This window comes from Watersipora subatra, chromosome 7, assembly GCF_963576615.1.
Source record: "Watersipora subatra chromosome 7, tzWatSuba1.1, whole genome shotgun sequence".
In the NCBI taxonomy this organism is placed as follows: domain Eukaryota; kingdom Metazoa; phylum Bryozoa; class Gymnolaemata; order Cheilostomatida; family Watersiporidae; genus Watersipora; species Watersipora subatra.
Window position 1 is genome coordinate 19,994,795 of NC_088714.1, and position 102,049 is coordinate 20,096,843.

A 102,049-nucleotide genomic window follows, 5' to 3' on the forward strand; every position below is an offset into this window, starting at 1 on the left:
ATTCTTTCAAAGCAGACTTATGAGTCATTGCCTAACAAATCCATGTTGTCTAAAGCTGACATTCTATTGAAATCTGTCAATTCTGATGTTACTGTTCATGGTTAGTTGGTTCTAAATACTGCGTATGATAACAATGGCTACTCTCTGAACTGTTATGTAGCTGATACTAAATTCGATCTTTTGTCCAGGGGTGCGGTGGAGCAGATGGCAGTCATAGGTGCAGTGTGGAGCGTTACATTAGGTGTGATCAAGGGTGAGCCAGCAACTATTAAACTCTGCGAAGACATAAAGCCTACATGTATATATGCTCCCCGCTGCATACCTTTTTCCATGTTAGATAAAGTAAACAATGAATTAGACAGAATGATTAGCGAGGGCATTATAAGATCAGTTACGCAACCCACTGACTGGTGCTCCACTCTAGTACCGGTTGAGAAAAAAGTCCGGGCAATTAGACTCTGTATTGACCTCCGAGCGGTCAATCGTGCGGTAATTAGGGAAGCGTACCCGATACCACCCTTTGATGAGCTGACCTCAAAATTTAACGGCGCTAAGATATTCTCAACTCTTGATACTCGCAGTGGGTACCACCAAATAGCCCTAGATGACGCCTCTAGTTTATACACCACGTTCATAACACACCGCGACAAATTCTGCTTCAACCGCCTGCCATTTGGCATCACCAGTGCGAGTAAGATTTTTCAGAGAAAGATGGAGGAAATTCTACACGGATTGGATGGAATAGTTGTTTATCAAGATGACATCTTGGTATTTGGGCCGAATACAAGCGAACACGACAAACGACTTAACATGCTAATGACCAGAATCACAGAACAATGACTACAATTGAACAAAACAAAATGCACCTACAGACAATCAAGTGTGAAGTTCCTCGGACACATATTCAGCGGTGAAGGCATTCAGCCAGACCCAGACAAGATCCAAGCCATATCAGCAATAGCCAAGCCAGTGGATGTCTCTGCGTTAAGAAGATTTTTAGGCATAGTTAACTATATGCAACATTACATAGCAAACCTATCTTAGAACTAGCCAGCCCTATGTACCCCCTCCTACGCAAGGACACCCGGTGGACTTGGGATAACCCCTAGTAAGAAGCTGTTCTAAATGTCATTGCCCGAGTCCGCAAACCCCAGGACTGAAATACTATGACAGTAGCCTTCCTGTTTCTATACATGCTGATGCCTCTGAGAACGGCATTGGTACCATGCTCACACAGAAAGAGTACGGCATATCCTTCGCATCACATTCTGTTAATGACACAGAAAAGAACTACTTTAATATGGGGCGAGAGTTACTAGCACTTGTGTGGAGCTGTGAGGAATTCGACCAGTACCTTCGTGGATTAGCCAGCTTTGACCTAATAACTGATCACTCGCCGTTAGTCCCCACGATAAATGGAATGGATATCAACAACAGACCAGCAAGATGCCAAAGAATGTTGATGAGACTCATGCGATACAACCCTGTAGCAAAACACATACCTGGTGCACAGATGATCGTCCCCTACACTTTGTCGCGATCTCCAATGACAAAAGAGTTGAGACGCATCTTACCTCAGTGGGGTCTAACTTACTTATTTCAAACGAAAGAATCCAGGAAATAGTCCAAAACACCCAAACAGACCCAATCGTACAAGAATCACTCAATCACACCTCTAAATGTTTGGTCAAAGTACAGCAAGGATGTACCTGAAACATCACTGCCATACTTTCACGTTAGGGCAAATTTATCTGTCACTGAGAACATGCTGCTATACAACAACAGAATAGTAATACCTGACACGCTCAAAACAAATACCCTCAAGGAGATACATCGAGGGCATTGGGGTCTCAAAAAATGCAAATCTCGCGCTGCCCAAGCAGTCTGGTGGCCCAAGCAAAACCAAGACATTCAGCCACACATATCCCAATGCGAATACTGCAATCTGAAAGCACCAGCCAATCGAAAAGAATCTATGGTCTCGAACAACCTCCCAGAATTTAAATGGCACACTATCACTACAGACCTCCTCAAACATAACGGCGCCAAGTACTTCGTAGTAGTCAACCTTTACAGTTGGTATCTTGAAATAGTACACACCCACAACACAACCACTCCCATTATTGTCCAAAAGCTAAAATCGATATTTGCTCGCTGGGGTATTCCCGTTAGACTAATAAGCGATAATGGTCCACCTTACAGCAGTCAAGAATTTGCCAAGTTTTTGGCTGAGCATAGCATAACTCACATAACCAGCAGTCTGTGCTACCGACAGTCAAACGACGCAGCCGAAAGAGCGGTACAAACCGTCACAAAAATTCTAGCCCAACCTGACCCAGCTATTGCCCTGATGACCTATTAATATTCAAAGGCAGTGACAGGATATAGCCAAAATCAAGTAATGCTCGGTGCTGATATTACAGCGTTGTTACCCAAACGCGACGCACCTGAGCCAGTCGATTCTCAGGCAATTTTTGAAAATGATACCTTCGCAAAGCTCACAGCCAAAGCGCAGTATGATAAACCAGCACTGAACCAACTCCTCGACAACATGGAACCGGACACACCAGTGCGTGTCCGATCAGGTGACGAATGGAGCGACCAGACATATCCTGTCATCGACAAAGCCGATACACCCAGATTGTATATTCTGCTCAATAACAAAAACGGGCGAAACTTCCATTGCAACAGACGCCAAATCCTTCGAGCCATTACATCACCAGTAGCCAATACAGGCCCTACACAACCCAGCGCAGCAAATATACCTGAGGACAACACGCGATGCGATTCACTCCTATAACTGACGCACAGACTAACAACAGGTACACCACTCGTTACGGCCGCACCATTACTGCACCCAAGTCATATACGCCCGACTAACGAACGCCCGGCGCTGTAAGTACAGCCGGGGTGTTCCCCACCGTACCCCGGAACTCACGATGGGTTTAAGACATCACTGTAGTAAATGTTTTGTCCACTACTCAAATATTGTTTTTGTTACTGTCTCTGTCAATCGCATAACCATTATATATACTATTTTTTTTTACAATTGTCTTAAGGTGAGGATGTTACGATATCCAATATTCATCAGCATTGTTGTTGTGCGCTTATATGTACATGTATGTTCATATGCACTTATTCTAGGAAATATAACACCACTTCCTGTTACGGATCCTAACAAACAAGACATTATGGCATCAATGTTGATGGAAAAACTATTTCAAAGGCAATAATTATAAAGCTAAACAAGCTAAATAAAAAAATTGTTTGTTGATCATAAGAACTAAAAACACAAGCGTGTCTTCCGAAGACAGATTTGAACAGTTATAATGTATTAACAATGGCAGTACAAATAGTGCAAGATTCTATGCAAATTAAGAGTTGAAAAACCAGTTCTGTAGCATGAAAATTAAATTAATTTTTTTATTTTGAAATCTAGTGAGAAACAAAACAGAAAATTCTACTGAATAAATTGAGATATAGTACAATCTTGTGACGCTTAGGGGAAAAGTCGGACTAAGCCTAGGGTTGTCTGAGAACTAAACTGATAAAAAACGAGGAAAATTCAAAATGGTTGGGTAAAAGGGCTTGTGGGGTATCATTTTTTTCGAAATTGTTCGAGGTAGTTAAAAGAGCAAAATATTGGAGAAAAAACAATGTTATCACATCTAATGCCGATGCTCAATCAGATGACCGAGTTGCCGAATTATTTTAATAAGACAATTTGAGACCAAACTGAAAGAACTAAGAGAATGAAATATTAAACTACTAGAACAGGTAGTAGTTATTCAAGTTCTGATGACAATTGTATAAAAAAGCTGCCTTACATATTATCACTAGCACCTTAAGCAATGCGAGTCAATGTTGGCAGTTCAATTGTTCAACCAGAAACAGTGTTCTAACAGGTAGTCTTTGCTTAATCTACAAATGGGAATTATTGTAAAACATTATTATAAAACAATAACTTTCAAGACGTCCAGCTACGGACTATTTGGCAAAGGCAAAGAAATTAAAAACCCATAAATAAACATTGACTCCCATAAAGGATGTCGAGACTAAGAGCAATAAAAAAAGAATAATGGAGTACTTGAGATTTTGAGAAAAAGAAAATTTATTGCCAAGTCTTAAAACCGAAGATGCTTAAAACAGTAAGCTAAAATATGATAACAAAATATGATAAGCTGCCAGAGTTGATCTAGCAAATCAGTTCCGTGAAATAGGTGTTGAAATGTCATGAAGTAACTACCATTCATAAAAAGGCACATGTTAAAACACAAAAGAGACAGACTGTTATATCTAGAATCAGCCATGTATAGATAGACATGAAGAGCATAACAAGCTCCACCAACTTTCCTAACAGATCCTCATGGAGACAACATATACAAATTCCGGAGATGAAAAGATCACCATTACAAACCTATTTCCAGTTCCAACCTACCCATAGTACTACTAAGACAATGAGAACTTGGCATAAGGAAATATCAGATAATCGCCAAAAGATCTTAACACAGACTATGATAGCTTGCGTCATGCGAGAGCGAGCTCCGTATCTGACACCAATTTATATCAGACCTTAAATTATGATTGGGATTAACATGTTGAAATCTCTGCTGATAGAGTACAACAGGACATAACCAGGAACCCCCAAAAATTACAAAACTCAGAACTGAAGAGTTGAAACACCTAGTTCCACTCTTGGACACCAAGGCTAACTCTCAAACCATATATAAGGATGCATATTCACCCATATACTTCACTCTTTCAATACAGCTTTATCATGGCAAGCAGACATGTCAGCAGATCAAGTGGAAGAGTCAACTTTTGGAGAACAAAAAGGGGAACAAAAAAGAAAAAAATCTGACACCAATTTATATCAAACCTAACATTATGATTGGGGATTACTGCAATCGAGAATAAATTTGAGCTACTCCCTAACAGTTGTAAAATTATTTGGTAGGATAATCCAATACTATTAATAATCAACACAACAAGAAAACACTTTAGAAAAGTATTGCAAGACACGTTACTTGTTGCTAAGTCAGGTGAGAGGGTTTTCCACAACGTTTTAAGATATATCTTAGATGTAAGACAAAAAGATGCTTGTTCGATGGGACTACCACTTGGTGACACTTTTGACTACCAACACCAGTGAAAATCGTATATACTCTTAATTATTTAAACAAAAAGTAGCCGCTAAAGAACGCAGGCAGTATCAATAAATTAAAATTTTATTTTTCGCATGAATATGCCTACTTGGCTTGGCTGAAGTTGACTACTCTTATTGTATCCTAATACGTACCATATTCAATCATTCTATCAATTTAAAGAATTTACCTCCAAAATATTTTAAATTGTAGAAACATCTGGCCTTTGAACCGCGTTTTAACCTTGGTCATTCTATTATGCTAAATAAAATACTGAGGAGTCGTTGCGAATGATGTGCCCATCTGATTGTATTTGTCTAATTAATGTTTTGAACTGAATGACTCGTCAAAAACGCTGAAACAAAAACAACATCGTTTTAAAATGTGCTTTAGGCACAAAAATTTTAACCAACAATATGATCGCTTCTAACTTCAATAAAAAACAGTAATGAAAACTTTTTAACTTTTAAAACACTTTTGAAACAAAACTCAAACTACACCTACTATACTCTGACCAATAATACTATTCACCAGATAGCCTTACCTATTTGAACATTTTTATATTACACGTTGTTTTTATAACTAGAAAATTGTTGTCATAGATATGCATACTATTTTCACAGAGCTATTATTTGTTCACCTTTTGTTTAAACAGTACTCATATCAATCCTCAAGCTTGCGTTTTACATATGTTATGCATTCAGTTCCAATATAATTATATTAGTTAGACTATTCACTAGTTTTTTAGTTAGACTATAGTTTCTTTGCGTTCGTTTTTATTTTTTTATTGTACACCACTTTTTAGTTAGTTTACTTGCCGTGGTACCTTGTGGAAAACATATTGTAAAATATGACTATTGATTACCACAATAAAGATTGCTCATATATATAAAACGGGCTAAACATATTTAGAATAAAAAAAGTGAATCATCAGAGCATTCACAAATGAAATAAATGGCAACCGTCAGAAACCTTGACCGAACAGTATGAGATTGGCACGCAAATCGACGTAAAAAACATTAGCAACTCGATGTTTAAGAATTATAGACTCTAAGCACGCATTACAATTTTTTTTAATAATGTAGCACTGTTACAAAGATTTGGTCATTAAGGTGCACAGTCTACACTACTTTTTTTAAAGTGACGTCAATGCTTTTGAGTGAGATTACGCCTACTTTTTATCGTAGAAGTGTGTTTACAATGGGCGAAACTTTCAAAGTGATTACTCAGCTAGCAAAAGTTGACGTAGCTATTCAAATGCCAACTTGGACAAAAACAACACCTCTCAAAGTAATGTTTCACTCACTGTAACCAACACATAATGTGAGATACATTGTATGTTCATGTTGAAAAAAATTAACATGACTACAAGTTGTTGCAACCATTTTAGCAAGCTTATTTCACGTCTTTAAATACAGAACGCCTGAAAAAACTTTTGATTTGGAGCATGAGTGTGCTCATCTAAAAAGCTGGCTTTCCTAAACCTGTCAGTTATGAGCTAGCAGTGTACCAAGCTCACTACCTTTTGCTAAAAGACGGTATTGTCAAATTCGGTAGGTTTTGCTTAGGTTTTTATATACAGCACAGCTGTTTATTTTGTGCATTCATTTAATTGCGATTTCTTGCGACAATATGATGCTGGAAAAGCGGTCATATAAGCCTATTATTAGTAGGTTTTATAATTCTTTCATAGCATCGGCTGGGCAGAAGTGCTCCATGTACAGTAACTACTATAATAGTGGACACAGAACACGATATGATTGAGAAGAATCATAATTTATATTTATGAATAATAAAATAACATAATATTATTGAAAAATGTTGTATTTAAAACTGGGACATTTTACTGATAAAATTAATATGGGTACAGTTGCACCAAGATGAGCAATGATGTACGAATCATCCAGGATTTACCAAAATTTTTGTGCAGCAATTATCGACCATGAACCAACTTGACAGTGAACACCAGCTAAAGGTCGAAGAAACACAATTCCATTGCTTAATACATAGAAGGGGAAGTAAGCAATGCAAGAAACTCATCATGCTGAGAGAATTAAATCAGTCTATCACCAAAAAATGACTGCAAACTTCTTCTCTCTCAATCTACTGGTAATAATATGTACAACAGGAAGCCCACTAGCTATAAAACAAGCATATGGAAATACTTATATACCGCAGGGTGATGCTAGACAATCAAGCATTAACTCTCTTTGATATCAAACCGCTTTTTTGGCAATTGCTAGTTTAACACAAAAAATTAGTCGAAAGCGGATTACATAAACAAACACTTCAATGACTTCAACTAGATAAAACTCACCTAGCCTGGCTTCTGCGTTCAAGATTTTAAAATAAAAAGTATTTCGAAAAAGGATGCTTGTTTACCAATAATTTGGAAGATAGAACTTCTGTTGTAATGTATAAAATGTCTAACTAGCTTGCTTCTATTATAATATGCTGCACTTAAATCTCGACTTTGGTTTATCATCACTTTTCTTCGGCATGGGACCTGACTTTTCACCGCCTCCCACTGGCTCCTAAAATATTACGCATTTATTTTCGTTTAATCTAAACAGTCAATATACAAATTTGATAAAACACTCCTATAAAAGAAATAAACATGCATCAACCACCCATTTCAAGTTAAATTCTCTATAATCCACGATGTCACAATGAATGCTGAAGGATACAAGTGGCTGGTATTGTTGAGATAGTATAGCGTGTCAGTCAGCTTAAAATTACTAAATATAACTAAAATTATAACAATGAACAATAAATAAGATGCAACTGTAGCAAGTTGATTATTACAGCGTTTAAAAGCTACATCTAACTATACAAGGCTACATACAAGCATAGGTGAATAGCTAGATGCTATGCATATAGATAAATAGTTAATTGTAGGTATAGGTAAAAAGGTAGCTGTAGGTATATATAATGAGGTAGTCATAGTTATAGGTGATGAGGTAGTTTTAGGGAACAGAAAATAAATAGTCATTCGTATAGGTAAATAGATATTTGCTATCGGGGTCTACTATGATTTGTAGAAGTTGAGGCATGGCTAACTTTGATGGAGAATATAACATGCCTAACACTATTCTTCATATAGTTTGAGGCAAAATTTTATACATCAACCAATCACATACAAGCTATTTTATACATCAACCAATTACATACAAGATATTTTATATATCAACCAACCACATACAAGTGATTTTACACATCAACCAATCACATACAAGTTATTTTTAATTATTCAAAGAACACATACAACTAAACATAGCTATATTCATATGGATACATTAAGCACATCATAGATTTATTACATACCCCAGTATGCCATGCCTATCGCTGTGGCTGTGAGTACAGCAAGCTGAAGCAACAAAGATAGCTGATTTTCCTAAACTGATGTCCTTGTAATTATTTTGCATTATAAAAATTGCTATACAAAAACTAATAGTCTTTAAAAATAGTCTTCAGAAACATTCTCCAGCAAGTAAGCAAACTGAGGGTTTGTGTCACTAGCATTGTTTTTGGGAGCAGACAACTTCCTTACTACATTCAAACAAATTCCATGTTCCTAAAATTGCCAATGTGACCAGGAAAATGTTTGGACAATGACAGCAAGCAGATGGGATGAGTATGGATTTTCTTGTATCAAGAATTATCTGACCATTACTCAGTTATCATTATTACTGGATGACTCAGTGGCTTGAGGCTGGTCCTTAGACAAGACTGCAATCGGACTGTGTAAAAGAGTTTCATCTGTAGCAGAGAATTGTATCCGAATGAATCTAGCTGAGAGAGTAATTTATATGAGAAATATTAGACATACACGCCTTATGTACGAGACCCATAGATGAAAACTGCAGCTCAATTACTATGAACTGAATACATTTTTCAAATATAAAAAATGAAAACAGCAAACGAACAGATAAACATGATGCCTACCAGCTTTTTGTCCATCTTAGCTTTGATGTCTCTCGCTAGACTGATGAAGGCTTCATCTACATTAATGCTAGCCTTAGCAGAAGTCTCCATAAACTTGATCCCAAACTCGATGGCTAGCTGCTCACCTTGCTCCTTCGTCACTTGTCGTCTGTCGTTCATGTCGCATTTATTCCCTAGCACCATCTTTTCCACATCGGATGATGCGTGCTAGTGAAAAGATGTGAGCAGACAATTTTAAGTAGTTGTTGAAAGGGGTCATAATATTAAACGGGGTTCATCGTAGTGAATTGACAGAAAAAGATACACTTGAAGGATAAACTGAAAAAATGTTTGACATGAAAATTTTAACAACTTTGTGTGGTGATAACATTAGTAATAATACGCCAGGCTAGTGAGAGATTTGTCTGACTTGATCTGCCCCTTGCACAATAGGGTGTCAAAATACTGATCACTATGCATCTGAAATGTTGATTACACAATATGTGCATTTCCTATACGCGCATATAGCTAAGAACTGGGCTATTGTAATATTTCTAGTGAGGCTAAAAATGAGAGTTCTTGTATACGCTGTTCTGTTAACATTCAAATAAATTCAATAATAAATTGTTCTGTCAAACTGTTCTGTTAACGTTAAAATAAAGTGGCTTAAAGATTAGGTTAAAATTGCTCCATAACTTCCCACCAAGTAACCAAAGAAAATCCTTTACAAATGTTTCTATCTCAAACAAAACTGTTTGACCACGGATGTCACAGTTAAAATTTTTTCATGATGTAACAGCGACAGCCTCTCACTAATATATTTAGTTCAAACAGTAGGTTCCTACGATTAGAATGCGACAGCGTGAAAAAACAAGCAAACTTTCCCTATATCATAAGGCATAGTGAATGTGCACACCGTGTGTTTCATGATAATTTATAAGAAGCTACTGTTTGTCAGTAATGCTTCTGCTCATTCTAAATAATCAGCCAGTGAAACATTCATGGCTACTTCCAGCACTTTTTATTCACTTTTAGTCGTATAAAAAAGAACACGAGAAAAACCGAAATTCTTCGAGCAAATGCCACCATGGAAACCCCATTATTGCTGTGTTACCGTAGGCATGTGCCAGACATATCAGTGTGCATATCGGTAAGAAATCTTAGCTAGAACAGTCATACCTTATATCATATCCATATTAGTATTAAGAACGTGTTGAAACGCCACTGCATGACCACAGTCAACACATTGATAAACATTATAGTGAAATGACAGCCAACTAGAACAGTGAATATGAAACTAAACCCTCTCCTAATATATATATATATACACATATATATATATAATATTATGATATGTATATATATATATATAATATAATATCATAGTATTATATAAATATATATTATCGATAGATTAGTTTGATTGCGTGTTAAATACAGACCTCTTCAATGTTTCGAATCCAGTTTTTGATGTTCTCAAATGATTTCTCAGCGGTAATATCATAGACTAGCATGATTCCCATTGCCCCTCTGTAATAGGCTGTCGTGATGGTTCGAAACCTCTCCTGTCCTGCAGTGTCCCTGCAATAAAGCAGCAATGTTATGAAAATCGTTGTCGCTTTGTCATTAGATTAAGTTTAAACTTGTTACCAAATTAAATTCTGGGTCAAATGGACCAAATTTACTTGCATTTTGGAGTTGCCATTCCTTGCATCAATTTGTAGCGCGCTGATTGCAATGAACGTGTTTACTGCCAAGTGTGATGCAATTTGGTACAAGTCAGAACACAAATATCCACACAAATGCTGTTAAACTGTTTCCAAATACATGTACATGTATATATAAAACTACCGTAACTATCTTATGCTATCAAATAAATATGCTTCAATCAGTTTAATAAATACAGAAATAAGCTAATAATAGCTTCTCTAATAGCTAATAATAGCATGGTCTCCAAACTGGTAGTGTTTTCATTTCCTGACTAAATGCTGGCCTGCTGAAATATTCTTATTGAGTGATAAATTGAATGGAATTAAATTAAACTATCGCATAAAACACTAAAACATACTGGATACTTCCTCTATGCAATTTGAAATATTATTTTCTATGTTCACATTTTTATAAGTCACACAAAGTAGAGAAAACACTCAAATGTATGCTCATTAAGTCTTCAATGTGCAAAGAGGATTAAGTGATTCATACTAAATAATCTAAAATCTAAAATGGATAGTTTGATATTTAAATGTATCCTAAAAATGGTCTCTCGTCTTTAGTTACAAAACTGACAGACAGTAATAAATAACAGAAATGCTATAATATTATTATTGCAAAAAAGCCAAGTCTAGACATTTATTTCCACATATCAAGGTTTTATTTTTCAAAAATAATTTAATCATTTGGGTGCATGAGCCTGTTCCTGCTGACCTCAAAGCAGCTTGAATAGTGAACTAATAGCCGTAAGAAGTGTATACAGATATATATATATATATATATATATATATATATATATATATATATATATATATATATATATATTATATATAATATTATGATGGATATTAACTTAACTATATTAATATTAACTTAACAATATTAACTTCATTTTATTAGAAGTGAACAACATTTTTAGTTCTCAAGTATTTGTCCATTATAAGAGTGAAAAGTCACCAACCCCTTTCCACCATAGTTACTAGTGCTAACCCAATAAAATGATTACGAATAAAGAGTTATGTCCACATGCACATTTCAACTGTTAATACACTTTCATTTCTTATCAAATCTGACCATCATGTGGCCATGGCAGTTGTAGAAGCTAGAGAAGTTACAGCTGCAGAAACTCTTACTAAATTCGCTACCAGCAGGAGCTGTTTGGTGTGTGTAGTGTGTATGTATTTATAGTGTGCATAGACGTGTGTATAGGTGTGAATAGCAGTGATTAGACGCTGTGGGTGTAGATTGTTCTCCACAGAAGTAGAGGTAGGATTCGCAGATTTAGAAATTTGCAAGCATGAGCTCACGGTCTCTTTCCAATGATAAAAATCAGGTTATTCACCCGGCGTGACACTTGTGAACTGCAACAACTATTAATATTCTAAATACTAAAATTTGTCCAATTTCCACAGAACTCCACACTGACAAAAAACATCGAATTGGTTATGTGTGTGCTACAGGATGCTTTAGGCAAGTGATCATCTGCATGCACAGAGATTGAAAAATGAAGCGGTAGAGCCACAAACCTGTTTCCCTAAAGCTGTGCGTACACTAGCAAATAATCAGGCAAAATTTATCAAAATTATGATCAGCCAATAGATTTTAAAATTACTTAGTTTCGACAGACTAAAGTTTTTTGAACGATTGGCTGGATGTAGTCCAAGTTGCAAATGCTTGTGCAGTTGTGACAACTAATCAGGGCAACGTGAGTGTCGTTCTATTTTCTCGATCAGACCAAGCTAGTGTGCTCTAGTAAGTGATAGAAATGAAGTAGGCATTCATTCCTGTGTAATATTAATTGGCAGCATATTTATGTACGATGTATTTATTTGCGAAACAATTGGCCGGTCACAAAATTGAACGTAAGTTAGTAACAGATTATCAGCCAGTGCCGCACAATTCTGATATTATGATACTATGGCCAATAACAGAGCCTATTGTTAAAACACTACGAAAAATACTAATTTAAATATTTTAAGCTCACTTAAAAAGATATTTTTGTAGTGTAAAATCAACGATAGGTTTGTGCAACAAAGAGACAGGAACATATGTGCTAAATTCATAACATCGTTATCATTTACCACAACCTACAACTTCTATATTTTGAACAAGTAGTATATTCAATAAAACAATCAGAAACCTACTGCCAGTGTAAACATATCAAAAACAAATCAAATAGTAGAGTACTCTAGATTAGCTAGAGCTGACTACAAGGTGGGAACGTATTGTGAGTGTGATAGGAAGGCAGCGCTTATCTGCTCCCAACTAGCATCAGTTTTATAATACGTGGTCTGACCTGCGCCTGAGGGCTAGTGGAGTGGCAAATTTCTGATAAGAGTGGCTTACTATTACTCTAACAGTGCCTACTGCTCTATAGAACATATGAAACAAACTGTATAACCTGTATGTATTCCTTCACAGTCCTATTTAATTGACAATCTCAATTGTGAGAGAGAACTTGATGTGAGGAACTGAATTAGTTGTACTAGTAAAGACTCCTTTCTTAAAAATTATTCTATATAGTATAAAATGTGTGTGTATTTATCTCGGTAAGAGAAATAAAATGTTTGTATATATGCTCATAAAGAACTGATGCTGAATAAAAAATAAATCATTAATAAAAATGTGAAACCATAAAAATCATATTACTTGGTGAAAATGGGATTAAGATACGATATACACTTAGATCTAAAACAGTGTTTGCGTAGGTTCACTCTAAATTTTATTGTAGACAGACAAGTCTGAGGGTAGCTTTGTCAACACTAAGAGCTATTATATTACTGATATTACTGAATATGTTGATATAAAGTAAATTTCTGGTACAAAAATTTTTGTATTATTTGTGCAACGCCAACATCTAGCTAGTTATATATAATATTAAAATATATACGCAGTCACATCTCGACATATGAGTGTTTAACATACAAAAATTGAGCTACGAGCAGAGTTTCGAGCAAGTTTCTTCCTTGACATACGAGTAACCTTTGACATACGAGCCGGTATGGTTCCCGATAGCTACTATATGCCTCAAATGCTGCGAGAGGCCGCTGTGAAGAAAAGAAACGCTTGCTCTTTCTCTTCGAATCAGTTTAAAAAAGGTTTTCCAAAGGCTAGCTAAAGATTACAGCGATTACAAGGCATTAAGCCCAAACCGGAAACAGATAAAAAATCAAAACAACAAAATTAAAGTACGTTTAGTAAAAGATAAAAACTTAGCTTGAAGAGTGTGTTTAGTAAGCTAAATTCATTGAGTAAATTCAAAGTATCTATCACGTAGGGTCACAAATGTTAGTGTACCGAACGTGTTGCCGGCGAGTCTCTCTCAGACCACCATTAGTAATAACGTCTGTTTTGAAGATAAAAACTTACAGTAGTGTACATAATAATGTTGCATTTTATTGCAGATTTTAACAACTAAATAGGTATTTGTCACTTTTTAGTGTAGGTACTGAATTACAACAACTAAAAACACGTTTTTACACCGCAATACCCTGTTTTAGGCGGTTTTTTCATAGTATGTAAAGGATTAATTTGTATTTAGTTATTGTATATAGAAAATAGTGCTTTGAGACTTGTGTAAATTGACATACAAGCTCAGTACCAGAATGCATTAAGCTCTTATATCAAGGCATGATTGTATACCGTAAAACCTCTATTTGAACGTCACCTTAATTTGAACGCTACCTCTAATAGAACGCCACTACATGAGAAGGGTTACAGTGCTATCGTTTAATTGAATGCCACCTCTATTTGACCACCACTTTCACATTCTTTGATCTTTACAAACTTGTAACAGAAAGTGAATGTAGAAAGTAACTGACAGTAGAAAAGTGTCCACAGAAGTGTCCTACTAATTAATTAATAATAACTTGGTTACATCAATAACAATTAATTCTTTCGCTGTTGCTGTAGTGGTTGCCACAGTTTTACTGTCATTTATTGATCATTACAATCATCAGGACTACGTTCTGATTTGAAGTAACTAAAGACAAATCCATTGTCTTCAGATTCAAACCCTAAAGTGGTTTACAATCAAACCAAAAGATCAAAGCGTTTCGATGAACGATGAGAATATTCTTGCGTAGCACCGTACAACGTAATAGTAGCCATTGTTATGGTTGTAGTAGTTGTCTTCCCCGTTCACATGGTGTGTTATGGTGTGTCGAAAGCCTTTTTTCAACTCCAAAGCTTTACGGTTTTGTTTTTATAACTTCGAAAGAGACATTATCAAAATAATTAACTTTATTTGGGTAATATTTGCTAGCCACAGTAGTTCCTTGTTTAATGCCGCCTGATACTTTGACAGATATGAAAAATGGTTTAGCAAAAATGCGTGGGCTGATGGCATTAACGTTGCTCTACCTAAACAAGAGTGCAAGATATGGGCGACATAGGCGTCGCTTCGCATGTTTTTCGTTCAAAATTTATTTTCTCAAAATACTGACGAGCTAGTCGAAATTACAGAGCGAGTCTCTATTTGAACATGCTCTAATAAAACGCCACTGTAGCAGAAGGGTAGAAAAATAGAGCATCATGGCGTTCAAATTGAGGTTTTACGGTAGCTGTGTTGTAACCTTCTCATATACATGTACACTACATCAATATATATATATAAATGTTATTCCATAATACTAAAAGTGTACTACACTTTAATCAGTGTTTACGGGCACTGTTATATGAGAATTTTACTTACTTCCTATAGCACTAGCATTTTGAAATTTTAATTTAAAACAAAGTTAGTTTTAAAATTGCCTTCATTGGTCTGTTCTTTACAGGACGATGCGCCTAAACGCTACTGACTACACTTTTTACTGTTTGCTTTATATTATTCCATACAAATGAATATATATATAAAAAAATAGAAAGAAAACAGTAGTTTTGATATATTTAAAGCAGCTCAAGTGAAATGTTGATAAGTTTAAGCAAGTTTAATTACCACAAATGAAGAATTTAGGCAATATTAAACTTCGTTGACTTTTGAACTACTAAAACAGCAATATAATATTGCTATAATATACTATTGCTCATCTTGACAGTGGCAAGACATATGCTCAAACCCCTTATCAATGCATATCTAAAGCATGAGGTGTAACAATGGCAGCCATAATTATATTATAGATAAGATATGTTCTCGTGATAAATATCTGGTTATCTTAAACGAAGTTTTACAAAAGGAAGCAACAAAGTAATGATAGATAGCTCTCTACATCAAGTTCCTTAAGTAGTAGTGGAGCAGACAATCAGATACGCACCGATGATGATGCATTTGTCACTGACTCGTGATACTACTCGTGCGCGGGAGTGATGAGCGATTAGTCGGAAACTATTTTTGGCTAAAATAAAATTAGCTGTCCAGTAGGATTGACCGCTGCCTCAATTGCTTAAAGCGAACATTTTAAAACTTATGCATGCTTTTCTATGGCCCAAAACAGTACAGTAAAAATGGTATTGTTACAGTCATGCAAAATTAACCTGTCAGCCTAAGAGGAAAGCATATAAAAGAATTAAACAGTTGCTAGCAAGTTTGTTAACCACAAGTTTCAGTTAATTACAATCTTACTATCATAAATATTCAAGTGATTTGTGAAAACTGCCGAAAAAACATGAGTATTGTCTGTCTATCTTATCACACCATAAGTAGCACCTATGCAAACTACTCTTCATGTCTATGTCTTTACTATGTCAACTTATTACCAACATCAGTAGAATGTGGGATTAAATGAACACAAAGCCAAGGGAAAGCAATTTCTAATCAACGCATCCAGCATTGTTTATGGGCAAGGATATATACAGCTATTAAAAGAGCTAGCGATGAACACATCACGGCAGTAAAACGAACATCTTATTTGCCATGTGAATAAGAACCAATCAATTCTGAGCTCTATTTACAGAAAAGCTTTAGCCCAGGTGCTGATGATCGCTATACTCGGTAGTGTCTGCGAATAACAACTACAAAAGGGAATCTTAAAATGAGCTACAGAGATATTCCCTTGTATAGCTGAACTATAAAAAAATATTTAAATGTTCATGCACAAAATTAAATACTCTACATTCTATTGGCAAACAGCATATCAGTTAGTGATAGCTCTATAGAATGGAGGCATAACTCTCTGTTTCATTACTTATGCCATATAAATGTTGTGATAAAAATGAGACCTGTATAAAATAGATTTCCAGACAAATGATGTGTCATCCTACAAATCTGCGCCAATATAATTACTTAACCTAGAGCTAGCATAAACAGGACAGTTTGCAAAGGATTGTAACAAAACATCGAAATGTCAATATAATCTAATTACAAAATGTTATGATATGCACAAGCACATTTATATTTGAAACAGACAATTTAAATGATATAAAACAGTTTTGAAGGAAGAATTTAGTTTGGGATCTACAGATTTGCATTTATATTACTTGCACCCATCATGTTAAATTTTTTATTTCATCTAAAGAAGTCAGCGATAGCGAGACAGTAAGGAATCTCTATTACGCTCAATCAACCTATGGATTTCACGATGAACAGGCTGCTATTAGCTGTCGGTCCAGCCCTCAAAGCTCTACATGTATATTATTTACCCTGATAATTTAGTCAGTCTGTAAAAGTACAGGAATATCTTTAATGTAATCATCAGTGAGCAGTTGTAGCAGTAAAGGAGGAATGTAGTCTGCTCTCTCTATCTCTCACTCTCTCACACTGATTAAACAACTAATTAAAGGATAGAAATATGTGAACCCCTGTTTAATGTAGCAAACAGTCCACAGTTGTACGTGCCTGGAGTTGGCATGTTTAATATCATTCAACGCGTGCTCAGATTTCTACGGCTCACCTTTACTCAAGAATGCCACTCCAAGAAATGAACTTTTGGATGATTTTGTCTCAGAAAGTTTTGTGTTGGAAGATTTTTCTTTGGAAGGATATTAGAGCTATTAAACTCAACAACTCTAAATAGAAAATGTTTACACACCCACTTACAATCTAACAAAAATATATAATATAGTATTTTCATACTTTATACATAATTATAAACACTCCTAGTTGATAAAATTGCGTTGAATGAACTATATCTACCCAAAGTTCCCAAAGCAAGCCTAAAAAGCTTATTAATTAGAAAACAATAAATGTTCAAGGTATAGCAATTAGCAAGAATGAACTCTTTTAGTGAAACATAAGAAATGTATAAACGCTGACTCACCATATCTGTAGTTTAATCTTTTTTCCTTCTAGGTCAATGGTTCTAATTTTGAAGTCTATTCCTACAAACATAGATAAGAAGCAACAAAATACAAAGGCTACAAAACTGCTTTAACATCAGCACAATATGATAAAAAATGGCCAAAACAAGAAAAAACAATGAGAGCATACATATGATGATTGCGTGTTGCTTCAGTGAATACCTTCACACTAACTAACAGACGCTCTTAAAATATTGGTGGATTTTCTGTACACAGTTTGAACTAAGCCAATCTCATCCGAGGAGGACCAGCAGCGGGAACAGCTGGATTACGTAAGAAAGTGATTTCACTTCCTGTATTTCATTCAAACGAGAAGTAACAAAACAGCAGTGAAACAATTTCCACCTTTCCATTTCCAGACTTCATAATAAATGTTAAGTGCGCAATTTTATTTTCTGTACAAGAAATATTAGCAAAAGCAGAATTTCCAATTTGGATGAAGTGTACGCTAGTAGCATCTGAAGCATAGCGTTGCTCAGCGGTTGCTTTCATATTTAAAATTTATTTTATATTTAATTCTTTACTTTTCTTCAATTCAAGGTTTGCTAAAAAGTAGTATAAAAAACTAAAATCACATTAATACACTAGTATACTAATGTAACATCACATGGCAAATGACATTACCAACAGGCAGATGTTATGCAATGGATGCAGAAACCTTTAGAAAAGATTAGTTGGAAGATTTGTTGCTAAGTAATAATTAAATATGAGACCAAACAAGTTGTTTTACGAAACATAATTTTTACTGATCCTAGTAACACCAAAAAAGCTATACAAGCAAGTGACTGAAATAATGGTGATATTTCCTATTTATTATAATAATGGTATTATTATTATTATGATAATTGTATGTCTGCAAGCTTTTAATTCCTGCATTTATGATAGACGTGTTAACTGAGTGATATTTAGTCTGCACGATTTCCTGACTGAACAACCTTGATAAAGCATTCAGTCAACTCCTTTCCATTTTACAACTTGAAAGACAGTGTTCTACAGTTGAAATAATCACATTAACCGAGATTGGTGATTGTTAGACAGCTAAAAACAGCTATATTCAGAGTTTGTTTGTATTCATAAACATTTCAGGAGCTAAGAGGAAACCATTGGTTGTCTCTATCAACATCATGCCATACAGTAATCACACACTGAATACTGATAAGATCGTAGGTTTCAGACAACTGTTAGTGATAAGAGAATTACATAACAGGTTTTAACCTGTGACAAGTTTAAAAAACCAAACGCTCAATCATGTTCTCAAAAACCTTAATTTGGTTCAAACTATTTTTGGGCTACATACAATAAACTTAAAAAGCATTTTTGAGACTGCATGTTAAATATTTTGACAATCTGAGGATTGTAATGACACTCAACATGGTATGATCATCAGCTCATGAATACCTATGATAAGACTAAGGAGAGCAATGAGATCTTGAATGTGGTTTCAGAAAACATTCTTCAATCTTGCATTTATGAGCTATTTTGTGGTTTATCACTTAAACTTCAGCCCGCATTAGTGGACTCCCATTGCCACTCCCGAAATTTGCTTTAATAAGTTTTGACAGCCTTGACACAAAAGTAGGTTTGCCCGAGGTAATCATTGCCAGAAGGTCAATTCAATAATCAATAACTTGTTGCTATACATTGATATTTAATACACGCATATTAATAATATATCTTATAAAAATATATTAATAATTTAATGTTAATGCATAGCAACAACCAAATAGGTTCTCCACAAATATGATAGATTCTAATTTTTAAAATGGGACAAGCTTAAAAATAACCAACTTAGAGGACCAGCCCTAACCTTGCCATGTTTAAAAACATTTAGAACTTGGGCTTACTAAAGGGTGATTATCTTGATGGGCATGGTGACAGTACAATTTTGTAAAAGCTAACATTTTAAAATATATTTATTTGTTGAAAAATGAAATATTTCCACAAGTACCTCATTCAAGTATTCTCATTATACAATTTGTTTGAGACAGGCCTTTTAATGCTATTCAACAAATATCTAGCAGTTGAATTGCAAATAAATTATCTTTTAACAATAGATAATTGCCTTTCTAGCATTCGCAGATCTAGCATTATAGACATGATACAAAGTATGGAAGTATCCATCTATAAGCTGGAACATGCAACTTTCGTACGAATTCTCTTAAAGAGTTGTTTGCTGTTATAACAAATGTAGTTCCTAAAAAACTAATAAAAAAACCAAAAAGCTATGTTTCCTGGTCTTTTACGTTTGCAAAAAGGTTAGTTATAGTAGCTTACCGATTGTCGAAATGAATGTGGAATTGAACGCGTCCTCGGAAAATCGAAATAACACACAGGTTTTGCCGACACCAGAGTCACCGATTAGTAGTAATTTAAATAAATAGTCATACGTTTTCGCCATTTTTTACACTAACTAATGTTTTGTCGGGTCATAGGTAATATTTTTATGCAATTGTTGGTTTAACTGTAAATAGGATGACTTGTAACGTTGCCTAGTGGTTACTAAACCAGGAAACGGAAACGAAGCAAACTTTTTGATGCAATAGCGCAGAAGCTCTTGTTCCAAACTCTGACCGAATTCAGGTCGATTAGGGTTCGGCGTAATAGCGGTGCCATACAATGTAGCACGCGCAACGTTATTAGGAAAAACCCTTGTTCCGAGGAGCGTATTACAATACGTCTATGGTCTTTCCTGAAATTAAACCGAATAATAACTCTTTGGTTATTACTGTATAACGCCAACACCACGTGCTGTGTTTTAGTGTTTCAAGTTCATGCCGCAATCACACGAACCGTCGGCCGATCGCTAGCATGTAGGATTAGAAGATGGGTAGATACATATAATTTCTTTTGTGGCACTAGCGATATCCAACAGCATGAAACATCTCGCTGATACGTTCACAACGTTTTTCTGTTGTGCTGTTATACTGTTTGTATCAATAATCGAGCTTTCGGTCGTGGAAGCTTATACGAGCCAAGGTTATAAAACACCTGGCTTGAACGACTTCGATGGTTCTAGCTCGATGTTGTTGGACAATCAACTGATGAGAGACATGTATAGAGTATCTACTGATAAGGTTTACAGCCTTTCGGATATTCAACGCATGATTGATACAATTTCGTATTCCAATCACACTCTTAAACTCAGTGAGGCTGTAAGTGGCATAGTCAATCTGAAGCTAATAAAAAAGCTGCGATTTGACGTCTTAGATGTGTTTTATAAGCCATGTTCAGACATGGATCTGCCATTAAAAGATGAGATTGTCAACCATAATGAGGGATATTCTATTGACATACATGTTGCATCTTTGAGGAATGAACCATCTTGTCTGACAAGGTTTAGTGATTCGGCATATAGCCAGAATGGTAAGTATATTCTTTGAATCTATTAGCGGTGAGTTTGGTTTATGTAATTAAATGAAAAATTCTATTTGTTTAATGATGATTTTGCTCATTGACAATTAATCTTCATAAATCAATACTCTTTTGGTTTCTTGCCTTTTAGATTGTACTCAAGAATCATGCCGGTTTTATCTCCATTGTGTTTTACACAGAAAGCACTGCTCTGAAAATTTGTTGGAGGTAAGGTTATACACAGCTCTTACTGTTTAACTAAGTTTTCTTGAGTCTTTTCAAAGAAGCCGTCCGATGTTACATTCAGAGTTTGCAAGATAGAAGCATATTGTCTTAATACTGCGCTAGAAGTCAGCATACTTGTTCTTATTTATTGAGCTATTCTTGTCATGGTTGACTTAATTTATCATGCTTTGTGTCAATTTCTTTTTTGAAATTAACATTTAAAAGATTCATCATAGAGACATCATCATCTACCAGCACTGTCTGTTTTTTATAGTACATTCCATCGTATTTTTGCATTTCGAAGTTTAAAACGATATGATGAAATAATAACAAGCCTTACAGAGTGTAGGCACTTCAAAGTTGCAGTTCACAGTACTTGTCTTCTATGCAGTATACACACAGGTGCTTTGTGCCTTTCTCAATGCCCGTTATTGTACACGTACATGTTTTATGTGTAAATTCATCTCTTCAGCTGAGACATAGTCATTTCTTCAGCTGAGACATAGTCATCTCTTCGGCTGAGACGTAGTCATCTCTTCAGCTGAGACGTAGTCATCTCTTCAGCTGAGACATGAGTCATCTCTTCTACTGAGATACCAGTTATCTCTTAACCCTTTCACTGCCAACCATGTACAAATTTGGGTATCTGCCTAGTGCCAGCCATTTTACCGAAAATTGCCGATATTGCTCCATGATATGGAAACAGTATTTTTTTCAATCTCTACCTAGAAAATTTTTGTTACATATTTTATTTTGCCAACATTTTAACCAGCATTGCTATGCAAAAATTCAATGAATCTATACTTTGTGAGATGATAAAGCTATGTGAAGCTACGATCGATGCGAAGCTGAAACGATCCTCCATAATGTTCCTTACTCTTACAAAACTATTACTTTCACTATCAGAGAGTGCTGCTGCTTTAATTATTTGTATAATCACGAAAATCTGAATTGGCTATAATGTCATCAACAAAACTAATTACCAGTTTTTTGACTCGCGCGCGGTAATCAATGAACTCACAGAAAAAAATGTTCGTTTTTAAACTAAAAATTCTCAAACAAAAGTTTAAAATTGCTTCGTTATTTTAGGCTAATTTTATAGAAAAATCTTCGGACAACACTGTCAATTTCATAAAAGTCTTAAAGACCATGAGTTATGTTGTCAACGAATAATAAAATTGGGTAACTACGCAAATGCTGGGGAAGTCGCAAAAAAGCGTCTATGGCAGTCGTCCCACAAAAACACGTTTATGCGTCTACGACAGTGAAAGGGTTCAGTTGTGACATTAGTCATCTCTTCAGCTGAAACATGAGTCATCTCTTCACCTGAGACATGAGTCATTTCATCAGCTCAAACATGAGTCATCTTTTCAGCTGAGACATGAGTCATCTCTTCAGCTGAGACATGAGTCATCTCTTCAACTGAGACATAGTCATCTCTTCAGCTGAGACATAGTCATCTCTTCATCTGAGACATAGTCATCTCTTCAGCTGAGACATGAGTCATCTCGTCAGCTCAGACATAAGTCATCTCTTCAGCTGAAACATGAGTCATCTCTTCAACTGAGACATAGTCATCTCTTCAGTTGAGACATAGTCATCTCTTCAGCTGAGACATGAGTCATCTCTTCAGCTGAGACATGAGTCATCTCTTCAGCTGAGACATCGTCATTCCCTCAGCTGAGACATAGTCATCTCTTCAGCTGAGACATAGTCATCTCTTCAGCTGAGACATGAGTCATCTCTTCAACTGAGACATGAGTCACCTCTTCAGCTGACGCATGAGACATCTCTTCTGTTGAGATATGAGTCATCTTTTCAGCTGCGACATGAGTCATTTCTTCAGCTGAGACATGAGTCATCTCTTCAGCTGAGACATAAGTCATCTCTTCAACTGAGACATGAGTCATCTCTTCAGTTGACACATGAGTCATCTCTTCAGCTGTGACATGAGTCACTGATAGCTCATTAAACTGAAAAAATGGAAGTTAGTCATCATCAAGGAGTCATGTTCAGTTTATAGCTTTTGTTATTCTGCTGTCCCTACGCCTACTTTTTTGTGATTGCCAGTCTGTTAGAGGGCAGTATGTCGCCCATATAGAGGCATGCTTTTGTAGATCATGTTAATCAAAAGTAGGCAAGAAGCAACTTACTTTTCATAAAGCAGGGCGTTTATGGGGGTAGGCAACCTGACATTAGAGATGGTCATTGAAGTCTCAACACTGTCTGTATCTCTAACATGGATGAAATTGTCTTCTACCTTTATGCTAGTGCCGGTTGTGGAAACAACTCTCACTAATTATAAGAAGCATTCTGTAAATTTCCAGTGCTGAAAGATTGCTAGCCTTGAGAAATTGTTGCTCTTTTTAAGTAATCCGCAAATACCAAAGTGCATCTAGCCGAGTGAGCCCTTTAGCCTTGAATGTATCTGAGGTGGATTTCTGACCCGCTAATTCCAGCATCATCGCTGCTGAGCCAATTATTTTCTATTTAAGATGAGGTGATTAAAAAGAGTGTATCTGTGTGATGTTAAATGACTCTCTTAGCTGCTCTCCGAAGCGGTAAATATCATTAATATTTTCACTATTTTCTGTTTTTAGTTGGCTTCAAACTACCTTCTGAGAGAAGAAAATGTTGGAGCAAAGTTTTCATTCGCAACTGGAGATGAAACAGTTGACCGATCCATAGGTGTGTGCACTATATAAAACAGCGTACAACTAGATATAGAAAATGAAATCATAGGTTTCATTTTCTATATCTAGGTCATAGAAAAGAAGCTAAACTGATAAAATAAAAAGCAATAAAAAGAAACTGTTATTGTCAAATCACCATTAGACTAAAGACAGAAGAACTGAGGTGCAGCCCTGGCAATACTTGAAAAAAACTTAGCAGGTATAGTGGAGGTAAGGTGCAATACTTGAAACAAGCTTAGCAGGTAAAGTAGAGGTAAGGTGCAATACTTGAAACAAGCTTAGCAGGTAGAGTAGAGATAAAGTGCAATACTTGAAACAAGCTTAGCAGGTAAAGTGGAGGTAAGGTGCAATACTTGAAACAAGCTTAGCAGGTAAAGTGAAGGTAAGGTGCAATACTTGAAACAAGCTTAGCAGGTAAAGTAGAGGTAAGGTGCAATACTTGAAACAAGCTTAGCAGGTAGAGTAGAGATAAAGTGCAATACTTGAAACAAGCTTAGCAGGTAAAGTGGAGGTAAGTTGCAATACTTGAAACAAACTTAGCAGGTAAAGTAGAGGTAAGATGCAATACTTGAAACAAGCTTAGCAGGTAAAGTGAAGGTAAGGTGCAATACTTGAAACAAGCTTAGCAGGTAAAGTAGAGGTAAGGTGCAATACTTGAAACAAGCTTAGCAGGTAAAGTGGAGGTAAGTTGCAATACTTGAAACAAACTTAGCAGGTAAAGTAGAGGTAAGATGCAATACTTGAAACAAGCTTAGCAGGTAAAGTGAAGGTAAGGTGCAATACTTGAAACAAGCTTAGCAGGTAAAGTAGAGGTAAGGTGCAATACTTGAAACAAGCTTAGCAGGTAAAATAGAGGTAAGGTGCAATATTTGAAACAAGCTTAGCAGGTATAGTGGAGGTAAGATGCAATACTTGAAACAAACTTAGCAGGTATCGTGGAGGTAAGGTGCAATACTTGAAACAAGCTTAGCAGGTATAGTAGAGGTAAGATGCAATACTTGAAACAAGCTTAGCAGGTAAAGTGGAGGTAAGATGCAATACTTGAAACAAACTTAGCAGGTAAAGTAGAGGTAAGGTGCAATACTTGAAACAAACTTAGCAGGTATAGTAGAGGTAAGGTGCAATACTTGAAACAAGCTTAGCAGGTAAAGTAGAGGTAAGGTGCAATACTTGAAACATGTTTAGCAGGTATAGTGGAGGTAAGGTGCAATACTTGAAACAAGCTTAGCAGGTATAGTAGAGGTAAGGTTTTTGAAGCTTCACTTGAAAATCTGAAAGAGTTGAAGGTTCTTAGACTTCATAAAATTTATATCATCATAACCTTTTACATTTTTGGTTTATATTATGTATATTTTTTACACATTGTTTTTAATTGCCTATTCTCTTTACTCCTACTCGTTTTAGGCTGTGTTATTGCAATGCTTTTACTTTTCTCCTCTCAGTAACTGCTAGAAGGCTTCATAGCTTTTTTAATATACTTTACTTGGAGATTCTAGGGATGTTTTTCTATTTTTTTGCCTGAATTTTAAGCAACACATTGGTGTTCATTCTTTTTCACCATTACTACCACTCGCAATAGTATTTTAGAGATATAAGATTTTAAAATAACAAAAGAAAGCATGAAGTACTGTTTAATATTATTCAAGCGTCAAAGAATCTAACTTTGTGAAAGAGATTTGCTTCTATTTGTACACTCAAATGTCAACATGCAAAGTTAATTCATTTTAATATTTGTTCTGCATGTCAATATCATCATTTGTTGGAGCAATTAAGAATTCTTAGTATTTTGTTTAACAAGCAATAATAAATACCATAAATTATGACACGCAGCAGATAAAAAAAGTAGATAATATAAAGGTATGTAAAGAATTAAAATGTTAAATCATATATTCTATGCATCAACTAAATGAATATACCCTAGGACACTTATGTATTCGCCTCATCTAACTTTTGCGTTTTCGCGGAGTCATCCTCTCACGAAAATTTCATGCGCGAAACTAAACTATCATAACGATCGAGCGAAAAAGCGAAATTAAATAGCTTTGTTCATTGATAGTCAGGCCTGTATTCACTGAATGCAAGTTGGGGCAGCTAATGTTAGGCGACTAGTTATTAACACCTAGGGGTGTGGAGGGAGGCGGTGTAAGCCCCCAACAGGTTTCTCTCATGTAGGGCCTCAGCCGGGCCTCTCATGTGAAGTTTTAAAAAATTTTATTGGAAAGTATCAACATTTTTCTATTTTTTGAGATTTGTTTTGTTTTAGGTGATGTGACTGACGAGACGTTTTTAAATTAAAATAGGCAAAACTTGACCGCAGTTAAAACGCTCAGAAAAAAGACAACTTTTTCTTTTAAGCATTTTAACAAAAATCAATTTTGCGGATTTTATTTTAAGTTCATTTGGAGGTTTTTACGCTTTCGATGGGACATGACCAAGCGGGTGTTTGGTAAGACTTGATCTTTTGCAAACCTTTATAAAAGTCGTTAACAAGAATATTTTGCTGCTGATGATGATAATAATGACGCCTAAGAACTACTAAAAGTTGATGTTTGTCTCTATGGCTTGGAATGAAGTGATATTCTACAGCGATAAAAACCCTGTTTATGGCCGTTGGGCAAATAACTTTTCGAATAAATGATGTTGAGGTCGAGTTATCTGAAGCAATTTATCATTGCGTTGGAACTGACGAAACAAATCCGTTCAAGTTAACCTTGTGTTTGAGATGAAATGTTACATTTTATCCGAGGGCGAGTTTGACTGTACTTATCCGTGAAAAATTCCCAAAAAAGTTGGGGCGGCTCAGCCGGCCAGCTGCCCCAGGGAATGCGGGCCTGTTGATAGTTCAAGAAACAAATGGCACCAAGCGATCAAATTGCATTATCGACCTTGCCCACACCATTCTATCTGAGGTTCACAATTACAAACTAGTCCCAAATTGAAATTTTTTTATCGGTGAACTGAACCTGAGGAATCTAATTATGTTTGTTTCACTGCATTTATTTTCACATCACTATATTTTCGCACTCATCAGAACTGTGAAATTAAGTTGCTGCAAAATTTTACTCTGTATGCTACTCACGAAACTGAATAATAGCAAAATATAAATGTCCTAGGGTAGTAATGATCACAAGAAAATAATAATTAGATAAAAAGCAGTTTTTATTACTTTAGCCTAAGAACACATAAATGAAAGTGGTAACCCGGCAATTCTTAAATTTAGTAGTAGAGTAAGTGATAACATATGCAGCGTAACTTACTCCAATGTTAATAAAATAGAGTTCAAAATAATTCAATTTATATGATTTTTATTGTTTTAACAGGCTGTTTTTTATCTCCATTAGATTTTTGACTTTTATGTAGAAATCTAATGCTTCGAAAATTTTCAAACATGGCATGTTCAACATTTGCTTAAAGGTTGACTTGCAACAAAATTCACATTACTTGGTATTTGGTATCAAAAAGTTCACCATGTCTTACTCTGCAGTGTTGTAGGTACAAAATAGGTGGAAATGGGATTACAAGCTCTTAAAAGGTCAAAAACGAACAGTTAATCGCAGAAATCGCTGTAGGTTGGAATCCCTCTCAAAATGGCTTAAATTTGACGTAAATGAACACGATGTGCTTCTGTGTACACTTTCATGCAACCTCATTCTTCGAAATATTTTCACAAATAAACTTCACGCATTTAATAAAACCATGTCTATTGTCCTTACGCGTCTATTTCATTATTATTGTAATGCTGTCACTTTGAGCACTGATAACTCAAAACCTAGCCTAAAGTCAGCTCAATTTTTTAACCTTAGTTCGAGGGGATGCATCTCATCCTCTGATAAATATGAAAAGCCTGTTGGTCACCTGTGATGGTCGGAAAATGCTGCAGAAATTGTTCGCGCCATTTGGCAGGAAGTATGGGTCACATGATCAGATTATGACTAAAAGATGAGACCAAGCTGAAACGAAACTGTAAAGTAGCAAGCATCTATATTTGATAAGGGCTTTCCGGGAGAACCCGAAGTGTTTGTCATAAACTAGTACTATGAGACGTTTTATATTGAGCCTTGTATTTCACGTGATAACATCACGTCTCAAACCAATAACTCCGCACTCACTATTAATAATAATAAGTGAGTGCGTCACTAAAATAAAGGGATTTCAACCTACGGCTTTTTTTAACTGTTCGTTTTTGAACTTTTAAGAGCTTTTAATCACATTTCTACATATTTTGAACCTAGAACACAGCAGAGTAAAACATGGTGAATTTCATGATACCAAATAACTGTAATGTGAATTGTGTTGCAAGTCAACCTTTAAGTTTCCATCATACATCAACTAATTCATATGTTGAGTTGATAGCAAATCGAGGTTTGGCTGTACAAGAACGCACACTTTCCCCTGACTGACAAAATATTTCATTTCAAGCTAATGGTTTAATGATGCTTGCCAATATTAGCTTTTAACCATGATAAACTTGCAATATGTCTTATGGCAAAGAGCTTGCTCCTTGCAGGCGGTTCAACATTTGAAATTGTAAAATCTAAGCAAAGTCTGGGGTATAGTGAAAGATAAGTTGTCAACAAATGCTTTTTTAATTGTGATCTGAATTCAATATGAATATCCAATCATATTCAATATGCCTCTTACCTACTGGCAAAGGAACTATTTGATTCACGCTGATTGTATAAAAAGTTGGTTTGAAAAATTCTGGTCATCAGCGAAAGGGTTTTCGTTTCACCCTTTCCGGAACATCACATTTTTCATGTCTTTGAGCATCTGTAATTCATTAATTCATTAACAGAGGACTGAGTCTTGAGAACTTTTCTATTTTTCTTCCCCAGCATAGCTAAGAAAAACAAACATTTTAAGATGTCGAATAATGCTTAAAATTGTAACTCATCTGAAGCTGTTTAAATGAAAGAATGTAAAAGTTTATGCTACTCTGCTATTGGCTAGATGTTGTGTATTACTAACAGCGCAGTAGCTTATATCCTATGTTGAGAATTGTTAAAATGTAGCCTTAAAAAGTGTCAAAAGCTGATCGGCAGTAAAAGCAAGTTTTTAAAGCTTCGTAATTATACAATTTTGCACCTAGTCCAGACTTTGGCTCTTTTAGTTCACAAAGACTAGCTTTAATTAGTGCTATGATCATTTTTAGCTCTTTCACACTGCGTTTTGAAATATTAGACCAAAGTCTCACGTATAATTTGTTCGAAGTATTTTATTAACATCTCCATATGCTATGAGCAATCTTCTGGTAGCTGAAAGGATCTGTCATCATTGCGTAACCTAACCAGCAAGATCAGTTTCAATCTACTTTAATAACATTAAAATATTCTCAGGCGCATCGAGCCAGTTAGTAATACCTGAGTTAACACGTGGAGGTCTGGGCCGTGATAATTCATTGTGTGTACATGCACAATGTGTATACACGTACAATGTGTATACATGTACAATGTGTATACATGTACAATGTGTATACGTGTACATTGTGTATACATGTACAATATTCGGATTCAAAGTGTTAAATGACAAAAACTTGGAAAGTTGATCTAGTTAGATCTTTAACATAATGTTTCTCTACAATGCTTCTCAAATCTTGTATAGCGCAACTTTTATTGGTGGCTGGACAATTGCTTTCCACACAAGCTGACCTTTTAAGCATATGCAGTACATTTCTAATACCTGTTATTTTAGCCAAGGCTATAGCGATGTCCCAGTTTAATTCTCCAGAAGATGCTGTAAAATATGCTACAGCCGCTATGGAGGTTTGTGCTTATTAAATTTTGCTTTGTAACTTTTCCTTATCAAACCCATCTCTATCATGCATTGGTTACTGTTTGAAATGAATCTTACTAGGTGCCAGAATAGCTACATGTTTTCTACCTGGACTCTCTGCTTTTGTCCTTTTTACCTCCTGTCTTTCCTCTCTCTCTCCTCTTTTTTTTCTTTCTCTCCTTTCTGTTCTTGTTGATTTTTCCTTTCTTTTTTTGATTCTTTTCTTCTGCTTCTTCATTTCTCTTCCTCTCTTTTTTCTTTTTTGTTTTTGCTCTCTTCCTATCTGGAACTATGAAGTGATTAGCGCTTGAAGTGATTAAAGATATGCCCAAAGTTTCCAACAAAGTCCAAACGTAACTTCACTGGCTTTTTGAATTTGTTTGCTTTACATGATTTCTAAATAGAAGCTGATTGGTTTAGGAACAAGGTGAACACATCGGACTTTTACACGCCAGAATCTTGGCAACTGCTCGGTCAGGCTTTAGTGAGGGAGCCATAACATCTCTTGTGAATGATGCTCATCGGGCGCTTGAGTTGGACCCTACAAATGAGTGGTCTATCTACAGGAAGTCCGCTGTATGTATTCAATTGTTAATAGCTCAGTCACTTTGCCGATGCAAATGCTAAGTTAAGCTAGATATTCAAATATCTCATTTCGTATTGCAGTAATTTTGATGTAAATTAAAAATGATATGAAAATCATGTTCTTTATGTCTAAATATATGTATGTAACAAGAAAGCCTTATTGGGTGAAATTTATGGTTTATTGCTGTTTGGTAAAATAATTTTTCAACTAAAGAGTATCAGTGTGGATGAGGGGCTTGGTGACCTGAAACATCAGGAAGCAATTTTTTTTTCATTGACCAACTAAAACCTTAGTTACGACAAATAATCAACTTTTAGTTTTTCCGAATTTTTTGCCAGTTTTGTAAACTTGTTGCTAGTAAGTATACTGAGGATATTTAAAACTATTGTCATCAATTCGTTAAGTCAAGGAAATTAATGTTTATGTCTAAAGCATTTGGCACTCGCTCCTAAAATGTTGCCAATCAAATTATAGGACTATAAAATGGCTTGCAAACCATAAATAAGTAGTACAAAGATGCTGTGAGTTTGGTATTTGAGAGTTGTCATATAGACGATAGATTGTTGGCTCATTCATCCACCCACTCATTTAATCTGTACAGTCACATTAACAGTCCAACAACTTGTTATTCAATTAAAATCCTATTCGTCTGTAGATCTCATCGTTATTGTATACACACGCTTTTCCATGGCTAATTATGTTTATCCACTTGACTTTGTAAAATTAATTTAAAACACAGAGTTTTTCCCTGAACTTGTTGCCTAAAAGCGTATCCTACAATGGAAATAAATGCGTTTAATACAGTAATATTACATTGAGCTCAATCTAAAGTATTTTGTCCAAGTTCAACAACCTTTTCTTTGTATACATATTTACTCATTTAAAACCATATTTTTGGTTATATATGCTTATAATTTTAAGTTAAAAAAAGATCAGGATATACTTTTTACGTTTCAGAAACTCTATTATGCATTTGCCTTTTCAAAGAGTTGTCTTTTCTCAGCAAATATATTTATTGGTTAAGAATCATCTTTCGTAGTTCCACATAGAAGTAGTGCAGTACACTAGCCACTAGTACTCTACAAATTAGTGCACTATCTCTTCGGTAGTATTGGACAAACCAACCAATCATTGGTGCTTTTTGCCTGTTTGTCATATGATTAGCGGATACTTTTGACATAACGTATGTTTGCATGAAAGGTAAGGACAAGTATGCAACCTGTTTCTGCAATGTTTGTTATTCTTAGCTATTTAACTCTGAGAACCGGTCAGCGTTAACGATATCAAGTGTTTCATAACCTCAACCTGTGTTCACAATTCTTGTAGGTACTTTTGGCAGTCGCAAAGTTCTTCGATGCCCTGGAAACGTTGGATCTTGGTATAACCCTGTACCCGAATAACTCTGAGTTCTACGAAATGAAAGGCTCCTGTCACTTACAGTTAAGGGTAAGCTTTTACGTAGCTGTTAGCTTAGCAACATCTAAAGGTTGTAAATAAACAAACCTGTCTATCGGCCAGCCACTGCAACAGGATGGAAATACTAGTCTTATAGCAAGTCTCAACTTGTTCTTGTCGCTGAATACCATATCCTTCCTATCGAGTGAATCTGGTTTGGCAAAAGTCAGAAATTGCTTCAACGTCCACAGTTTCATGGAATAAATGAGTCATGATCTCAGAAACCATGATTAAGTCAATGTGTAAGATTTGGAGTTATCTACACTAGCGGAAGGAGAAAATTCTCAGTTATTTTGCAAAAAAACTTGATTCTAGCAACAGATTTTATGGTCAATAAACTGATTTCACATTCATCATTATTGCTAAAGCATAGCTCTGAGAAAACTGGTGTTAAAGTTTGAGAAATGAAAACCAATGCACAATATTGTTTACATTTCAAAAAATTTCATAGCAACCAATATCAAGGAATTGTGATATTTATCTGGATTTCTGGATTTATATACAAAAAACTTTGCTTAATTTAAATATTTAAACAGATTTCAGCTGGCTGTCATGGGAATAGTTGTATATCTATCACAAAATGTGTTACTTATCCTTAATTTTGCAGATATTAAAAATGGTGTAGCAGTATTGTCGATTCTGGGCACAGCCATAGTATCACCAACATAATCTATTGGAAAATAATAACAGTAACATATCACACACTATCGGAAACTATAAACTTCGATTTTGTAAAATCGAATAGTTAATCTTATAATGTAGGCTTATCTTATAAGAATCTTTAGGAAAATATCATCACCACTCCTTCACTGTCACTGCTTTCGACATCAGTTGGAATACCAAAGTACAGTAATACTTCAATTTACGAGTGCTCCAACGTACGAGAAACTTGAGATACAAGCCAGCTTTTAAGCAAGTTTTAGCACTAACATACGAGCCATATTTGAGATACGAGCACGTGAGTCAATTGCCAAGTATGCCGGAGGTGTTTTATGACAACAGCATCAATCTGTATTTTCAACTGCACAGGTTATACTTTTGTACCGTGTTTTTGTGCACGCTTTTCAGTGCAGAATTATGTGAATTAAAAGTACTGTGCGTAGACCGAAAGTTTGCCAGTAAAATGAAAAATAATGCAAAGAAAAAGCAAATGATAACAATTGATATTAAACGGAAAATTATTGAAAAATATGTGAAATGTGTATGCATGATTGAGCTAGCTCAACAATATGACAGAAATACATCCACAATTATTAAACAGAAGGATTATATTCAGGGCATTTAGCTCGCAAAAGTACTAACCGTAGTTTCTAAACGGCGCGAGGATCTTCACGACCGCTGATGGAGAGACCGCTCAGGCATTGGATATAAGATAAACAATTGGCCGGTGACAGCGTAACTGAAACGATGCTATTTGAAAAGGCCGTTGCTATCTATCAAAACTATAAAAATAGACATTCGGACAAGTTGGCTAGTGGTCGTGCATTAACCCTTTGTGACGACACCTGTGTTCGTCCTAATCGCGACATGTTGAAAGGGCGACAAAGGCAAACGTCCTTAGATAGGTTCATCGTAAAACGGCCGGCTAGTCGTGAAAGCGAAACAAAGGAAAAATTAGCTAACTAGCGAGAAACTTCAAACTATGAACGCCGAAGAAATTTTAATTACTTCAAGTTGAAAATGCAAGTTTGCTTTTAGATTTGCTTCTAAGTTTGTCTTTTAAGACTTTGATAAAATCCAAATTTATCAAAGTCAACTGTTGTAATGAAGGATAACTTATATATCTCTCTCTGGCAAATGCTAGCGTTAGCTGCTATTGTATGTATTTAATTTTACATTTTAATTTAACACATTTCCTTGCATTTTTTTTATTTGTTGCTTTTTGAAAGCCTGTGGTAAGTTAGGACAATAACCAACATGTTCTTTCTGTTACAATATCTTGTTTTGAGTGTTTTATTTGCATCTTACAGAGTATGGAAACCAATAAATATATATTTAATTGTTCTATATATAAATAAATTGCACCAACATGCGAGTAAATTGACATACGAGCTCAGTCTCGGAACGCATTAAGCTCGTAAGTTGAAGTATGACTGTACTCATTAGAAATGTCCGAAATGTCAGAGTTGTATTTAAAATCATCAAAAAAGAATCGATTAATTTTACCGGACGCCATCTTTTGGTACTTCATGCTTAGCGTAGCAACAGTTTTAAGAGGGTTATTTTAAGGGTAGGAAATTTCTATTGGCTAAACTGACTTCAGACTCAGAAAGATCACTCTTTGATTGGTCCGGATGTACGGGTTGCAAAAATCGTTACCAAATTTATAAATTCAGCTAGTGCAGCTTCAAAGTTGGATAACTCAATTTCGTGATTTGTGACTTAACCATGGTTTCTGAGATCGCAACCCAAATGGCAAATGTACAAGCCACAACCATAGACATAGTTTTAGTTGTCTCGACTGACTGCAAGAGAGGTTGAGTTTGGCAGTTCTAAATCTAGCAGTTCTGTATGTTTACGGAAGTATGGCATCTGAGCAAGTGGATCACATATAGTAGAGCTTCTCCTGTTATCCAGTTTTAATACAGATTTAGATGAGGTCCAAGAAAGCTGTTAGTCGCAGCTTTTTGAGACAGCATTTTACTGCCTTCTGCCTTAGCATAGACTAAATTACCAAAAGATTGCCAGGCAGTACTATATACTATTTATGAAGGCTTGTCATTACTTCCTTACAACAGACACTTCTGTGAGGTTATTACTGTTATCGTGAAAACCTTTGCTGTAGTATGTAGTGGAGGGCTTCTCAGCAAACAAACTGAAGCCCCTGGCGTCGAAACATATCATTGAAAGTAGCAGTCAAAAGCCTGCAACTGAATCGAGTCATTCGCGCTCAATTTGAATGCTGAACATCATGCCTAAATTAGCCTGGCATTATATGGTATCAGTTTACTACATTGCCCTACTAGCTGTGAACTCTACCCTTTATCTTGCAATTATCTGATTTATTAGAACACAAGGCCAAAGGGTAAACATAACAGCACAAAGGTATATGTTATGGCAAAGTTATGGCATGTAGCATCGGTACGCTTCAGTGGGGAGGGTACAGATGGTATTTTAGGGGGAAGTGGTGCAATGGTTGTTTAGATGTGACTGTTATGCGTCAGTGCTGTTCAACGTAATCCGCTCGACTGCTTATCTGCCATAACCTGGATGAGCATTGTATTGTAGCTTTCACTGTTGAAGTAGCTTGTCTTGACAAACTGTTGTTTTTGCGGAGTTGACCCCCGTTGAGCGGGTGAGCAACACAACAGCTTGTCACAAGACGTGTTGCACTCGATGCATCAGCTGAACTTATAGGAAGTTGTTCTCTTCCGTCTATGTGGCTTTGTTGCGATGTTATGGCAGTCGCTCCATTGGTAATCATAACAAATTTCGCGCAAAAATGTATGTAGAAAAAAATAAGATTACAACTGATAACCAGCGACCAGTCTCTGTTGTAAACTTTAGTAGAACTTAAGAATAAAATAAATTGAAAATAAAATCCATAAGAACAAATAAAACTGACTGATACAAAAATAGAAATAAAACTGACTGAGTGTACAAATAACGACATGTTTAGTCGCTGTTGCTGCCTAAGTTCTCAAGTTCTAGTAAAGTTTCCCGCAGAGACTGGTCGCTGGTTAAACGTTGTAATCTCTTTTTTTTCTACATATATTTTTACGCGAAATTCGTTATGATTACCAATGGAGCGACCGACATAACATCGCAACCAAGCTGTATAGACGGAAGAGAACAACTTCTATAAGTGCAGCTGATGCATCAGGTGCAGTACGTCTTGTGACAAGCTGTTGTGTTGCTCGCCCGCTCGACGGGGGAAAACTCCGCAAAAACAACAGTTTGTCAAGACAGGCTACTGTTGAAGATGCCTCATTGAGTGTCTCTTGGTTAAGTTTTAAGCAATACAGCTCAGCACATGTGTAATAAGTGCATGAAGGTGTTGAGCAGGGGTTTACAACTGACTATGCAGTAAAATATTGCACAGCTACGCCTAGTGCGTGTTAGAGTTGGGTGTGCTGATATTGATATTGTAGCCTGCAATATTTGGAAATACCTCAATTAGCCGCTATAGCTAAAATTACCTTGATCACGCATAAATCGGTTTTGCTCAAATGTAAGTTTATGATTGTCCTTCATACTATCGTTGATAGGACATCATAAAGTTGCTCATGCGTTGCTGAACACCAAATTAACATCTGTGGCGGACACATAGAAGCTGCGCCAAAGTTGCGAGCATGGGCTGTGAAATGTGGGCTTTTATATCACGTTTCCCTTCTAGTTTTAGTCTTACCATCAAAATAAAAAAAACTGAAATTTAAAATTTGGAATTTTTACAATTATTACTCAGTGATTGCCAGATCATCTTCGGTCGATTCTTTGAACAGGTATTTCATAGCTGACTTTCTCCTATGAACAACCTTTTTTCTAAGCTAGCTAGAGAAATATCTTGTCACATGCGGTTTCAAGCGTTCATTTGACAAAGATAACTACCGTATATTTTCAGTAGTCATTGCTCTGCGTTTCACAAAGATGAGACAGAGCTGAAGTGCATACATTCTGCAATGATGATTTTAGCTTTGCTAACTTTGCTAAAATCATCATTTTATTCTAATTTATTTTAATTAGCAGGTTTTATTCTAATTAGAAGAATTTCCTCATTGAATCACTTGTAATATTTTTGCATTATTGTGCTTGATCAGTGTTTATGACAGACACAAAGCATTGTTGTCTCAGCCATTTGGTGAACTCTCCTCGAGGTCAACTCAAAAAGATATTTTATGGACAATATTATTATCGTGTTTTTATTTTTATCCGAAACCATGGCAAGAAATATGTATATGATACCGTAAAAACCTCTATTCAAATGTCACCTTTATTTGAATACCACCTCTAATTATAGAACTCCGCTACAGAGGGCTTGAAAAATACAGCGCCACTCTTCACTAGAGTGCCTCTTCTATATGATAGCCACTTTGACATTCTTTGATCTTTACAAACCATAATAGCAGGTGATCAGTAGAAATGATCGTACTAATCATTTCTACAAAATTGTATTAATAATGTTACAGTGCATCCTCGAGTTACGGTGACCTTGTTATACGATTTTTTCGCCTTTTCCTTACGAAATATTTTTCCCATACAAAATCAACAAAAACTTCTCCCAAAATTCAAATTTGGCAGTCAGTGTGCTGATTACGCCAGAATAATGAATATGAAAATTGTTATTCGCCGAAATTCCTCTAAAAACGAATGAAAGAGGTACAATGCTCAATCTCGTTGAATACGGCGTTATTGGTTATTGTGATAACGAAACCGGAAACAAATATGTGATAAAATTTTAGCGATTAAAAAGTTGAAGTTTAGTAAAATAGTTAAAAATTTGTACTAAAACTTTGCTTTAGATATGTGTTTAGTAGGCTAAATTCATTTAAGTTAAACTCAATGTTTATTTTATGCGTCTGCCTCGAAAGTAAGAACTCCCTATGCTCCGTACTGCATATATTACATTGTAACTTTACATTTTATTGCAGATCATAGCCACTAAATACACTAAAGTTACTGTAGGTAATTATAGTTACTATAAAGTTAACATATTATTTTGTTACTAATTTCTAATATGTGCAGTACTTGTATAAAATTTTGATGATGCTTACCCAGGGGTGTTTACCGTACTTTTCGGACTATTAGCAGCTACTTTTTTCTGACGATTTGAGCCATGCGGCTTATGTAATGGTGCGGCTATTCTGTGGCTTTTTCTTTCATCGCTAGGGCGCATTAACCAGAATCGCCGGTTAGTGCGCCTCTAGCGGTGAAAGAAAATACGAAACAATGCCTAACGGTACTGTTTCGTTAGGCACTAGGTTAAAAAGCGTCGATTAATACGAAACAGTGCCGTTAGGCACTGTTCCGTTTTAAATAGCAAAGTTGCTGTCGTGTTACAAAGCACCGTCATGAGTTCTGCGGCCTATACAAAGGTGCGGCTTATGTATTGTTTTATTATTGTTTTTGGAAAATGAAGCAGATGCGGCTTATATAAGGGTGCGGTTTATTGTCCGAAAAGTACGGTACATTAGATATTTCCTATAGGTTTCTATACCCCTCTATACGAAATCTTTGAGTTTCGAAGCGAACACTAGAATCAAATAAAACCGTATGGTGAGGGTCCACTGTATAATAATTATAACAATACTTACAATAACTATACTAATGGGTATACCTCCACTAAAACCGCTGCCATGGTTTTAGTGGCGGTATACTTGAGAAGATCGATTGTCACAATCTTCAGAACTATACCCTGTTTTCAAATCACCATGGTCTAAATCCGATTCTTTGTTGTCAGATTCATCCATAATCTGGTTTATAATCTGCTATGAAGACTTTGAAGAGATTTGATGCACGATGAGAATATTCTTCAAGTTCACTCTACAATGTAGTAGCAGCCATTGTTATGGCGTATCAAATTCTGTTTTTCAACTCCAAAAGCTTTACAGTTTTTTTCCAGCTTTAAAGCGACACCATTAAAATAATTTATAACTGTATCCGCCTAATGGTGGCTTTTTGTTTAACTCGGTCTGATACATGTGGCCTACTTCGTCGCAAAAAAAGCCGATATCGCTCTGCCGGAAGGAGAGTGCAAATATAGGCGACATTAGTATTGCTTTGCCCATAAAAGGGTTAAATTTATCTCACAAATTCTGACGAGCTAGTCGAAAAATACAGCTCCATCTTTTATTTTAACATCACCTCTAGTAAAACGCCACAATAGGAGAAGGGTTAAAAAATACAGGCCTAGGCGTTAAAATAGAGGTTTTACAGTATATGTTACATAACCAAGTTAAATGGACCAAGTACTGATAAGCGCCCTGTAGTTGCCATTATTATCTTCTGAGTAATGATGGCATGCAAACGAGAATGGGGCAGGAGGGGTCGTCCCTACTCAGCTACTAAACTGAAGCATGTGAAATGCCATTTTGAAGCCGCGTATCTCAACTGATGCAATCAAAATTTGCAATGAACTACCACATATGTCCACATCGAACATGGACAGTTGTGTCATTGTTACTGCGTTACTATCACCTGATTCCATTGTTTGCATTCTAATAAACATTCCATTGTCTGCATTCTTATTCGTAACCCAATTAACCATTTGGAAAATATATTAAAAGCATTAAATATGCTATACAGAAAATAATTCATTTGTTAATAATGATTTGTTCAAACTAAAGCTAATTAATGGAGTCAGATTATAAGGGGTAGTGATTCAAACTAGTGAAGTCAGGTTATCAATATACAACAGATAGTGGTCATAGCTAGTAAAGCATTGTACTAGAGTGATATAAAGTAAGCCAGTCTAATCTAAGCATAACATTCATCAACTGGAAAGTTTCCTACTGAAAATGATTCTTAGTAATGGCCTCGATTGAGCCCTATGGGTTTGGTGAGTCAATCTCAGGGTTTCGTCGGAATTTAAACATAAAAGTGGGTGTTTCAAAGTTGATAGCGCAAATCACACCGGTTTGCAAAGTCATGTTTATGAGAAGATAGATAATTTATTGTAAGTTCATGCATTGTATTGGTTTTGCGCTTTGAACACGTGATGTTAATGTACAGTTCTCAGTCTTCAATAGAGAAGGGTTCGATTAAAGCACTTGTAAAACTGTTAGGGGTTCAGTACATCCTACACGGTAAAGGTAAACTATTCTTTCTTAGCACCTTCCCTGTGAATAACTCATTGGAGTTTAATTCCAAGACCAAGCCGGTGGCTTGCTTATGGAATGCTCAAAAATATATTTTGGAATATATTTTTATAGCGGTCTCTGTAAAGTACATAACATAATCAGAGAAGGTAATTCATTTAGTAATCAGAGAAGTAAATCATTAGTAGTCATTTAGTAATTCACATAATTGCATGAAGCTTTCAGCCTCTGCCTTCCTTATCTTCATCGAGGTGTTACTGTTGCTACAAGAATATCTCTCGATTGCGCTAATGGCTTATGAAGATTAGACATTGCAGTCGATAGCTTTAACTTGTTTGCTATAGTTGTCTTTACTACTTTTGGGGCGATGGATACCCTAGTCCTTTGATTGTGAATGTTTACAAAAAGTGGCACGCAGTCATCAATAAAACTACCTTATAACCTAAAAAGCAGACACTATGCCACACGATTTCTTATATCTTGAGTGACCCATTAGTGGTATGCCTGTTTTAAAAAGCATCAGGTGGTTGGAGCGCTTAGGGTAGTTCCAGAAAGAAAATTTTGCATGGAGCATTTCGTTTACTGGTTTCAGTGTAGCTCACTTCAAGCAATCCATGTAGCAATATACATGCAGTTGTCATCATCTCTTTCTTCGATCCTGTAAGACTTAGTAAACTAGCCGAATCCTTGCTTCAATAGCTGCTGGCTTTTCATCTAAGTTCCATGCTTTCATTCTTTTATGTATGTTCATTTTATCATTTAAAACTTTACACACATAATAAAGAGATTCAAATAATGGCAATAGTTTGTCAAAGCAGGCAGTGTAATGGCAGTAATAGCTCAGCGATGTACCAGGAATGTTCATGATACACTGCATTGTCGCCGCTTATCCTATAGCTGGCATTAGATAAGTGAAGCTATTGTCTTGGCTCAAATGAACAAAGCTGGTAGAAATGGCTATAAAAATATGTGATCGGAATGTTTAAAACGCCGCCTGTCAATTCTATCAAAGTGATTCATTCCTAGTGGTATTAATGTCAACAGAAATAAAGGTGTGCTCTCATAGTCTGTAAATGTACTTAAATGTTAACGATGCTCTGCAGCGATCTACATCTTTTCAACATACTGGTAGATATTTGGTTGTGTTCAGACCTTCTTGGTCACACTCCAGACATACTTAACCAGTTTCCAGATTTCCTTCCTTGCTTACCTTGGTTGCTTGCTGAACCTACTTTCATTGTTGTTACGAAGACCAGAACTAATGAACTACCATCAGTCTACTACGCTTGAGAACAAAAATGTGAGTTTTTGCTTTTTAGTTTCTAAGTTTTTTAAAATCATACATGAATGGTATGATTTTAAACTTTTTCGTTCATTCTGATCGAAATCCCGAAATGAACGAAAGATACAGAATTATTTGGCCGAAATTCACAGAATTGTCTGAGCTGTGCATGCACACCGAAATCGTAGACGAAACGCTTTTAATTGGCTAAACAAACTATTAGCGAGCACAATTCTAGCTGCTTTCGCAATTTATATAGTCCAAGGCACATAACGCGACAGGCAAAAAAATACTAACGCGATTTTCTATAGCAAATACGATGCAATTGATTTGATCGTGCTAAAGATGGCAACTCTTTCTACAACGGAACTTTTGCTGCTAAAAAGAAATGGTTATTATTAAAAAAGAAATGATTTGTAGCCATAGTGTCCAAACGATAAAAACCAACAATAGCGCAATCTATGCAGTTGCATCGTATGTACTATTTTGAATTGCAGTCGTACTTTTATTGTGTGTCGTAATATGTGTCTTGGACTATATAAATTGTAAAAGCTGTTAGAATCGTACTCGCTAATGATTTGTTTAGCCAATTAAAAGCGTTTCGTCGACGATTTCGGTGTAAATGCACAGCTCAGACTATTTTGTGAATTCTGGCCGAATAATTTTGTTCTTTTCATTCATTTCGTGATTTCGGTCAGAATCAATGAAAAAATGGTTACGTGTAGCCGTACCTTTATAGCACGGCAACAAATGGCTTAAACCTACATAGCCTACCGTAAAACCTTTATTTGAATGCCATGGCGCTCTATTTTTCAACCATGCCCTATATTGGTGCTTTATTAGAGGTGACGTTCATTTAAAGGGTGGCATTGTACTTTTCAAATTGCTTGTCAAAATTTCAGGACGATAAACTTAACCCTTTTACAGGTGAAGTGAATGTCGCCTATATTTTGTTTTCTCCTTTGGTGGAGCGACATTAACTCTTTTGTATGCAAGAAATCTGCTGTAGCTCTCCTTCAACTTGTCTCGGATCTCTAAATAAATGTACATTGGGAAGCTGAGAAATATCTCTACCAGTTCATGCCTATTGCTTGCAATTAACTTAAGATGATTTTGTAGTCTGCGTTGCAATTTTTTTGTTGGAGCTTTCAATTTTTGATTTCTTTCTAAATTTGAAGGCATGCTTTTATTTTATAACTATATTTAACAATGTTGCATGAAAGCTTGTTGCTCTCGTTAATGTTTGCTACAGTTTGCAGCCAAAACTGGCTTTTATGTGCAATAGAAAAGGAGTTATGAGCATCGATTCATTGTATGCCCAGTTTAAATATCCACAATGATGCTATCAAACAAAATGCTATAAATCTGCAAATTTATAACTTATATAATAATAATAATCGATGCCACAAATATATATTGAAGAACAATTGACATGAACAAACTCTACTTATTATACAATTTTGCTTTGAACTTTTAAAATTACTAGGACTTCTGCCGTAGAACTTTACTGATGATGATGCAGTTACTGGACATTTCTTTATTACTTTATTACGATGACAAACACTAACACCATGAAGTCTAAAAATATAAAATTACTATGCCAAGTACTAAAATAATAAACAGCAGTACTATGTAACAAGTAATTGATAATAATAAGCGATCGAGCCAAGACATTACACAGCTATTCTTCAAGCAAATTAGGTCAATCAAGCAGTTGATACTTGTGTAAACATTCAACATTGCATCATTCAATGATCACTAGTTTATAAACAAAAGACAGAGGAAATAAAACACACATACCTTTTGACTCCTTGTTAGCACTTTATTGAAAGTACTTGATAAATACAATAAAAATATATAAAAAAAATATATAAAATGTTAAATGAAGTTTGTAAAAAACAATGACATTCTGCCTGGTTTGTTCATATCAGTTTCTTGAATAGTTAAAGGTTGACTTGCAACAAAATTCACATTACAGTTATTTGCTATCAAAAGATTCACCATGTCTTACTCCGCAGTGTTGTAGGTGCAAAATATGTGGAAATGTGATTACAAGCTCCTAAAAGCTCAAAAACGAACAGTTAATCGCCACCATCACAAAACAGCCGTAGATTAGAATGGGATGTAGTTGTACAAGATGGCTTCTGTTTACACTTTCGCGCAACCTCATTCGTCGAAATATTTTCACAAATATATTTCACACATTCAATAAAACCATGTCTATTGTTCTTACGCGTCTATTTTATCGTCATTGTAATGCTGTCACTTTCAGCACTGATATCTTATAACTTACCATAAAAATTCGTTGAATTTTTCAACCTTTGCTCAAAGGAGTACATATCATTGTCTGATAATCATGACGAGCCTGTTGGTCACCTGTGATAATCGAAAAGTCCTGCAGAAATTATTTGCAAAATATTGGGTCACATGATCAGATTACGACTAGATGATTAGACCAAGTCGAAGCAAAACTGTAAAGTAGCGAGCATCTATATTTGATACGAGGTCTTCGGTAAAACCCAAAGTGTTTGTCATAAACTAGTGCTACGAGAAGTTTTGTATTGAACCTTTTATTGGCCTTTGAATTCACGTGAGAACATCATGTGACAAAACAATAACCAAATGTAATGACCATGTCAGAGAAATAAACTGATTCCAATCTACGGCGGCTTTTCGTTTTTGAGCTTTTAAGAGCTTGTAATCACATTTTCACATATTTTGCACCTACAACACAGCAGAGTAAAACATAGTGAATATTTTGAGACCAAATAACTGTAATGGGAATTTTGTTGTAAGTTCAACTTTAACAAAGCCAGACTGACCTGGGTGAGTGCAGGTAAAATAAATATCAAGCAAAAATCAAAGATATGTATTTAGTTGTTACCCTCATATTGGTCCCACCAGACCTGGAACCATACTCCGGTCCAATGAATTATGGCGTACCTGGAAGAAAAATGACAATAACGAGGGCAGCAACAACAAAACAAGCAAGACAGCTTTAGTGTAAACAATAGGAAATTGTTTGATCACCACATGTACCAAAAAACCTCTAATTGAACGCCACCTCTATTAGAGCGCCATGACGTACAATTAAAGGTTGTACGGTACATGTTTTATTGCTGAAATGACCATAAAAACATATGAAATCATCTCTTTGGCAGCTAAATGATTTCATGCTTGTAAGAGTCTAAGTGTACAGCCTACATCTACAACCATTTTAAAAGTATAAAAATCTTTATACTTACAATAAATGGCTAAACAAAATTAACAATTTTGAACCAAAAATATTTGCACCGTTTGCGTTCTGATTGTTGCTTTTGTTTGGAACCATTTCATCTTCTGACGGTTCAATACCTTCCACAGTGGCGGCTGGCCCCATTTCTTCTGAACTGCTAAACTAGTCGATATTAACATTCAAACTATTTTTAGCTGAGCAAAACTTTTATGCAATGCTTTTCACGGAAATAGTGATAAACTTTCAGCCGCATGTGCATTAAGCACAAGTCATTTTTCTACAAGTTGAAGTATCAAGACTGAGTCAAACAAGTAACTCCTATTATTAGCCTGATACAGTTATTAATAATTTCTATGGTGTTGCTTTCAAAGCTGTAATAAATGAGTAAAGCTTTGAAGTTAGAAAACAAACTTTGATAATAGAAACTCCGAATAGAAACAACTAAAGAATTAATTGTTATTGGTGTGACTGAATCATTAATAGTACCATTTTGTGAACACTTTTCTACCGATCACTTGCTGTTATAGGTTCATAAAGATCAAGAATGTCAAATAGTGGCGGTCAAATAGAAGTAGCGTTCAATTAAAGGGTGGCACTCTATTTTTCAGCCTTTTTTCTATAGTGGCGTTCAAATAGAGGTGGCGTTCAAATCAAGGTGGCGTTCAAATAGAGGTTTTACGGTAATCATTTCCTAAAAATATTTATGAGCAGTCAGGCTGTCAAATATGGCATGAAAAATTATCATAAGTTCTACATGTTTACATATTGAAATAAGATTTTTGTATAATATCTTGGTTGAATTTTAGCAATACGCAAACTTATTTGCTACATGGAATTTTTTGTGACCATAAATGCAACTACACATTGAGACATTCAAAATCATTGTTTCTTAATGGTCGACCATGAGAAACATTGAACACTGTCAGAAGTGTAATTCGCTGGATTAAAACTTTTCAAGTCAGCTCAAAAAAATAAACTTCCATCAAGTTAGGAATATAGGTTCAGCAGTTGGAAAAGTCTTCATTTGAAAGTATCAGTTTTTATCCTTACTAAATATCACACACAACTCTTTCGACCTGTTAGTATTTATTGCTGCCTCAGGAAAGTTGTCACCATCTTAGTAAAATAAGCATAAGAACCAAAAAGTTCTAGCTTCCCTGGGAATGTTTTCACTTGCAAACCCAACTGGCAATTATCTGGTAATGCTCGAACAGTATTCGTGACAGCTCCGCAACACAAGCACAATGTATTACAATATAAATGGCTTAACGTTGTTTCAAACTATATCGTCATATCTCGGCGCTAATGCCACAATAGTTTGGTTATTGTCGATGGTAACAATGTTCACGCTATCACAAACCCATTCGTGTTTGCATCAGCAAATACTTCGTGATGTAGTGTTCTCACTTTTCTTTGTAACTTTTCGTGAAGAAACCTCTGTTTTCGCATGTTCGAATCAAATACTAGTCTCACAGCAACTATCATAAACGGAAATAAATAAGTCACGCTATTCGTGACCACGAATTACTATTGCCGAAATGGTTCACGTTGAAAAGGCGGTTGTCAATGCTCGGCGAAATATCGGCAAATTTTAACAGTTGCAAACTTTTCCGACGTACCCACGTATAGTCTAGGAGCAGAGTAACTCAATTGTGAGTTGTTATTATTTTTCTCAACTTATGCAATATGATGCGTGTAAAAGATTCTTCAATATTTATATGTTGCCTGTTTGAACGTTGCACTCTGTAACCTCGTTACTTATATACTTTCATGCTTAAATTACATCTCATCAAATGGCGGAGGCGTAATAAACAAGCCGATCACTGTTGCCATTGTGACAAGGAATTTCACAAACTGTGATTGGATAATTGAAATAAAACGTCATAATCCGCCAGTTTGCTTAGTAATAGCGGCCAAAACTAGGACCTTGTGTTGCGTGCCCGAGCGACTAACCTCAAGTGATTTAGTAGTTTTATCACCTCAACTGATAAAAACGGTAACTGAACGTGTTGACCATTATAAGTTCAACCATCTGGAACTATTTACAACTATTGCTAGGAAAGCAGAACTAATTATTTTCATGATCAAACCGAAGACCTCGTTCGTTCACCACGATAACCATTATTTCATTGTCGTTGAATATCAAGAACGATGTCCATATTAATATGATGATTCAATCACTATTGACTGATAATAAATTCTAACTAACAGATTTCATCACAGACCAGATTTTACATGTGATGTGGTTAAATATTCCATTGTATCTTGTTGTTTTGTTCGTGTGAATTTGATGATCTGGTCTCCTACTAATCATGCAGCTTGTCCCACAAATCTCGGCTGGAGTAAAGAAGACGATGAGATTTCTGTGCAGTGGTTTCCTGATGGACACAGAGCTATTCCCAGGCAGTTTGTCCATTGGACTAGTTGCTCATGCAAAAATAGTAGATGTGAAAGCCGATGATGATGCAAAACTGCATCTTTACCTTGCACAAGTGTCTGTGTAGACTGCAGCAATGAAATGAACGATGAGGTTGAAGATGGTAATCATATAGACAGTGATGATGAGCTTTAAGATTCTATTTAATAGTTTGATTAAATACTTTGCAATATGCTTTCTAGAATCAATTGAGTGTTTTCGATGTACCATGATAAACAGACTGTGTACATGGGTAAACATGCTATATAATAATCATACAATGTATCAAAATACACATACAAAGTCCTATGATATTGATTATTCTCCATAAAGTTAGTTGTCATCGAACATACTGCACCAATATTGTTTTTGCACACTACCCGTACAATAAATCTAAAAGTAAGCAAGAAATTTCGCATATAATTGTCAGTTAAATAAAAAAGAAATGACATGTACCAACGGAAAGTACTGAGAGAAGCATAATAAATACTTTATGCTTGTCATGAGTCGCTCAGCAATATAATAATTTAATTTAAAATATCAAACATTAAATTCATTAGTTTGTCTGCGTCACAACCAGTGTACCCAATGAGGTATACAGCATAGCCGGTCAATCAGTAGTTGTACAGGTCCCATTGTGAAGAGTATGAAGAGCGTTCCTGGCAGACCAGTGGATACGATGATGATGAGAAATGTCTGTTATATTGAGTTCCTGGCGGCTGACTACAAAGTAAAGAATCACATCCATTACATACAATGAGTACAAAATTGTCATAAAGACATATAAGAGCTTACGTTTATGGTGCAATATTTATCCATTATAACCTATCAGAAAGAACGATCTAGCAAATCTTGAAGGTATAAATTTACAACTTGAAAATAGAAAGAGGTACAAGACTGATTTTGATGTGTAAGCAATGTGCATAGCCCTACATGAGAAGAATAGAAGTACACCCTTCAGCTCTCACCACAGCAATATTTAGTTAACTCATACATCGCACACTTTTGTAAGGTAATAATTGATATGTGAGCACTATAATAATAATACAATATAACTCGATAGATTAAAATACAACGAAATATGTATTAATATTTAATATCGCACAACATAATGCCACACATAAATCATATAAAACAATTTAATGCAACGCAGTTCAATACAATACAACATAATGCAATTATTATAATACAATACACCAGAATATAATGTAATAACACAATAATACAGTATAAGTTCTGCATGACACTATATAAAGATTTAAAACTAACCAAAACATCAGTTACATAATAATCATACAGTTGCATGAAGGTACTACACGTTGTCTTGAAATTGGCTTGACGTTTTAAAGAGCAATACAGTCTACAATTTTGTAAATAGGCGAGATAAGTCTTAATAATGATCAGCAGAGGCATGCTGTATAACAAATACTCCAATATTACTGGTTTATTCAAAAAATACACAAGAGGTATTTTACATGTATTTATGAAGCCAAATAATCTAAGTAGCTAACAATGTTATGTAGTGCTGCCTTCTTAGCCTAAAAAAATTAAACAAAGTGAATTAAGCCACTGAGTGTATAATACACTGAGTGTCAATACATATGACAGAAAGTGGTTTATTGTATAGTTTATAACCAATATGTAAAATATGGACTGAGAAGTTTGACAATGATTCATTATAATCAACACTTATCACTCATTGATCCAGCTGACTGCAGTAGACACCGACAAACAATACTCTAGCAAGAAGCTGTTTTGTTTTGGAAAGCATGATTAGGTGAAGGAAACGCAAGATTTTCAATGAAGCAATGCATTTAATCTTCAATTGATGAATCGTTTGATTATTTATCGAAGTATTAAGTAAAACAGTTTGCTATCATCTCACCTTAGTTTGTTCAGGGGTTTGAGATTCTTTGCAACTTGAGAAGCTCTATGTTATTTCGACTCACTAACAATCTTCATCAAGCATTCAGTGTAGTATTTGCATACGTCAAACACTGCGAGTTGCTCCGATGACTTTAATAGGGTTTCTATGAACCTATCTGACTGTTTTTAGATGGTGCTCTACATCTCATAAAAACTTTAGATTATCGGCTTTTTTCCGTTAGTAAGGCTTATTAGAATGTAGAGCTTGATTATAAGAAATTATGTAATCCATAATAACTACTGTGGTAATCAAATTAGATAGATTTTAAATTTTCACTGCTACCTACGCTGACGGCTGATTTAATCTTCAATGAATTAATGGCTATCGTGGTGAATGAACGAGGTCTTCGGTTTGATCAAAAAAATAATTAGTTTTCCTTACCTAGCAATAGTTGTAAATGATTTCAAATGTTTGGTCAGCGCGTTCAGTTACCGTTTTTATCTTTTGAGGTAATAGAACTGCTAAATCACTTGAGGTTAGTCGCTCGGACGCCCAACACACGGTCCTAGTTTGGGCTGCCATTACTGTGCAATCTGGCGGGTTATGACGTTGTATTTCAATTATCCAATCACAGTCTGTGAAATTCCTTGTCACAGTGGCAACAGTGATCGGCTTGTTTATTACGCCTCCGCCAATTGATGAGATGTAATTTAAACATGAAAGTATATAAGTAACGAGATTACAGAGTGCAACGTGCAAACAGGCAATATATAAATATTGAAGAATATTTTGCATGCATCATATTGCATAAGGTGAAAAAAGTAATAGAAATTATTTTTATGACAGATAGGGTTATCCTGCTCTCTGACTAGTAGCTTCGTCGATGCCAATGGTTTATGGCTCACATAATCGATATGCTTATACATATGAACCCTGCCTGTTTCATATGCACTTTCAACCTTCTTTATTGAAAAATAAAATATGATTTTGTTCACATTCAAAACATACGTGTATGTTTTACTGGTGCACAAAATGAACAGTGCATTAACATCCCTATGTTTAAACAACATAATCAATACAATGCATGAACTCACAACAAATTACATATCTTTTAATAAAGACATGATCTTGCAACTCGGTGTGACTTCTGTTGTTACCTATGAGAAACCTCCACCAAACCCCAGGGACTCACCAAACCCCAAGGGTTTAATCAACCACAGGTTAAAAACCACTGGTCTTGATACAAAAGATCTGCATTCAAAATTATCTGCTGTGATGTTTCGCCTGTTGCGAAAGAGTATTGCACGTTAACTCTGAATTGGCTCTCGGCCTGCCACATTGGCTCAAGTCGTTGACAAGCATCCCAGTTTGAAAACCTACATTTGGATTACCAATAAAAATATTTTCTTTTTTCATGGTCAAACCAGTAACAGATAGCGAAGGCATACATGCAGGTGTTTGCCTCCGAGGTTTTATACAAAATTGCGTTTTTCCTTAAAGGTCACATTTTTTGTATAAAACTTATTATATTATTTATTAATTATTTGTATTATAAAAGTATTTTTATATTAACAAAAAATTAAGTTGCTTGGTTGCACCTTTTCAATGTTTTATCCGTGCAGTCACTTAAATTTAAATATCTTGTTCAACTTTAACTAAGTGTTAATAACTTGTGGAATTGTGTACTTGCTGTTCCTGAAGTGTCAGCCCTTCATGGCATATCAATTACAACAGAGCTAATGTTAGAAGCATTAAATTCTGTGACAAACGGATTGTTTATGTACACAGGAGCTAGACTTGGCAGAGCACTGTTACAGGCAAGCCTTAGAGTTGGACCTGGAAGATAAGAAGGGTGCACTGCAAAAACTTGGTCTAATTTTTTATAGCCAAGGAAAGTTGCCAGTAAGTGATATTTTCTTGCTTAACCAGTTGTGATGGACTAGTTTAGTAACATGCATGAGAGTCTGCATGGTGTCCCCATGTAGTAGCTTGGGTATGAGGTTGTGTGGTGTACCCATGTAGTAGCACGCATATAAGGCTGCATGGTGTCCTGATGTAGTAACGCGCATATGAGGTTGCGTGGTGTCCAAACAGAGTAGCATACATGTTAGTTTGAATGGCGTGTCCTTGTAGCAGTTTATATAAAGTTTTTTTTAATTTTTAATTTTAATATATTTATATATATATATATATATATGAGTGTATGTTGTACCCATGTAGTAGCATGTATATATGAGTGTATGTTGTACCCATGTAGTAGTATGTATATATCAGTGTATGCTGTACTTATGTAGTAGTATGTATATATGAGTGTATGCTGTACCCATGTAATAGTATGTATATATGAGTGTATGCTGTACCCATGTAGTAGTATGTATATATGAGTGTATGCTGTACCCATGTAGTAGTATGTATATATGAGTGTATGCTGTACCCATGTAGTAGTATGTATATATGAGTGTATGCTGTACCCATGTAGTAGTATGTATATATGAGTGTATGCTGTACCCATGTAGTAGTATGTGTATATGAGTGTATGCTGTACCCATTTAGTAGCATGTATATATCAGTGTATGCTGTACCCATGTAGTAGTATGTATATATGAGTGTATGCTGTACTTATGTAGTAGTATGTATATATCAGTGTATGTTGTACCCATGTAGTAGTATGTATATATGAGTGTATGCTGTACCCATGTAGTAGCATGTATATATGAGTGTATGCTGTACCCATGTAGTAGTATGTATATATGAGTGTATGCTGTACCCATGTAGTAGCATGTATATATGAGTGTATGCTGTACCCATGTAGTAGTATGTATATGTGAGTATATGCTGTACCCATGTAGTAGCATGTATATATGAGTGTATGCTGTACCCATGTAGTAGCATGTATATATGAGTGTATGCTGTACCCATGTAGTAGCATGTATATATGAGTGTATGCTGTACCCATGCAGTAGCATGCATACAAAACAAACAAAACAAAAATTAATAACTGTAGATTCCATTTGCTTTTGAGAAACAGTAGATTTTCAGGATACAGAGGATAACCTCGAGACTTACCCTAGGACACTTATGTATTCGCGGCATGTAACTTTCGCGTTTTCGCGGTGTCATCCTCTCGCGAAAGTTTCATGTGCGAAACTAAACTATCATAACAAACGAGCGAAAAAGCGAAACTAAATAGCTTTGTTCATTGATACTGTATAATTGAATTTTACAAGGACATTTATTTTAACGTTTTCAACGACCACTATAGCATCGTTAAAATATAAACCGACAAAATAATTTGACTGTCAAAATTTATTACGTTATTATTTTGCAATTATTTAGGATTATTTTCCCATTAGGAATAATTTATAACGATAGGATTTTGATGTCAATGCACATGCATTAGTTAGCGTTATCGTTTGCTGGGGACATCAATCAATGCAGTGAGCACCGTGTGTTGAAAGAAAATAAGACACATGCACTGACACTCGCAGTACTACACAAGCAGCATGGCTCTGGAAAGGTTTGGATTCACCACTGACACCTCTTCAATAACTTGTAATTTTTTTGAGATTTGTATTGTTTTAAGTGATGTGACTGACGAGACGTTTTTAAATTAAAATAGGCAAAACATGACCGCAGTTAATACGCTAAGAAAAAAACATCTTTTCCTTTTGAGCGTTTTAACAAAGATCAATTTTGCGGATTTTATTTTAAGTTCATTCGGAGGCTTTTACGCTTTCGATGGGACACGGCCAAGCGGGTGATTGATAAAACTTAATCTTTTGCAAACCTTTATAAAAGTCGTTAACAAAAATATTTTGCCTCTGATGATGATAATAATGATGCCTAAGAACTACTAGAAGTTGATGTTTGTTTCTATGGCTTGGAATGAAGTGACATTCTACAGCGATAAAAACCGCGTCCATGGCCGTTGGGCAAATAACTTTTCGAATAAAGGATGTTGATGTCGAGTTATCTGAAGAAATTTATCATTGCGTTGAAACTGACCAAACAAATCCGTTTGAGTTGACCTTGTGTTTGAGATGAAATGTTACATTTTATCTGAGGGCGAGTTTTTCGAGTTGGACTGTACTTACCGTGAAAAATTCCCAAAAAATTGGGGCGGTTCAGCCGGCCAGCTGCCCCAGTAAAAACTGGCCTGTTGATAGTCCAAGAAACAAATGGCAGCAAGCGATCAAATTGCATTATCGACCTTGCCCACACCATTCTACCTGCGGTTTACAATTACAAACTAGTCGCAAATTGAAATTTTTTTTATCGGTGAACCGAACCTGAGGAATATAATTATGTTTGTTCCACTGCTTTTATTTTCACATCACTATATTTTTGCACTCATCAGAGCTGCGAAATTAAGTTGCTTCGAAATTTTACTCTGTGAGCTACTCACGAAACTAAATACTAGCGAAATATAAGTGTCTTAGGGTAGAATAAGTTTTTTAAGTTACAACCTGGAATAGAATGTTTTTCAACTCCTGGTTACAGTATTTGGCCTCCATTAGGTGTAGCCATAAAATGCCAAAACTCAAACCTATAAGTTGATGTGCATTCATATGACTGTGTGCGTCAATCGCCTCACCACCTCGCGCGTCACGCACCTCGCGCGTCACGCTATGCCTTATCGCGACATCACTTACATGCTGGTCTGCTATTGTTCAGTACTGCAGTATTAGCTGAGCTGTTAGACAGCTAAATAGCACTATCAATACAAAAGGGCTGACCAAATGGAGCTATCCTCATCGAAAGTTTCAGTTAAGAAAAACCACCAAAGTAACTGAAGCCTGAAATTTTAAACCGAATAATTTTGATCATGCTTGCATTTGATTGGAAGACTCACGAAAACTAAATGAAATAAATGTATTCCCTTTATTTTTCAAATGTGCTTGTTTCGATCACAGTTGAGAACACAAAACTAGTCCAGAAAATATGATAGCTATGATGACATGAATTACCACAGTTCTGATCTGTGGCCACTACTTCATGCTGTACAAATTAGCTAGTCATAAATGTTTCTGATTCACTACTTCCTTGAGCTTGATTAAGCAAGGGGTAGAGATAAGGAGTCGGTGATTCTAATATTTATTGCTCAGTGACCTCTGAATGCACGCTCATGAAATAATACGAGGAAATAAAACTGTAATTGTTGTCTAAAAGCTGACATTTGTAGATTTCATTACTCCTAAAAGAAAACAGTCTTTACACTCAACCTAATCAAAGGGAGGGGTAACAAAATAAGTAAACTATTGCCTAGTCAACCTGTGGTCACCTTCATTCTTATTGTTTATGTATTTCTTCTACTATTTTAATTCGAGTTTGCCAAACCATTATTAGTATTCCATCATGAAGCTACTTTAGTTGAAGGTTTGTCATCTTGTCTGTCCTGGATTCGTATTTGTAAAATTCATAGACTTTTCTCGCTGTCACACATTCTATTGTAGAAGTGGCTTTTTTAAATGGCAATGGTTTACAAGTATTCGAAAAAATGGTAAACACTGGCTTGCTTACAAAATGATATTTCTTTTTCAGACTTGTCACTTAATTGGTTTTTTCAAAAATAAGTTTAAAAATAGAATGTAAAACGGTGTATGTGTGCGATCCTCTATGGAAACGCAATTCAAAAATGTAGTTTTGATACAGTTCAAATTAAAACTGGCTTAAATATTTTGATGATTGTCTGAGGGTTCTAAAATATTGCATTACTGAAATTTTATGTCAATTTTACAAAAGAAAATATCAAAATTTATTTTTTCCAATATATAAAATTTGACTATTATTTTTATTTATAGGAAGTTTATAACACTCATAGTGAAACAGGATACTATTGGTCTATAAACCTACACCTTTGAGTATTACGCAGAGACAGCCAATTGTGCTATTATCGCTTGCTCAGTCGCCGCTGGACACACATTCATAAGATAATGCAAGGAAATAAAATTTATTTTTTCAAAGCTATGAACAGTGTTTAATTGGCAGGGCATCAATATTAGTTCATACTAGGCCAAGGTCATGCCATATTTACTTTTTGTTTCCACAGAGTGCAATCACTGTATATAAAGAATTGCTGGAACTGAACACGAAGGATACCAATGTACTGGTCAGCATAGCCCAGTGTTACAAGTAAGGCCATTACCGATATTCTGATCAGCGTCTTCTTGTTGCAGCAGGGATATTCTCGATTTGAATAATGGCGTGCATTAAAGATGAGATTATACAAAAATTTCAGCAGAATTTATCAGAAACTATCGATTTTTTTTATCATTTGCGATTGTTTTTGATGTTTGAGGTGATCTGACTGCCAGAATGTTTCAAGATTAAAATCTACAAAACTTCGTCACAGTTTAATCGCTCAGAAGAAAAATATGGGAAATATGTCGTCACTAGCTATCATTGCTATAGTTGATACTAGTTGAATGCCCGGGTGATCAAAAAGTCTTTGCACAGAAAATAGATTTGTATTTAACATATGCAACATTCACCATTCCAGCTTTTAAACTTCATATCATAAGCAAAGTGTTTTGTGCAGCTCAAATAAACTAAGAGAAAAACTAAAACTACTGTAAAGGTTTTTAAATGAGAAATAATTAGCAAGTTATGGCTAAGTAAAGTATGAGTTGTTACGATGACTACAATGAAAAGTGAATTGATACTGCATAAAGTTAAAGTGAACCGATACAATACAATCAAAATCATAATAGGTTGAATCAATATGCTGAATTAATAATATAAAAGAGTAAATAGAAGTGGCTATAAAAATGCTGTTGCTGCAGAAGCTATCCATCAAAATTTTGATTACGACTATATTGGTACCTCTCAATAGTCGATACTGACACAAACGTAAAATTGAGATCGAAATTAAATACATCAGTGAAGCGCACGAGGGTATTTTATCTAACCAAACTGAGTTGGAATGTAGAGGCAATTCTTACTCGAAAACGCCCGCTTGAACATTTTTACTTTTACAATTTCTAGCAATTAACCTTTGCAATAATTGGAAATAGCAAGAATAATTGAAGATTGAAACTGTGCTGTTACAGTTACGCTGTAACAGAACATTTCATTATGAAATGGCACAGTTGAAAATTACAAAAAAAGAAAAATTAATAATGGATTTTGAAATGACTTTTTAAAGACATTTGAAAGTAAGAACAACGCAGAAGGTAATATTAATTCATGTAAAATGTACGTATTTAGCTCTAATCGGAATAAGGATACCGCAGATGAGCGAAATCAAACAAGACCCTCTTAGCGTTGTAGTTAGGTGCGCGTGTTTGCATACTTGCAATTGCAACCGTCGCCAGTTCAATTCCATTACAGTGGAGAATTTTAAATGCAAGATTTTAATCGCAATAGCTGAACGCATCAATGATAGAAAATAAACAGCCAATATCAAAAACAAATGAGAGACAAACTTTGAGATTTAATGTCAAACCTGTAATTGACCGCCACCTCTATTTGACAGCCACCTCTATTTGACCGCCACCTCTATTTGACCGCCACCTCTATTTGACCGCCACCTCTATTTGACCATCACCTCTTTTTGATCGTCACCTTTATTTGACCGCCACCTCTATGTGACCGCCACCTCTATTTGACCGTCACCTCTATTTGACCGCCACCTCTATTTGACCGCCACCTCTATTTGACCGCCACCTCTATTTGACCACCACTATAGGACAAGGGTTGAAAAATAGAGCGCCGCCCTTTAATAAACGCCACATTCATTTGACCGCCAATTTGAGCTTCTTTGATCAGTAAAAAAATGTCCGCAAAATGGTACTATTAGTGACTTGGTTACATAAACAATAATCAATTCCTTAATTTCTGTTCATGTCATATCCATTTCTACCTTGGAAGCTTTTCGTTATTTTTGTTTAAATTTTGAAAGCATTGACACAGAAATAATTAGTAACTGTATCAGGCTAATAGTAGCTCCTTGTTCCACGCTGTCTTGATACTTTAACGTATGTGAAAAACGGTTTAAATTTATTATAGTAGATGAACGACTAGTTTTAGGCAAAAATTTGTGCTTAGCACTCATCCCGCTAAAAGTTTGTCATTATTTGTGCTAAATGCAACGTATTAAAGTTATGCTCTGCTGCAAAACTGTTTGGACGCTAATATCGACTAGTTCAGCAGTTGCAAAAAAAGATTTGAGATCAGAAGACATTGTGGAAGATATTGAACAGCCAGAAGATGTTCATTTCATCGAAATCGATAATCAGAACGCAACTGGCCAAGCAAACAATGCAAATTTTGTTTTCAAAAATGCAGATTTTTGTTTCTGCTTGTATTATAAGTATGGTTTGTTTATGTCACTTGTTTTTGAATATATATTTGTAGCATTTGATAGATTATCATGATATAACTTATAAATTTGCAGATTTTTATCATGTTATTTAATAGCATCCTTGCCTTTTTCTCAACTCGGCTTACAAAGGATCGACACTCATAACTCCTCTTCTATTCCACATGAAAAGCCAGATTGGCTGCAAACTGTAGGAAACATATCAATCAGTGTAATGAGCTTTTATGCAATATTGTTAAATATAGGTAGCTATAAATGAAAATATGCCTTCATGTTTAGAATGAAATAAAAGATTGAAATCTCAAAAAAATTACAAAGCAGGGCACAAGCTATAAAATCATAGGAGGTCAACTAAAAGCAATAGATATCAACTGGTAGAAGTATTTTTCAGCTTCCCAATACACATTTATATAGAGATCTTAGACAAGTTTAAGGTAAGTTAGCAGATTTATTGTATCCAAAAGAGTTAATGCCGCTCCACTCAATGGAGAGTGCGAAATAGAAAGGACATTCGCTTTGCTCGTAAAAAAATTAACCTCATCTTTTAAAAATTTTGACAAGCTGTTTAAAAAATACCACGCCAGCCTCCATTTGAACGCCATCTTTATTTTGCTTTTACTATAGAGTGCCATAGCTCTCAAATGAGGTTTTATGGTGTATGTATAATTATTAGAGCTGCGCAACGATTATAAAAATTGATCACGATTAATAACTGGTCTGAACCAGTTAATCTTCGATTAATCTTAGAATTATTATAGCAAAAACCTGCATATTCAAAAACAAACAATACAGCTACATATAGATTAATTATATTTTAGACAATTGTTAGCAGTAGTTCATGTTATGTACAATGTACATAAGTTACAATGTAATAATTATTATGAGTATGAAAACTGTCTATGAAAGTCTATAATTAAGTCAGCCAAGAGTTGAGGCAGCACAGTTTATTCACATTATCTGAATAAAAAGATGCCCTCTTCCTGCATACAATATTGCCAGCTTTAGAGAATAGACGCTCACAGGGGACAGTAGTGCCGGTAGTCAGTAGTATTAGTTATTGTCTGCGACAGCTAGTGATGATTTCTGGGCGGTAGGAGAATTAATTAAATTATATCGTAATGATGATGTGCTGTGGTGATAAGCAGATTCTTTCTAGCATATATTGCACTTCGCTTTCTTGTTTATGCTTCCAATGACTTACAGAAATGCACTACTTAGGGTGGAAGACATTTTTCTGCTTTCATGTTCCAATAAAGTGTCAATTTTGAAATCATGAAATATGATTGTGACTTTTTTGAAAAATGAAAATACATGTATAATTTACTTGAGAAAGTTTTTAAAAACAAACAAAAATAAACTAAGATACGTATTAAATAATAATGAAATCACTTTTGTTTCTATTACCTAGAAACATGTTCAAACAACTAACAACACGGCCACTTACGACTAGATCGGCGCTTGTGCATTGTATAAACAAGTTTAATGTTAGCGACTCACTGTGTTTTCATAGTTGAGTGCAAAATAATTGTGGTTGTAATTTATTGGTAAGAAAGTGTTGCTTGTCATAATATTTATTTGTTAGTAAATTAAATGGTAGTAACATGCTACGTTAGCAATGTATGGTACTAAACAGTACAAAGGAAAGGAACCACATCAAGATCATCACCTCGGTTGTATTTTAATTGAAGATTAATTGGCCCAACTCAGTTAATCGTTTATTTGTATTGGTCGGGTTAATCGTTTAATTAACGCGATCATTGTGCAGCTCTAATTATTATATATAGGTTTGCTATTGCATTGAAGTTGCAGCGTTACACATCGCTGTTATGTCGGTATCTTTGCAACTATAGGCATCATAATCAGACTTTCTCTTAATCTGAGCATTTTAACCGCAATCAAGTTTTGTTGATTTTAATCTTAAAACATCCTGGCAGTCAGATCACCTCAAACATTTAAAATAATCGCAAATGATAGAAAAATGCTAATAATTTTTTAATAATATCTACTAAAATTTTAAGCAAGTTCTTCTATAATGAAGAAACTCACTTTATGCTCAGAATTTGCATTATCTAATGTATATATTTGTATTATTATATATTATCTAATGTATATATTTGTATATAAAATTACTTTCTCATATTTCATGTCAAGTTGCAAAAAATTTTAGATAAGTGGAATCACAAATCAGGGATTGACTGTAGTAGGACTTGGAATGGTTCCTAACTTGCTTGCTGGAATATTTTTAAAAGTAGCCTACAATGGTTTTAGCTCACATTGTGATAAACATTTACAAGAATACAAGAAGCCACGCTAAAAAACATACAATTTGCTTTCTAATGTTTGCAGCTGTATGTACATTGTCATACTGCAAAAACTACGTATAGATGGGCAGATGGATATGTTTCCTGAATAAAAAATTGTTATAATAAATGCTATAAATAAATAATGTGATACAATAGCATGACTATAGTTTCCTTCATGATTATCCTTGTATGAAATAATTATTTTGCCATAAAAATGTGTTCACAAAAAATATTATTATAAGTAATCTAGAAACAATTAAACATACTTCTTGATTGAACAAGCATAAAAATATAATAAAACTTCAGGATATGCTATTGCTTATAAACACTATCACATTTGAGCAAGTTTTTTACATAGAAAATTTGACAGGCAATGTTTTTAAAAATGCTAAACTTTAAAGTTGGTTCATTTTTGGATCTTTATGATAAGATTCTGCTACAGAGATTGTAGTCTAGGAATCATAGTCAATGTCACTGTATTAGCATGGCTGAGTTATTCGCTTCTAGAGCTCAATGCTTTAAACAATTCATTGGTTTAACTTGTTTGCTGGGTGCGCAATATGTCAAGCATCGAGACTCTGTATCGCATGGTGCTGCTCATGTATGCACGCAAATGTTTGTGGTCTGTGTCCAGCTTTTGGTCCAAAAAGTCAGTAATGGTGGCAGCCACAGTTGTACAGACATTATCAAACCAAGCATTGCAGAGACTCTCTCGTTCCCAATTTAATTTCATTTCATATTCGGTCTCTAGCGCGGATATGGCAGTCTCAAACAATTTCTCTCTAACCGGTTTTTCTTTGCCGCACATGACAATCAACTTTTCAAGCATGTCATCACCCTCATCACTGTTGCTCGTCCTTTCTGACAGTGACTCTATGATGTCACAAAATCGGTCTAACAAATAGAATCCATTTTTATTTACCCAGTCAACTCTATGTTCTGTATGCCCATAAAACACAAAGGTGTCTGAGCCTACTGGTGTGTAGTCATCGGGCTTGAGGCCTTTAATCAGTTCTTTTAGGGATATATCTTTGCTCAGCATTTCTGATCTTTCTTTCCCTGAGACAGTTTGTATTAAGAAAATTTTGGGTATCTTAGTGAAAAGTAATCCATTTTTTCCTTCGGCATCTTGAATCGCTCGAACAAGATCTGAAATGCGTCTCCTCGTGCATCTTCCAGAGAATTTATGCTTTTTGTTACAGAAACTTTTACAATCTTCTCGATCTTTAGAGCTCAGAAGAAATTCACCATTTTCTTTTGCGCCAGACGCCAGAACAAAGATCAGAAAACTTGGCTTGATCTGATCCGTATATTGTGAAATTGTTTCGATTAATTTTTTGAACTTTGTATCCTCGGATTCAGATGACATTGCATCTTTTGTCATTGCGGTTGCTCTTTTTTCTCCGTAAAGCATCAAATTATCTGCATCACTTTTTAAGCCAAATGCAGATATTAGCTTGTCAATTATTAAGTCTGTACCGGGTTCATTTTGCGAATTATTTTTAGAATTACCGACTTTAACAGAATTGTGATTTGTGTCAGGTTCTTCCTCTGAATCTGTGGTGTCATCTTGGTTTCTGCCAGGTTCTTCTTCTGTATCTGTAGTCGTGTCTTTTTTTGTATTTGGTGTTTCCTCTGTATCTATAGTCGTGTCTTGGTCACAAGTGCTGGTTTCTCCATTACTGTACTCATTGTCTTCATTATTTTCCCTGCTTGATGAGCTTTCATTGTCAGACTCATTTTCGTCTCCGATTATTTCTTTCTTCTCATACTGCCGATATTTAAACAGAAACTTTTCCTTCAAGTTTTTTTCATATTCAAATTCATTTGCAGTTGCGAATATGAACAAACCTTTACTTTCGATTTTGTATTTTTCTTCTCTCTGCTTTTCTGTACCCTTTTTATGTACTGCTGCCATACCACGTTGTCTACAAGCAAAATTATATATTTACATTCAAAATGGTTACTACAGTAATATCAGCTGTCAGCGTTTCACATCAATGTCTACATTTCCTATTCCTTTGTATAGATTCAGTCATTTAATTACTTCTGCAGAAGATATTGCATTGATAACTGTCAAATATTTCTGATATAAATAATATAAATAAAATATGGATATAACTTATTTCTGTAGCAATAAGATATATGTAGTCTGAATGTTAGCTTTTCAGTTTCAATGTTGCCATGTTTGTTACTACATCATGTCTTCTATGAAAAATGAGAAAGCTGCGTGAATCATTTTTGTCATTTCAGGTTTTATGATCTGTAGCCTAACTTCAGCGGTTGTTTTGTGCTCTTATATCTCTATAATACAGCTCTAAATATCTTAAAAATTTATTGACATAAGCCGCCGTTTATGGGCCGCATACCAAACTTTGAAGAACTTCTTTTGAGTTACACGTATACAGCTTGTATACGTGTAACTCAAAGCGCTGCCGTTTTGCCTTTCATTATTTATTTAACATACTCTATTTAGCTTAGCCAAGGGAGTCATTCAACAAATTGACCATCTCTGACACGCATGCACACACGCACACACAGTTTTAAATTTGTCACTTTGTCCTCTTTGTCACTCCAGCTTTGATGATCTGTAGCCTAACTTCAAACTCACTTGTTTGGTGGTGAGTTTCTATAACACCGCCTTGTATAGGCTGCCCATCAAACTTTGAGGGTTGTATGTTAGACATAGACTACAAAAATCATTTGGTTTTGTGAAATGAATCAATCTAAAAAACAGCCACTCTTGGGCTACAGTAAGCTATGGTATAAGAACAGTTTGACCTAGATAGATAAGTACTTTCAACTTTCCGCTATCTGCAAGCAGTAAGACTAAAGTTTAAATATGCATACCTGTGTCAAGGATGTTATATATGGTATATGCGTGTATTGTGTCTTGACAGTTACGCTTATGTTAAATATTGTAGCGGTAAACCTTATTTTCACTGACATCATTGCTACATGAAATGTAAGAGTTATCAATGAGAAAAAACTTAAATTGCATAAACTATTAAAATGTGAGAGAGTCAAGCAGATGCCAAAATAACAGCAAAGTTGTTTTCATGATGAGTTTAGAATATTACTAGCTCATTATTGCTATCAACTAGCATCACTGCTCTTACAAGTACTTCTCGTCATCTTAAACATATTATTATATTCACCATTGCATTCAGGTATCGACAAAACCCAGATTGTTAAATTGCATTCACAGAACTCACCAATCACAGTTCAAATATTTTATCATGATCTAGTTAGCCAAAGCAACTGCTGACCAGCAGTTTTGTCATCTCATATGGCTTGATCATCAAGTTTCCTACTGAGTAACTTGGCAGTGAATGCTAGAAGTTAAATAACCTTTTCTTACATCAGGCCTGCTATGTACGTTGTCATACTTTATTAGGAATATAAATAAGGTAACCTTAATGTATGCGATGTGTAAAGGATTTATACATACGGCCTTGTTTTGTTAATTCAACATTGCTCCTACTTTTTGGTGCTCTGACAATTCTTAAATCTGATCAGAGCAAACTTGGTTCTGGCTCATTGTTGTGTGTGTTTAGATATACTATTTGCATTCTGTACAAGTTGAGTATTTACCTATTAATGCATTAGAATCAGAACTCATCACATGTACCCCAATTGCGTAGTTTCAACGTCTAGGGAGTCTGAAGATATCCTTAATCACAGAAAGCTTAGTACTGTTTTGTACATGTCAAGATATCTTGTTTGTATCCCTGTACAAGTTGTGTATTTATATACATAAGAATGTATTGAAATGTAGAGATTTGTAAGATGTGAGCAGTATAAACAAGCTTTAGTAACCTCGCTACTAGACTACTAGGGTCATCTCTAGTCAGAGAGCTACAATAACAACAGCCACACTCAAGTGATAAACCAAGCATGTCATGCATTTATGTGGTTATGAACATGATTCTCATATATACATGTACGTACCTTTCACTGGCAGAAATTTTAGATCTTTAGCAATATGTCAGAAGGGATGTTGACGTGGCAATATTAGCAACTTCTTTTTGTTACCCGAGCTATTGTGTAGTGAACCTTGTGTATACAGAGTCTGTTATCACACTGGGGTAGTGTTGTAGTGACAAAATTAGTGGCTAGTTAATTGACTCCGCCCACAATTCTTACATATCCAATCGCCTGTTATTCAATTACAAAAGCGCTATTCATGTTTTATTAAGGTTTCAAAAACTTGACAGAGTTGAATGTAGTCTGGGAGGAGGCTAGATACGAAGTGAGCAGGTAGACTCGCCAATCAAATGGAGTAAAATATTAGTGCTAATTGTGTAAGGGCTGATACGAACAATTATCTAATATATCTGAGTTCTGCTTGTGTAACACAGCTCAGTATAATCAAACCTAGATGTAATAAAAATGGGGCAGGTGCCGTCATAAGCATATCTGATAGGGTTTATTTTAGGTTTTACCATAAAAATATATATATGCCTGTGGTTCTATATATATACTGTAGGCCTACATGTATTTAGGGCCAAAGAATTAGCATACTGACCACACGAAAAGGCTTGATAGTTGTAAAAACATTAGAACCAAGTGATGCTTAAATCCTTTTTCCTGCACCGAACAAAAGCCTAATATCTACATTGTTCATGTGACATGTAATATCTTAGTAACTTGACCACTTCAATTATTAGACGCAGTATCCGTGAATAAACCTACTTTCATATATAAGATGTACCTTATTAGGAGACGCATAAATTGAAGCAACATGTCATACCCTGACATGCAAGCTTAATGTGTTCCGGCACCGAGCTCGCGTGTCGATTCTCTCGCATCTCAAATCAATTTATCTTATATAAAATAAATAAATACAAATTAATCTGTTACCACACTCTGAAAAAACTCCCAAAAACAGGATTAGACAATGGAAAACGTGTTTTGGTGTTCTAATTCACCACCTACGCTCGCAAAGTAACAAATTCTTATTTATTGGTTATGATCTGCAATAAAATGTAGCATTATTATGTACAGTACCGTATGGAGTTCTTACCATCAATACAGAATGGTAGCAACGGCGGTGAGAGAGAGACTTGACGGCAGCACATTTGGTACGCTACACTTTTGCGACACTACGTAACATAAACATTAAATGTAACTTAAATGAACTTATCTTACTATAACACACACTTAAAAATGTTAATCTCATTTTACACAAAACTTACTTCTACTTTTGTTTTCATTTTCAGTTTTTACGTTTCCTCTTTGTTCCACTCGGCCCTTTTTGCCTCGATTTTCACTCGCTTTCGCCTTCACTTTTAGCTGGCCTGTTTAAAACTTTTTCAACCTGAGCCGACAAGAGTTACCGAGTGACGCTGTTGTCGAAAGCAGCCTCTCACATACTCAACCACCTAGAAATCGCATCGAGAACTGCCTCGTACGTTTGTATCTCCAATTTGTGTCGTATCTCAAGTCAAAAATTTGCTCGGAATTTTCCTTCTATCTCAGAGTTCTTGTATGTTAGAATACTCATATGTCAAGGGATGACTGTAGTTGGATAGGTTATAATCTTTTAGATAATCAACAATACCTTGTTATTGTTGATTATTTAAAACAGTAGGCCTTGTAAGTGCTTGTTTTCAACCACTTGTTTGCAAAGCTGTTAAAAACGGCTTTGCAAACAAGCTTTCATACATTTGAGTATTGTTGCTTTTTCTTGTCAGCCAGTAAAAACATTTCATGAAAAAATGTTTTTTATTGTTGCTAACTTTGCATTGCAAGCTGCAACAAAATAAAAAATTTTTAATTTCAGTTGCTTTATATTCTAATGTGGGTATGCATGTAATTTGAGCTATAAATAAGTTGTCTATTCTTAATGAATTTTTATTATTTCAGCATACCATGTTCTTAGCTTCTCGTTTCGACCTCCTTGATGTCCTATAATGCCACGTCATGAACTGAAATCATAATAAATAGTAAGAACCATTTTGCCTAGGCAAGAAGGAGAAAGCAAGAAAGCTTTAAGATATGCCAACAAAGCTGTAAATTTTACTAATGCTGGGCAAGATGTCTTCCTGTTTAGAGGAATTCTGCTGCATGAAATGGGCCATGACATTCAAGCTTTGGAAGATCTTAAGGTGAGCTGTCCCGACTAACCCTCTACTCATCTCTCTAGTAATAGGCCCTTTTTCATGATTAATAGACATCAGTTTGTCAGGTTGTCTAACTTCAGGAGATCGACCATGGAAAGAACTTAAAGATTAAACATGTCAATTTAATTACTACTGTTAGTATTGAAGGATATACATCCTCATTAAGCTCATTGTGAAATATGCTTTAAGTTTTTCAGTTCAGTCACAAATAAGGACATGAAATGGAAGAATGTTTGAAGACTTAATTTTCTGAAATGAGTTGTATCGGTGTTAGGGTGTTCCATCATCACTGGTTCATAGCTCTCTATGTCCGGCAGTCAAATCTCCAGCTACAGCTTACTACACTGTACATGCTCATTGTTATGAGATAACACGTAGTAAGATGTAGTAAGATAACATTTAGGTAATAACATAAGAGCGTGTAGTACAACATAAGATTTGAGCCAATATTTGCCTCAATCGATGTGCAAATTAATATCCAAACTTCGACTCGTCGAACAGCTTTTCAAACAAGACAGTTTCATACATTAACGTAAAATGTTGGTATGAATTATAGTAGATATAAAGTAAATATAAATTAAAGTAGATTACTCTGCATATTTTTTCTTTTGAAACTCCGATTGGCCAGCCTACACTTTCGTTTACTTGTCTCTAAAGTAAAGTAATTTTAGAAATCTGTTTTTTATTAGTTCGTTAATTTAATTTTTACTTATAATTTAGGTTTATGCATTTCGTTTTTTACACTGCTGCAGATAACGGATTTGTTTTAGCACTATGAATAGTTACTTGAAATATATTTGTTGCTGTTATTTGGCTGTTCAACAAATTAAACAGAACGAAATATATTCTTATAGAAATCTTATAAAAGTTCTTTGCTTAACATACAACAGAATTTAAGTGAATATTTGTTTCAACACGCTGCATAACTTACTGTATAAAACATTACAACTTCATAAGTAAAAGTAAAAAATTTGGTAGAAATGGGAAATCAAATTTAAAAATAATAAAAACCTCTATGAAATAATTCAGTTCAAACTTTATTTAAATTAAATCACTGCATATTTTTACTTTTTTATTTCTGTTATCAAACTGACTCATCAAACTTACCCCTCCGTTTACTCGTCTCTACGATAAAGTGGCCAAAAAAACTCATTTTTATTATTTTATCAATTTAGTTTTTCTATATAATTTAGGTTTCTTCATTTTTTATCATGGATTATTTTTAACACAATATCTAATTACTTGAAGTATATTTGTTGCTGTTCCGTGACTGTAAAAACATTAAACAAAATAGAATTTATTCTTATTATTGGTTATTACATCAACATAAAACAGTTGCAACACACGAGACAAATAATGGGACGGATTACCATCATCTTGGCGGTATACAAGATGTCTTTGATTGATTTGCTTTCAGTGGAGTTTTTCCTTTTCGACTATTAGCTTACCATATTGTTTTAGGGCTGCAAGCAGCATACCCCAACCTACACGTCGTGTTGCTATCAGGCAGGACTAGTTCAAGCCTCCTTAGGCCAGTTCTATGAGGCTGTCAAATCTATGGTGAGCGGCTCCTTTATTAATTTATTTTTCGTTAACAACTGTTAGAATAATCAACAAGTTCATTTAGTTGATTCTGTTTTTTCCATTAATAAAAAATTGTCATTTGCCAGTTTTTAATATGGCTGCCAGAGTTTTTTATGAGCTTTCTAAGATAGAGACAAGTAGTTGCGGGTGAACTAGTTGGTCATTTCTTGTGCCTTTTTAGCTTGTGTACGGCTATTTTATATAAGAAAACCAAATCAAAAGGTTGCTCAAGAGTTTTTACTATCTCTATTTGTGACTTATTGTCTTTTGAAATTACCTTCTTATTTTTTGTTTTATATTATTTCTTGCATAAAATATTAAATTATATTCGTACGTACAATAGGACGATTTTTTAACCATAGATTTTTAATGTCATTTATAGAGTAATAACCTACATGTAGATCACATTTGAGCGGAAGGTTTACTTACATGTACTTACATGTATTTAGCTGATAAGGTCATGTAGCATTTGAGTTTACAAACACGGGTTGGCAAGCAAACGTATGAGAATTATAGTATAACCCATCGTATCAGTTCAGAGAATTTCACTAGTATCGGTTTTCGTTAGAGAGAGTGTTGGCCACACCATTAAGCCACTTCGACAATTGCGGTAGAATGATTTGGGTTGTAATGTGTTTTGTGTTAGGTTAGCGTGACTTGCGGCGTAACTCCATTAGATTTCAACCACCAGGCCAACACGGAGTACATCAAAGCTACTTACCTTATCAACTACTACCGCTACCTTCACTCTAAATTAGATAATTCACTCTGGGATATCGATCTAGACCGAGATCTGCGTCCTGCATTTAAAGATGGCTGGGCGAAAGGCTCATCACTTGATATGGTAATTACTAAATTTTATATTTGTCTGTTTACAGATTTTAGTTGTGGCTTTTGTCTATACCTGACCCTGACAAATCAGTCAACCAGAGCAACTTGACTCTAAATAAATACACCTAGTTGTTTATCTATATCTGTGTATATTGTATAGTCTAGTACCCTGGTAGTCTAGTGTGCTGTAAGAGATCATCAGGTGTGTTTATAGAACACAGAGTATATATTATAAAGCTCTATTAAAATAAACTAATAGAGAAGTAGATAGAGTACTTATATTGGTTAGCTACTAGTAGTTTCGTACTTGTGCAGTCATCAGGCTGTTTATCTCAACGTTGAGAGTATGTAAACTGTTGGTCACCACTCAATTTATAATCCTAACTACATTCATATATACGAAACCAAATTAAGGACGTAACGTCACTACACCTTTACATTAAAGACAGATGAATTGAAAGTTCACCTATGTTTAAAGTTTACTAGTATGTTTAATAGAGCTGTCAAAGTAAATTTGGTACACTTATTTTGTCTACTCTATTAGTTCTGGTTTCTATGGTTGTGGTTTTTTAGGAATTTACGTATCACTTTTTGTTTTATTGTTTTTATTTTGAAAGAATTTGCTTTGCGTTCAGTTAGTATATCAATTCTATACGGGCCTTTTTCATATTTTTGATTTGTTGTATTTTCATGTAGGAGGAGCGCATGGCTCTGCTCTCTCTCTCAAAACTTTCAATGATTGGATCAGAGTTTGCATTTATATTTTAATGGAGAGCAAGTTACCATGTGTCAACCTGTTACCATGTGTCAACCTGTTACCATGTGACAACCTGTTACCATGTGTCAACCTGTTACCATGTGTCAACCTGTTACCGCGTGTCAACCTGTTACCATGTGTCAACCTGTTACCATGTGTCAACCTGTTACCATGTGCCAACCTGTTACCATGTGTCAACCGTGATCTTTTAGCCCGGTGCTTATTTTTGAAGTATTTTTGGGTGCTTCGATGCATGTTCAATGGAATTGTTAATAGTTATTTTTTCTGGTATTGATAGTTACAAGTCACAGGAGTTAATCAAAATGTATATTTTGATTTCCTTTTCCAAATTTTTGTTTATGTGGTCAACTAGTTTGTTGTTGATTTTGCTGGCTTGAGAATGCTTCTACCAGTTGTTTCATTGTTACCTGATTATGGTGTTACATCCAATCTATAAACTGATTGGACATATATGATTTTAGTTCTTTTCGTAATCTTTGCTGCAGAATGATTTACGATTAGATATCACATCAAACCGTATCTCCCAGTTTAAATTAATTTATCGACTTTGTTACTTTTACATACGAAGCTGTCGTGTTTTATACAGGAAGTTATGCAAAACGTAGAGACAAATATTTACTCAAATTCTGTTGTATGTTAAACAAAGAACTTTTATAAGATTTCAATAAGGATAAATTCTATTTTGTTGAATTTGTTTAAATCACTAGTTTAGTGGTAAATGATGTAAAATATCTAGAACATCGTTCAAATTGGTCTAAAATTGTTAAGAGTTGCTCACACTTGGAAACTATTCGAGTTTTAAATTGAAAAAGTAAAAACGAAACTTTTCACATTTTTACAATTTTCTGTTTACATAATTTTTAAATTTTACGATATAAAGCTGTGTGAGCTTATCTGCACGCCGCAATTAGTGAACCTGTTTTATTATTATATTACAGAGCGAATGTTTTGCTTCAGAGCAGATGGCTTTATCGCCAGATATAACGTAAGTTAAATTCGTTCGCAGATACTCTAGATATAAATACCAGCCTGTTTGTTGGTCTGTCTAGTTATAGCGATAAAGTTTATAGGAATGAAATATCTGGTTCACACTGTATTTGAACTCATACCTTCAAATCTCCAACCAATAAGGTGATAATAATAATCATAATAATAATAATCTAGCTTTTTGAGCTCATTTTCCTCGGCGTTCAGCCTATTAAACATCCTGTAACAAGCTATAAGCAATGTTAAATAGCTTATCTACCTCTCAGAAAAGACTGAGATTATTTTGAAGGCTGAATTAGAAGAGAATAATGGGTTTTAAGACCCCCATCTCTATAATTCTAGATCGGACTAAACACCTCCAACTTTCGTTCCTTAAAAGTTAGTACATGTAAACGTCACATATTTATAGGCGGGGCTTGTTGTGTTGATTGTGTCATTTACGACACCGATATTGAATTGCTGTAAAAAAGCCTTCAAAAACCAAAATTACTTTGAAAGTTAGTGGACCAATCTTTATTTTGAGTACAAAATCGGAATCAGCCTGTCCGATTTACAATGAACAAACAATGAAAGCTGTTCGTTGTAGTTTAAGTAAAGAAACTTACCCAATTGAAAATCAATATTTTATGCAAAAACTTTTATTACTGGGCAATGCCTGGCATTCAGCTAGTATTTTAATAGAATTTGAAAACGTTTCAGCAGCCATATGAGTCATAAATGTCATTTTATTTTGTTGCAGGCCTGTGGTCGCCAAGCCATATGCGAGCTATGATTTTGCTACACAAAGGTTGCTTTGCCTAGCTGAACGTTATGGGCGTTTGATGCAGGTCAAAGCTGATTCATTTGTAGCCAATGTACGGTTCAACCTGGCAATGGGGCTTGCTGTTGTGCACGTCGGGCAACAACTTCGAGAACTGTGGTCAACAGCCAAGAAACGAGGTAGTCCTTAATAAGAACGAGTAAATACAACCACTACTTTTGTTCTGTGGTATGCATATCAGGTGAAAACAGCAGTTTCAACCAACTGACTTAATTAAAAATGGTTGGCCACCAGTAGCTCCTTTCATGTGACAAAAGGGATGTGTCTGTTTTTGGGCTCTTTGTCTCTTTTATTTGGACAAAATCGGCCAAAAATGTGTAAATGATGAAATGACCAAAAATGGAAAATATAGAAATGTGTTATTCTGTGTAAATGGTACATGATAGCGTTTACATGGACTAACAGACAGGCAATGACAAATTGGGATTTGTTAAGAGAGATAACTCCAAATCTTTTTATTTATTTAATAAAAAGATTAAATTTGGTTAAAGGTTTAAATTTGCTTTTACTCATTACTTCCTGTTGCAGCAACAATGCTATGAAATGTTGGCTGTTGTTTTACTAAGCACAGTCTTTCGAATACTGTTCTTCTGCTCGCACAGACTACTCTTTCATATGTTGGTCACATAGACTTGACTCTTTGATATGTTGGTCACATAGACTTGACTCTTTGATATGTTGGTCACATAGACTTGGCTCTTTGATATGTTGGTCGCATATACTTGACACTTTGATATGTTGGTCACATAGACTTGACTCTTTAAATGTTGGTCACATAGACTTGACTCGTTGATATGTTGGTCCCATAGACTTGACTCTTTGATATGTTGGTCAAATAGACTTGACTCTTTGATATATTGGTCACATAGACTTGACTCTTTGATATGTTGGTCACATAGATTTGACTCTTTGATATGTTGGTCACATAGATAATAGATTGGACTCTTTGATATGTTGGTCCCATAGACTTGGCTCTTTGATATGTTGGTCGCATATACTTGACTCTTTGATATGTTGGTCCCATAGACTTGGCTCTTTGATATGTTGGTCGCATATACTTGACACTTTGATATGTTGGTCACATAGACTTGACTCGTTGATATGTTGGTCCCATAGACTTGACTCTTTGATATGTTGGTCAAATAGACTTGACTCTTTGATATATTGGTCACATAGACTTGACTCTTTGATATGTTGGTCACATAGATTTGACTCTTTGATATGTTGGTCACATAGATAATAGATTGGACTCTTTGATATGTTGGTCACATAGACTTGACTCGTTGATATGTTGGTCGCATATACTTGACACTTTGATATGTTGGTCACATAGACTTGACTCTTTGATATGTTGGTCACATAGACTTGACTCTTTAAATGTTGGTCACATAGACTTGACTCGTTGATATGTTGGTCCCATAGACTTGACTCTTTGATATGTTGGTCAAATAGACTTGACTCTTTGATATATTGGTCACATAGACTTGACTCTTTGATATGTTGGTCACATAGACTTGACTCGTTGATATGTTGGTCCCATAGACTTGACTCTTTGAGATGTTGGTCAAATAGACTTGACTCTTTGATATATTGGTCACATAGACTTGACTCTTTGATATGTTGGTCACATATACTTGACTCTTTGGTATGTTGGTCACATTGACTTGATTATCATTACTTCGAGTTTTATTGCTAGCATTAAAAATACAAATACCAAAGGCAAATTGTTTCATTCTGTAAATAATGGGATAATAATAATAACTATGGTTACTCAAAAGAAGGAAGAAATCACTGAATGGCTGGTAGTTTTATTGATCTAGGGCGCATGTGTCAAACTCACGGCCCGAGGGCCAAATCCGGTCCACCTTGTAATCAGATCTGGCCCGCAAGATCATTGTACATTATTGTTATTCGTGGCCCATCGATATGGAGCACTGATGACATAATACTGCACAGAACTACAGGTCCCATAATGCAATGCTTCAGCTGCCTTGCTGCGTACTTATTGCAACAATAAGTACATTAACAACAATTTACTTATCGCGTCAAGTTAACCTGAAGTTTGTTTCAGAGTGATATTCCTGTCCGTTTTTATCCATATTTATGTTCTAAAAACATTTAGTTTTATTGTGTTCAATAAATGTTTATCCTGTTCGGCCCTCGACCTAGATGGTGTTTTGAATTGTTTTGAATGGCCCCTTGTACAATTGAGTTTGACATCTCTGCTCTAGGGAAATAATGAGCACTATTCTGGCTGTACAAGATGACCATGCTTACTGATATCTTTTTCACAACACTTTATATGAAAACACTCTTTTAATACTGGAAATTCAGATTTATGTTTCTCATAAAAACAATTAGTGCGATGTTTAGTTCTTCTTTTTTTGTAAAATGCCAATATTACTTTGAATTGACAAAATTAGCCAATGATAGATAACGGATGTCTAACTGCTCAGAAAAATACTAACATGCTGATGCTGTCAGAAGCATCTATCAAAGAGAGCAGTGGTCGCTGTGGTGCCAAACATAGGTCTGTGTAGTCACTTGTTTCCTGGAACTGCAGAATGTCATTAAGTTAATAGTTTGTTAAAAGTTGTTTGAAGTAGCTAACATCTAGTTGAAATGACTTTGGTAGAAGTTAATTGTATGGTTATTCAAGCACTGAACTTCTTTAGTAACCTGTCAGGTTGAATATTAGACAGTTTCCATGTCCTTCACTTTTAATCTGTTCATCCTACAAATGTCTGCTTTTAGGTAAAATGTCTTGGCGCCAGCTCTATGAGATGTCTCTGCCCTTCCGAAGATTGGCTGACATGGAGACTCCAGTCATATGGCTGAGTCAGATATACAAGGAGGAGCACATTATTTATCACAATGAAGTTTCCTTTTATCGGTAGCTTCATACACACTTAGTCCGCCGTTCATCATTGCAGAATGGCGTTTGTTGGGCTCTTTTCATATCATGCATCTTTTATTAGGTGGTCATATAAAAGCACATAGTAAATTTGGCCGTACCGGTCACTTTTTTAATCTTGGGTTTGCTAAGAAAGGAAGTTTTTGTTTTACACCTAGCAGTACCAGGGTTGGCATAGTATTTCCCATAGCGGTTATTACCGCCAGTTTTTACCGCCCCGAGAAAAACTCATTTTTGTCCAAAAGTGGGAAAAATCGGGAAAATCTAAAAAACCTCTTTTTGACAAGTTGACTAATGCTTAAGCAAAGAATAGCAACACACTTATACCATTAGCTGTCATCGAGCTTCTTTATGGCTCTTTAATAGTACACAGGCTAAAAAAGCGCATAACCTTTATAATTGGTTTATTTACTAAATATTGAATGAAAAGACCTGATCACATGATTATATTCGTTTATTTACATATATTAAATAGTAATATTGAATGAAAAGCAAAATTCATATGTGTGAAAAATGACAGTAAGCATAATACAACAATTAAAAAATAATTGAAAAACGAAAACACATGAAGATCATGCCAAGTAGTCGAGACCCATGAACTGAACAAACGGATTAGAGTATTGAGAATTGATTGTCTAAGAAAAGTTTATCCCCCTATTCGGCCGAAACATACCCTAAAGAAATTGTTTTTAGGTTTTGATATCAATCTACCAGTTTGGACGCTTTCTCCACTCCAAGCCTGTTGCCCAGCTTGGTCTGCACCAAGGAAAAAGTGCTAAACAATACACGTCAAAACAGTTCTATTATTTGAGCTGTAAAAGGCATATTTAACGTTGGCCCGTATCTTGGGTGTTGATTTTTTCTAATTTTTCCCACTTTTAAACACTATTTTATTTCCATTGCTATTGATTGATATAAATATGGAGTCACACAACTAAATGTTTAGTCCAATTTTCAATTTTTATTAAATTTCATTGTCTAACAAAATATTTGGATAAAATTTTTTAGAGATAATATTTCCCGGTTTTTACCAGTTTTTCCCGGTTTTAACCAGTTTTTCCCGGTTTTTACCAGTTTTTCCCGCTGCCCTGGGAAAAACAGTTTTTCCTGGAAAAAATGCCAACCCTGAGTAGTACCTGACGTTACTACACTTTTCATCATTTCAAATACCTTCAAGGTTTAGAAGGCATATTCATCGATGTACACCGGCTGTGTAGGAGTTCTAAACGGTGAATTAAGCAGAGGGCAGGCTTTTTCAGCTCATTCTATACTTAGCTGATCTACACGTTTTTTTGCAGCGTTATAGTTGCCGCATTTGAAGATAACCACACAAAACTTTTGTAGATTTTATCAGAAAGTATCGGTATTTTTGTATCATTCGTTTTTGGTGTTTGAGTTTATCTGACTGCCAGGATGTTTAAAGATTAAAATTGACAAAACTTGATCGTAATTAAAATGCTCAGAAGAAAAACACACAGAAAATGGCATCATTAGTTGTTATCATCGCGATAGCTGATTGACAGTTGATATCAGCTATTGCGTTCAAGTTGAAACTAGACGTGTCTCTATTCTGTCGGTTCCTTTGCAATTATAGATGTCATAATCGCACTTTTGCATGGTCTCAACATTTTAACCGTGATCAAGTTCTATTAGTTTTAATCTTGAAACATCCTGGCATCACCTTAAACATCAAAAACAATCGCAAATGATATAAAAATACCGATACTTTCCCATAAAATTTACTAAAATATTTGTGAAAGTTTACTTTCAAATCTTTTCATTTTTAGCACATGTATGTGTAGAGCATTTGAGACATTTGTGCTTTTCTTGTAGAGTAGAAAATTTTCTCAGTAGTTGCTTTTCTTATATGTTCTTGTCTTTTAGATCTAGAGTTAAGAATCTGCGAATGAAGTCATATTTTGACCTGGTCTTTGGATTAACGAGGTCTATGATATCAAGGTAAATTTGTAGGAATTTTTCAATCTGATTTCTTATCCCGCAAAACGTAATTGACAGGTATGCGATGGATTCCTGGCTTGTTGTTTTCAGTAGATGAGTCAACGCTAATCAGATTTTGGTCAAGCCCTTCACATTGAACGACTCAATACAAACGACCAGGTTACTAGCGATAGTCTAGTTTTAATGGAAGCTCAGGGTTATGATACTAATTGTTTTCTTAATTAACTGTGTAATATTGAATAGTTGTAGTTTATTTTACTTACCAGATGGTATCAATTGACGGATTTAAAATGTTGCGAATTCGTGGCAAAAAATTCAACGAAATTTGTGAATGAATAGAGTTGGTGGATCTTCTTCAAAAGAAAAGGGAGAATAACTACTTTAATTGAATAGTTGTACTTAAAATGTAATTAAAAACTACATGTAAATAAAAACTACAGTGGAACCTCGGTTCTTGAACATCATCCGTTCCAGAAGGTTGTTCGAAAACCAAGTTGTTCGAGATCCAAAACAATTTTTCCCATTAGAATGAATGTATGTAAGTTTTAATCCATTCCGAGGCAAGAAAACAACTTCGGTAAAGTATTTTTTCAACGTTTTACACCATCGACTGTACTGTATACTGAATACTATAAATAAAAACGGGTAGATATATGTTGTGTTTAATTTTAATAAAAGGTTTTCTATTTATTATGATGGCAAAAGAAAACAAGAGTAAACATTTCGTATGTTTTGTTCTTAAAACATCAAAAACGTTAAGGTTAAGGTACCATACCAAAAATTGCAGAAATTGATAATGAAGCAGCAGAAAAATGTAAACTGGTCAGTTACATCAAAAATCGTAGAAAAAAGAAAATATAAACTTCAATGGTACGTTTACTTCAGATCTTTGAAGGAGAATCTTCCTCCAAAACAATTTAGGGTAACTCGACTGGAGTGGTTATCTCCCTAGCAAATCTCTTTGGAAGAGGAGACGTCGCCCCAGATGGTTCCTTCCTTTTTGTAAAGAGTTTATAAAGCTTAAATTGCTTCTCCGTTTGCTATTTGTTGAATTTATGTTCGAGATCCGACACGAACAAACCTCAAAATCTTTGGTCGAAAACCGAGTTGATCGAGAACCGAAGCGTTTGAGAACCGAGGTTCCACTGTAGTTACCAGGCATAGTCAGTAAACATAGTTGAGTTCCAAACTTTTTTGTAACCATCATCGGGGTTATAATTGCGCCCATTGCCAATGCATCGCAATTCTTTACAACATTATTCAAGGTTGTCACGATTTTTTCGGAGTTCAGCATGTTGTCGTCGAAATTCAATTTTGCAGTCTTTCACTGTAAAATCACCTCCAACTACTTTTAATACTGAAGTTGATAAAATTTACAATGATGATTTTGATTTAGACATTATGGTAAGCATATGCTTCAATTTGCAGGTACACGTTAGAATAATGACTTTTGCTTTCTCTTAGGCAATACCCACAACACACCACTCGGCGAATAGAAGTTGAAGTTGCTGACACACCAGAGTTTCTTGTGGCTATTGCTAAGGTACCTTTATAGGTTTTTATAGCTAAACTGAGCTTCATTGACGTGTAGTGTGTGCAGTTTTGCGAGAAATTGCGAGAATCGCAGATTTTTTTTTTAAAACAAGACAGTGTTTGCTTTGCCGTAAAAGAGTTTTTGAAGCTGATTGCAATGCAATGAACTGTGATGCTTGATTTCAATATTTTAAAACTATATGCAACTATGGAACTATCACCAAGTATTGATGCTGTGTATTTTTTCCATCTGTCAATAGATACCGTAGAACCTCTAATTGTACGCCATGGCGCTCTATTTTTCGACCCTTCCTCTATAGTGGTGGTCAATTGGAGGCGACGTTCAAATAGAGGCTGGCAGTGTATTTTCCAAATGGCTCGTCAGAATTTTGGGAAGATAAATTTAGCCCTATTACGGGCGAAGCGAATGTTGCCTATATTTTGCTCTCTTTTTTCAGTGGAGCGATATTAAACCTTTTGGATGCAATAAATCTGCTAACTTACCTCCAACTTGTCAAAGATCTTTTAATAAATATGCATCGAGAAATATCTCTACCAGTTGATATCTATTGCTTGCAATTGACCTGCGATAATACTATTGTCCTCTTTGCCTGTTTCCTTCTTTGCAATTTGTTGGCACATTGAATTTTTAATTCATTTCAAATTTAAAGGCATTTTTATTTTATATCTATATTTACCAATGTTGCATAAAAGCTCCTTGCATTCATTAATATGTTTGCTACAGTTTGCAGCTAAAACTAGTTTTTATGTGCAATAGAAGTGGAGTTATGAGCATTGATCCATTGTAAGCCGTGCTAAGATAGCCGCAAGGATGCTATTAAATAACATGCTAAAAATCTGCATATTTTAAGTTATATAATGATAATCTATCAAATTACACAAATACATATTCATGAACAAGTGACATAATTGAACCATACTTATATTACATGCAGAAACAAAAGCTAACGTTTTTAAAACAAAAATATTTCCATCATTCGCTCGAATAGCTAAGTTTTGATTATTGCTTTCGATGGAGCAAACATCTTCTAGTTGTACGATACCTCCCACAATGTCTTCCGGCCTCAACTTTTCTGCACTGTTGAACTAGTCGATATTAGCGTCCAAACAGCTTTTTGGCAGAGCAAAACTTACGCACTGCATTTAGCACAAATGCAACGCGTAAAAGTTGGCTCGCTAAACGTAACCTTTGGCCCAAAACTTGCAATCTGTTTTTATATGCATGTTCTTCGAAGTATTAAGACCGTCATAAACGCGGAACTACTATTAGCTTAAGGCAGCTAGTATTTATTTTTAGGACGTTGCTTTGAAAGTTCATTTACCATTGTAAATTGGAACCGGTTTTTTATATAGGTACATGTACTTCGAAGTATCAAGACTGCGTTAAACAAAAAAGTACTATTAGCCTGAGACCAATATTGATTATTTCTATCGTGTTGCTTTCAAAGTTCTAACGAAAAAAAGCAAAGGCTTTGAAGTTTGACAGCGAGAGAATTTATTATTATTAATGTAAACGATTCATTATTAATACGATTTTGTGGAAACTTTTTTACTGATCACTTGATATTATAGGTTCATAAAGATCAAAGATAGTCAAAGTAGGCGGTTAAATGGAGATAGCGTTCGAATAGAGGGTGATGCTCTATTTTTCAACCCTTTTCTTTTAGTGGCTGTCAAATAGAGGTAACGTTCAATTGGAGGTGGTGTTCAATTAGAGGTTTTACGGTATCTATAGTTATAGTTAAAAGCTCTTCAAAGTAATTGTTTTTGCATGTTTGTTTTTTGTGAGAGTCACCTCAGGTACACCTACTATTAGGTCAGTCTACTTGTGAGTGATTGTCACCGCCTCTTTTCGTTTATGCAGGCACATATTCCAACTAGAATCTCAACTACTGTGCCAAGTACTACAAAGCCTGAGAGACATTTTGATGGTGGAAAAATAGTTTTGGCTGCGACAGGATATAGCGGGGCTTCCTTGTACTTAAACATTCCAACGACCCACAAAAAGACTAAAGAATATGATTATGAGCTGAGTCTACTCTTTAACAAGTTCATTATGCAGGCCAGCAAACTGCGCACCGGCACTTTGGTCAGTTCTTACTTCTTAGTTATCAGCATTCAAAGTTGCAAGTTCACTCTACAAGCACAATTTTAATATAGTAGACGCCCTCATATTGTAAACCTCATTTTGCGTGAATTCCATAAAGAATGCAAAAGTTTTACTTTCTATTACATAAAAAATGTTACATAACAGAAGTGTCAAGTCAGTGCAAGTTCTTAAATTCTATTTGAATAACAAGAATATCGTAGTTGACCTTGAAATTATCGTTTTCTCTTTTACCACACTTGGGAGAGAAATTGAAGTGTAGGAGTATCTATCTTTTTTGCTTCATTTTAGACATGCAATAATTTTTCTGCAGCGTAGACTTTACTGTCAAGAAAAACGAAAAAAATTGGTTCAAATTAACTTTGAACGTTTATGCTCCCCTTCACTTGACATGAATTTGCTGTCATCATAGACCCTAAACCACACGTAAAATAAATAAATTTAAAAAAGGAAAAAGTTGATTCAAGTAGACATTGAAGGCACTTTTCTTAACGTAACATAAAATTACCATAATCATTCGCCCTTAGAGTGAATGTAAGAGATACACTAAAGGGAAAAGTTGTTGATACAAACCAATAACCCCCAGTTATTGTACAGTCATTAAATTGAAAAGTTAAGTTCATTTATTCTATTTGAAAGGCTAAACAGATGAAATTGGGAAGATCTTGATACTGATTAAGTTATTTACAGGTATTTTATGCTACGTATAACGTAAAATTGCTATTTCCAGTAAGGCAACTGCAATGCCACAATCAATAATATTGATATGTGCATAAAAGCTGTACATTAACTATATTTGTGAGTTATTAGCTATATTTTTGACGTTAACTCTCTCAAAATGGAGTATTTATATTGTAGGGCCATCTACTGTACTGTTAATTTCATGGTACCGCAGTGAGACTTATATAAAGCTGCCTGTTGCAGTTTTCACGTTTAGTTTTCTTTATATTGGTAACTAACAATATTTTTACACTCCTAACTTTAGGACACAGATGCCGCTATTAACGGAGCGATGACCATGGCGTACTATTTCTTTAACCTTTGTCCTCTCTCGCGGGGATCAGCGTAAGTTCATTAGTGAAGTACCTTGTTGTGGTTTACTGTCACTCCTTTACGCTTAACACTTCGCTTACGCATGTAAAATAAATTCCATAATTATAATTTTAATAACTTCTAGTTTGCATTTTGAATTATTCCAAAGGATGTAAAGTAGCTTGTTGTGGTTTACTGTCTCTTCTAAATATTAAATTATTATTATTATTATTATTATTGTATGTTCTGCCAGCCAAAATTTGGAGCTCCGACTTACTGATACGTGTAGTTGCTTTATATTTGTATGCTGATTGAACACTTCAGTCAATTACTTGAAGGATTTGCGCTTAAAAGTCTTGTTGAGTCATATTCAAGTAAATCATTCTGAACTTTGGTTTTTAAGCAGGTTCTGTTATTTAAAATCCATATTTCAGATCATTTGACACATCAGGTTTCTTCTAATTTATCAAAGTGTACATGCATTATAAGCTGTGGCTTTTGATCAGTCATTTAACAGCTTGTCTAAAGTATTGAATATAGAGGGAAAGCAAGAAAGGGGTTAGAGGAGGATGGCGAGAGGATAAGGAGAGAGAAAGAAGAAGAGAGAAAGGAGTAGAGAGGAGAGAGGGGCTGAGAATAAAAGCCAGCCGTAGGAGAGAAAATGGGGAAGAGAAAAATATAGCAATTTAGCAAGAGGATGTGTTTTCTTTTAATAGTTTTGTTCGCAAGCAATCAAAATATTTGTCAGGTTTGGCAACATATCTTTTTTCAACCAAGATTTCAATCGCTTTCAATTTCAAAAGATTTTGCAATCACTATTTAAATTGACATTTTCCTAGTTAACAAAAACAGTAAAAGCTGGTTTGAACACCCGTAATAAAACACGACTGGTATTCTTAAGAATAACCGGTTTGTTCACAGACATATTGCTCTGACAGCTTGACTGCAAACTGCCGCACTCTGCAAAGACTTATGACTAAGATTTTGTGTTCTCTTTTTCATGAATAAAATGTTATTACGATTTTCTTGAAAATCTCCATTCTGCTTCGCAGATCTGTTGGTCTTTCTACACTTGTCGGAATGTTTCTCTCTGTCGATAAAGAGATAACAGCCTCACTTCCTATTGGAAAGATGTTAGACATGGAAGCAACCCTCTCGGGAGCACCAGATGAGTTCAGACGAGGCACTAAAAACTGGTTTCGTCTAGCCAGGTATTGATATTATACAATGAGGTGGGGCTTGACAAGTGGTAGAATTGGTTCATTTGTATGTATAATGAGTTGTAGTTTGATGATTTTTTTAAGGCAGTGTTCATGTGAATGACAGAAAAGTCGCACGGGTCAAGGTCAAGCTTTTCTTGTAGCCTTTTTACAATCCAAATTGAATGGGTGTCTAAACATGAAGAATTAATAGAAGCTGATGTGGAGGCGAGTTTAGCCTGTTTTATCTCGTTAGATCTCACTATCAAGCAACTTAAAATTACATTGTAGATGTTATGCTCTATCCTGAAATTGTTTTTACTCATGAAAAATTGTCGTTCTCATGAAAAAGTTGTAAATAGTTTAATTTCTAACATGACATGTGCATGAAAACAACCATGTAGTTATTCTTGTCTCGGCATTGTCATCAATTTTTAGTGTGGAGGCTCCAGTGACATCCCTTCCTCTAGTAGCAGAAACTTTTCCAACTGTGAGATCCTTGCTAGAAGTGTTGTCATCAGCGCATGAGTTGGATTGTGAGAGATGAGCATCTAGAAATATCCGCCAATTGCAAATGTTTTGTTAAGTTCCCTTCACATCATGTTCATCATTTCAATAAATATCAAGTAGCCGTGATGACTTCATTTCTTTCTCATGGATTTGTCAGCCAACCACATTAGTGTTTTAACTGTGAACAGCTTATTTTTATGCAATCAGCTTGATGGTAGCCAAAGTGGATCGATTGAAAGGTAGTTAACTTTATAATGTGAAATAATTTCAAAAACGCAAGCGAACTGTGACACCCATTGGGAAGGTATATGCATAACCTTAGGCTATATGTAAGTGTTTAAGGTCAGACTGGTGAGTAAGCATATTGGGATATGCAAGATGAAAACATCATTTCATTAGTGTTTTAATAATGATTATTCCAGAATCTAGCTCTAAAGTTGTCTGCTTTTTAATAGCCACTTCTTTGCTTATATTTAAAATGTCTGCAACTATATCATCAAGCAAGTACTTTATTAAAGTATATTCAGTTATGCTTGTTCCCTTGCAGTTGTGTCAACAATATTTGTGAAACTTATTTTAAATTTTGTGGGTTGTTTTGATTTTTATCGCACAGAATTCATGCCTCCAAATTATTAGCCATCAATTTTCTGATTGATCTCTATTGCGTTGTACGGAAGTTCTTTGGACTTTTCTTTCGGTTTTAAAGTTTCCTATTCTACTCTCAAAATGTTTGACACAATTTGGCCAAGTGCAAAGTCGTCCAAGTGCAAAGTTGGTTAACTTATCGATTGCTTCAATCTAGTTTACTACTTAATTCCTGACTGATCTTCATCGTGTCGGGGTCTGATGTTCCTTGAACTTTTCCTTGGTTTCTTTAGTTCTCTATTGAACTCTCGAAAGCTTTGATGCAAGTCGCCCAAGTGCAAAGTCAGTCAAGTTGTCAAAGCGCTAAGTTGCTCAACTCATCGATCTGTTCAATCTAGTTCACTTCAAATGAGTGATGTTGAATTTTGCGTTGACTTGAAAAACTATTTTTGAGCCTAATATTGTGGGTCTATTAATATTTATCTCCTCAATGCATCCTCAGACATGGTTTCAGACAAACTGAGAATATTGTGTAATAACGCTGAGTTTAGTCAAACAGTCATTTATCTTGCTCACAGAACCATGAGTCACAATAGTAGTTTAGTTGGTTATATTACTAACTTTCATATATGTACTGCATGGAATTGCAACAGCTGGGAAAGAAACTTATATAGCTTTATGATTTTCACAATCAGATCAGTAAAGAATACCATTACTATTATCGTAATTACCTATTTGTGCTCTTTGGCCGAAGAATATCATTCTTCATGTGCACACTGGCATATCACGATTCCATTATTATATATGTACACCTACAATTTGATGTGATTTACTTTTTACAGTTTTGAAGTCCTTAAGTATGAGTCATCAGTTTTGAAGATTCAGCGCAAGGTAAATTAAAGAATGCTTGTGTCTTCCTCTAACTGTTTTTATAGTCAGATAATTTTAAAGTTGTATGTAATGGTTTTATATATCTATTAAACTGATTTTCAATTTGGCAAAAATTAGCAAAATTGATGTCATTCCAGTTTGCCACGCGGTATATGAAGGGAATGACTAGCCAAAAGAAGCATTGGATTTTTCTTTTTTTAAGGATGTGTTTGTAGCAGTTTGAAATAATTTGGTGCTCATTTAGTGCAACTTGATTAATGGGCATCTGATTTTTTATGAAAATATTAAAAAGAAAATTTAAGTTTTGGAGAGTTTTTATAGTCTCGATGCTTAAACACATTAATTCATGGCATGTGGTGTGCGCTTGTGTGAGTAACTCTTCAAGTTGTTGCTAGGGTATTAATCAATACTTTCCCCATTGATCACAAAAAAAATGGCTTAATAAAAACTAATTGTTTGAAGTTATTAGCCAACACATCGATTCAGGAGGATTGTCAACATTAGTATAACAATGTGATTGAAGGATTACCAACAAACCACACTGTAGTATGGGCTGCTGCCTGGTATTATATTTATGACAAAGGCTACTAACGAAACCAAATAGAACAAAAAATCAGGTTTACAAATCCTGTGTCTAGAAATAGGCTTGGCTTATGAATAAGTAATTGACTTTAGAATGCAATATTAATAACTCACTGCTGACCATGTAGAATATCAAGCAGAGACATGCGGAATCGCATGGTGCTGCTCATGTATGTATGCAAATGCTCTTTATCTGCACCAGCCAAGTATTTCATGTTACCCGCTACATTTGTGCATATGTTGTCAAGCCAAGCACTGGATAGGCTATCCTCATTCAAGTTTATAGTTACACCAAACTCTTTCTGAAGCAAGGATTTAGCAACTTTGGAGAGATTTTCACCGACGCACTCCTGCCCACCGTGCGTGTCAATGATTTCCTTAAGCAACTTTTTATTGTCTTCAGCTTTTTTTGAGAGTTTGCTGACAACATCGCAGAAATGATCCAGCAAATAAAAGCCATGGTCATTGATCCATTGAACTGTTTCTTCTATGTGTACATAAAAGACAAATGTGTCAGATCCTCTTGGTATATAGTCATCGGGATCTATTTGATATGTTGGATGCACTGAATCCACATGATCACGTGCGAAAAGTTCAATACGTTCTCTACCTGAGACTGTTTGTATCAAAAAAACCTTTGGCACACTAGAGAAAAGTCCACCTTCTGGCCCTTCAGCTTCCTGAATCGCTCGAACAAGATCCAAAATCCGTCTTTTCTGGCATGTTCCTGTGAATTTGCAACTTCTTTCACATTTTCGACCTCGACATCTGTTTCGATCTGTCGAGCTCAGCAAAAACTCTCCAGATTTTTCTCCAGCTGAAATAAGCGCAATTAACAAAAAGCTAGGTTTCGTATGTCGCATGCAGCTTCTAATGTTTGTGATGAATCCCTGGAATGGGGAGCTATCTTCACCAGCTGAAGTATTTTCGGATGTCAGCGCCATACTGTTTCCTTCATTTTCTCCCCATAGTATCAAGTTTTGTGCACCATCTGTCAAACTGAAGGTTCGTTTTAGCTTGCCTATAGTTTTTTCTCGAACCGCACCACTAAGGTTATCTTTTGCGAGTCTGGGTCCATCTTGATCACGAATGGACAGATTCGGAAACTGGTTTTGGTTTTCATCCAATAAATCTTCACTTCTTTTACCAGTGTGAAAATCTTCTCCATGATTTGGAACTACCAGTATACTTGCATTTTCAGGCCTTGTCAGTTTAGCTTTGTTTGTTTGAGACGCAGAATCGAATGACTCTCCTTGAAATTGTGAGTTAGGTTCAAATATATTTGAAGTAGCGAATACAAAAAGACCTTCACCATCAATAGGGTACTTTTCGTCTCTCGACGTTTCTGAACCCTTTAAAGGTACTGTTGCCATGCTGTAGTGTCTGCAAATCAAATAATATTGTTTCATTCTCAACATTGATATCAGTACTACAGTTTTGTTTATCTACCTTTCATTCGTGCTTGGCAGGCTTAAAGTCTTTATTAGTACAGCATATTTGGTTAGCGATAAATTACCTGCTATACTTTTCACTGATCACCCTTTTTATATACAGACATTCCTTGTATGTGTTTAAAATATTACTTAGATGAGAAATATAACATCTAAGAAACATTTTATAAGTATAGAGTTACAGCAGTGTGATGCTAAGACTTTTTTGATGAACTTTTGTCGGAAGTGTTCATCTAGTTATAACCATAAACATATTATGTACTAGTAGTACATTTTGCATGAAGCATAAGCTACATAAGTCATGTGCCTGTTGGACAATCTTTTAGTTGGTTATCTATGAGTGTTATGATGCTCCTGAACTTCCAATGCGTTTAATCATATGAATATGTACATACACTCAAGAGAGGCGTTCTAAACACAGCTGCACATACCTCTACAGTACATATGATGTCACAACAATTTTTGACCACAGATGTCTCATGATATAACATACTTCTAGATATATTCCGAGATTACTAGATCAGGTGTGTTTACATGTAAAATACACACATGTTATCAAAAAGCAACTTTGTGGTAACCGATGTCATACAGCTTTTACAACAGCTGAGAAGCATAGATGTTTACACTGTAAACTTGGGTGTATAAACGTACTTACCTCTAAACTAGAGTAAGAGAAGTTCAGTGATGACTCGATGTGAAAACTGAAGACTTAGAGAGGTAGTAGCTGACTCATAGATAAGCATGAGAATAGAGGAATAAAAACTAACTCTTTGTAATATAACACCTAACAAACGCAAAAGCTATGTATGCACTGGTTACTCAACTAAGTAGGGAATAAAAGCACACTTGCTTGGCATTCACTAGTAGTGTTCTCAAGTTCGCAGTTATTGGAATAAAGGCTATATCTACATCACATTAGTATTATGCGTAGAAGGGCTTTTTATGTTGCCTAATCAAGTAAATAGTCCATTGTTCTACTTTTTATCTAGTAGTTGAAAAGTTAAGGTAAGATAACTTCTACTTGTTATTTAGTAGAATAACCTTACGTATATTTTCCATACCTAATAGTTTATGTGGTATTCATTTGAGAACACTGCTGCTATTTATGATTTTGCCCCGCAAAAATTCTTCACTGCTTTTCGCCAGATATTATGTGATACAGTTTAAACTTTTTAACCCAGATATTACGTGTTACAGTTTAAACTTTCTGACCCAGATATTATGTGATACAGTTTAAACTTTCTGACCCAGATATTACGTGATACAGTTTAAACTTTCTGACCCAGATAATACGTGTTACAGTTTAAACTTTCTGACCCAGATATTATGTGATACAGTTTAAACTTTCTGACCCAGATATTATGTGATACAGTTTAAACTTTCTGACTCAGATATTATGTGATACAGTTTAACCTTTCTGACCCAGATATTATGTGATACAGTTTAAACTTTCTGACCCAGATATTATGTGATACAGTTTAAACTTTCTGATCCAGATATTACGTGATACAGTCGAGCATCTGTGAGCCAGACATTTAGTCAAAGCTCCGTATGCTAAGTAATTTTCTTCTTATACTATAATTGTAGGCATCAGTTTTCTTCCGACTTTCCCCTTTTGGTAGGTTGCCACCACAAATAATATATCCTGGTGCAGGGTGTATTACGACCATTTCTGTGATTCGAACCACAGACCTACTGATTATATGCCAGTGTACTAACCACTGAACCATGACTGCTCCCTGTTTTGGGTCAGAGTAAATATTCTCATAAGAACAGATGCATAAAAATTTATGAAGAATTGTTTGTCACTTTACCTTAGGACAGTAGTTCTTGACCTACTTGAACTTGTTGGACATACTAAACCCACCAGTTTCATAAGCATTTTCACCGTTTTTACCAAAAATTAAATACAATTTTTTTTCATGTTTAAGGCATAGCTATGTTTTACTGATACACAAAATGAACTGTACACTAACATCGCCGTATTCAAAGAACAAAATCATTGCAATGTTTAAAATGAACTGCGTGTAAGTTCATTGCATTGAAAGAATGAAACCGGTACAATGCATGAACTCACAACAAATTACATATTCTTTTATAAAGACTTGATTTTGCAAATCGATGGGATTTCTGCTGTTGCAATTGAAAAACCTTTACCAAACCCCTGAGACTGGCTTGAACTCCTAGGGTTCAACCAAACTCAGGCTAATAACCACTGCCTTAGAGGCATACAAACTGAACTACAGCTACAGCGATGCATCGGTTTGAAAGTAGAGGTAGTAATAGCGGTATGCAGAGTAGCCTGTACAACTTGGACAGGATAATGTGTAAACATGCTTAATTACCAATTTTTTTTGTTTCATTTTCCTGTTCACCTGTTTCTTCATTCTCTGTTTTTAAAACTCAGTTGTTTTAAAATACTTGGAATTGTCTGTTTAAAATTGGTTCATATGTCGAGTTTAAATTTGTTCAACATATATTGACATTTGTTGCAAAATCTATATATTCTATTCTATCTATATAATCTAATAAACATAGAAAGTGTTTCATTTGCCATCTTTTTCCAAATGAGCCGTACTTAGTAGTTTGGTATGAACCTGCAGAGTATGATATATATATATAATGTTGTTTTTATGTAATTTTCTTTAAATCCAGCTTTAAGTAAATGATTACGAATATTAGATTCGATATTTGACTACATGAACTCCTTATAAAGCCTCAGATTCTGGCATTTCTCTATTCATGTTGCGCTAGTTTTTATGTTAAATGAACTTTTGTTCATTTGCAATCTACTTTTGAGATTCTGTTCTGCAAGTCTCAGATGCGTTTTCCATTTGTAAAACTTTGATCACAAGAATGTGGTAAAGGTTCTTATTGTTCTATAAACATTACATCACACAACAACTAGTTATTATTCTTGTTAAGCTGTTTCAGTCTACCAAAATCATCTGAATACAGATTGACTGCTATTAAAAGCATTACATGTCTGTTTGAAGTAATATTTGAATTTATATTAGCTTTATGAATCTCACTAAAAAAGCCGTGCTTATCCGAAGCCAGGTTACAATAAAAGATCTCTTCTAACTAGACTTGAACTCATGACCTGTACAACAGGAGACCAACACTCTAACATCTGTGCTAATTAACCATCTTCTGGGACATGGTAATAATTGTGCAAATAGTTATTCTATGTGCTTTATTGGCACCTGATAATCTCTAATGGCATGCTAGACTGACAGGGTACTATTAATTGTAGGATCAAATAAGTCACAAAATATGACATGTACAGTAGTTATTAGTTATTTTATTATTACATTATTAAGAATTGTTATTATTAATACTGACAATAATTAAATAATATCATGAAATATGTTATTATTATGTTGCCTTCAATTTTCAATGTAAAAATCCTTTCGAGTATAATACTTGTCATTTTATTGGTGATCAATAAAAAGTTTCAAAACTCTACCTGAATGGCTAGGTGCACTTTTAAACACTTTTATCGTGTAATTTTAAAAAGAGCCAAATATTCTCATTTATTCAAGGCTTCTAGTAGCAATGAAAGTCAGCAGCCAGCCACATGTTTGTTACCAAGCTAGGTCATTCAGGAATAAGTAACATACGGTATATGTCATGTTATTTACAATATTACTAGTATCTTGTTTACCATTGGCTGTGTAATGTTTGATTCAATGAACATGTTAGTGAAAAATGAAATAACGCACTTGACACTGACTCATTTAACACAAAATCCAACCGTTCTGTTCGAAATGCACATAGATATATATACCTATGGTATATATATCTATGGAAATGCATCAGTCTTCCTCTGACATAACTCTTGATGCTGACCTCGCTAAGAAATATTAAAATTTTATATATTTTTGCCAAACTCATCCAAATACCGCCTGTGACTAAAGCTGCAAGCGCATAAAATGAGACACATTGACCTGAGTTGTCCTTCCTAAACAGACAAGAAAAATACATTTGTTAATTTTATAATAAAAATCTATCTCGAAGGGAGAGGCTATAAACTGAGATGCATATATGTGTATATAAATACTTATGTACTGTGAAGAATTGAAGAGCTCAACATAGTATTATGCCATTTAACCTAGAAGTTACAAAGTCATATACAAGATCATCAGTAATCATTCATTAGCTTTGAACATATTTGTTGGTCAATAGGTGTATGTATTTTGTTTTATGTAGCAGTAATACAAAAATAATATAAATTCTATTAAAACAAGTATCACTGATATTTTGGCTAGAAAATCAATTTCAGTTAATTGCTGTCTTTATAAAAGGATATGTAATAAGCTGTGAGTTTATGCATTGTATTAATTTTGTTCTTTGAATACAGAGATGTTAATGTAGTTCCTTTCGGACAATAATCAAACATATCGGTTTTGAATGTAAAAAAAGTCTTATCTTGTTTTTCAATATGTTACCAGTTTGCTCAGTTAATTTAACAAGTTAAGAACTGTTTATCTAGTGGTATATCCAATTAACTAGAGAGTTTGTAAAAGTAAATGCATTTCATTCTTCATAACTGAGCTGGTGCCTTGTATCAGAACTACTGTTCTCTTGGCGAAGTATTTTTGCTTAGTTTTTCTAACACTTGAATTTTTGTTAAAGGATCAGATCTAAATATTGCTCTTTATGAGTTTTGTATGTGTTTATTGCAGTCAGTAACCAAAAGCCTGTGTTGACTACATGTAGGTGTCTGCAGCTTGAACTTCCAGCAGATTACAAGTGGCTGACTGATGACAATGAGATTAGGGTTAAATTATAAGAGCCCAGTAAGCGAGAAACATGCAATGACTGCAATCCCAAAGTCTAGAATGCTTTTTTCTCAAAGCCTTATAGACTGGAAAAAACAACTTCTTGTCTAGTATAAGTATTCCCTTTCTCATCGAAATTAAAGAGTCATCCAGTTTGGAGGAGAAAGGCTTTTAATGTTTAGCGTACAGATTTAAACATATTCTGAGCCACTACATAGCTTACTAACTATAAACCTATAAAGCAAGATCATCGTAGAGGGTAAAACTAGTGTAAATGCTGTTGGTAGTTATGGAAACTGTTGTCTCAAAATGTCATACATGGAAAGGCGGCGACGCATCGTGCTGCTAATGTATACACGCATGTGATCATAGCAGACCGGATTTTGACCTGTACCCTTTACTTGGCTACTATTTATCTCCTCCTCCTTAAGCCATGCTGTAATGTTTGCCGCTGTGGTGGTACAGAGGTTATCTAGCCAGCCATCTATAAAGCTATTGAGATTTAACTCCAAGTCTATATCAAGTTTATCTCGAGCTTGTTCAGCAATCGACCTGAGCATATCTTCATCTACTTTTGCCATCTTCTTTGCTGCAATAGGAGGAGTAGTCGTGGAAACAGAGCCGATTTGATCTCTCTTATTTTGTGGTTTATCCGAGAAGACGGAACTCATCATTTTGAGCATTTTGTTACACTCCGTGATTTTCTGCCGCATGGCTTTTATGGTCTCACAAAGGAAAGTTATCAAGTAGAAGTGTTTGTTGGTCTTTATCAGCCACTCCATAGTTTGTTCAGTGTGAACGTACAGAATAAAAGTGTCTGAGCCTTTTGGCGTATAATCATCTGCACAGATCTCCGGTTTATCATCATCACCCATTTTGTCTTTTGTAACATAGACTCGCTCACTTCCTGATATCGTCTGAATGAAAAAGATTTTTGGTAATCCTATTAGATCCCCGTTTTCATCATGCGCCTCAGCAATGGACCTCAATAAATTTGAGACACGTCGAGAGTGGCACTTCTCCTTGCAGATGTGATTAGGGGTAGGGCAACAAGAAGCTCCTGATGATCCCCTTGCTCTACCCATCAAAAATTGACCAAATTCGAAGCTCGGGGCCATCAAAAACACCATGAGAAAACTTGGATTAATTAACTTTCTTTTTTCCAGGATATCTTCAACAAGATCTTTTACAGTGTCCGTTTCTGTGTCAAACAATGTAGATGTAAGGAGGTTGTCTGGCTCACCATCGAGCTGAAAGGTTCCTTTCAGCAGTTTACAACTTTTCTCAAATTCATCGTGATAATGTTCAAATCTGATTGAGCAGTCAACCTCCTTTTCAGTTTGAGTGGTGTAAGTGAAGCGAACGTCACCCGCTGAAGCAAAAACGAACAAGCCTTTGCTGGAAATGTTGTATTTGTCTTCCCTCGGAGGCTCTTGCCCTTTTAAGATTACTTGTGCCATTCTACAACAAAGATATTGTTCGAAGCAATGGGTGTTTTAAAAAAGGGAGTGAAAGGGCAAATCCTACACATTTTGAGAATATAGCTATAGGCAAACAGCTTTATTTTAATCAATTTAATTCTTTCCAAATTTCTGCATCTTTTTAATTTACCTATGCTAAATGTAACTGGCTAAATGTTAAAGGCTAACCGTTGGCTTTTTTGTTGTATGATTGTTGTGTGACATAATTTGAAAAGCCCTTCCATTTGAAATGAAATGATTTCCAATAAAGTAATATGCCTATATATATATGTACAAACAATTTTCTTTTTATCTAATTCTTTTGATACGCACTGCTAACGAGCTGCTAAATCTGACTTTTGCTACCTGTCAACACCAGCATTGTTATATAAATGATGACTTAACTCAAAACTAAGCAGGTCAATCTTAGGTGAGTTTTGTTTTTCTTTCAACCAAGCCAACTTAAATATCACAAAAACAGCATATCCAAAGTCTCTTATTTTAAGCTGTACCAAAAAATATAAAAACGCCCAATTTTATTGCTACATTTGACTACATGAAGTACTGCTTAGTTAGCAATCAAGATATATAGTCATAAGCACATCGTATGAAGGGCTGACCAATAAAAGAGGGTTTTGATTGATTTTTGTCAGAAATTCGAGCATGAAGACATTTCTGTTGTTACACAAATTCCACAACAGGTGACATAATGCCATTCGTACCATAAACATCATGAGTCAGTGTAGCATAAGGCTGAATCACACTATATCGTCATATCTCAGAATTGTCCTCTCGGTGATTATTCATTGCCTATGTACACATGATAACATGATAATAGTATGATAACATCATCGAGGCAACGCGGATGTTTCAGAAAACTCTCAAACTTTTCCGATATTTTACCAAGTGTCCACGACAGTCTATGCAATGTGCACCACTTTTGAGATGGTTATTGGCTGTCTATATCTTCTCTCAGTGAATCGCTTGATCTATACTTCCCTTCACGATAGTTACTGCGAGACTAACATTTCATTGTTTCGAGATTCATTGTATATTCAGAACACAATGACGCAGATATTTGCTAATGGAAACATGAACGGGTTTGTGAAAGTGTTAACATTGTTATCACAGACACCAACATACTGCGATATAGTGTGAACCAGTCTTTAGTAACTGCTGCTGTTTGTTTGGATACTCAGACTGGTAGACGTAAGACAACTTTGGTGTTCCTATATGTACGCTCGGGTCCTGCGTAATAAAATCTCAAAAGAATAGTGGTTATTGAATAAAGTACTTCGCAAATGTATGCTCTGTTCTAGGTGTATTCATAAAATAGAAGTTATCTTCTATATGTTTCTTTCAAAGATTTACGGTTGACACGCTAATCTGTCTATAACTAGTTACCGACACAAATAAAAAGTTTGCAGCTTGTCCCGAATGAATTAATATATGTAAATCTCTAAGTCCGTGTGTATGTAGTTCAGTTTGTCCAGCTATAGCTATTAAAATATTGGAATGAAGAATCCGTATCGCAGAAGATTTGATTCATTGAGCGATATATGTCGGTATGTGGGTGAAAATAAGCTGCCGCTCTCTGTGACCATATTACCACATCAGGCAACCACATTACCTCTCATTGTTTATAAGTTGATTTTTAATACTCGTGCAACGTCAGAATTTCCGCTAGTTTGTCATAAAGCAAACATCTGGTTATTGTAACCTATAAACATCGAAACTTTTACAGCAATATTAGTTCATGACTTTTAGAGGTGATCGACAATGCATTTGCTTATCATATGGCAAGGGACTCTACTGAACTCATTTAACACTTATTGTCGACTACCACAGTCTTTACTATAATCTTCCATATCATAGTAAGAATCATGCCCGTCCCCCTGCTCCAAACTACAGTTGAAGGTTTGGGTAAAAGAATGCTTTATACATGATTCAAACTCATGCCCTTCAGCATGGAAGACACACTAACATCTGCACCAGTCAAACACCTTCCGGTCGCCCAGAAAAGTTGTGCTAATAGTTATTCTCTGTGTTTTATCTGCACATCTGACACTCCCGTAGGGTACAATAAACTACCAGGATACTAGTAACAATAAAAATTCCTGTTTATTCCTCAAAATTGTTATGCATATGCAATTGAGATATAAACGCCTCACATGTACCTCAATAGCGTGCTTCCACAGCCTAGAGAATCTCAAGATATCCTTAATCACAGTAAGCTTACTACTATTTTGTATCTGCCAATATATCTTGTTTGCATTCCCGTACAAGTTGGGTGTATACATAAGAATGTATTGGACTATAGAGATTTGTAAGTTATAAGCAGCATACTTGCCCTTCACTAACGGTTTTAGATCTTTGACAAGCTACGGTATTAAAAGCAACGTTGAAGCCAATAGAAGCTTGTTTTTGCTACCAAAGTTATTGTGTAGTAAACCCTATGTATACAGAGTCTTCTATAACAATGGAGTAGCATTGTAAAGACGAAGTTGGCGGCTAGTTAACTGACTCCGCCCATAATTCTTACATATCCAATTGTCTGTTATACAATTACACTGACTCCGCCCACAATTCTTACATATCCAATCGTCTGTTATACAATTACAAAAGACTTATTCATGTTCTATGAAGGTTTCAAAAACTTTACAGAGTTTAATGTAGTCTGGCAGGAGGCTAGATACGGAGTGAGCAGGTAGACTCGCCAATCAAATGGATTAAAATATTAGTGCTAATTGTATAAGTGCTGATACGAACAATCATCTAATATTTCTGAGTGCTGCTTGTGAAACAGTTCAGTATAATCATACCTAGATTTAATAAAAATGGGGCAGGTGTCGTCATAAGCACACGTGATGGAGTTTCTTTTAGATTTTACCATAAAAATATATATGCCTGTGATTCTATATATATATACTACATATGTATTTAGGATCAAAGAATTAACATACTGACCACAGAAAAAGGCGTCATAGTTGTAAAGACATTAGAACCAAGTGATGCTAAAATCCTTTTTCCTGCACTGAACAAAAGCCTAACATCTACACTGTTCATGTGACATATAATATTTTAGTAACTTGACCAATTACAAGGTGCAGTATCAGTGAACGAATCTATTTTGAAGCTATGAAGCTATGCTTTACTTTGCATGCATCTAAGGCAGGGGTTATTAACCTGAGTTTGGTTAAACCCTAGGGATTCAATGAGTCAGCCTCAGGGTTCGGTGAAGAGTTCCCAATTGCAACAGCAGAGGTTCCACCGATTTGCCAGATCATGTTTCTATGAAAAGATATGTAATTTGATGTAAGTTCACACATTGTATTGGTTGTATTTTTTTAACACAGTGATGTTAATGCACAGTTCACTTTGTGTACCAATAAAATATATACTTGTCTTGACTGTGAAAAAAAATCCTTTTTAATTTTTCAATATGAAATTGGTTGGCTCAGTTAATTTAATAAGTTAAGAACCATATATCCAGTGGTATATCCAATCAACTACAGAGTCTGCAAAGGTCAATTCATTTCATTCTTCATAATTGCGCTGGTGCCTTGTATCAGAAATCATGTTCTCTTGGTGAAGTATTTTTGCTTAGTTTTTCTGATTCTTGAGTTTTTGTTAAAGGATCAGATATAAATATTGCTCTACTTTTTATAAACTTTGTATGTGTTCATTGCAGCCAGTAACCAAAAGCCTGTGTTGACTACAGGTAGGTTTCTGCAGCTGGAACTTCAAGCAGATTACAAGTGGCTGACTGTTGACCATGAGATTAGGGTTAAATTATAAAAGCCCAGTAAGCGAGAAACATGCAATGACTGCAATCCCAAAGTCTAGAATGCTTTTTTCTCAAAGCCTTATAGGCTGGGAAAAAACAACTTCTTGTCTAGTATAAGTGTTCCCTTTTTCATTGACATTAAAGAGTAATCCAGTTTGGAGGAGAAAGGCTTTTATTAGTTAGCGTACAGATTTAAACATATTCTGAACCACTACATAGCTTACTAACTATAAACCTACAAAGTAAGATCATCGTAGAGGGTTAAACTAGTGTAAATGCTGTTGGTAGTTATGGAAACTGTTGTCTCAAAACGTCATAGATGGAAAGGCGGCGACGCATCGTGCTGCTAATGTATACACGCATGTGATCATAGCAGACCGGATTTTGACCTGTACCCTTTACTTGACTACTATTTATCTCCTCCTCCTTAAGCCATGCTGCAATGTTTGCCGCTGTGGTGGTACAGAGGTTATCTAGCCAGCCATCTATAAAACTATTGAGATTTAACTCCAAGTCTTTACCAAGTTTATCTCGAGCTTGTTCAGCAATCGACCTGAGCATATCTTCATCTAATTTTGCCATCTTCTTTGCTGCGATAGGAGGAGTAGTCGTGGAAACAGAGCCGCTTTGTTCCTTCCCACTTTGTGGTTTCTTTGAGAAGACAGAACTCATCATTTTGAGCATTTTGCAACACTTCGTGATTTTCTGTCGCATGGCTTTTATGGTCTCACAAAGGAAAGTTATCAGGTAGAGGTGTTTGTTGGTCTTTATCAGCCACTCCATAGTTTGTTCAGTGTAAACGTACAGAATAAAAGTGTCTGAGCCTTTTGGCGTATAATCATCTGCACAGATCTCCGGTTTATCATCATCACCCATTTTGTCTTTTGTAACATAGACTCGCTCACTTCCTGATATCGTCTGAATGAAAAAGATTTTTGGTAATCCTATTAGATCCCCGTTTTCATCATGCGCCTCAGCAATGGACCTCAATAAATTTGAGACACGTCGAGAGTGGCACTTCTCCTTGCAGATGTGATTAGGGGTAGGGCAACAAGAAGCTCCTGATGATCCCCTTGCTCTACCCATCAAAAATTGACCAAATTCGAAGCTCGGGGCCATCAAAAACACCATGAGAAAACTTGGATTGATTAACTTTCTTTTTTCCAGGATATCTTCAACAAGATCTTTCACAGTATCCGTTTTCATGTCAAACAACATAGGTGTAAGGAGGTTGTCTGGCTCACCATCAAGCTGAAAGACTTCTCTCAAGAGTTTACAACTTTCCTTATATGCATTGTGATAATGTTCAAATCTGTTTGAGCAGTCAACCTCCTTTTCAGTTTTAGTTGTGTAATCGAACTGAAGGTCACCCGCTGAAGCGAAAACGAACAAGCCTCTGCTGGAAATGTTGTATTTGTCTTCCCTCGGAGGCTCTTGCCCTTTCAAGAGTACTTGTGCCATTCTGCAACAAAGATATTGTTCAAAGTAAAGCCCTTTCAACTCACGTGATATGAACATATTGCATACAGCATCTTACATCTTACGTAATATGAACATATTGCATACAACATCTTTCAACTTACGTGATATGAACATATTGCATACAACATCTTACATCTTACGTGATATGAACATATTGCATACAACATCTTTCAACTTACGTGATATGAACATAATGCATACAACATCTTACATCTTACGTGATATGAACATATTGCATACAGCATCTAACATCTCACGTGATATGAACATATTGCATACAGCATCTAACATCTCACGTGATATGAACATATTGCATACAGCATCTAACATCTCACGTGATATGAACATATTGCATACAACATCTTACATCTTACGTGATATGAACATATTGCATACAGCATCTAACATCTCACGTGATATGAACATATTGCATACAGCATCTTACATCTTACGTAATATGAACATATTGCATACAACATCTTTCAACTTACGTGATATGAACATATTGCATACAACATCTTTCAACTTACGTGATATGAACATATTGCATACAGCATCTTACATCTTACGTGATATGAACATATTGCATACAACATCTTTCAACTTACGTGATATGAACATAATGCATACAACATCTTACATCTTACGTGATATGAACATATTGCATACAGCATCTAACATCTCACGTGATATGAACATATTGCATACAGCATCTAACATCTCATGTGATATGAACATATTGCATACAGCATCTAACATCTCACGTGATATGAACATATTGCATACAACATCTTACATCTTACGTGATATGAACATATTGCATACAGCATCTAACATCTCACGTGATATGAACATATTGCATACAGCATCTAACATCTCACGTGATATGAACATATTGCATACAGCATCTAACATCTCACGTGATATGAACATATTGCATACAGCATCTAACATCTCACGTGATATGAACATATTGCATACAACATCTAAAATTTATTTTAGAAATATCCTTCCTAGCTGCTTTAATAACTTTTGAAAATATCATAGCTAGCTCTATTAATAATCTTCCACCTAATATTTGCTCTATTAACAGAGAAAGGTATTTTAAACGCTATTTATAAACGCTATTTATAAAAAAAATTTTAAACGCTGTCAAACTATTTATTTTATTTTACTGGCTATCCGTTGACCTTTTTTGTTTTATTGTTGTTGAAGGGCGTAATTTGAAAATCATTTTTATTTGAAATGAAATTATTTTTGAAATTATTATGAAAGTAATATACATGTATATATGTGAGAGCAATTTTCTTTTTACCTAATTCTTTTGATACGCATTGCTAACGAGCTGCTAAATCTAAATTTTGCTACCTGTCATTACTATCATTGTTATACTGATGATGACTTAACTCAAAACTCAGCAGGTAAATGTTAGGTGAGTTGTGTTTTGTTTTCAACCAAGCCAACTTAAATTTCACAAAACCAGTATATTCAAAATCTCCTATCTTAAGCTGTACCAAAGCTATTATTTTAAGCTGTACCAAAAAAAAAAAACGCTCAATTTATTGCTACATTTGACTACATAAAGTACTGATCAATAGGTCTAGTCATCAGTCAACAGCTCATCGTATGAAGGGCTGACCAATAAAAGAGGGTTTTGATTGATTGCGTTAAAAATTTGAGCATGAAGATATTTTTACTGTCACTCAAATTCCACAACAGGTGACATAATGCCATTCGTACCATAAACATTATAAGTCAGTATAGCATAAGGCTGAATCACACTATATCGTCATATCTCAGAGTTGTCCTCTCGGCGATTATTCACTGATTATGTACACTGTAGACTGATGACATCACCAGAGCAACGCGGATATTTCAGGAAACATTGAAGCTCTCAAACTTTCCCGATATTTTGCCCAGCATCCACAAGTCTATGTAATGTGCACCACTTGGGAGATGGTGATTGGCTCTCATGGATTGCTTGATCTATATTTCCTTCATGATAGTTACTGCAGGACTAACATTTCATTCTTTCAGGAATCCTTGTTTATTCAGAACACTATGACACAGATATTTGCTAGTGTAGATACAAATGGGTTTGTAAAAGTGTTAACATTGTTATCACAGACGCTAACATACTGCGGTGTAGTGTGAAGTTCACACTATTGGTTCACACTGTGAACCAATCTTTAGTAACTGCCGCAGTTCTTTTGGGTACTCAGACTTTATAGACATAAAACATCTTTGGTTTTCCTATACGTACCCTCCAGTCATGCGTAATAAAATCTCAAAAGACTAGCTGTTATTGAATAAAGTACTTCACAAATGTATGCTCTATTCTAGGTATATTCATAAAATAGAAGTTATCTTCTATATGTTTCTTTCAAAGATTTATGGTTGACACGCTAATCAGTATATGACTAGTTACAGTTGCCAATAAAAAATTTGCAGCTAGTAACAAGTGGATTTGTCATAAAGCAAACATTTGGTTATTGTAACCTATAAACATCAAGATATTTATAACGATATTAGTTCATGACTTTTGGAGGCTATCAACAATGCATTTGCTTATCCTATGGCAAGGGACTCTACTGAACTCAGTTATTACGTATTGTTGACTACCCTAGTCTCTGCTATAATCTTTCATACCATAGTAAGAATCATGTACGTCCGCCTGCTCCAAGCTACAGTTGAAGGTGTGGGTAAAAGAATGCTTTATACATGGCTCGAACTCATGCCCTTTGGCATGGATGACACTCTAACACAAGGATTCCCAACCAGAGAAAATCCTAACTAAGATGGAAGTTTGAATATACAGGGGGAACAGAGAGGTGTCTGATTCCTTACGCGTTTAATTTCTGCCCTGCAGTGCCATGTGAGTTTGGGTTTCTTCCTTCAACATTCTGGTTTATATATACGCTAGTGGGTAATAATTAACTACTAGCCAAAACCTAGATGTATGTGAACACATCTATTTGGATTTGAATTGGATAATAAGTTAACCTCGTCATAAACAAATTCATCAGTAGTGCTCCATTTATGTAAGCTTCTTGTACAAACAATAGTGGACGCTAGTCATTACTCAACAGTCAGCAAAGTGGCAGCATAATAAACAAGTACCAGCTTTTTATCAAGTCAGTAACTTTCATCCATTCTGTATATAATATGCTTTTGTGTGTGCGTTTGGGAACAAATGCATTCTGTTGTTAGTGGGAAGGGTTGTTGCAATTATATGTAATATTGATCAGACTACATCTTTTATGTTGAAATGTGATATTTTTATATTGAAATAATGATCAATAATACTTTATTTACAGAATGAGCATAGCGTAAAAAATAAAACTATATGTCGAAAGCTACATTCAATACGGTGCAGTATTTGTGAAGATAAACCACGATCTGTGTTATGCATAAAAGTATTGAGCAATGACTCATCGAGACCTAACAAATTGAAGTAACATCTCTCATTAGTATAGCGCACCATCAGGCTACGATTACTCTGATATACGATTTTTTTCACCTTACGAAGTTGAACAGGATGAAGTTTTCACCTCGTCATATGACTTTTATTTCACCATACGAATTCAAGAAAATTTTGCCTGAGTTCAAATTTGGCAGTTGGTGTGCTTATTACGTACATCAAAATAGCAAAGACGCAGAAATGCGGTTCGCCAAAAGTATTTTACCAAAGTTTAAAAGAGACACGAAGACCGATCTCTCTCAAGTCCGCATTCTACGTGGGAAATTTTGTGAAAAGTACATAAGCGAGAGCAAATATTCATTTTTAGCGCTATACTCCCTTTTACTATAAACTTTTATTTAGCATACCTGTAAAGTATAACTACAAGTATCTATATTTAATTCGTTAGCTATGGAATCTGAGACTGAAACAAAGGTTACAAGACGAAGGAAAAATGATTTCCTTTTCAACAAGTTGGAGGTCATAAGTAAATAGGAAGAAGGCGCCCGTATTGTTAATATTGCTAAGGAATATAGTTGCAATCAATCAACAATTGCAATTATTATTAAAAACAAGAACTCCATTAAAGCAAACACAAGGAGGAGCTTACGACTGATGACTTGAAGGAGTTGGAGGGCCATACACGGGATCAGTATTCAAGAGGAGCAACCATTTAGTGGTGACGAGGAAGTAGAAGAGACAGACAAACCTACATCGGCAGAAAAATTTCAATTGTTTAATTTACTGATGGGGCCTGGTACATAAAAACAATACTGTACAATGCATGTATAATGTATATCATTATTTATCTTTTGTGTGGCATGTTTTTCATGTTTTATTCATTTCCTTTTATGTTTCATTTTGTTTTATTTATTTCATTTTGATTTTATGTTTTATTTTCCTGTTCAATCATGTTTTTGCAGGCGGGCCTGTTTTCTACTATGTGAATACAAATCATCGTATGCATGTAACTCATATATAACTAGCTACTCAAAATAGTTGACGCATCCACAATCCACATTACTTTCTAGAACTTGCTAAAGCCCTGTCCTCTAGAGTATAAATACATAAAAATTTCTTTATGTTTGGTTACATTGATTCTTGTGCACATTTCATACAAGATAAACTACTGTACATCATTCTCTGGTTCCTTTTACAAGCGTTAGCTAGCTAGCAATTTTCTGCATTGCACCAGCATTTACAGTGCACCAGCAAGCATCATCTTCAATAAGTAATCAAGCAGGCTACCGTCTACATTGCACCAAATTAGTTGGCTTTCTTAAAGCACTCTGCACCAGAAGGAAAACTGTGTCTTCCTGGCCTTTTCTGCTTTTCAGGACCCAAAAGTGGTAAACTTTCTTTTAAAACCAGTAGGAAATTGGACAGGATTAGACCACTTGTTATAGCCTGCTAAAAAAATTCCATTTTATTACGTACTAAATTTATTTCTAAGTGTACAGTAACATAATTAGCATTGATACGCCTTTGCCTCTTCTCTGCTCTACTCACTACATGTACCAGCTCAAGCTACATAACTCTAAAGGTATGTACGTCCTGCATAGTAAATAAAATTTCATTTTTCTTTTTGATGGCCGTTAAATGATCAAGTGGTTGAGAGGCCACTTTTGATAACTGCATCGCTCGGCCTTTATTGTCAAATTAGGTTGAAAAAGGTTTTAACCAGACACGCTAAATGTTATACTGAAAACGAAGACAGAAACTGGTAAAAGAATAAAAATTCCATGATAAAACGTTGAAATTCAGTAGAATAGTTAAAAATACATACTAAAACTTAAGTTTAGGTGTGAGTTTAGTAAGCTAAACTTATTTGAAAGAATTCAAAGTTTATGTTATACGTATGTATTAAAAGTAAAAATTCCTTACTGTTTGTACAGCA

At 35.2% G+C, this 102,049-nt stretch overlaps 4 protein-coding genes across 5 annotated transcripts; 1 reads left to right on the forward strand and 3 right to left on the reverse strand.

Moving 5' to 3' along the window:
• Positions 1 to 6,904: 6,904 nt before the first annotated feature.
• LOC137400130 (ras-related protein Rab-8A-like) lies at positions 6,905 to 20,541 on the reverse strand. Its single transcript, XM_068086444.1, has 5 exons — positions 20,286 to 20,541; positions 17,972 to 18,032; positions 10,511 to 10,649; positions 9,090 to 9,296; positions 6,905 to 7,678 (listed from the first exon to the last, which is right to left on the reverse strand). Exons 1-5 carry the CDS (start codon positions 20,407 to 20,409, stop codon positions 7,589 to 7,591), a joined length of 621 nt encoding a protein of 206 aa, XP_067942545.1. The 5' UTR covers positions 20,410 to 20,541; the 3' UTR covers positions 6,905 to 7,588.
• Positions 20,542 to 20,815: 274 nt separating this feature from the next.
• LOC137400128 (tetratricopeptide repeat protein 13-like) lies at positions 20,816 to 81,841 on the forward strand. Of its 2 annotated transcripts, none has more exons than XM_068086441.1 (20): positions 20,816 to 21,374; positions 21,514 to 21,590; positions 24,188 to 24,275; positions 29,972 to 30,042; positions 30,473 to 30,628; positions 31,965 to 32,084; positions 50,436 to 50,549; positions 54,697 to 54,779; positions 65,239 to 65,380; positions 66,857 to 66,955; positions 67,626 to 67,823; positions 69,527 to 69,573; positions 70,315 to 70,514; positions 73,150 to 73,288; positions 75,194 to 75,268; positions 76,733 to 76,811; positions 78,687 to 78,911; positions 79,915 to 79,994; positions 81,014 to 81,172; positions 81,599 to 81,841. In XM_068086441.1, exons 1-20 carry the CDS (start codon positions 20,885 to 20,887, stop codon positions 81,705 to 81,707), a joined length of 2,751 nt encoding a protein of 916 aa, XP_067942542.1. In that variant the 5' UTR covers positions 20,816 to 20,884; the 3' UTR covers positions 81,708 to 81,841. The 2 variants fall into 2 exon arrangements, with proteins under 2 accessions (XP_067942542.1, XP_067942543.1); XM_068086442.1 differs by having other exon boundaries at positions 66,869 to 66,955.
• LOC137400129 (uncharacterized) lies at positions 59,059 to 61,907 on the reverse strand. The gene is made up of 2 exons (XM_068086443.1): positions 61,882 to 61,907; positions 59,059 to 61,198 (listed from the first exon to the last, which is right to left on the reverse strand). The coding sequence occupies exon 2, from the start codon at positions 61,186 to 61,188 to the stop codon at positions 59,806 to 59,808; it is 1,383 nt and encodes a 460-aa protein (XP_067942544.1). The 5' UTR covers positions 61,189 to 61,198; positions 61,882 to 61,907; the 3' UTR covers positions 59,059 to 59,805.
• Positions 81,842 to 89,966: 8,125 nt separating the features above from the next.
• LOC137400187 (uncharacterized) lies at positions 89,967 to 93,774 on the reverse strand. Its single transcript, XM_068086507.1, has 2 exons — positions 93,770 to 93,774; positions 89,967 to 91,424 (listed from the first exon to the last, which is right to left on the reverse strand). The coding sequence occupies exon 2, from the start codon at positions 91,421 to 91,423 to the stop codon at positions 90,251 to 90,253; it is 1,173 nt and encodes a 390-aa protein (XP_067942608.1). The 5' UTR covers position 91,424; positions 93,770 to 93,774; the 3' UTR covers positions 89,967 to 90,250.
• Between the last annotated feature and the right edge of the window lie 8,275 nt (positions 93,775 to 102,049).

Bases quoted from the DNA above. Each gene is read 5' to 3' on its own strand.
- LOC137400130 (XM_068086444.1), bottom strand. From the start codon at position 20,409: ATGGCGAAAACGTATGACTATTTATTTAAATTACTACTAATCGGTGAC. The intron at 18,033-20,285 runs GTAAGCTACTAT...CTATGTTTGTAG, and splicing joins CACATTCATTTCGACAATCG to GAATAGACTTCAAAATTAGA. The intron at 7,679-9,089 runs GTAGGCATCATG...GTAATATTTTAG, and splicing joins CTAAGATGGACAAAAAGCTG to GAGCCAGTGGGAGGCGGTGA.
- LOC137400128 (XM_068086441.1), top strand. From the start codon at position 20,885: ATGAAACATCTCGCTGATACGTTCACAACGTTTTTCTGTTGTGCTGTT. The intron at 24,276-29,971 runs GTGTGTGCACTA...CTGTTATTTTAG, and splicing joins AACAGTTGACCGATCCATAG to CCAAGGCTATAGCGATGTCC. The intron at 75,269-76,732 runs GTAAATTTGTAG...GCTTTCTCTTAG, and splicing joins ACGAGGTCTATGATATCAAG to GCAATACCCACAACACACCA.
- LOC137400129 (XM_068086443.1), bottom strand. From the start codon at position 61,188: ATGGCAGCAGTACATAAAAAGGGTACAGAAAAGCAGAGAGAAGAAAAA.
- LOC137400187 (XM_068086507.1), bottom strand. From the start codon at position 91,423: ATGGCACAAGTAATCTTAAAAGGGCAAGAGCCTCCGAGGGAAGACAAA.